Source organism: Rhinatrema bivittatum, chromosome 13 (assembly GCF_901001135.1).
Source record: "Rhinatrema bivittatum chromosome 13, aRhiBiv1.1, whole genome shotgun sequence".
Lineage (NCBI taxonomy): Eukaryota > Metazoa > Chordata > Amphibia > Gymnophiona > Rhinatrematidae > Rhinatrema > Rhinatrema bivittatum.
In genome coordinates, this window is record NC_042627.1 from 65037055 (window position 1) to 65173433 (window position 136379).

Here is a 136379-nt window from a genome sequence, read left to right on the forward strand (position 1 = left end):
AACAGGGCAGGGCAGCCATTCTCCTTTATGTAAGGCGCTTTGAAATGCCTCAAGGGCGGAGTACGCATGAAAAATAATTAAAAAAAAAAACCCACAAATATGTTATGGATTTACTTCAGTGCAATTATGAACGTGTAGGTCCAGTGTTAAGAAGAACAGGATTTTGAGTGGGATAAAACCAGGGCTGAGTCAGCTGAGAAGGGATGTGCTGAATGGGAAGACCTACAGAAAGAAAGCTGTTTAGATATGTGCTCCAGGCCCTAAAACCGAGCCTATGCCACCAGCCCTGCACCCAAAGTTTGTCACTTAATCTCTACTTGTTGTTGTGTTGCGATTTCTCCATTACAGAAGACTGTGGCATGGGTCTTACAGGCCTCTGAGAAATGGGGTGTGTGCCCTGTTTCAATAGAAGTGGGTGGGGGTGATTTTCTGAAGTAGGACCTGAGGGATTGCGACTGGTGCACAGTGAGGATTCCTGGTGAGTCTGCTGGTGCACCCAGCCCAGCAAAACCGTGCCTCCCTGAAAGCAGGAGTGCCATCATTAGGCCCCTAGGGCAACCCACGGGATATCAGTACTGATCAGGCTTGCTTGAAGAGTGATTGAGTCACTTGGAATGCCTAATGTGGGAGCCATGGGTTCAAGTATGAGTCTACCACTTATTGAAGACAAAACGTTTTTCCCTAGGGGTGCAGTCAAACCCATCAAACCTAGCTCTCTAGGTCTAGGCAGATCACTCTACAATTTTGGACCTGTGTATTAGAGAAGGTTCATCTTTTCAGTCCCTGCAGCTCACATTTGCCTTGTGTACTAAACAAGTTTATCTTTTACACAATCACAGCTAAATAAAACGTAAGATTTTTTTTTTCTGGAACCAATAGCAGTCAAAGTAATAGATATTGGCTGAGATTATCCACCAGTTGTGTACTATTTATCATTTCTATAGTGCTACAAGAGATACACAGCTCTGTACAGATACACATAATAGTTCTTGCCCCATGGAGCTTGCAATTTAGCCATATGGCATCATTTTTGGAAAGTCTACCAACAAAGAGCAAACTGCTTGTTGCGTTTGTAGACTCTTCGACCAAGGCGGTGTTGATGCAACCTTCAGGGAGGAGTCCTGCAGGTCCCCACCGTTGGCAGGAGGACCTGGATGAGGCAGAGGCCCAACTGGAGCATTGCCTTTACCAGCACACGTTCCCCTCGGGTTGAGTCTTTGGGTGCTGGGACCGACAGATCTTAGGTGGGAGTCTCTGCTCAAGGTGGAGAGATCCATCGAGGATTTGGGTGATGTAGGAGTAGGTGAGGTGTATCTGTTGGCAGGCAAAGGTCGATGGCAGTCAGCAATCAGGAGTATCCAGAAGTCAGGCCGAGGTTAATAGCAATTATCTGTCCAAAGGGAATGGCAGGACAGATAGGTAAGGCAAGGAGCAGAACAGGCGGGCAAGCAGGGAAGACATGGTGGCTAGGCTGAAGAACAGAAGACAAGACATGTTGGAGCAACACGCTCTACTGAAGAGTAGGGAGATCTGTTGCCAAGGCATTGGTGGAGAGTCTGCAGGGGCTTTTTATAGGCCTGAGAGGATGATGTCATCAAGAGGCGCCTCAGCTCTTTCCCGCCACTGGCCCTTTAAAATTGATATCGGGCACATGTGCACTCTAGGAGTGCACATGTGCCCAGTCCCTGACTGCAACCACACATAAGCTACGATAAGTGTTTATCCTTTCTACTGTCTATAATTTCCAGTAACTGACAACACGTTGCCGGTACTCTGATCGTTCTGTGAGACCTATGATTATAATTTTGTGACGGTGTATGCAGAAGTTATCACCGCATTATTGAACTATTGGCATTCAGGGACTAACCCACTAGTACCCTGCCATAGTATATATGAGGTCTCATTATCTAGCTTACTAATGGGCTACAGCAAACATTGATGGTATAAGATGATGTTACTTTGAAGAATTGTCATAGATTGCATCATATATTCAACAGTCCTTATTTATATTAGCTCTAGGAGTGGGGCATCCTGCTATGTTGGCATGTGGCGGCTTGCCGCAAAGATGCCAGGAGACTGGACCACACTGGGAGCTGATGAGAGAGACCCTGCTAGGAGGTGAGTACAGCAGAGACAGCTTATGAATCAAATAAATCAAAAAACACTTCAGCTAATAAGGTCCTTCAGTGTGGGAAATGCAAGGTGTCAGCAAACCAGACCATATTAATTAACACACCCAGACTTCTCTATCATTCACCTTGTTAAACGTTTTTTTGTTTCTTTGCAACTAAAAACAAACCCCAACATCAGCCAATGTCTCGTATTATAACAGCTTTAGGGGGATAATTCTAACTCCAAATCTTAATTGAATACCAGAACAGATGTATATAGTACTAAACCAGCATCTAACCTGGGTTAAACTATTACAATCCATAACGTATGATGTTGTAATGAGCAGGATTATTTGAAGTTTTGAAAGAATAAAAGCAATTTTGTTTAATCACTTTTATCAGTTTTAGTTTATATGTGTTTTATTGTTATTTTTGTTATATGAAAATTGTTGATGTTTTATCAGTTTTATGTATCAATTTTATTGTGTATGTTTTTTGTAATCTATTTTGAACATGTTGGAATTAATGGGATAGAAACTGTCTAAATAAATAAAAATATGTTTTAAAGTAGGAGCTACTCACCCGTATTCTTAAGCATAGTCCTCTCTGCTGGTTCCCACTGACTCTTTAACTGGTCTGCTATGGGGATCGCTGGTATAGCCATGTTCAATACAATCGGAGAACTGGCAAAAACGTTCTGTTTAAGAGTGGAGGGGATGGGCACCAGAAAGAGGATCACACTATGTGGCCAGGGTGACAGCCTGAGAAGTAGCAATGCAAAAGACCTTTTGGGTTATCTGGGTAAAGGCAGAATAGCACCAAGTTAGACAGTCCTGCCCTGTGTAGCCTGCTGTAAAACTAAATGCATGCAAGCTCTGCAACACTTGAGAGCTCTTATTAAAATGTGGTTTTTTTTCAAAGTTTTGGACAAATTTAAACTTTGCTGGCCAGCATGACACGTTTTGCATTCCAAAGAAAATAGTAATTGAATTTGATACAACACACACCCAACCATACTCCGATTTCCTATCTGAACACTTATTACATAGTAGTCAGAAAGGTGGAGTTCACAGCTTGTGGGTTTTGCTTAGGTTGAATGATAAAGCTGACATGAAGTCCAAATCAATGAATACAATTAAATGTTAAACGTTGCCATGCAAACGGGGCTTGCTAAGCACCTTGCTCAAAACGTGATAGGCGGCGATCACTCACTCCTTGAGACCGTGCTCCCAGAACTTAGAGCACTTGATCACATTCTCTCCGCCCAACCTTTGAGAAAAATAACCTGGCAAAACTCGGGGGCCTCACGAATGCGGCGGTCTTTCTAACACAATGGAACAGATGTTCAATATGCAAGTGAAAGATCTGTACCGCGTTAGAGCACACAGTTTTACAACCAGATCAAAGGTCAGATGTGAAAGTAAATAGTATTCTGGAAATATATATTGTCTAAACCTTTAATCTGATACCTTTGCTTGTCTGTGTATAGGTCCTATTAAGAATGTAAACCTTGTTTTAAAAATGTAGGGCCTGATGTTCAAAAGCATTTACATGCTTAAAACTGGGCTTTGCAAATGTACATGCACTTTACCCAAGCAAGTGGGTTTTTGAAAATTGCTATAATATACGACACCGAATTGTCCATAAGATTTACTTGTGTAAGTGCACTTTAGGCACGTAAATGGCTTTTGAAAATTGCTACAATAGTATTGTTGCCTTTACGCGCCTTACTCCTTTGAAAATTCATCTGTTACTGTTTATACTGCTGAAATTTAAGAAGTTAACTGTTTAAACGATAAGGCTGAAGGCAGCTGCACCAGCGCCCTCTCCCCTCATAGATTGCCACGCGGATTCTCCCTGAGCTGCCCAATAGCAGCCCGGCTTGCTCCAATCTGGGCTGGGCATGGGAGCCGTGACAACCCTCACTCCCTCAGCCACCGTGGCCTGAAAGCTAATATTAAACAGTTAATGGACTAACTGGGAAGACTTCATATACTGGTTAACCATTTCATATTTTACATCCCTAGGCCCCTACTTAAATTGTGGGAATGAAATTCAGATGGTTGAAGCCGAGTAGTGGTCAAACCCGGCAAAAAACAGGGAAGCAGCTGATTGCTACGACCCTGCTGCAATCACGGTTTTGCAAAAAGTGCAGATCCCTTTGCCACAATATAAACAGGGTCTTATCTGTGAAAGATTATTTTTCCAGTGGGTTGCATAGAGGAAAAGGTCATTTTGATTAATGATTTTATTATATAGAAGATAGATTGTACCTGATTTATCATCGTTATTCCAGATACGTTTTCAGAATAACTCCATTTACGCTTTCAGTCTGTTGGTAGCACGAGTTCCTAAGAAATGCAAGTTATCGGTATTTCTGTTACACTAACTGTGATTATTCACATTACATTGATTATAGAGTCAAGGCTCCCGCGGTTTCACGGCCGCGGGAACGGGACACGCGTTCTGCACCTTCCCATGGAATTTGCTGATCCCGGTGGAAATGCAGAGGGAGGACCAGAGAGCCAAGTCCAGCCAGGGAAAAGGAAGGGCCACCGTCTCTCCCCTCCCCCAACCCCTTTCTGGTTCCCTCCCTCCATCTGATTACTGCAGCAAGAAGAGAAGGAGAGCAGCAGCAGATTGCCGGCCCGGGCCTGACTGTGCTTTCAGCCACGCGGGGACACGGGGCGGGAGGAGGAGGAAATGTAATGGGGGAGTTGTGAAAGAGGGACTGGGGGATGGGATTGGAGGGCTGGGGGCTGTGATAGAGAGGCTGGAGGGGGAGTTATGTGAAAGAGGGGCTGGGAGATTAGGGGGATGATAGAGGGGATGGGGGTATGTGTGAAAGAGGAGCTGGGGGAGGGTGGATGGGTGTGAGTGTACACAGGCACTTAGGATGAAGACAAAAAAAACTGCGTGTGGAGAGAGAGAGGATGGGGTTGGGAAGAGACCCTCACCTCCTCTCTCCAGATCCTCCCCCCCCCCCCCCCTGTATCTCCCCCATGAGCCCAGAACCTTTCTCTCCCCTCTGTATTCTCCCAACATTCCACAACCTCCCTCCTCTTCTCCTCCTCCAACCCCTCCTTCCATCTCCAATACCCCCTCCTTCCTCCTTCTCTGCCCAATCTTCCCTCCGCCTCTTTCACCCCACCCCCAATCTTGCATTTCTCCCCATCTCAGATGCTTTCTCCTTCTCCCCATCCCTAAGATCTCCGCCTTTCCTCCTCCACGTTGATACTTGAAATTCCCCAAAAGAACAAAATCAAATATTCAGACACAAAGCCAGGTTGGAAAACGACTTCATTTTTATAATGCAAAATAAATGTCCATTATTTAATAGGAAAAATAATTCAACTGTACGCAAATGTGCCACAAGTGCCACAGAATCTTCCCCTGACCTGCTGCGGGGAACTCGGGGCTCTGAATATACCGTTCTTTATTTATTATTTTTATTCATTATCAACTCTATTTAAATGTAATTAAACTTGTTTTAAAATGTTGAGTTCCAAGGCTAGTAATGGTGATGAAGCTTTTGCCTGCCCGGCATCTGTGGGGGTCTCACTGGGCAGTGATGGTTTGATTCAGCAGGCTCCATTCTCCCGAACTCTTCCTGCCTAATGTCCTTACCAGCTAATCTCTCCAGAGGAAAAGGTTTAGCTGTGTAGAGTTACTAAATGCAATTCATTCAAGCTATTTCATTAGACAAAGAATGGAGGAAAACCTTTAATTAATTAAGCCTCTCATTAATAGGAAAAATGCACAGCAGTGTATTACTTAGGAAAAGTAAGAGAGTGCAGGCGCCAATAAAAAAAAATTCTTTACAAGAAAGGAAGGAAACCGTGTATTTGGATTAGGAATGCTGCATGCAAAGCAGCTGGGACTACACCAGGGGGTCTGATTTTTGTGTCTATGGCTCGTAAATCAGGCCCTGCCACAGCCGCCACTTTCCTTTTTTTCCAGTGCAGTTAACTTGGCATACGTAGCTGTGACAGGAGCACATCTGCTGGCCAAAGGGGAATTTTACATTCTTTGGGTTACAAGTTCCTGTAGCAGTGGGCAGAGCGTCACCGGGCACTGGAAGGACCATTCGGTGAGCCACTCCAGCGAGGAACCGTGCACGGCGATGCACTTTTAGATACGGTGGCAAACTAAATGATGGCAGACAATGATGGCAGACATTTTTGCTTGATGGGCATAGGGAGAGTAACTTTCAAACAGCCCCGCTAGCAGGGAAATAGCTTTGAAAATCCCGCGCGTAAAACATGCAGGACATATTATTTTGTACCAACCCAATTAATTTACCAGGATACATTCGCAGAAATGACACCGATTTTTGAAGCAAACTTGCTTGTGGAACTTCGCTTTGAAAATTAATCCCACCACGTTTACCTGCACTCAGTTCCGCTTGGCACTGTGTACGTGGAAAGATGTTGAGAACATTTCCGTGCATATTTTTCTGAAAATGCAAAAACATCAGCATAAGCTCAAGTCCCTTGCCCTCAGGAACACCTCCATTCAGTCCGGGAGAACTCATGCGCACACAAGACATGCCCACATGACTTTACCTGCACATCGAGCGGGCAGTTTTATAACTTAGGCCATTTCTCCAGATAAAGAGATGCCTTGCCTGTAGAAATGCATTTGAAAACTCCTCTCATAAAATCCCAAATACAATACAGCACTAAACACCCCCCCCCCCCCAAATCTATGTCTTCCACCCAACATATCAACCCTTTTCTCATATCTGCCCTGAGCATGCTCAGAATTCATTTCAGTGATGGCCTACCCTGATGCTTTCTTGGAGCCCCCAGTGCAATCATTCCACTCCCAGTTAGGACTGTAAATTCCGAGACACAACCAGCAATGCCTATCGGCTTATATCAGGGATAGGGGACTCTGGTCCCCTCGAGTGACGCATGGCAGTCAGGGTTTCAAGATATCTGCACTGAATATGCATGAGATTCAATTGCATGCACTTCCTCCACTGCATACAAATACATCTCGTGCATATTCATTGGGGATATCCTGAAAACCCGACCTGTTTGAGGGACTCAAAGATCGGAGTTGCTTATGTCTGGCTTACATAATATTTGTAGGTGCTGTACAAATATATATATCTTAGTCACATTAGATTAATTTGCTGTTCAATAAAAAGTCAGGCTCAGCGTAAGCTAGAAGAGGATCCAGCCTTGTTTTTGGAGTTTGCATTCATGCTTCTCTTTTCTATTTGTGAAACTTCACAAGGTTTCCTTTAATGACTGGCTCCACTGAGACAGAGTCCGGGGCGCCTTTGAACCCACAGGCTTTGCACCCGATCTCAAGGTGAAAGTTTGCGTGCACTTTTGCCTTGGAATTTGCAGGTGCAAAGTGCCTGCAGCCCTTTCCAATGGCTTTATCTGTGAGTCCTAGATTTATTTCACACGGAATACTGCGCGTTGAGCATAAGATGCAGTTTAGGTGGCCTCATGTCCCTCTGTGCGTGAGTCCACTTTGAAAAGGAATATTTGGGGATGCTCATTGGCCTGTAAGTCCAAACCCCTGCAACGCCTCCACTCCCTCCGGGTAAAGTTACGTATGAGCAGAACACACATGCGTAAGTTTAACTACATATCAGAGATAATGGGCAATGTTTAGGAAAAGCTTTTGAAATTTACCTTCATTAAGCCCATCAGGAGTGAACACTCTAATTTAAAAAATCCACTTTTGTTTTTCAAGCAGCACATTTTTTTCTGTCTCCCCCTCCCAGAATTTTAAATCCTCAAATGTGATCCACCAGGGGAGCTGCTTCTGTTTAATATAACTTTTATGCGTCATAATCCTTGTCTTCTGAGGTCTCTTAGGTTTACTAACACAGAGAAATGGACAAGGGCATTGACCACAGAAGCTGTGGAAGAAACTAGGACCCCCTTAGAGGGGAGGCAGAGGGGCAGAAAAGTCGCCTCAGACAAGGAGCTCCCATGCCCCTCCCCTCCCCCAGCCTGGCTGGACCACTTTGATTGGGTTGGAGGGAGAGGCACTTGATGCTTGCCCACCTTGAAATTCACTGTGCCCTCTCTGTCCTCCACATTTCTGGAGTTGCTGTTGGCTCGCGGTTGGAGGTACAAAAACTTAACCTGCAAATGTAACAGTTTCTGCATTTGGAGTGACCACTTGCTAAGTCCCTGTTTCCTGACCAGCTCTCTGGTGTTTCTTCCATCCTAGTGGGCCCAGTTTGGTTTGCTAACACACTCCAGCAACCTGGCAATCCTGGCCTACTTCTTTTTAACCTTTCATCCATCTATCCCCACCGCGGTAGATTTTATGTGTTTGGTGGTTGGCGGGAGAAGAGTTAGATTGGAAGTAACCCAGAAATGAATGTGCCTGGGCGAGAGGTGCTGAGTGTCTGAGGATGGCCAGGGCCAGACCACTCCCAAAATGTACTTTTCAGTAGGGAAGTAGGGCTTCTCCTAACTGCAGATTCACACAACCTTGCAGCAATTTAAAAAAAACCAGAGGAAGTCGAGAGCTCCTGTGCTACATTTAGCAGAGCACAGAGTCATTTACAAGAAGTGCACGAAAAATATCCCAGTAGGGGATACCTGCTGCTGTCTGAGTAACAATCCTTTGTTGCTTTTATACAGTCATCTTGATGACTCCAAGTGACTTGTTCTATTTTTGCTTGGCCTAAAGAAGCTCTAAATAAAGGTCACCTTTAATCTCATTTCTCTTGAAAAGCCAACCTAAAGTAAACACAGTAAGCCACAGGATGTAAGCACTCGTCAAAGGAAAGAGATAACAAATAACTCCCAGCAAAAACCTCAGAGGGTAATTTTCAAAGGGACTTCTGCAGTAAAGGCCCTTCAGCAAATTGTGCGTACACACTGAGCGCTCGCACTTCTGCACGCGGGGCTGGGAGTTACGCGCCTCCTTTTTGATTTGAAAAAGCATTGCGCGTGATTTCCCCTGGGAAACACAAAGCACCCTGCACAGCAGGTGTAATTGTGTGCGCACACCGTTTCGGATTAACGCTCAAAGCCAAAGTATTTGTCTAACGTCCACGGTAAAGAAGTAGCCACAGATGCTACGCTGGCTAAAAATTATTGGAATTGCTGATGGATAAGCCATTGAGAGGACTCACAAAGTGTCTTCTTGTTCACTAGTACAAATGTCAAAAGATTATTTCTTTCAGGAAACCGTTCACTTCTCAGTCGCCTTCTGGCTAAGACTGAGTGGGAAATCTGAGCTGCGAACGAAGGGTGGTCTCTTTGCAATCCATTGATTGAGAGGGAGAACCTGTACAATGTGCGGTGTTGCTAGCCTGACATCAGACCCCCCCATATAAAACTGAGCCCTGGCCACACTGGAAGGATTAAACCTCTTGTTTTATGTTAGATGTCCATAGACACCGACAGGGCCGGTGGAAGCATGAATCAGACTAGGCAGCCGCCTAGAGTGCCACAGTTTGGGGGCGGCACAGCGGTTGCATCGCTAGCACTTTCCCTGTGCAAAACTGCCACAGGAACGAAGCACCCGCAGACTTCTGCACCTGCTTCCCCCCCCCCCCCCCCCGGGTTGGTAAAATTTCTAAGAAAAATGGTGTGGTGAATTTGAAAATATTCATTTGCACGCTTCATTTTCCAGTCTCGCCCTCAACACACCCTGGGAGCTCCTCCCTTCGCTCCGGATGACGGTTCGTGAGCGAGAGCATTTTTCGCTCTATTTACCTGTCATCCGGGCTAAAGGCTTTGAAAATTGCTGGCAACAACAGGCCTCGCACTACACCAGACAGACTGACAGAGACAGATGCAGGACGGGGCAGTCCCTCGCGCCTCCTGGAAGAACAGAGTCTGGTAAACGTGCCCAAGACCTCTCCCATCACAATTTTCTAAATTACTACCACTGATTTTGCAATCCATGCAAAACAAAAGTAGAAAGACGAGAACACTCACCAGATATAGCTAGGAGCAGAAGGACAAAGCATGCGAGCGTGTTTAGGCTTTAGGAAACAGGCACAAATGTTCCGTCTGGGGTTCTTTCCTCTCCCCTTGTTTTGCTGGAGGCGAATGGTTTGTAGTCTTACAGCAATGTGCAAGAAACAAGGGAGCTACCGTTAATTGTTTTGAACACAGCTGGAGGAATAGTTCTGTCTGTGCTTTCAGACAGACCTAAGGCAGATGGAGAGAAAGGAGCTTACAATAATCATTGGGTTAAGAGCGGTAATGGAATTACAGTGTCTAGGAAGGCAGCTCTCTGAATGCTTTTGTCTCCAGAAACCCAACAAACCAACCACCTTCCGGATGATGTGACCTGGCTGGGGAAGTTTAAAGGATTTGGCCTTTTCTCAGTCTGTTGGGCTGGAGTCAGGAGGAGGTGCAAGCAGTCAGAGAAAAGGCGATTATGGCAGGCACTCAGGAAACCCCTCAGGCTGAGAGTATGTCCCCAGGGGAGCAAGACGATTGGGAACAGCTATCTCCTGAAGAAGCAGATGGAGCCAAGAAGAAGGCCTGCAAAACGGGAGCTGAGCTGCAGCTGGGAAGGACCCCTAGGTTTAGAAAGAGTGTGACATTTCTCTTGCCACCTATCACCATTGAGGAGCCCGGTCCCCAAGAGGAGGAGCTGCAGTTTCTCCAAGAGGTGGAAGAGGTGATTGGAGGTGAGGAGAACACTTTCAAGATGCTTTTCACCTCAGGCAACTGGACAGACATCACAGGTTGGTGACAGGAATGCCAGGGAATAAAAGCCGGGTAGGCAGTTAGTCTGAGGTCTGGACACATTGGGTTCAGGAGGTTCAATCTCTTTCTACTTCTGATTTGCACTGAGTGTTTTTAAATGCATGCCGAAATGTCTTGGGCTAGCTCTAATATGTTGTTCTTTGTTACTTTCCTACATATCCTCTTTACAGCGGCTGCAGCAGCCTGAAATGAAATGGATTTGCTGAAACTCAAGTTCAGGTCCCCTTTCGCCTTTCACTTGTCCTCCACAATAATAGCCCCTCCACACAATTGTTCAGAAACTGGCTGCATCCAAGGCCAGCAGCACTGTACTTCAACTGAAGGCCTCAATATTGAAAGATGGGGTAAAGCATGCGTCAAAATAAAAGCTAGAATAGCATTTGAAATGAGACTCGGTACAGATGGTACCCACAAGGCCAGGGGGATTAAAAATGCACTAAATCCGATTAGATAAAATATGGAAAAAATACAGTACCGGTAACTGTAGCCTAGAAGTGTATGATTGGGTCTCCAGTTTTTGGAGAGTATAAGTTCTGAGTGCTTTTAGGGGTGAATTTTCAATGGGGGCCCCTTCCTGTCAATGTACCTGTGCACTATTTGGTCTGCACAAATGCTGCAGAGTTTCATGCAGCACGCAGATGTGCATTGTATTTCTGTTTGCAAATGTGAAGAGGCTGAGTGCATACACCTACACCTGCATGGTGAGTCAAGGTACAAGGTCCATGTGTTAAAAGAGAGACTGCAATGCGCAATCATTTTTTAAATGGAAATTTAGGTATGTAGAGAAACATATTCAAAACCTTTTAGATGGATAACATAATAGTTAGCCAGCTAAATGACTTACCCGGCTAGAATTTAGCCAGATAAGAAGGGGTTGTTTTTGGGGCAGGCAGAAGGCGTTCTGGAGAGGAGCAGAGTTAGCCGCATAAGTTAACTGGCTGACTCCAATATTCGGACTTAGACATAACCAGCTTACTTTATGATAGCTGGGTATATTCAGCAGTGCGACTGCACCATTGACTCTACCCTGCTAGTTAGCCGGTTACGTCTAACTGGCACCGCCGCACAGCAGCTGAACATGGATCTCGACATTTCCAAGCAGGTTTACGAAATGCACCCCTGGTCCTCCCCCATACATCTCTTTTCTCTGTGGCCATAGGTAGATGTCACGCCTCATACTTTCTGGTAGCTAAGAGGTCAACACTCAAATGGTTTGCCTGAGTTACTTTTCGAGTTACCCAGAGAAAACCCAATGCACCACCTGGCATCAATATATGTGTGCTCAAACTTTGTGAAGTTCCTTGTCAATATCCTGGAAGAGAAATAGACTTAATCATCAGGAACAATTAGCTTTCTCTTCTGTCCTGTCTCTGTAAACAGTGGAACACAGAAAGACAAACAGAAGTCTGAGTGATAACGTAACGCTATGCGAGTTCGCCTCTCATCTCCAGGTTCTCTGTTTCTGGTAGGCTGAGTCTCAGGTATACTTGCTTTAGGATCTCCGTTTTTACTCAAACCCTTTTTCAGACATTTCCTTAAAGGTTGTGCTCCTGTTTCACGTCTGATACAGACATCCCCCTAAACTTCCTGCTTCTGGTTCTCTTTGCACTTAGCTTGTCCCTAGATTAGCCACCTCGGGCTCTCTCTGTACTCTGTTAGCGCCCGCGACTCTGTTAGGGAGTAGGGCACAATGGGGCATGGAAGGCAAGGTAGGCAGGCCTGGGGGGGAGGGGCGGTGCCTGGTAGAAAAGGGGAAACCAGTGCGGGCAGACTGGCGGAAGTGACCCCCCCACCCCCACCCCCGCATTTAGGAGGATCGACCAGGCGGCTCGGACTGGGCAAACGGCCTAACAGATCCGGCGCAGTCCCTCGACGCTTCAACGGCCAAGAGGGAGGAAGAGGGGAAGGCTGAGGCACTTAGACCAAACGACCCGACTTCCATGGTCAGGTCGCCAGCAGTGACGCAATGGCTTTAACGGCAGCTGCCCGGCTTCTACGGCCGGGGGTGTGCGCGGGGGGTGTTCACTGGTCACATAAAGTAAGTTATTAAATTGTTATGCTGTTTTACTAGTTATGTTAATGTTGTTGTTATGTTATTTATTGCTGGTTAATCCTATTGATGGGCTGCGGCCATTTACTGTCCAACAATAAACTGTTATCGGATGGAGTTGTGTGAGCCTACAATAAATTGGGAAGGGTGGGGGTTAGACGCAGCCTTTCCACTGCCCACATTGAGCCTTTGGTGTGGGCTCTCCTGCAAATTAGTCGGCCTCACCGTATTTCCTTAACCTCTGGCAGGGCTGTCTTTAGACGGGTGCAGACGATGTAGCCACACCAGGCCCCACAGCTGGACCGACTGATTGCAGTCCCACCATTCAGGCCTAAAGACAGCCCCGAGTGCGGGTCAGTGGTAGGAGGGAGTCAGCATGGCTTGGGGGCTGCACCTCAGACCTAAACCAGCTGTCCCCCATAGAGGGGGGGACGCTGCCGGGGCTACTCGTGGGCCTGGCTGCTAGGAAAGTATGGTGGCAGCAGAAAGTCAGTGAGCGCAGCAGGGCCTCTGGGGAAAAAAAAATGTATATTTCTGTACCGCCCCATGGCCAGCTTCAGCCTAAAGCTTGCCCTGGCCTCGGGTGTTGGCTTTCCTCTGTATGAACTGCCTCAGGTTCTCTGTACCTGCTCATCCTCTGGCACAAACATTCTCCCAAGCTTCCTGCCTCACAACTTCACCATTTCTGGCCCATCTCGAATGCAGGCTTTTCTCCAGCTTAGGTGCTTGGGGTTCTAAACAAATCACAAAGCAAAGTCTACCAGCACGTTGAAGAGAAGTAAACAATTTATACAATGTGCCAGAAAGATAAAAGTAAATCACTGGAGTCTTTGCTCACATTAGGGCCATGTCACGGAGCTCTTTTGCTTACCTGCGGTCCCCCAATTCTGGCCACTTAACTTTTACACCTGGAGTCGGGTTCTCCTCACTGGTGCAGCCTTGGGAAAGAAGGGTTCTTCCACACGTTTCCCAACTCAGGATCTCTTCTCTCTGTCAGACTCTGGCCAAACTGTCGAAAGAATGAAAAAACCCCCAATATCTTAAGATCTGGCTGCATCTCTTCCACCCTTTAACCTGAGCACAACATATTTCAGTGCAAGATAAAGTCCTGTTTGAGTACTAACCTGAAACCTTTTTTTTTTTTTGTGTGTGTTTTAAAGATGACAAGTTATTGAGAAAGAAGATCCTAAAGGCAGGGCTTGGAGCAGCCACCAAACCGCAGCCAGGTCAGAAGGTGGTGGTGAAACTCTTAGGAATCCTGGAAGACAGGACTCTTGTAGACAAGGATCCAAAGCTGACCTTTATTCTGGACGAAAGCGAGGTCACAGAGGTCAGACCTGATGCCCGCATATCATCATCCTACGTCTGCACAAGAGATTGATGGCTTCCCTTTCACTTTGTTTTAAGATTCCTTTGGGGTTTTCGATAGGTTTTCTCTTACTCACCGAGCAGCACCAGAGAGTCCACAGTACAGGAACCTGTTTTTCATGCTAGCGTTTTCAGAAGCTGAAGGGGAAGTCACTGCAGCCCATCAAGGATCCACCTCCTCTAATCTGGTTGCTGATTTCTTTCCTTGTATTATTTCGCCCGACCTCATGCCTTTCTGCTCATGAAGGAAGCAGTTTCCCTGACAACATGCCCTGACGGTCAGGTCAAGGGTCTTAGCATTGCCAACATAAATGAGGTCTTCCCATTCTCCTAAACCTGCCATCAAAAGCCCTTAAGAATTCATCTTTCCAACCAGTGGTTTATTGGACTAATCTAATGTGGTTAATTTTCGAGAACTCAAAGGGTTGATTTGGAACTGGTTCATGGGAAAGAGTGCCCACCACTTTCAGCCATGCCATTGCTCCTTGGAGATCTCTCATCCAAATACTGACCAAAGCCAATTTTCTGAGATTTCATGGGATTAGAACCCAAATTCTATGTGTAACAGGGTAAAGTAATAAGGAGATGGATGTGAACAACCAAGCAGAAGTAGATATGGTTCTTCTATTACCTCAGCTAAGGCAATTTCTCCTTTGGCTGCACGGTAGAGTCCCTGGGTTTAGGGGCAAGCAAGTGGCAGGTTCAAGTTCTGACAGCCCATTGGAAGCACGGGCTGCTGTGATGTGGAAGATGCAGCAAGGGTTTAACCTTCACAGAACTGTAGTAGCCTGAATATGCAAGCAGAATAACCCTTAGGCAGTCATTATATAATTTTGAAGTAGGAAACAGGACCTAGGGGAGGGATAGTCAACTTCAGTCCTCAAGGGCAGGAATCAGAACTAGTTATCAGCATATACACAATTACTCTTCATGAGATATGTGCTCTGATAACCAGGTTCATTTGCATATATTTATTCTGAAAAACAGACTGGTTTGCTGCTCTTGAAGCCTGGAATTGAGTATCACTAACTAGGATGTTAACAAGGACTCTTAGCCCCATCCTCCAGGAAGAGTCCACTGAAACATTTCCCATAATACACTAAGGCAGACTCGGTCAAACACATCATTCTCACCATAAAATAATCCCTTATCAGACCCATGTTATCCTTTTCTTTCAAGGCAAGCTGGAAGCTCTTCATGTAGAAGAGAGAGTCATTTTAACATGAAACATGGCTTGTTCACAGTAAATATTTGTCTAACCCAGGGGGTCCCCAAAACATGGCTTGCCTGCTGGACCCTCCCCATAGAGTTCTTTTTTCTAGCCTGCCATTCTTTGCCTTCCTGTTGAGGGATCCGGCTCACAGAGGAAATTCTTTTTTCCATGCAATGTTGGTGACAGCAGAAAGGCTGGCAGAGTTTCCCAGGCCTTGCTAGTAGAAGCAGACAGAAACGGTGACAACAAAGGTTGGCAGGCTTCCCCAAGCCCCACTAGTGGAAGCGGATGATGATGCATGCTAACGGTGACAAAAGAAAAACTACCGGAGTTTCCCAAGCCCTGCTAGAAGAAGAGGAAGTGGCTGATGCACGTGGCTGAATAGAGTTAGCTGATGAGAGGGCAGGATCCATCAGCGGAACAGAAGCTGTGCTGATCCACCACTGAATTCAGTGGCTGAATGAGGAGGCCAGGCCTCAGCTGCACCAAGGGAGTAGGGGGAGTGGATAGAGGGCTTGAGATGGAAGGGAGAAGGAAATAGAAATGAGAGAGGGAAGGGATGATGAGGGGGAGCGAGGGAAAGGGGAGAGAAAGCAGATCAGGTTTTCAGTACTTGTACAATGAATATTAATGAGATATATTTGCCCAGATTGGGTCCAAGAACAAGTCTATTACCTTCATTTATCCATCTGGAAAATCAGACCTGTTTGCAGAACCTGAAGACCAGAGGGTGACAACTGCTGGACTATGGCCAGAGAGAGGAAGGCAAAACAAACTGAGACAGGAACTCACAATTTTAGTTACAAACAGGCTGATACAGTACAGTGTGCTCCGGCGGAGCGCACTGTTAACCTGCGATTGGACGCACGTTTTCGACACGCTAGCGTTACCCCTTATTCAGTAAGGGGTCGAAAACGCGCATCCAACCCCCCCCCCCCCACCCGAATCTAGTAGCGCCCGCAACATGCAAATGCATGTTGATGGCCCTATTAGGTATTCCCGCGCGATTCAGAAAGGAAAATGTGCAGCCAAGCCGCACATTTTACTTTCAGAAATTAGCGCCTACCCAAAGGTAGGCGCTAATTTCTCCGGGCACCGGGAAAGTGCACAGAAAAGCAGTAAAGACTGCTTTTCTGTGCACCCTCCGACTTAATATCATGGCGATATTAAGTCGGAGGTCCCGAAAGTTACAAAAAGTTTAAAAAAAAAAAAATTTGAAGTCAGCTCGTGGGTTGAAAACCGGACGTTCAATTTTGCCAGCGTCCGGTTTCCAAACCTGTGGCTGTCAGCGGGCTCGAGAACCGACGCCGGCAAAATTGAGCGTCTGCTGTCAAACCCGCTGACAGCTGCCACTCCTGTCCAAAAAGAGGAGCTAGGGACACTAGCGTGTCCCTAGCACCTCCTTTTACCTCTTTTTACCGCCGGGCCTAATTTGCATAGTGAATCGCGCGCACAGGAGAGTGGCTCTCCCTCGGACTTTACTGTATCGGCCCGAAAGAGAGGAATGGAGGGATTTATACATTCCTGTGAAAGAGTCCTATTCCTGAAGAAAGGTCCTAGAGTTCACTGTCCTGAATAAAACACTGTGTGCAGTATTTTGTGACAGCTCGGCGGGTTGCAGAGTCCCAATTCATGTTCCGGTCTCTTCTCTCTGTTAGGCGCTGGAGCTTGGTGTTCAGTCCATGCAGCTGGAAGAGGTTGCATTTCTGCTCACAGATGTTATGTACGTCTCTGCCCTTCTGGGAAGGTAAGGAGGCATTCCCCCCCTGATCACGAAGGCAAAAGCACAGTGGTTTGACAGGTACAGGAACTGCATAGAGTGCAGGTTATCTTTAGCCAAGAAAAAAACTGTAATGCCATTCCAAGTTAGATTGACGCAATATGGCAGAAGAACTGTATTGCTACTCCAGGATTTTATTTTAACTTGCAACTAAATGAAGAAAAGTGAATACCTTTATTAACTTTAAGTGTAAGATTTCTGCATAGGGGCACCATATATGGAGCGACAATAGAGTGGCAATTACTACCCTAACCAAATTGCTGCGCAGACTGGATGGACTATCAGGTCTTTATCGGCTAACATATACTATCATGTCCTCGGTCAGCAAGGGTACCATAAAGAAGGGAATATCCTCGTAAGGATCTTTCCACCTTCCTACCCTGCGAGTTATATTGAGCCCTCAAGCCACCATTGCTATGGTCCCATGAATAATCGCAAGCAGCAAGAGGAAAGCAGCAGCGGTGCCTAATCAGTGAATTAGCCCTGCAGTTGGGATAGAGCTTAAAATACAATTTCAGCCTTATTTGTGGAGCTTCGATGGTTCTACCTCATATAGGTTGCCATGTTGGTAAAAACATCTTCTATATTAAATGAGCCATTCACAGAGGAAGCAAAATGATAAAGGGGATGGAACAGCTCCCCTATGAGGAAAGGCTGAAGAGGTTAGGGATGTTCAGCTTGGAGAAGAGACGGCTGAGGGGGGATATGATAGAGGTCTTTAAGATCATGAGAGGTCTTGAACGAGTAGATGTGACTCGGTTATTTACACTTTTGAATAATAGAAGCACTAGGGGGCATTCCATGAAGTTAGCAAGTAGCACATTTAAGACTAATTGGAGAAAATTCTTTTTCACTCAACGCACAATAAAGCTCTGGAATTTGTTGCCAGAGGATGTGGTTAGTGCAGTTAGTGTAGCTGGGTTCAAAAAAGGTTTGGATAAGTTCTTGGAGGAGAAGTCCATTAATGGCTATTAATCAAGTTTACTTAGGGAATAGGCACTGCTAGTAATTGCATCAGTAGCATGGGATCTTCTTAGTGTTTGGGTAATTGCCAGGTTCTTGTGGCCTGGTTTGGCCTCTGTTGGAAACAGGATGCTGGGCTTGATGGACCCTTGGTCTGACCCAGCATGGCAATTTCTTATGTTCTTATGAACCTTATAATCACCTATAAAAATTATCCACCTGTGTTACGTGACCCTTGTAGGTAAAATATTATAATTTTAAGGACTTTCATAGATGGCTACCCCATACCATACAATGTGATATGAGTGCCTTCAAATAATCAATCACCCCAAGCCTGTTTTTATTCATTACTTATTGTTTATATACATTTTTTGTTTAAATGCAAATAAAATGCCTCTCATTTCCCGTTTCTACTATGTCACTGCCATCTTCCTCTCCTTTTCCAGAGAAGCTGAGATTCCAATCAATACCTCGCTGATTTATAAAGTGACTCTGCTCGCAGTCCGAGACAGCCGCAGCCTTGGCGTCCTGACTGCTTTGGACTGCATCAGCCTTGGAAGCCAAAAACGTGAATGTGGAAATTTCCACTTTGAACGCGAGGAGTACGAAAGCGCCATGCGGTCCTACAAGCGGGCCCTGAGCATCTTGGAGATCCCTGCCCCAGGTCAGTCACAAGGCATTCATTTTACTGTGTGATAAAATACCTGAAGTGCAGGGAGTGCGCAGGTTGAGCCCATGGGTTTAGGTGAATGACCCTTAAGAGGGGTCGGAGAGAGAGAATCCAGGTACGGGCTGAGGTTAGGGCTGACAGGGAGCAGACAGTAACCGGATCCAGGTCAAGAGTCAGGGCAGGCAGTGATCAAACAGTGGTCAGGGTCTGTAACAGAGGTCAATCCCAGGCGGCAGCCAAGAGAGTGGTCCAGTGGTCTGGATCAAAGATTTATTCCTTCTAGGCCTTCCACAGTACTGGAGCTGCATACATTACTGCCCGCTTAATGTCTAAAATCAGATTTATACTCCGAGATCGCGGGGACTGTCAATAATCCGGCCCTCTCAGATCGTAACGTACATCCGGGCTCATACCCCTCGAATCTATCTTTCAACAAGCAGGGATTCCCTGAGTGTAATAACATGTATTATAGTCAACCATTTAAAATGCGAAAGGCTCCTTACCAGGAGCCAATGCAGTTCCCTTAAAACCGGGGTTGTGTGAGCATAATATCCCCAGCCACTTATAAGTCTAGCGGCAGCATGCTGCACAAGTTTATCTTGTAAACCACCCCGGATCATTTGTGAAACAGCCCAGGTCCCCCGTACTGATCCCTGTGCTACTCCACTTTCTCCATTTGGAAAACTGACCATTTAGTCTTAACCCCTTTCCAGTCTTTTAACCAGTTACAAATACACAAGACATTGTATCCTATCCCATGACTTTTTAGTTTCCAGCTTCACTCTCTCCTGTGGCAGAAAATAAAGAGAGTCCCCCCTTTCCTTGATCCCAACTCTTCTTCCCGTTCCCCCGTCTCCCTCAGTTCTGAGTCCTCGCTCCCCAGTTCCAAGTCCTTTCCTCTCTATACTCATGACCACCCTCATTCCTGGATCCTCTCCCCTCTACCTCACACCTCCTTGATCCCAGGCTTTCTCACGCTTATTCAGATCTCACCCCTCAATCCCAGGTCCTCTCCCTCCTTCTCCCTTCTATGGCTTCTTCCCAGGTCTTCATCATTTAGCTTAGGACCTCTCCCTTCTTCTCTAACCACCTCCCAATCCCAAATCAAGGTCAAGGAGTGAGAAGGCCTGGCTCGGATTAACATTTTTTACCCCTGTAGCAAGCTACTATATACCAGGTTCCTGTCCCCACGAGTTTATCATGTGTTGGAGTCTTACAATGTGGACTAAGTTGCATCTAGATCTGAGTGATGTGTTTTGGACCTGTCAGAAAAGGGTTTTCAACCTTGAAGGGACTGAAAGCCACCTCAGCCAAGGTGAAGGAATATAAAAATGTCAAAAAACCCTGTGTGCTCTTCTGTAAATGACAAATGCTCTGGAAGAACCAGCATCCAGCATTCACAGTGTTAATAAGTTGGGAAAATAGCAGTACTGCTTAGCCTGCCCAGAGAACAGCACTCCATAGCCAGCAGAGGAGGAAGCTAAGGGAATGCTGGGAGATCATATAAGGAGAAAAGGTACAATTTGGCTGGCTCTGTCTGTGAGTGCGGGGCGGGGACAGCCAGGAGCTGGAGCCAGAAGCCAGGAAGAGAGGATTGCATCTGGCAGCCCTGTAATCAGTTCTTCTCCTGAAGAGCTATTTATTGACATTTACATTTATTAAAATGTGTTAATTGCCTAATACTGAATAGGTCTAAGCAATGTACAATAATTGAGAGGGAGAGACAGAAGCCTGCACTTTGAAGAAATAGAGAGACAGGCAACTGATCTTGCTTCATAATCGAGCTACATGTAACATGCCAACAAGAGAGAGAGTAGCCAAAAGCTGAAAGACTGAGAGACTTCCTTTCCACAGATATCCAGGTCTAGGAGTACATGGCTGGATCATCCTCCTAAGAAACTGAGTTAAGTAATCTAAACTTTGCACAGAAAGTATCTTAGCAAAGGAGGGAAAAGGTTTATTTCCTTGCCTTTTGTCACAAATTCAGTATCTCATCTTAACTGCTTCAGCCTTTCAGCTGAAGTCAAGCATAAACCCTTGCTGGCAGGTACTATGAAAGAAAAACTGGTGGACCGTGGTCTTTCTGTAAGAGACTGAAACCAGGCTCGCTTTCTGTTTAGTACTAAGTAAACCATTTGGGGAAGCTCCCAGGAGAGAGAGACCTTCCACACACTGCAGTGCTCATCTATTTGGTTTGTCATCTAGCCAGCTCCACTATTAAGAGGGACCTTTTCATTTTCTTGATTTTTTTTTCCCACACAAGTTTGTGTTTGGGACAGGATGCACCCTTTACAAACTGGTGACATTGGGGTGGATCTGTCTCCCCCCCCCCCCCTCTCAATATTTGAGTACTCAGGGGTAAAGACAATTTTTGAAAGTTGTATACTTCACTGCATTTCCTCCCAATCTTCCTCTGTTAGTGTTCCTTATTTTTTTTTACTCTCCATATGAGTCTGTTGGTTGCCCTGGCTAACAGGCCATACCCAGTGTTATTTTCCATTGCCTGATATAAAATAAGAAAACTGCAAGTTTATATTATACTTCATTACTGTACTTTTCCCATTTAATGTTGTGGTTGAATTTACTGTCTACTTACGCAATACTAGCAAAAGGCTTAATTACTGTTTATTTTGGTGTGATGATTGTATCTGGTCTGTGGTGCTGCAAGTGAGAGGTTGTTTGGGAAGGACACAGAATTGTGGTATTGGGGGTGACCAGGACCCTGTCTCATCCCCCACTCAGGCTATAAGCCTGAAGATAAATCACATTAGTGAATATAATTTCTCATCTGGTACTCTCCATGCCAAGCATAGGGGGTGATTTATAGCTTGGACTAAGTAGGGGCCACTCCCCCATCCCTGGAGCACACTAAAATGTCTTCCCATCCCTATTCACTTTTCCCTCCCACCTCCACTCACAATCCTTTTGGTTTTAATCTCCCTCCACCAGTGGCATAAATTCAAAGGGCCCCTAAGTGACAATTATGGAAAGGGCCCTCTAGAGTGGGAGTGGCTGCGAGTGAGCCACTTTTTTCTTTGGCCCCACCAGCACTGCAGCGGCTGCTTGGGTACAATGTATTACACTGTCCCCCCCCCCTCCCCCCCCCAACACACACACATCTTTTACACATCTTCCCCACATTCTTGTGATCCTACAGTTTTCATTGCCCCCCCCCCCCTGCTCCTCTTCTCTCCTCCAGTTTTCATTGTCCCCTCTCTTTCCCCATCCCCAACCTCAGCAATCCTCACTCCCTCCCCCTCCCCTAGTTTTGGGTCCAAAACCTGCCTTCAGGGAACAGCAGGGAAAAGCCATCAAACAGAGAATCATTGCAAGATCCGTGAGCCGTCCGGCATTCACAGGCCCCGTGGCAGCCCATGCAGCTTCCCGTTTCTTAGGAAACCTACGCAGGGGGGCAGAGCCGCTACAGGGTCTGTGGCCGTAGGTGCCAGCTCTGCGGGTGCAGTGGCTGCTTGAGCACCGATACTGAGCAAACTACTTTACTGCACCCAGGGAGGGGTAATTTGTGTTGAGCTAAGCACTCCCAATGATTTTGAAAAATTGGCTTCTACATCTGTGACCACATGGAGCTGCCTTGTGAGTTCTGTCAGGAAGACAACAGATTATACAGCCTTTGGAAAATTGGTTAAGAGCTGTCTTTTCAGTACTGCCTTCAAGTATGCAGAGACTAGTTGGAACAGGTTTTAATAATATAGCTTTTAATTAAAATAGTTTGTGCATAGTCTCTGGAGTTAGAGAGACATCTATTCCTTTAGTCATAGAGAAGTGTCTTCTGATGCTGCTTGGCTGTTCTAATTCTTAAAGAATTGAGGGTTGAGGAGTGACTCAGGTGACAAACGCTGTGTACTGCCTGATGGAAGATCCCCCCTGTTCAGTCCCCAAGTTGGGGCTTTTGCTGTCCCCATCAGCTGGGGCCTGGGATGTAGCAATCGGGAGTCCCTCAGGTGGGGCAGAAGTCATGATCGTTCCTTGGTGGTTGGATTCCCAACGTTTTTATGCCGCAGCACATCTAGCACTGGGTTTACTTGTCATGGCTCACCGTCACCTGGCATCACCACCTTCCCTGTGCCTCCCCTCCCTAGCATAATCACCTTTCATTCTCTTCCCTTCCCTCCCCCCAACCCCCTGGCATCATCATCCCTTTATTCCCCCCACCCGACAGCACCATTCCCTTCTCCATCCTTTTTCTCCTCCCCCCGCCCTCCCCCATCACCTGGCATCACCACCTTCCTTCCCACCCTTGGACATCACTACTATCCCATCCCTTCCATCCCCTCCTGGCTGTATCACTTCCCTTCCTTGCCCCCCCCCCCCTCGGTATACTGCTGGCATCACCACTTTTTCCCCTCCCCTATACTCTGGTTTCACTGCGTTCCCTTTCCCCACCTCCTGGCATTATAACTATCCCTATCCCCTTGGCATCATCATCTTCTCTTCCTTCCCAACCACCTTCCCTTCCCTCCCCCCACCCCACCACTGGCATCACCATTTTCCTTCCCACCCCTCTCCCTGGAAGGTACCATCTTTCCTTCTCCCTTTGGGATCATCTCCATCTGGTAAGAGGAATCAGGTGAGCAGCAGGTCCTTGTAGACTCATGAGCCCGCCAGCTTCATGCAGCTCTGACTTCAGCAGGAATCTGGGAAAGGAGACGGCAGCAGCAGGTAAGGGGCGCTGTTCGCCGACTCCTGCTACCAGTGGGGAGCCACAGTGCAGGGGAAGCGGGGAGAGGAGGGAGGAAAAGTGAGAGGAAGACTTTGCTGCTGGCAGTAGTTGTGGTTGGGACCTGTTCCCATCTTCTCTTCCTAGGCGGCTAACATTTTGGGGCATGCCTGAGGTTCCCCCACAGCTACACCAGTCAGGAACCTCTGTCCTGGTGCATGGCCCTTGGCGCAAGAAAAGTCCCTGCAATGACCTGACTAGGTTTGTTGGGGGTAGGAGGAGAAATACAACAAGGGAAAAATACCAAAGCAGTTTTGAATGAAGACTCCTGGCACCAGATACCAGCCCTGGTTGAGCCATAACAGAAAAAGAATTGAGGTTTCTATAATATCCTGTCGTGATCGGCAGTCCGTGGGCTGCCCTCAAGGACCGCCATACTTCCCTTCCTGCTCGGCCTCACTTGCTGGTTCCCAGCATGGCCCGACCCCTCGGTGTCTTCATGGTTCACTTCCGTGGCAGGACGCCACTGATGGCTCCCACGGCAGGACACCGCCAGCACTCTCTGGCCCTGCTCCTCCTAGGGCATGCGCACACCTGACGTCATCTAATTTAAAAGGCCCACGGCAGGAAAGAACTGGAGGCGTCTCTTGATGACATCATCCCCTCAGACCTATAAAAGGCCTTGGCTGACACTCAACCGACGACTTGGCAACAGGTCTCCCTACTTGTCAGTAGTGCGAGTTGCTCCAGCGTTCTTCATCTCCAGTTCCCATGCTCCACTATCTTCATTCTTCAGTTTCAGTCTCTTCGTTCTTTGGGTCCAGTGTCTTCAGTTGGTCTCCTTGTTCCCACTTGTTGTCTCCTCATCTTCCTGCCCTGCCTATCCGTCCCTTCTGACGGATACCTGGTACCGACCTTGCCCTGACTTCTGGATTCTCTTGAATGCCACCTGCCACTGACTTCTGCCTGATCTTGGCTTCACCTGTCTTACATCATCTCCGACCCGGTGTCCTTGACGGATATGTCCACCTTCAGCAGAGGACCCCACCTAAAACTTGCTGGCCCCAGAGCCCAAAGGCTCAACTTGAGGTGAACGTGGGCTGGTACAGGCGAAGCTTCAGTTGGGCCTTTGCCACATCCGGGTCTACCGGTTGACGGTGGGGACCTGCAGGGCTCCTCCCTGCAGGTTGCGCCAACTCCATCTCAGCCCAAGCGTCCACGAACTCAACATATCCCTTAATCGTGATGATGTCAGTAGGTTTTGTACAGCAGAAACATTATTTTATTATTTAGTATGGATTTAATTCTGGATGATGTGCAATTGTGTTGTTTGTTTTGCTTGTCTCTGTAATTCTGTATTTAATTTTTGGACCCTCCTTGAGGTTTTTGGAAGGTGGATACATTGAAAATAAATAAAAATAAATAAATACCAGTGAAGTGAGGTGAACTAGACGCACAGCCAAGGGAATGCTGAAAAGGGATATTAGGCTGGAGTCTCCAGTGCCTGCTAAGGGGGTTACAATGTAATGAAGTACGTCCGTTGCTAAGTGCTGAAATGCCAAGGTGCCTGAGAGAAAGGGCGCAGTGCTTGGGGGATGCAAGCGAGAGAAATACGATGACTGATAGAGCTGCACTCATTTTGGGAGCAGGATCTTGTGTCTGTTCTCCTGCTTCTTCCCTGCTCTCATCCACACCACTCAGCCAGAAAGGGAAGGCTTTTTATGCATGTAAATGGCTTGTTTATAAAAAAAAAAACCAAAAAACTGTCCAGGGATTTGTGTGCATAACCCAATTTTGCACATATTTTCATGTATGCAAAAAAAAAACAAAAAACAGGCATCCCAGAGAATTACCTGGTTTCTAGTTTTCACAGTGTATGTGGAAATGAACCTGCAAAGGGCAGGTGTAACTTTACAAGGGTCAGTTTGGGCATAAGTTTCCTGGGTTATTCTACAACAACCCTCCCTGTGTGCTGTTGCCAGAGCAACAGACCGAATGGAGCCGAAAGCCTGGCAGGTGGACTTTGTGTCTTTAGGAGAGAGAGCCAAAGAGCAAGTTAATCAGTGCAGCCTTGCTGAGCTGGGTACCAGAAAAAAAACAACACATTCAGACTTCCTCGGAGAGACTGGGGAGAAGGAGGATGGGCTAAATTGACTTGGTAAAACTTCAGATGAAAGGACAGTGGTTAGCAGGAGCTTTTGTTTCACAGCTCCCAGACAGAGAACGCTGTTTTGTTTGCAAATGCAAATGGTTTGGCCTTGTGTTGGCCACTGTCCGAGATAGGCTGCTGGACCTCTGCATTTTATATTCTTGTAGTGCCAGTGCCAGTCTAACTACCAGGGATGTGCATTCGTTTGGTTGGATTCAGATTTTTTTGTTTTAATGTGTACTAATGTTTTACCGCGCTCTAAATCTGATTAGTGAGCGTTAAAAACAATAGTGTCCACTAAATAGAACAAGTGTGCAGTAAATGGAATTTAGTGCGCACTAAAATGAAATGAAGATAACTTAATTATTTTTTTTCCATTTCATTTGTTAACATTTTTTGGCTGACTAGCCCTACTTACTACCCATGCAGACCCAGTCTGTGGAACATGCAAACAATGGGACATTTTTACATCACAATTTCTATATCAGAAGAAAGAGTCAGTGCACAGTGTCAGAGTCTGAACCCACATTACGAAAAGCCATTTCTCGGGGTGCTGGGGTCAGGGTAGAAAAAGTAGCCATGCAGATTGCACTTTCAAATCCACGTGCATGAACTTTTCAAGCTAAATTCTACCCATGCAGAATGCGGGTGTCTGCGTGTGCTTTGTACTCATGGCCATTTTCTGTCATATTATTTTAAATCTGATTATGTTTAATATTTGGGGCATTTGGTTTCTATCTGCTATTAGGTTTAATGAACTTCAGAACTCCTGATTTCAGAACTGACAGGAATATCATTAGAGGGAAACAAGAATAAGTTTTGTACAGATTGACTAATAATCTAATTAGGTCATTTGCTTTGTTACTTGGGTTTCCAGCAACTCTAAGTCCAGAGGAAGACGCGGAGCTGTGTGAGCATCGTATAAAATGTCTGAACAACTTAGCTGGTGCCCAGATGAAGCTGCAGCTTCTCGAGGAGGCCGTTGTATCCTGTGATGCCATACTGATGATGGATCAAGACAATGTGAAGGCACTTTACAAGAAAGGCAAGGTATGGTTATTCAGAGTTAGACGGGTGTCTGGGAAGGGAGACTTGAAAGCAAAAGAAGAGGAAAATAAAAAAAAGATTGAGGCATATAAACAGCATTTGAGGAAGATAGAGATCAGGACTATGGGGGTAGAGGGACTGGAGAGAGGAAACCAAAAAGGCGACAGCAGTGGTAACTGGAGGAATTCACTCGGATGAAGTGCTGAATAGGACAAGAGAAAAGAAGAGAGACTGGAGATGGCAAAGATGGGGAGGTCACCTTCCATCCTTGGGCCCCCGCAAGAAATTAACACCAACATGAGAAAAAAGAAGGGAAACGAACATCGGGAGGTGAGGGGAAATAGTGAGATGTGTGACTGAGAGGAACCCGATCGGGAGACCACGCCCCCCCCCCCCGACGTCACTGAGAGCTTCGTCAGCAGTTGAAAAGCGCCTCACCACCAGGCGCCGCGCACCGAAGGGGCGCAACAAAGGGGTTCTCCCCTTTGTGCACCCCTTCGTGTAACCCTTTGTGCTTCATTTAAAATTCTTTCATTTATTTTTTTGTTAATTAAGCTTTTTTTTCCAAGTTCTTACCTTTACGGCTTGTTAACAATTTTAGTTATAAATGTTCATTGTATTAGACTATGGAAATTTATTTCCTGCATTTTCTGTTTTAATGTAAACCGGTATGATTTGCATTTGATGTAAGAATGTCGGTATATAAAAGTTAAAAATAAATAAATAAAGAAGAAGAAGACATTGGGGACTCATGAGAACACAGCAAAGGACCTAAAGACTAGAATAGAATAAAGGTGTGGGACTAGACAGCAAAGTTGCTTACCTGTAACAGGTGTTCTCTGAGGACAGCAGGACGTAAGTCGTCACACATGGGTGAGGGATATGAGAGTGGTCCCTGCTGTTGACAGAGGTGAGGGGCGGAGGATAACGACTCCTTGGTGGATAGAAAGGGCTCCTTGATGCCCCACATGAATACCTCCTGGATGAGGAGGGTGGATCTGGACTGGCAGAGAAGAGGGTCTGAAGCATTGGGCAGTGGTTTTCATTTGAGCTGCTGCTTCCTTGACCTTATCTCCAAAGAGAATGTCTCCCTTGCAAGGAATGTCAGCGAGCTTGTCCTGCACATGATCTAGAGATGGTAATCATGAGATGGTCAAATTTGCTGATGATACAAAATTATTTAAAGTTGTTAAATCACAGGAGGACTGAAAAATTGCAAGAGGAGACTGGGAGACCAGGCATGCAAATGGAAGATGCATTTAAAGTGGATAAGTGCAAAGTGATGCACATAGGGAACAGGAGCCTATACAATGCAAGGATCCACATTGTAAGTCACCACCCAGGAAAAGGATCTAGGTTTCATCGTGGATATTATGTTGAAATCATCTGCCTGGTGTGCAGCAGTGGCCAAGAAAGCAAATAGCCGGATAACTTTAGCCTGTAATGATTTTATTTAGTATATATCCTCTGTTACCCGCTGAGATTTGTGGATCAGCGGGCTACAAATTGTTTAAATAAATAATAAATAAATAAATAGAATAGAATGCTAGAAATTATTAGGAAAGGAATGGAGAATGAAACAGATATCATAATGCCTCTTTGCTTCATGGTGTGATCGCACCTTGAGATTTGTGTGCAGTTCGGGTCATTGCATCTCAAAAAAGATATAGCAGAATTAAAAAAAGGTACCGAGACGGGCGACCAAAATGATCAAGGGGATGGAATAATTCCCCTATGACAAAAGGTCAAAGAGGTTAGGACTCTTCAGCTTGGAGAAGAGACAGCTGAGGGGAGATATGATAGAAGTCTATAAAATGATGAGTGGAATAGAATGAGTAAACAATCGGTTGTTTACACTTTCAAAAAATACAAACAACAGGGGACACATAATGAAGTTACTAGGTGACACATGTAAGACAAATAGGAGATAATACATGTTTACTCAAAGCATAATTAAACTCTGGAATTCGCTGCCAGAGGATGTGGTGAAAGCTGTTAGGATTTAAAAAGGTTTGGACAAGTTGCTGGAAGAAAAGTCCATGAACCATTATTAAGGTGGACTTGGGGAAATCCACTGTTTGTCCCTGGGATAAACAGCATGGAATCTATCTAACCCTTGGGATCCTGCCAGATTCTTGTGACTAGGATTGGAAGCAGAAGCTGGGTATGATAGATCTTTGGTCTGACCAGCATGGAAAAACTTATGTACTTACGTGTGCAGCCATGCAAGTCTGCAGGTGCCAGTACCAACCACAGAAACTCTCAAAGCCATCTCGAAAACATCAAAGGTCATGCGGTCGGCTATCCACACCTTTAGTCCCCACCCTGATAGGTGGCACTGAATGGGGTGGAACGGGTAAATAGGGAATGGTTATTTACCCTTTGAAATTACACTAGGACTAGGAGACACTCCATGAAACTAGCAACTGGAATATTAAAACAAATCATAAGAAATATTTTTTTCACTCTGCACGCAATCAAGCTATGGAATCTATTGCTGGACAGTGTGGTCAAGGCAAATAACATAGTGCAGTCCAAAAGAGGATTGGACAAGTTCCTGAAGGAAAAATACATAACCAGGTATTAGCCAGGCAGAAATGGAAGTGAAATATAACAGATTGATTATTGAGGATCTGCCGGGTACTTATGACCTGGATTGGCCACTGTTGGAGACAGGTTGCTGGGCTCAATAGACCTTAGTCTAACCTAGCAAGGCACTTCTTATGTTCTCATGTGCATCCATACTAGTTCTGAAGTTTCTTAAATGTCCTTGGACTGAAACTGCTTTTTGTTTGTAAACCAGCTGCTGTCAGAAACGGGAAGCCTTGATGAAGCCATAAGCATACTCAAGAGGGCATTAAAACTGGAGCCAACAACTAAGGTAAAGCTGTAGAAGTCATCTAAAGTGAACAGTGTTCGTACATACATAGGAGCCTAAGATCGAGTTTTCTTAGAAGGTAGTTTTCAGAGAGCTGGAACGGTGGTAAAGTCTGTGTGTACATTGAGCACAAGAGTTTACCAAGGATCTTCAAAGCGAACTTAAATGCATAAGTTGACTTTCAAAACAGTAGCATAGGAAATGATGGCAGATAAAGACCAAAAACTTGGATAATTGGGAGAGCGCGTGCACTCATTTGCTCACAGAACATTAGACTTCCTTTGTGGCGAGCATAATGTTCACACACGTGCTTACAAGCAAACAGCAAGTGGCAGGTTACCCAGTGAAAGTTAATTGAAGAACTTTACCCTAGTGAGTTTACCTGGGCAACTGCCCGGCTGTGTTCGTCATACAGCATGTTAAGTACAAATTAAAAAAAGGAAAGAAAAATGGGTAGGCAAGCAAGGCAATCCTCCAAGCTCTCCCCCAATAAGTAAACCAAGTAAAACCCCAACCTTTGAAATTAATAAAAAAATAAGTAGCAGGTTATAGCTGCCCAAAGCCACTCCCTCCCCAACCAAGATAAGTCAAGACATGGCTTTTCCGACAGGCCTACCCCGAATCTAACCAAACTTAATTTCTCCCCCAGATCCACCTGCCCGACGTTTCTCCACCCGCTCCCACACCTCCCAGCCCCCCCCTGCCCTGTCTTTTACCCCTATCCCCCCTTAGCCCGACCCATCCCCACCCCCTCTCCCCCCTCATAGCCATCCCTTGATCCTTGGGCCTCCTGGCCACTACCACCTCCCCGAGCACACCTCTCTCTCTTTTGCACCTCCAGATTCCCATTAAATAAACTATATCCTAGTGAACACTGTGGCCTAATTAATATAGCCGGTATGCACCTGTACATACTTCAACTGTACATAGTCTCCCTCTTCTATTTTTTATTTCATTTTTGTTTCTGTTGTCTTATACTTCATCTAGCTACGCCTTTCCACCCGCTCCCCATCCCCTCTTTCCCATACCCCCTCCCCCACCGCTCCCTCCCCCCGCCATCCTTGCCCCTTTTGGTTCTTTTTGTATTCTGATTTTTGGTTCTGTTATTAATGTTATATTGTTATATTGTATTTCCCGCCTGAGTTCTCTGTAAACCGGCATGATGTGCTTCACGAATGTCGGTAAATAAAAGTTAATAAATAAATAAATAAATAAATTACAACCAGGACCTGGGGTCCCTCCCCTCCCGCACATCATTTCCCTTCCCCAAATCGTTGCTATCATTGTTTTATGTGGTAGAAGTCTGCGTGCTGTGAATGCAGCTGCATGCCCGCATTTACCCGCAGAGAGCAGGGGAGACGGTGGCACCACTCAGGCAACACGCTTTGATTATTGCCCCCCAAGTTAAGTGCTTATTAAATATTAAAACATTTCCCCAACAACAAAAGGACTTATCCCAGACTTTATGAAAAGAAGCATCTTTTACTTTTTATGAGGAATATTAGTTCCTCAAAGGATCCTGTAATAGACAGCACACGCCGCCACTCCTTCCAACAAGTTAGAACCCAACAATTTCCAGGGAGAGTGACTGTGAGATAGAGGAGAGACAGCAGCTGCGACTACCCGGAAGGCGCTAGTTCATCAGCAGTGTTGAGGACTGGGACACCCTCCCTTCCCCCTCGTTGTGACATCATCACAAGTGGACACCCGGCTATTTAATCAAGGTGCCCGCGGTCTTACTTCGGGGAGAGTGACTGTGAGATAGAGGAGAGACAGCAGCTGCGACTACCCGGAAGGCGCTAGTTCATCAGCAGTGTTGAGGACCGGGACACCCTTCCCCCCCCCCCCCACCCGTTGTGATGTCATCACCAGTGGACACCCGGCTATTTAATTGAAGTGCTCGTGGCGCGCTGCCATTGCCACGGGCTGTAAAGGGGGCGTGGCTTTCTTTATTGTGTGATTTTAATGGGGAAAAAGTGGAAGAGTAGAATAATTGCCTCCTCTCCAGTCCAAGGAACATTCAGAGGGCCCATGGATCAACATGTCCAGCATATTAGTAATGTGCCAGGTTTGGACGGTAGTTTGGAAGCCTCTGTTGCAGAGGTCTCATTAAGTCCAGGCAAGGTTCAACCTCCACTTCAACCTATTGACCCATCTCTGCTTTCTGACTCTTTATTATTGTTGAATCTGAACACTGCTCAGAAACAAAGCTTCTTTATTAAAATCAAGTATAGATCAGGATGTTGTTGCTGTTATCTGATTGTAGCTCTTCGGGGCCTTCTGGTGTATCCCTTGTCACTGCAGCTAACAAATTGGAAACAGTAATGCCTGATTAGGTTATTTTAAAAGATATTTGGAGAATGGTTGCCAAATTGGATCAGACATTATCCCATATTACATCTCAAATTTCCATTTTTGTAAGCGAGACAAGGGAGAAACTAGGTGATCATGATAAACATTTGGAAGTGTTAGAGAATTCTATTCCTAAAATGAATAATGGGATATCTTCAGTTGAAAAAGTCAGTATGTCCTCTGTTAAAGATAGCTTGTTTGTTCATAATCGTTTAGAAACTTTGGAGAATGTGGTTCATAGTAAAGATTTGAGATCCTTGAATTTTCCAATTACTAGACTTTTATCTCCTTTTGAGATGTATGTAAAAGAGATCTTAAGTTTTACAGACGACCAGATTCCATCTAATGTTTATTATTTACCAGCACAGCAAACTAATCCTAATGTCATTTTAGAGGCCACTAGACAAAAATCTTTAATTGTTTCTGATTTTTTGGAATCCTTTATAGATTCTATGAGGGCAACATTAGTTGTGTCTTTTTCCTCTGACAGAGATAGGGATTCTGTTTTTTGGAAATATTGCTAGTGTAAACATTTTTCTTTTTCTGGTCATAAATTACAAGTTTATCTGAATGTTACTCATGAACACAAAAGAGAAGGAAGCAATTCCTAAATCTAAAAGAGAAGGTGCTACATTTAGGGACTACCTTCTTCTTAAAATTCCCTTGTAAATGTTTGGTTTCCTTTCAGAACAGTAAATTTGTGTCTTATGACCCATCACATCTAGAAACTTTTATCTTGGATACATCAGAGAAGACTTAATGGGTGGTTATAATTCTGATATTTTTATTCTTTTCTTTATTTACATTTGATTATCTGCCTTTAAATTTGCAAGCTCAAAGCAGATTACAAAAATAAAAGATAAAAGACAAGAAAAACACAAACATAGCAAATAAATACAATTAAATAAAACAACACACACTGATCACTTGGAACAAACATGTTTTCCCAGAATTCTGAAAATAAATAAATAAAGATTTAGGGAACCAGATTTGAATCGGAAAGATGCCAATAAGAAGGCTTTGTTCCTTTTGGGGGGGGGGGAGCATATTCCAGTGATGACCACATATCTAAATGGCACACTCAGCTCAGAAAGAGTAGCACAGGGTGAGCAGCTCCAGTTCTGCAGTGCCACAGACAGGCCTGGTTTGGTTTTTAGGATATCCCCAATGAAGATGCAATGGAGGCTATTGTGGATATCCTAAAAACCGGGATCTGTTCCCAGCATTTGAGGACCGGAGTTGCCTACCCCTGCCCTATCACAATTTTTTTTTAAGAGAAACAGTTTTAGTCACACTCTGTCACTGAGAAATGCCTCACTGTGGCTCTGCTTGTCCTCAGGCATGTATCAGGGACCCTCTCCAGCAACTGATTTCCCTGAAATCCGGTAGGCGGGCCTCCTCCTGCGGTAGGAGCATTCCTGCCACATCTCAGTGAAATCGGTGCTTGGATAGAACATGAGGCAGCGGAGCGGGACCACCTGAGGAGTGAGCGGATACTGCCACTTACCCACTGCATGGGTGCATTAGGGAGCCCAGTCAACCACAGCGCTGTCAAAGCCACCAAAGTACCCGGTGTCTGAATATCCTGAATGCAGATGAAGAGCAATTCAAGCTGACCATGAACCCGACTGGTTCACGTTTCATCCCACACAAACTAAAGGGGCAGTTTTCCAATAGGCCATGCAGTTGCAAACTATGGGGGTAATTTTCAAAAACATTTACGTGCTTACAACTGGGTTTCACACTAGTGCACTTTACCCATGTAAGTAGGCTTTTAACAACTGCTGCAATACGAGCCATTGACCTGGCCATAGGATTTACCTGCATTAAATGCACTTACCCGGGAAAACGGCTTCGATAGAATCTTGCATTCTCATGCAGAACTCCTTTGAAAAGTCACCTGTAAGCATACTTTAGGGAAAACTTCAAAGAGAAACCAGTGCAAGTGGATCAGTTTAAAACTTTGCACCTCTTTGTGAAAGGGGATCTAGCAGAGTGTGTTTAGAGCTGAAAAACTGAACGTGCACCCATGCTGTTTTCTTCCCTGACCAAATGCCCTCGGGAACATCTCTTTTCTGCAGGACTCTCTTAGGGCTAGCTGGCTCCCGAGAGTTAACAGTGCTGGCAGTGACGGCGGCAGAGACGCTGCAGGCGGGCTGCTCTTCACTTCTGGGGAGTGGAGGAGGTGGCCCAGCTGGTACAGCCACCGTGGCAGCACAGTGGCAACTTTGCCGCAGCACACCAATCGAGAAGCACGGGCCGAAATGGTTATAAGAAAGAAGTGGACGACCGTATTATAGGGAACTTTAGGTCTTTTTTTTTTTTTTAAGATGCTGCAAAGGTATGGACAGTGTTAGTTTTTGTGGATTTTGGAAGAATGATGTATAAGCGGTTTTCATATTTTACACTTCAAAATATAAGAGAGAAACTTCCCTAACTTCTTCCTTCAGCTTCGGGAATTGGTGCATGGCTACTTCAAGGCCAAGTGGGGGTCTACTGATAGAACAGTGTTCGCAAATACTGGGAGCATGGAGACATACAGGACTGAATTAATAGGAAGACTTATTTCCAACTCTATTTAATAAACGTGCTTCATAAACTGAGTGGGGTTTTTTCCAGGCAGCTCGTCAGGATGACATTTGCTGACTCAGTCCAGCGAGTGGCACAGTCCTGATTTACTTTATAACATAGCTGACTTTGGCATGGTGTCCCGCAGCTTTCTCTCTGGCATTGTTTCCTGGCAAATCCTCATATCCAGTGCCCCATAACCCTGGAAACTAAGCAGCTAGTGCAAAGCTACCCTTTATCCCCTAAATTGGCAGCAGGAGAACTCTAGGTTTTTTTTGCTCTTGGTTCCACTGCAGAGGTTCTTCTCTGTTCCACACGAGCGCAGGAAGTCCGAAATATTTTAACACATTCAGCAATCTTAATGGTACTTTTTCTTCTGAAACTGTTCCAAATTTCCGCAGAAGGAAACATCTTCTGAAGCCTGTTGCTGACTGATTTTTTTTTTTTTTTTTGCTCAAAATCAAAGTAAAGTTACAAAATGACATATCTGTACTCTTGGCGTGTCTTCATTCTCGAGGCTGTAATCATTCCCAGTCCTCACATCTGATGAATGGAAGCTGGCCAGAGAACACTGCTCATTAGTTCATTGCTCAAAAGTAGATAAGCCGGTTTATCTCTTGCGATCTGATGAGAAAAATTTCAACTTTAGAAACTCCTAATTTATATTTAGGTCTTTAAACGATGTACACTGCCAACTGCGCTTAGTAAAAAAAAAAATAAATAATAAAATAGAATTTTGAAAATATATAATATATATATATGGATAGCTATCTAATAAATCAGATATTATCCGACTGGTAAAGCAGGGGGAGGGAATGGAAGGAGGAGACAGGATGGGGCAATTTACATTTCACATCCCAACTTGCTAAAGGAAGTCCTTGCTACCCATGGAGGAAAATCTTTTCGATTACCCCATCCCTAGAATTTTAAGATGCACCCACCCAGGAATATCTCCCAGCAAGAGAAAGGAAGGCAAGAATAACTTTAATTTGGAAAGCCCCCGTGACTTAATACTGCACTGAAACAGACTGAACAAGATTAACTTTCTGACGGCTCGCACCAGTAATATTTCCAGTACAAAAGGCTGGTCTGAGCCAAGTGCCTTTCAGCAGCTTCGTGAGCCCCACTGACTTTTGGTGACTGTGCATAGGATTTACAGAATGCTATCTCATTCTTTTCAATGCCATAAGATGACCCCCACAGTGACAGATGTAAAAGGCAGCGTCTTTCAAAATAACACAAGACTGATATTTGCAATGCAATGCTGCACCCTTCTGGAATCTCCATGCTCTGCTGGGGGTTGGATTTTCTTTTTGATCTAGCAACTTCCTCTGGCCACGTTTGGCTTCCAGGTCAACCTGAATTGGCCCCAAAAAGGTCTACATTGCCATGAACCTTCCTGCCCAGCAATCTAAGGGTTTATCTCCCATTTTTTCCCACCTCATCCAGAGCGGTCGTCCTCTGACTACGAGCTATAAATTGTGGTTCTCTCTGGAGCCCAGTAGTAGTGCGCTCTTAGCCTATCGTGTTGTGCGATAGCTGGGAATTCCTCTTCCCGGATGCTGCGAGTGCTACCTCCGCAGCATGCCCAGCCCCGGTTGGCCCAGGCAACCGAACCCAGATCCACCACAGAACTTGTGAGGAAGTGTTGAGGAATATACAGAAACGTTATGGGATAGGATTAAGGCAAACCAAGATCCAAAAGGAAAACAGAATTAGTTCCAAAAGCTTCTAAACTAGCTTTAAGATATTCTCTGCATCTGATTATTTTTCTCTCTCTCTTGTGTTGTAATTGCCCCGGTTTACAAGCTGGCAGTCAGCTTCTGGGATGAGTGGAAAACAAAGAATCGTGTGATGTCCAGAACATGCCTTGGCAGGGCAGTCTTAGGATAAGAATCCCTTTTCCATGAAGTCTGGTTTGGCACAGGATTGAGTTACTGCACAGCTGCAAAGGACCCAGTGCTGGAGTTGTGGCAAGCTCTTCCATGAAAATCCAGTCATGGAAAGGCAAAGCACGTTGCGGAGCCAAACCCACCCCAGGGCTAGGCTTGGATCTCTTCCCATCTCTCTTTCCCTTCCTACACACCCCCTGTAAGTGTAGCTGGGGGTTCTGTACGGGCGATCAGAGCTGCATTTCTTATAAAGTCCTGGAGTGAATCGGGATTAGCGGAGTGTGATCTCTCTCTCTCTCTCAGGCCATCCATGCAGAACTTTCAAAACTGGTGAGGAGGCAAAAAGGAGAGCCCGGGACGTCAAGGCCCAAAGGAAAACCCAAAAGCAAAGCTCTCCTAAAACTCGGGGACGACCTGAAGCCGCTGCTGCCAGCGAAACGTCAGAGCACCAGGAAATGGGTAAGTTCTCCCCCCGACCACCAAGTGCCTCTGTTACCATTTCACACAGAATTGCCATTTCATGATGACATTCACAGGCCCCATTACCAGCTTCGCATACTGATTAAAGAGAAATCCTGTAAATGGACTTATAGTCTTCTGGGTCACAGAGAAATTGCTGTCATGAGGGATCACTCCCACTCTCGGCTGAGGGATCACTCCCACTCTCTGCTGAGGGATCACTCCCACTCTCGGCTGTCCGCACCAATGGGCCTCACTCTCTCCGGGACAGGCGATGCTTCACACTCTGCCTGGGATCCCTCTGTTCACACTGCTCACAGTCATTAACCATTTTTCATACTTTCAGGATGAAAACTAGGATCTGGCAATGTCTTCAAGCAAAATGAAATAAAAATAGGGAGATTCATTCAGACAAGGAGGGTGGTTTTGGAATGAAATGCAGTATTGACACAGAGTATAGAAAGATAGGGTTCGTAGCCCACTGCTCTAACCACTAGGCTATTCCTCTTCCCCCTTATCTAAGGACTGACACGTCTGTGGCAAGACTTGCACCCCTTATTCAGTAAAGGGTAGAGCTTACTGAATAAGGGGGAATAGCGTGTTGAAAACGTGCACCTGCAACATGCACGTCCTAAAAGTTTAAAATAGTAAAAAAAAAAAAAAAAAAAATTTAAATCGGCCCGCGGCTTGAAAACAGGACGCTCAATTTTGCTGGCGTCTGGTTTCCAAACCCGTGGCTGTTAGCGGGTTTGAGAACCGACGCCAGCAAAATTGAGCGTCGGCTGTCAAACTCACTGACAGCCACCGCTTCCGTCAAAAAAGAGGCACTAGGGACCCTAGTGTGTCCCTCATTTGCATAGGCCACCCTCCTGAATCGCGCGCCCAGGAGAGTGGCCTGTGCGCGTGTCGGGAGAGCGGGCGTTCGCCAGCTCTCCCACGCGTTTTTCTGAATTGGCCTGCTAGATTGTAAGCCCTCTGGGGATAGGGAAATACCTACAGTTTACCTACAGTTCCTGAATGTAAACGGATGGGATATCTCAGATCAAATGTCGGTATATAAAAATAATTAATAAATAAATAAATAAATAAATAAATAAAATTTAACAATCAGTTCATACAGACCTATATCTTTCCAATGCAGAAACTGACTGCCTCTTACACAATCATAGATAGAGCAGCCCTGGTGACAGCTAACTGGCATCAACTCTCCCTTTCTTTCCAGATCATGCCCTGGATAGCAATATTGGGAGCCATCATTACGGTTGTGGCCAGCGTCATAGCGGCCATGTCTCTTACTGAGGAAAGCTGATGAATGCAGATGTAGCTACTGTTAGTACATCAGCGCGTTCAGTGTTACATCCACCAGCTCAGCAGTTGTTTCCTTTCGTCCCTTCAATCTGATTGCTTTCAGTGTGACATATCTATCAAGCTGGGGTAAAAATAACATTGCAATCTGTAACAGCCGTTCCCAGCCCTCTCCTTGGGAACCATCTGGTCAGTCTGGTTTTCAGAATATCCACAATGGATATGGAGACAGTGTATGCAAATGTATCTAATGCATATTAAACTGTGCGTATCCTAAGAACTAGACTGGACAGGCGGGCGCCGAGTCAGAATTCATGCCCTCTCATCAGCCCCAGGTATGAGGAAGGGCACAATTAAATTTCTCTGTCTCGTGATCAGTCGGTGATCCACTATAATCGCATAGCATTAATGATAACACGGAGGTCGATACTGAACTGCTGGCCAGCTAGCAAGTTAGCTGGACAAACTTATCTGGCTAACTTTGCAAGGATATTCAGCGGTACAGGAATACTGCTGGATATCCCTGGCTATCTTTAGGGCAGCTTTCTGGCTGCTCCCCCATTTAAAAGGGCTGAAGAATTAAAAGGGGAACACTCAAGTGACATCATTAATTCCTACTGAAGGTCCCAATCTGGTGCTTTGGCCTTGCTAGAGATGTCAGACAGTGAAATGGCCACTCCAGCCACACTGATTGTATCTTTGCCTTTAGAACTCCACAGGGACCGGCTATTAAGGTACAAAACTTAGATTGTGAGCCCTCTGGGGATAGGGAAATACCTACGCTACCTGAATGTGATCCACTTTGAAGCACTGAAAAAGTGCGAAAAGCAGAACATAAAAAAAATCTAAAATTACAAAAAAAATAAATCTAAATATTAAGGCTTTTCTTTCGTTATCGCTCTGATTCCTTTTTACAGCTTAAAGGATTCCCCAACGTCGCAAAAACAGATTTAGAAAAAATTAAAGCAATTTCTTCTTATGCACGCTAGGGTTCTTAAATTGGGGGCAGTTTTCTTTCTTAAATTCCCCTGTAAATGTTTGATCAAGGATAGAAAAATTTATGATTTTTGTGATTCCCCCCCCCCCCCCCCACACTTTCTAAGCAACAAAATAGAAATTTCTAGAATGGCTTGTTATGGTGGTTACTACCCCAAACCAAATAAACCTGATACTTCACTTTCAATGCACATCCAGCATAGCTCTCTGCTTCAACGGCAGGAAGAATGAAGAAAAGATGATGTATATTCAGCATCAACCAACAAGGAATGAATTACATAGTCTGGGTAAACAAATAAGTGTGGGTGTAGCTTGCTTGTTATGGCGGTTACTACCCCGAATCAATTAAGCATGATACTTCACTTAGAATACATATCCAGCGCAGCTCACTGCTTCAACGACGGGGGAATGAAGTAAAGAGGATTTATATCCAGACAACCAACAGGGACTGAATTGCACAGGCAGGGTAAACAAACGGGAGTAGCTTGCTTATTACGGCGGTTACTACCCCAAACCAATTAGCTAGATACTTCACTTAGATGCAGCTCCAGCACTGCTGTCTGCATCGATGGTGGGGGGTGGAAGGGAATTGGAACCAAAAAGTTACCAATAAGGGCCCTGACCTCAGCGGTCAGAGTAACAGATAAGTATGAAAACAAATAGGTGTGAAAGATTGCTGGGCAGACTGGATGGGCCGTTTGGACTTCTTCTGCCGTCACTTCTATGTTTCTATATATATGTTTCTGATACAACGCCACCTTAAAACTCCAGTAAGGCTGCGTTCGGTTTGGATATAAGGCTGCTAGAACTATTGATTATTTTGATTACTGGTGCATATTGTTCCCTGGGTTGTGATCTTGTATCCCCCCAGTATTTGAGGATTTAGATTTATAATAATTTTTAGCTTTGATTCCCTGTGTACAACTGTGTCTTCAATTCCTATTTGCCATTTCAAGATTTTGTCTTGCTTTTGTTTTTTGATCATTCATAAATAAAAAAAAAAAAGAAATAGAAAGTGACCGCATGTGTAAAATTAAAGGCGCCGTGGCCGTGCTGTCCGGGTGAAAGGTACCAGATACATTCAGATTACCCTTAGGCTTGAATCAGGCACGTCAGAACCTTTAAGGCAATGCTTCCCAATCTTTTCATGCCTAGGGCACACCTACCGACATGAACAAAAATGTCGCGTGGCACACCAGCCCCTCAGGGGATGGCAATGCAGACATGGAGAGGACTCGTATGGTCAAAAGAGCTAAGGCAGCACTGGGAGCACCTGCAGTCTCTTCCAAGTTTGAAAACAAAAGGGAGCGAGTGGACCAGTTCCTCTACATTATTTATTTATTTAAAGCTTTTCTATACCGGCATTCATGATACAATCATATCATGCCGGTTTACAAACAACAGGGGGTGCAATAACTTTGTTCTTTTAACAAGTGCAGAGGAAGCAAAAGTTACAACTTAACAGGGTTGTTGAAACTGGGGGAGGAAGGAGACAAGAATAGCCAAGAATAAATATAAATCTTTACAGAGGTGGATTATTTACAAAGTGCAGTAAGGTCTCTCAATGGATATTAGACTCGGGAAAGGCTTGTTTAAATAGCCAAGTCTTAAGCCTTTTTCTGAATGTTAATAGGCAAGGTTCAAGTCTAAGATCGGGTGGTAAGGTATTCCAAAGAGAGGGGCCGCTGTAGAAAAGGCCCGGTCTCTGAGTGCCATATGGAGTGTAGATTTAGTTGGGGGAACAGTCAGGGATCCTTTGTAGGCTTCTCTGATGGGTCTGGAAGATGTGTGTAGTCTGAGGGGGATTTGGAGGTTGAGAGGGGCTTGGGAGTGGATGGATTTATGGATGATGGTGATGGACTTGTGTAGGATTCTGTAGTGTATTGGCAGCCAGTGTAGATTTATTAGAATGGGAGAGATGTGCTCACTTCTTCTGGAATTTGTCAGGATTCTGGCTGCCGCATTCTGGAGCATCTGAAGTGGTTTGATGGATGAGGATGGGAGACCTAGCAAAGTGCCGGAGAAGGAAGAAGCAGCTGGCTCAGTTAGTTACTTTGGCTCCTGCATGCTGCTGCTCCCAACACTCAGGGTGAGTCACGTCCAGCGTTCACTGTGCACCCTCCCTGTCTCACTAAGCCCGGGGATCAGACAAGAGCTTGAAGCGCTCAAAGGAGGAAGATGAGAAGGTGCTGTGTGCACTGCCCAAAGGGAGGCCTAGCTATCCATGCCACACCTCTGGGCTCCGACGACATGCATGTTTAAAGAGAGATCACTGGTAAATCTTGTTGCTGTGAGGCGCTGGTCTGGAGCTGGGCCTGTTCTGTTGTAATCCTGATTAGGTCTGAAGGCACAGTGTGCCATGGCAGGCAAACTGCTTGGGAAAGGCTGTTATAATCATAGAAAACCAGGCCCTGCTTTGTGCATATCCTCATTTGTCTGCTCCGGACAATTCCAGCCTCTGTTTTATCCCCAGGCTGAGTCGAAGAGGAAAAGCCTGCACCGAGTACTGGATATAACACATCCTGTGTGCTATTCCATGATGCCCTGGGATCATCTCTGTCCACCCACTGCAAGCTCTTCCCCCAGGTACCAATGCCATCCACTAGGGCCAGACTCATCAAGGGCTGCAGTAGGTTAGGGCCTCCTGCTGGTAGGTTCTGATGCTGAAGAGTTGTACCAAAGGGTGTGCCCTAGGTGATTATGCACCCCCACTCTTTCACTGCCAGTGTGCACTGAGCACTAGATGTGACTCATTCTGAATCACTACCTCCTGGGCAGCCTGTACCCCACTGCAATAAATTAATACCCTTTGCACCCCACCAATCTTCCTGTGCGCACACAACCTTGCACTCCACCACTATGCCAGCTGAAAGTGTGCTACACATAGAATCTTACTCCTACCTACCTACCAAGGCAAACACTCACCTTACTATAAACTCCCCTCCACAGGCCAAATCCCCTATTCAGACCTTCCTTCTGGACATCCATTACTGGTCTATCCCCAAGGGACAAGAACACTATTGACAACCTGTTCTATCCACATCAAGATTAGCCAGCTCCATGACCTATTCACTGATCAGCATGCAGACATCTTATGCCTTACAGAAACCTGGACATAAGACCACAATTTAATGAAACCTGTCCATGAGATGACACTTTTGCTCATACTCCACGCCAAAGAAAGGCAAAGGGGTAGCCATCATCTCCAGAAAATCGATGAGCCTCTCCCTACATAAAATTTAGAGGTCAACGAATTCATCCTCCTCCAGGTGGATGCTCACTCCAAATGGGGATTTTTCCTACTTTATCACCCTCTTTCAAGTAACCATGAAGCTCTATATTATCCTAGATCACCCAAGGAACCTGTTGATGAACAACACCTGAACCTTCCATAGGAGTTTCTTATCTCCATAGAATCTTGTGGCCTTGCTCAGCTAATCGATAAACCAACCCTTAAGTCTGGACACATCCTTGATCTGATAATGCACCATTACCGCTACGAGATGAATATGCACCAAGGGACTTACAGATCATCCAGTTCTCCTGAACTATGGTAATCATCATCTGGTACATTTTGATATGTAACCCTCTCTTAACCGGAAAGCATACAGGAAAAGGACCACAAAATCTGTCTGCCTAACATCCCAAATTGACCAGAATCCTTTCTGCTCGCCCTACCATGCTCATATGAGGGCTCCCTTCCTACTGCCACCCTAGTAGATGCTTGCAACAATGACCTTAAATCAGCCATCAACAAGACCACCACACCTCTGAAAATTGTCACCACTAAAAATTCCAAACCCAATCCCCCGGTTTTCTTAGGATCTGGCTGCAATGAAGAGAACTGGAAGAAAACGTGAAGGAAAATGGCAGAAATCAAAGTCACAAACTGAAAGGAATGAGTGCAGAAGACACCAGAAGCATTAACCAAGAAGAACTGTAAAGAACTATTCCAAACCATTAACAATCTCTTGTAGCCTCAAATCCCCCATACCTTCCTCCCTCACAATGATGATCCACTGTAACAAACTAGCCTAATTTTTCACAGAGAAGATCGCCCATATTCGAACGGAACTGAAAAAAATGCCAGCACAAAACAAACACAGGTAAAACAGACCCCACCATCACAAATCTTGACCACCTTCTGTCCACTTTCAATACAAGGCATCGACTCCCTGTTCATCCTCAGCCCAACCACCTACTTAGAGGACCCTTACCCTGCCTGGCTCATTAGAAAAGCTAAACATGGACTGCTCCACCGTATTCAGACCATATCAAACACCTCACTTGCAGAAGACCAATCACCAAATTTCCTGAAAAGAACAATCATGAAACCTACACTGAAAAAGACTAATTTTGACCTCAACGAACTGAACAACTTCCTCCCTTAAGTCACTGAAAATGTGGTACTATCATAGCTATCGGCCACACAACAGTACCAAAATCTCACTACTAAGCCTAGTGGATGAACGCTGGCTCTGTCTCGAACATAGGAAACCAGCCTTACTCATCCTCTTGGATCTTTCAGCAGCCTTTAACAAAGCACATCACAATTTTCTCTTCACCTGTCTGCAGGATATAGAGTTGGCTGGTTTGGCACTTGCCTAGGCTGATGTGCACGGAGCAGGAGAGGGACCTTGGGGTGATGGTGTCTAATGATCTGAAGTCGGCGAAACAATGCGACAAGGCGATAGCTAAAGCCAGAAGAATGCTGGGCTGCATAGAGAGAGGAATATCGAGTAAGAAAAGGGAAGTGATTATTCCCTTGTACAGGTCCTTGGTGAGGCCTCACCTGGAGTACTGTGTTCAGTTCTGGAGACCGTACCTTCAAAAAGACAAAGACAAGATGGAGGCGGTACAGAGAAGGGCGACCAGGAAGGTGGAGGATCTTCAACGGATGACGTACGAGGAGAGATTGAAGAATCTAAATATGTACACCCTGGAGAAAAGGAGGAGCAGAGGTGATATGATACAGACTTTCAGATACTTGAAAGGTGTTAATGATCAAAAGACAAAGACAAACCTTTTCCGAAGGAAAAAAATCAGCAGAACCAGGGGTCACGATTTGAAGCTCCAGGGAGGAAGATTCAGAACCAATGTCAGGAAGTATTTCTTCACGGAGAGGGTGGTGGATGCCTGGAATGCCCTTCCGGAGGATGTGGTGAAGACCAGAACTGTGAAGGACTTCAAAGGGGCGTGGGATAAACACTGTAGATCCATAAAGTCAAGAGGCTGCCAATGAAGAGTGGGTGACTCGCCAGAATGATGGCTACTGCCTGGAGTCAATACCCTTATTAAATAAACATACACAGGCTTACGGTGACTCCAACATCGCTCTAAGCTTCAACAGCAAGAGGAAATGTGGAAAAAAGGATTCACACTCACAAAGAGGGGAGTAGCTGGCTTGTTACGGCGGTTACTACCCCAAATCAAATAAGCCTGATACTTCACTTTCAATGCATATACAGCAAAGTTCTCTGATTCAACGGCAGGGGAGAAGAAAAACTGATACTTCACACATCCAGCAGAGCTCTCTGCTTCAACGGCAGGGGAGAAGAAAAGAGGGTTCGCACTCACAAAGCGGGGAGTAGCTGGCTTGTTACGGCGGTTACTACCCCAAACCAAATGTGCCTGATACTTCACTTTCGATGCACATCCAGCATGGCTCTCTGCTTCAATGGCATGGGAGAAGACTTATACATCACACATATCCAGCATAGCTCCCTGCTTCAACGGCAGGGGAGAAGAAAAACAACCAATAAGGGCTAATAACATAGTCTGGGTAAAACAAATAAGCATGGGTGCAGCTTGCTTATTGCGGCGGCTACTACCCCTAACGAATCAAGCTAGATATTTCACTTGGATGCAGCTCCATCACTGCTCTCTACATTAAAGGTGGGGGTGGAAGGGAAATAGAACCAAGAGCTAAGAGAAACAGATAAGTATGAGAGAAAATATGTGTGAAGCTTGCTGGGCAGACTAGATGGGCCATTTGGTCTTCTTCTGCCGTCATTTCTATGTTTCTATATGTTTCTATGTTTCATCCTTTCTCCAACACTAGACCAAAACTGTCTCTATGGGAACAGCGCTCTCTTAACTGCACTTGCTCTGCTGTGGAGTGCCTCAAGGTTCCGTCCTTTTGCCCACACAGTTCAATATATAACTAACCCCGCTATGTAAACTCATCAAGGGCTGCCACATCATCCATTACGCCTACTTGGATGACATCCAACTCCTCATCCCTATGGATACTAATCAGGATCAAATCATCACTCACATGAATGATGCCTTAAGAAAATCACCAATTAGCTATATCAAAATAAAGTAAGCCTTGATTCCCAAAAGACAGAAATGCTCTACGTTGGGGAAAAGAAAGATCCTGTTCTCCTTCTCCCAAAAGCAATCCTTGGAGGAACTCTTACTCTCAGCTCAAGAGAGTCTTGGCTTCATACTAGAATCCCAAATCACAACCAAAGCTCAGGTCCTCATAATAACTGAAGCTGCTTTCTTTCACCTTTGCAAGCTCTTCCTCCTCTGATCATAACTGGACAATGCTGCCTTCATAACTTCTATTTGTGCTACTGTCATCTGTCACCTGGATCACTATGTAGGTCACCCCAACACCCTAAAACACTATATACAACGTATACAGAAAGTAGAGCCTGCCTGACAATAATGGTACATAAATTTGACCACATCACCCTAGTCCTGAAAAGCTTACCGCACAAATTAAAGATCCTGGCCCCATCATACCTCAACAATGTCATTACATGCTATGAGCCCTCCCGCCAACTATCATCGTTGTTGCAAGCCTGCCTTATGACCCCGAGAACCATGCACCTTGCCAGCACTAGGAAGAGAACCTTCACAAGCTCTGCCTAGAACTCCCTGCCTCCTTATATCAGGCTGGGCCCTAACCTCTTATCTTTCAGAAAATTATTAAAAACATGGCTGTTTGAGGCAGCTTTTGGCACCAGCCATTAACATCTGCAATCACTGTTCCCAAACCTCTAAAACCTTTTATCAGACCCAACATCTGTACCTCTCTGGACTGAGAGAATTGCCCTACAAGATACTTAACCAGAGCTACTAAGCAAATCACTGACTCTAATCTTTACAGTGTCTGCTCCCGCCTCTGGGTCACACTTTTTGGAGTTTGTATTTAAAAGAAGTATTATGTTCATCTTTTTACCTCCTGATCTGATGTATTGTATCTGATTATTTAACTAATTATAGCTCACTTTGAACTCTCTTGGTGGAAAAGCATGTCATATGTAAATGATAATGATGGTGTTGATGGAACAGTAGCAGTGGAAGAGGTCTGGCCACCCCAGGCAGGCTGCAGACCAGGCAGTTAGTTAACTGGACAGGGTGCCCTTCTCCCTTCTCCTGCACTTAAAAATAGAAGGAATTGGCCCATTGTGTCACTTCACATGTGTCTCTGCCCCTTGTGGGCTTTCCTTTTCGCCGTAAAAATCCTCTTCATGCCTGCATTACTATCGCCGTGGAGGCTGGGGTGCCACACATTTTTGTTAATGCAGGTCAGTCTCACACTTCTGCACCGACTGCTGTTTCACTGTTAGTCATGACGAGGATGGGGGTTTCGCTCAACCGGATTATTCTTCTCCGTCAGCAAGATTTTGACAGACAACTATTAAAGCTAGAATCCACTTTACGAGTCACAGCAACAACATCCTAAGCTTATTCTGCTCTCAAAACACTAAGAACAAAGTACTGTTTACCCAATGAAGGGCATCCGCTAGTTTACTGATGTGGTTTATTCTCTAATAAACCGTGAAACCAAAACATTAGAACTGCGATTCAAACAAGAGGACCGTGCTAATAACCGCGTGCATCATCAGTACGGACTGGAGACAAACGCTAAGAGAGCGCAACATCTTACCGCAAGTTCATTAAAACAAACGGCGCGGCGCGGTGTCACAACAGACACGTGCGTCTCCGCGCCAGCACTCGGACACAAGTCGGCCCGCCTTTGCAGTTTATTCGCTTCCTATTGGTGGGAGACGGTACAAACCCCGCTCGCCACCGCGCGACCCAAACAGTAGCTTCCGCCCGCTCAGAAACGACCTGAGGAGCGAGCGGGCGGGCGGGGGCAGGAAACGTTCCATCCACTTCTCGGGGGGGGGGGTGGTTTCCCTCTTGTTTCGTCACGCGCCACCCAATACCACGTGATGCGCTGACGCCAATAGACGTGCGGTGAATGGGCGGAGGAAGTCGCTCGGAGCTGGGACGTTGGTGGTCCGGTGGCGGTGACGTCAGAAGAGCGGAGCGCGCGGCCTGCTGTGGGAGAAGGGAGTCGGAGTTCTTCTGACAATGACCCGTGAGTACTGGGCTGGACGCTCCGGTCGGTCCGTCTCTATACCCCGTGGCTTACGGTATGGGCTGGCCTGTAGGTGTCTGCAGAACGGGCGGGGAGAGGATAGGGTCACCCAGGCTGCTTTGGAGAGGTCGAGGCGGCGGCGGCTCTGTGTTTTGCGGCCTGTTTTCCCCCTGCCACGTCAACGCCGCTGCTATAACCGACACTAGCGGGGGAGGGTTCCGGACATCAGCCTGGCGAGCCGCCTACTGCCCCGTCCTCACTCGCCCCGCCGTACTCGTATGTTGGTGTTCAGGACCTGCCGGATATAAAACTGTTTCGCATACTTGGCGCGACAGCGTTAACGCATGGAAGCTTAACCGACGTGGGGCTGATCTGTGCTGTACCGAGTGTTATCGAGGAGTGAGGCTCTGTATGTTGCCGTTGTGTACCGGGCCCGGATGCTTTTATATTAAACCACTGAGGTGAAACAGCGTCGACTACTGTACTCTTGTTTCCAAAGTACTGGTCGCCAATTAAACTCGAACAGTAGGCTCTTACTGCCCCGGAAGTAATTGTTTGCTGCTTCATCGTGATCAACTTTTAGAACAAAGAAATGGTTTTCATAAAATCCGTAACAAAATTGACATACTATCCTGTTCATAAAACATCAAATCATATTAAACATCAATTTAAATTTCCCAAAATCAAATCATATCTTCCACATTCCTACTCTATAGGATCAGACCAAGGCCCATTGAGTCCAGCACTCTATCTCCCATAGTAGTCACTGGTTTGTGAGAATCTGACAGATCCCAAAAAGGACTCTCCTCAATAACTCATGTCTCAATAAATTGGTTAGTCTATAAGGTGCTACCTTGCCTCTTGTCATTTTTGCTACACCTCTGAAGATCTATTTCTTGTTATTCATTTCTAGGGGTAGCAATAGACTGATAACTAATGATACTTTATGGGCTTTTCCTCCAGGAGCTAGTCCAAACCTCTTTTAAGCTCAAGTTTGCTAGTCAGATTGACCACATCTTCTGACAACAGGTTCCACAGCTTGATGGTATGCTAGTGATAAAGCACCTTCTTACAGTTTTAAACTGAACCAGCAAATTTTATTGGCATGACCCCTAGTTTTAGTATTGTTTGACATGTTAACAGAAGACTTGCCATACTGGGTCAGACCAAGGGTCCAGCAAGCCCAGTAACCTGTTTCCAGCAGTGGCCAAGCTAGGTAACAGATAACTGTCAGGCTCCCAAGGGGTAGATGGATTTCTAGCTGCTTATCCAAAGAATAACTTTTATTTACCTGTTCCACCCCCTCATAATTTTATAAACTTAGAACTTGGCTTTCCCCACCCACCACTGTTCGTTTTCCAAGTTGAAGGGCCCTAGCCTGTAGGGGAACCATTCTATCCCCTTTATCATTTTTTTATGCTCTCATGCATCTTTTCTAGTTCTGCTAAGCCTTTTTTGGGATGAGTGACCAGAACTGCACATAGTACTCAAGGTGCAGTTGCACTATGGCTTGATACAGAGGTAATATATTTTCAGTGTTATTCTCTATTCCTTTTTGCATCAATCTTCCTAACTTTTTTTTTTTTTTTACCCCTGCCACACTGAGCTGAGGATTTCGATGTATTGTCCGAAAGGACTCCAAGGTCCTTTTCCTGGGTGGTGACTCCAGTACAAAACCCAGCATGTTGTACCTATAATTGAGGTGGGTTTTTTTTCCATATGTGCATCCCTTTGCACTTTTCCACATTAAATTTCATCTGCCATTGAGATGCCCAGATTTCTAGCCTCATAAAGTCCTTCTGTTTTAACAACTTTGAATCATTTTGTCACCTGCAAACTTTATCACCTCACTTGTTCCTTTTTCCAGATCATTTGTTATTCCACCAGAGAAACTAAAGAAAAGGAACTGAAAGGTAATCCTTGAATATGCCCTCCTCAAAATCAATAAATTACTCTTAACACCCCAGGTGCTGCTATAGTGCCCTCTGATGTACTGGAGCAGGTTGTCCACCTTTTTGGGTGCTCTGAGATGGCCAACATGCAAAACTTGAATTTGCAAATCTACGGTGTGGTTTTGAAAAGGCCACACGCGTAAAAATGGGGCGGTTACTACGTGCGTGGCTGGGCCTTGCATGCATTGTGCGCATTTTTGGAAGGACCTGGCCATGTGCATAAACCCCGTTATGTGCCAAAGTGCCAGGCCTTTTCAAAGGGGTGGGGCGGGGTTGGGCCAGGACAGAGCCATTAGCCACTGTCCCCGGGAAGCATGTGCCGGCAGCATGCGGAATCTACCATGTAAAAAAAAATAAAAAATCTAAGAATTAGATAGGGCGTAGGATGAGAGGAGGGAAAAGGTAGGAAGGTTAGATAGGGGTATTGGGAAGCCCTACTCGTGTCACTGTGCATTGCATTGTAAAATCCCCCCCCCCCCCCCCACCTGCGCACTCGAGTTGCGGGCCGCCCACCCATGCATGTGCGGATGTTATAAAATCGGCATATCCATGTGCGCGCGGATCTTAAAATCGACCCTATAATTAGCAGTACTGAATTTGTATATGTATTAACAGAAGGCCTAATGAGGTTAATCTGCATGGAGTGGTAGTTACTACACTTAACAGAAGACATGGGGGAAGAGGGAGTAACCTGCATGGAGCGGCAGTTGCTCCCCAAGCAACTTGCTGGGCAGATTGGATGGACCATTTGGGGCTTTCTGCCATTATTTGTTATGTTAGTATGTTAAACAGCCCTGATCCCAGTAATAATCTTTCTTCATTTTGAGAACTGACCACTTAGTCCTGCCCTGTACAACAGGACACTGCTTCCTATCCCATGACTTTTTAATTTTCTGAGGAGTCTGTTATGATGGACTGTGTTAAATGTCTTCTGAAAATCCAAATACACTGTATTCAGTGGTTTGCCTTTATCTGCATATCTTTACACCTTCGAAAAAATCTTAGATTGAGGCAAAAATTCCCTTTATTAACTTATGTTGACACTTCCCCCCATTAAGCCCTATCTGCCTACATGGTCAGTGATCTTGTTTTTAAGAATAATTTCTATAATTTGCTTTATCTTTTGGGCTCACTGGTCTATAGTTTCCAAGATCAATTCTAGAGGTTTTTTGTTTGAGTCTATCAGATCGATACTCTAAGGCCGCGGTAGAAACAGTGCGGCAGTGTCAGGCGCACCCTCGTTCCCCGCACGCACAGTTCTCTTCACCTACCGCTCGATACTCTCTTCAAATTGCATGCAAATGCATGCCGCGGCTGCGAAGCCTTAGGCAAGCGTTAGGCCCGTACAACCCATTTTACTGTATAGAGCGCCTATACAGTATCCTGGGTTCGCGGGCCTAACGCTTCACGGCCACGCTGGTATCTGTCATTTCAAATGTCATTTCAAATGTCATTTCAAATGACATTTGAAATGACAGGTACCAGGAAGTGGACAGTTATGTTCCCCGATGCTCTGCAAACTTTCCCCCAGCCCCCGCTTACCTGCCCTGGCCCCGTCCGGTCTCCGGTGCAGCCCCAGTCCTGTCCCCTCCTCCCGAATCAAAAAAAAAAAACGAAAAAGTAGCAAGGCTCGGGCCTGCTACGGTAGTCCCTTCTCCCTTCTCCCCTCCTCCCGATTTCGGTGCTCAAGGCGGCCGGGTGGGCGTGCATTCATCCAGGCAGAGGGAGCCGGCGGCGAAAGCAGCCTCCGGCTCCCTCTGCCTGGATGAATGCACGGCCCCCGCCGGCAGTGAATGAATGCCCGTGCGATTTCGGCGCTCAAGGCAGTCACATGCCGTGACGTCAAGCGTCGTGACGTCATGCCTTGAGCGCCGAAATCGCACGTGCATTCATCCAGGCAGAGGGAGCTGGAGGCTGCTTTCGCCGCCGGCTCCCTCTGCCTGGATGAATGCACGCCCACCCGGCCGCCTTGAGCGCCGAAATCGGGAGGAAGGGAGAAGGGACTACCGTAGCAGGCCCGAGCCTTGCTACCTTTTCGGTTTGTTTTTTTTTTTTTTTTTGCTTCGGGAGGAGGGGACAGGACTGGGGCTGCACCGGAGACCGGACGGGGCCTTGAGCGCCGAAATCGCACGGGCATTCATTCGCTGCCGGCGGGGGCCGTGCATTCATCCAGGCAGAGGGAGCCGGAGGCCGCTTTCGCCGCCGGCTCCCTCTGCCTGGATGAATGCACACCCACCCGGCCGCCGCCTGGATCCAACGAGCGCCCACCCGCCCGCCGGCTCCCACCGCCGCCTGGATCCAACGAGCGCCCACCCGCTCGCCGGCTCCCGCCGCCGCCTGGATGAACAGGCGCCCATCCGCCCGCCGGCTCCCGCCGCCGCCTCGATGACCGCATGCGTGGGGGATTCGGAAAGTGACAGGTATTTATACATATATATAAACTTACACTGCAATGTTTTTTACACTTTACGGTTTTACCCCCATTTTTTACACTTTATTCCCGTTTTAATTTTCGAACACCACACTAACACCAAGTAGAGGGTAGGCAGTAAACTAACAGGTTAAGGACGCGGCAAAATAGCGGGTTACAAAGGAGATAATCTGAGCGCGCGTCACAGTATCGGAGGGGAATAGCTAATTCCTTCATTATACAGCTAATTCGTTCATTTACATATCATATACATGCGTGCGGAAAGGGTTATGCGTCTGTTTTAAGAAGCGCTAAGGACGCGTGAAACTGGAGACTGTCTCGCTGGATCGCCTTACGCATCGGAATTGTGCGCTCCCAGCACGTTACAGACGGGAAATCTTCAACCGCACGTTACAGTATCGACCTGTATATTAGCTATCCTCCGAACTTCAGGTGCTGTAACTGACTTAAATGAGGTTATAGATTACTAACAGATTTGTAACTTCAGGGTTGAACTTTTAGGATTCTAAGGCGGGTGTCATTTGGTCCTGTTGATTTTGTTTACTCTTTAGTAAGTTTGATCTATTACAACCTCCATTTCAGCTGGTGGTAGATCATGGGGGTCTCCCATCCATCAACCTGCTTGACTGCATGTCACAATGCAAAGGTTCCCTGATTCATCAGTTGACCCTGGGGATCAATGCTCTTGTTCAGACCCGGCCTGAAGAGGAGCTGCTATAGGCCTTCTCTCCGTGGCCCCTGCTGGGCAGGGTCATTCACAGAATCGAGCACCACAGGGGATTAGTCCTACTAGTAGCTCCAGATGGGCCCAGGTGTTCAAAACATGTAGAGACTCTTTGTGGAGATTCCCCATGCCTTCCACTGCACTGGGACCTGCTACAGCAGGGACTGGTCCTTCATGAGGATCAGACTCTATTTTGTCTTACAGTTTGGCACTTGGGAGGGCTTACCTGATGAAGCGAGAATATTTGGCAGCAGTAATTGCCACCTTACTCCACTCGTGGAAGTTCTCTACATCACCGCAGTGTTTCTCCTCCGGTCAAAATCCCACTAATTCTGGAATTTTTGCAGGACATCTTGAATAAAGGTTTGACCCTTAACTCCTTGAAGGTCCAGGTAGCAGTTGTCTCCTGTTTCAGGGGCGAGGTGTACGGAACCTGCCTGTCCGCTCATCCAGACATGGCTTGTTTTCTGAAAGGGATGAAGCACCTCCGCCCAACCCTATGGTGGCTGGTTCCTTTGTGGAATCTTAATCTAGTATTGGAGTTTTTGGCAGGGCCCTCCTTTTATTTATTTATTTATTTATTTTTAACTTTTATATACCGACATTCTTGCATTAAATGCAAATCATGCCGGTTTACAGTGAAACAGAAAAAGCAGGAAAAAATTCCTTAGTCGAATACAATGAAACAGCTTAGTTAACAAAGGAAACATAAAAATAAATTTTTACATATACACAAAGGTTTGCACGAAGGGGTGCATAAAGGGGAGAGCCCCTTTGTCGCGCGACGCCTGGTGTTAAGGCTGTCTTAACTGTCCGATGTTAGTGATGCAGCCTTTCCTTGCATTTTTTAACCCTGAAAACTGTGTCCTGCTGGCTATATGCTCGGCACGTCACATCTATGAACTACAGGCATTGTCGTGTCGGGAACCGTTCCTCCGGATGACTCCAGGAGCATTACAGCTTCATACTGTTCCATTCTTCTTGTCTAGGTTAGTCTTGGAGTTTCATTTGAATCTGTCTATTTTGTTGCCATCCCTAGATAAGCACAAGGACGTGGAAGAATACCGCCTCCACCATTTGAATGCCAGGAGACGTTTGGTGCAGTATATGGAAGCTTCAGAACCAGTACAAAAGACTGTTTGGCCTTCACGGTGGAAGAAAGCAGGACGAACCAGCTTCATGGCTACCATAGCTCGCTGGATTAAGGAAGTGGTCACAAGAGCCTATGTGGAGGCAGGAAAGCCATTACTCTTTCAGGTTAAAGGTCATTCCACTAGGGCTCAGGCAGTCTCATGGGCGGAAGCTAGACTGCTGTCTTCCATCAGTATCTGCCAAGCGGTGATGTGGTCTTCCTTGCACACCTTCTCCAGGTTCTATCGCCTGGACGTTCAGGCCTAGGAGAATGCAGCATTTGCAAGGGCGGTGTTAACAGGACCACGGGCAGCTTCCCGCCCCGATCGGGAGTAGCTTTTTTTACATCCCATTAGTCCTGAGTCAGTCTACACTGAGGAAAACAAAATTATCAGGTAAGTAATTTCTCCAAATGTCTATCTTCATAGAATGCCATACATTCGAATTTCCAATATTACTCTTAAGACTTCTGGCATTCGCATACCTTCTAAGTGTGTGGTTTTTTGTTTTTTTTTAATTTGTATTTATAGCCTGCATGTTAGCAAAAGATACAGGTAGTTTAGAGTCATTTAATGTCTGTGTGCTCTTTTATCTATATCTATCTAGAATAGACAACTTCAGCCTTAACAATAACATCTTTACCGGTATATTCTAAATTCCCTTGAGGATACTTCCCTCTGAACCATGCACTTCTGAGAGTCTATCTGGTTTTCCTCATGGCTTAGTTTTTTTTTTAAAGTTCTATCTCCGTTTTTAAATGTTAGCACCAGCATCTCCAGAATGTTCCTAACAAATCTAAAACCCTCTTCCATGCACCATCATCTTATCTATGCGTTGAGACTCCAGCACTCAGCCTGCCTCTGAGGTCCAGTGTGTGGAATAGGGAGCACTTTTGTTAATCCAGTTGATCCATAGAGGTGTGTTTTTATTATGATACGGAGAGACAGCAAAAATTGTGTAGAGGTAGTATACCAAAAGCAAGCAAACAATACCCTAGCATCTAGAAATTCCATTACGAAAGATACCAGTATCTCCAAATCATAACGTTTTGAACAAATAGAATGCAAGGATCCATAGAGGTTATGATCTTTCTAACGTATAGTATATCAAACAAGTCCTGATCGTGTGACTACTTCTGTCCTCCAGGTCTTGTGGTTGTTCTTAAGGAAATGGCAATGGCAGTACTACTGTCTGAGCCTGGGTGCTCACTTTCATTCCTTAGCCCTTCCATTTTTTTCTTTTTGGTAGAAGCTGTTAGCAGCAAATGAAATGTGGTGCTACAAAAGTTAGATAACTGAATAATCCTATTTCTACCCAGTTCAAGTGAAACTTAAGGAATCAGGAGTACTTTTTGTTGTCTGAAACCCTAGCTATAATTGGTTATTAAATCTGATTTCTGTCATTTTTGGCCTTTTTATTTTCCATGTGTTTTGGTGTGTGTGGTGTATGTATGGTTGATCTGGGGGAGTGGGGTTATAGGTGAAGGTGTAACTGTGTAAGGGCAGTCATTTTCCCCATGCCCTCTTCTCCTGTGTATTTGGTGGGAGGAGGGGATGGAGGTGCACACTCCACTTTGTTGCTCCTTTCGACCATGTCACAGATTGTTTTTCGTGAGCTGGTGTTTGTCATCCAGGGCCTAGGCTCCCAGACCACATGTGTTTCATTTGCTTGTATGCTGGGTTGTCTTCAGCTGCTGTGGCCTGTGTTCTGCTGATTCTACTTCTTAGTGGCTGGAGCAGAGGGCCTGAGGCTGCCTTTCAATTCCCGATTAAATAATATAATTCAAACAGTGAATCCAGATCAGTCAGGATTTATAAAGGGTCACTATTCCTCCTCTAATCTATTGAAGGCATTATTGGCTGTTCAAAGTAATACTTAAAAAAACTTAAGACTTGGTTATTCAAGCAAGCTTTTCCTGACACAACCCAATGACTCCTAATACACCATGCCTTTTGTATATAACATTTAATTTGTATATTGTTTAACCATTTCTATTCTTTTCCTCTCTTCTTCCTTCTCCAAGTTCGGCTACCCCTGTTAAATGTAACTGTACTTTCGTCACCACAGTTCTAGTTTTTATGTATATAATGCACTCCCGTTTTATGTAAACCAGCAAGATATGTTTTCATGATTGCCGGTATATAAAAATTCTAAATAATAAATAATAAGGGGAGGGGCATGAGAATTTGTTAGCCTGGATTTGGAGAAGGCTTTTGATAGAGTAGAGAAGTCTCGTCTGTGGGAAGCTTTAAAACGATACAATTTGGGGGACAGTTTTCAAAATGGGTAAAAGGTGTATAAAATCATATGGCCCAAATTCAGGTAAATGGTTCTTTGTGTGATCAATTTTATTTTAGGCAGGGGGGCCCTCTGTCTCCCTTACTGTACATACTAATATTGGAACCGCTGACCATGCACTTCCGCAGTTTACTTATTTCAAGGTGTTACCATAGGTAGAAAACCTACTAAAATTCTTTTCGCTGATGCTACTTTTTTATTGCTAATCCAAATGTCAGTGTCTTAGAAATAATTAAAGAAATTGAAGGTTTTGGATCTTTCTCGGGTTTAAAGTAAATTACAACAAATCTGAGGCCTTTCCTCGATGATACACGAAAGGAGAGGTGGGACGGAACCTTTCCCTGCTGTGGAAGCTGAACAATTTTCACTCTTTGGGCATTCAATTGGCAAAGAACATGCCCGACACATACCACCCTAATTTCAAGGCTGTTTTGCGCAAAATTAAGCATATGCTGAGCAACTGGATGCTTTTTCCCCTCTCACTGATGGGCCGATGTGCAATTGTCAAAATGTTAATCTTGCCGAAATTGTTCAATATGCAAAGTCTAGCAATCTGACTTAAAAGTACAGATATTGAATTATATAATTCACTTATCTCTAGTTTTTTATTTGGTGAACCAAATGAGCTAGATTTAAAATGGATGGTGCTGGAGTGTGACATGCTGAGAATTTTGCGAGGGGCAGAAGGGGATATGCTTTACCTACCCCACTCAAATTACAAGGTCAATTTCACCCAAAAAATTGCTATCACAAGGATTACATCTGGAGACCCCATTTTATTTTGTGCTACCTCTCTCATCTAATCTGCCCTTGGTATAAATTTTATAGTTGCAAGATTCCATTCTGGTATCGGAAGAGGGTTTTCCACCAACACCATCATACCAGAGTGCACTTTGGCTCTTAAACAAAGTGGTGGACTTGGTGAAAAATGTTGCCTCTCTAGCGCCTAAATATAAAGGTTATCTTCCCGCTTCTTCTTTCTAAAATATTAGGCTTTACTACCTCAAGGAATGCAATATTCCTAGTACATAGTGCAGTTAGTATAGCTGTGTTTAAAAAAAAAAGATTGGATAAGTTCTTGGAGAAGTCCATTTCCTGCTATTAATTAAGTTGACTTAGAAAATAGCCACTGCTATTACTAGCAACGGTAACATGGAATAGACTTAGTTTTTGGGTACTTGCCAGGTTCTTATGGCCTGGATTGGCCACTGTTGGAAACAGGATGCTGGGCTTGATGGACCCTTGGTCTGACCCAGCATGGCAGGTTCTTATGTTCCATCAGAGCCCCCATGAGGTGATTCTAACCCACAGCTCTGTTGCAGTGGAGTCGCACCAAGACCTCTCCTCAGTCACCGTTTTAATCATGCGGGTCCTGGTTTAGTGTTCCTTGACCTCTGAGCTCTGAAAAGCTTCAGGAATACCTTCCGACCCCCAGAGCACTTGTCTCTGGAAGAGTTTTACTCCAGATCTTTGGACAAGTTGAGCAAAGCACTTGAGTTAATATACATAAGATCTTTGTGCAAAGGTCTTTAGTCTTCTTCAAATCTTAGAATCACTAGCAGAGCCAGCAGACTTTCCATCTGATATCCTGCAAGAATTACAAACAGGATTCTTCCACATTCTTATTTCCTATGTCCCATTTGCAAAGAGCTAGACCTTGAATATAATGTGCAAAAATCTCTGGTTTTTGAGTGTGCAACTTCCTCCTCATTCAGTCGTAGTAGAATCCATCTTTTAAAAGAGCAAAGAAAACCAGAATATTCTCAAATATTCCACCAGGGAAAGATCCCAGGCTCTATCTTTAATGCACATATTTCTGCTCATCGGTTCTTCTTAGTTCAATACACTATTGCATACAAAAACTAAATTCTCCTTCAGCCTAGTGAAGGGGCAATCTGCATACCCTCAACCACTCTTAGATGCTAAAGAATGTAGAAAGCTTATGAAAAACGTATGGCATACTAAATTTCCAGTTAGGAAACCACCTATTCCATGGGACTTAAATGGGATTCTGGAACAACTAAGAAGCCACCATTTGACCCACTGGAGTCTGAGTCTCTCGGGTTTTTAAAATGGCAAGTAATATTCCTTGTAGCAGTTACATCATCCAGAAGAGTTGGCAAGCTTCAGGCTTCCGTTTATTGTCCTTTACATGCAATTCTTTCACACTAGAGTAGTGCTCTGCACCCACTCAGTTTCTATCAAAAGTAGTGTATTTCCATATCAGTCAAACCATTTTACTGCTATTCTTTCCAAGGCCATACTCATGAAGGTGAAAAAACATTTATGCCTTGGCTTACTATTAAAAACAAAACAAAAAAACCTCTGTCTCATCATTGGGCCTTACAACTGTTTTATCATTTACAATCCTAACAGCCAAACATACATTGTCTGGCTAGCATACTTCATAACACACCTAGAAATTAGACACTATCAAAGCTCACCAAGTTAGAACCATAGCTGCATCAGTGGCTTCTTTGACATTTGCAAGGCTACAGCTTAGTCATCAGTACACACCTTTATATCTCATTACTGTCTAGTTAATCTTTCAAAGAGTGACAGTAAATCTGGCCAAGCAGTTTTGCGTAGCTTGTTTACCCAGTAGTGTACACTCCATGGGGTGGAGTCTGGGTTGCTTACTCCGTAAATGCTCTCCTGCAACCCTCAGCTTGTGACTCCCAACATGTCCTGGCTAATTCAACTCTGCTTGTCGATGGGGGAAAAAGCAAGTTTGCTTACCATAAGTACTGATCTCTGAAGGCAGCAAGATGACTTAGCCATGCTAAATGCCTGCCTCCCTGGAGAGTAGACTACCTGGTTATTAGAATTAGCTCTAAAATTGACTGAAGAGGCTCGCGAGGCAATTCCTGCATGGGAATTCCCAAACGTGCTCAGTAGAGCAAAAGCTGTACAAGCTTAGAGAAGGGTCCGTTCGGTGCTGCTGGATGACATCGCACACATCCATGACTCATTCATTCTCCTGTCTACGGAGAACACAGTTTACGGTAAGCAAACTTGCTTTCCTCCTAAAGGTATTCTTTCTTGCTGGTATCTTTGCAGGTGGAAACCAGCGTGAGCTTGCTCGTCAGAAGAACATGAAGAAGAGCACAGATCATACCAAGGGGAAAAGGCAAGATGATGGGTTGTCTGCTGCTGCCCGCAAACAAAGGTGATTGGTCTCCTTTAGTTAAGATGTAAAGAGGCACCAGGGTTGCTAGAATGGCAAAGCAGGATTATTTTGAGGCATAATCTAAACTTTTTTTCTACATTCTGCCTTTTTTTTTTAAATTGTAAAACTTATTTTACTGTATGTTCCAGAGTAAGATGAAGTGATGGACCAGGCTGAAGTAGACAGCTCCAGTTCAGAAGCAGTCCCTGGTGTGGAGTCTGATACTTGTAAATTCAAATCCCTGAATTCCCTAGTTAGGAAAATAGTTTCTAATGTTTCAGTGGTGGTTCACGCTTTACATATTTTTAGTGTGTTTTATGAAAGTTTAACTAGTTTGGTTTTTCCATCTGTACAGTCAGGTGCTAGCTGCTCCAGTAGCATGTGCTGCAGCTGTAGATAGGAACAAACCAATAACACGAACATCTGGAGTTATTTTAGGCACAATGTAGAAAGGGTATGGAGCAGGACAGTTGTTGAGATTCTCTGTATACTGTTATTGATGAACATCTCACTTGTGGCCCACAATAAAGCTTTGTTTACAACCAAACGGAGCAACCATCCACAGAAAGCAGAGGAACACTACAATAGAGCAGCTAACTAGGTAGCCTGTCTTCTCTGTCTACAAGCACGCATGAATTGGCCATTGCATGTAGGTCGATAGCTGTCAGATAAGAAAAGTTGTTTTTGGGTGGGGGGAGAGGGGTTCCTCCACTGGGCATCTGCTGTTATTCCTTCCTGCCTCCTCATGAGCCCTCTCTTGGTCCAAGCTACTGCATGGGCATCTTCCCAGTCTCTAAGATTTGTTTAGGCTGTTCTTTGCCTCATTCTGCCTCGTTGCAACCTTTTTGAGTTTTGCTGATGTCTAGGCAGCACCTCAGTAGAACTTTTTTCCTAAAGAAAAAAAAACCAACCCACTTGAAGTTGCCATCTACCTTATTACCCTCACCTGTGTCACCTACTGTCATCTAGAGACTCATCACATCTGAGCTGACATCGTGGCATCAGGGCTGCCCTGTAAGAACTGAGCCCCGTGACTGGGAGTAGGAAGTGCTTTCAGGAAATTGGTATCTGCCTTATTGCATTCACCAGTGTTGCCTGCAGTAGTACAGAGAATCAGTGCGTCGGCTCTGACATCAAGGAGTTCCTGGGCTACCCTTAAGCACTGTGGCATGCAGCCACTGTGTGCTGAAGCCATATGGCAAAGGAACATGCCCCTTGAAACAGGTTCCCAAGGCACTGGCTGGGTTCGTCAGCCAATTTGGGAATGGGGGAAAAGAGGAGAGGAACTTAGTTTATTCCCCTCCTTTGACTCAACCAACAACTGAGGTCTTTATGTCTCTGCCAAATAATTCAGGGCAAAAAGAGCTTGGTTTTACAGCAGCCACTCAGGACGAGGCTTCAGTCTCCTTGAGCCCTGAATGCTGCGAGTCTCTCAGAATAGGTGGGGAGCACTCTGCAGGATCTGTGGGCTTTGGTATGGTGATCAATCCTCAGCCAGTAGTTGGGAAGATTTCTGTTTTGGTGGAGCTGTCTGAGAGATCAGAGAATGGGACAGATCTTGCTAGGGGCCCAAGGAATCATCTGTTCTGTCCCAATGGGTTTTCCATCCAGGATTACTTTGGACAACCATTATGGTATTTGAAAGGTCTTTGCCTGCCAAAATGAATGTTTTGCTTTTATTTAATAAACTGCCTTTTCAAGTGGGTTCTCATTCTGTTAAGATCAGTGAACAAGATCATCAACTTGGAGAGTTAGTTAATGAAGTAGATTGTAATTCTAATGTTGACACATTAAGGATAATTTTATTATCCATCATAAATTAGAGAATATGGAAAACCAGGCCAGAAGATTTAATTTTAAGGTTTTTTAATTTTCCAAAGACATCCTTTATGTTCTTGTGATATGCTAAGGAAGTTTTATTTGGAATTTTTAAATGTTCCTGCTGAATCTTTCTCCCTGTGGTTAAAGCTTTCTATATTTATTCCAATGAAGGCAGAATCCATGGATAAGCTTCCTGATTCTGCCTGAAAATTTGAAATTGATTGCTGTATTACAGGGTTCTCAGCTGAAGGTGGAGAGTAGGGCTGCCTTAGAATTAGACAAGAATTGGACTCTTAAAGTTTTTCCGGGCTAGGATTTATATTTCTAGGTCATAAGATCTCTGTTTTTCCTAATGTAGCCAAGGCTTCTCACCAGAGAAGGAGGTTGTATTTGTCTAAGAAAGAGATAAGATTTTGGGTTTGGGGTCAACTTTTCAAGTCCAGTTTCTGTGTAAATGTTAAGATAAATTAGGGGCTGCAAATTTTCTTTTTTACAATCTTGCTCAACTTGAGGCTTTTTTGCAGAATAGTTCCATTCTATAGATTTAGTCCAGTAGATTAATCCATGCGCTATGTAATTTATGTGCAATATTTTTTTTCCTTTATTCAGTTAATGGTTCCCCCCATATTGTAGACTGATAATGAAGGTGTGGGTTTTTGTTTCCTTATTTTAAATGTTTTTCTTTATGGTACAGAATCTCCATGCTGTTTTGAATGTTAAGTGTTATTGATCTGTATATTTTGAAAATCTAATAAATACAAAAATGAGGACAAGACTGGTCAGCAGTTTTAAGGCCTGCGTTTGGGGGTGCCAGATACATTCCGTTTACTATCGCAGCCTGGACCCAGATCATGATACTGGCTACCTGTTACAGTTGTGGTAGGAAGTCCCCAAGGGTGCAACTGGAAAATGGAAGCCCTGCAGAAGGTAGTCTGGCAAGAGCCTGAGTTTCTGTACAAGGAAGAGCAGCAGAACTACTTCATCTCATGGAGTGGGGCATTGATGAAGTCAAGGCAGAATTTTTCTCCCCCTTTCCCACAAATATGCTGCAAATAAGAAACTTAGACAATTTTTAAAGCCAAACCAGGATTGCTTCTGCTAAGAATACAGAAGCTATATTTCTGTGACTGGTCCAGTGGCAGTGCTATATGCACAACCATCTAGGCAGGTTGATCATGTCAAATCTTCAGTTCCCTCGGTCATCTGAGGCAGTGTTCACAGCTTCTGGGGAGAAAGGGGGCTTGGAGGGTGAAGAACTATGGTCGGTGTTTGAACTGCCACCCAGCAACCAGATTCAGGCCCCAAGATTGCAAATTTCCAGAAGGATCACTGGTACATGGCTCCTGGGCAAGAGTGTTGCTATAAGCAAACGTCTCTGGCTCAGGCCTTAGGTGGATCATTGCTGGACTGAAATGATGCCCATATATTTGCTATCTTTTGTTTGAAAAATAGAGCAATATTTTCACTTTTGGAACTAATAAAGGTTTTGTATCACTGCCTCTTGTTGGTGTATTCCTTTAGTGCACTGTACAAACCAACTCTTCAGCACTATTTCCTGCTTGTGTAATTCTTTGAATAATACTCTTTCTTAGTATGAATAATTGCTGCTCATTAGTGCTTCAGTGAGCATCTGTAGGATTCTAGGTCAGATGACGCTTTAGACCTATGCCAACAATACTCAGCTTTAGCCATTCCAGAGCAATTGCATAATGCAGGAGTGTACCAAGAAATACAGGATTCTAAGGGGCAACTTTATCAATATTATGAAGTGTCCTATTGCAGTCTGTCATAGCCGTAATTTCTAGAGCAAAGCAGCACCCTGAAATTTGTCGTTTTTTTGCTTTCTTCCTACTTGGTATCATGATGTTTCTCAGCATTCAGACAGGTTAACTGACCAGTGGATTATGCACCTTTACTAGTAGATGGAGCAAAGCTGATGTCGTCGTCGTGTGTGTGTATATATATATATGTATGTATTATATCCCTGCTCTGACATTAGCCTGCCAGTATTCAATCTCCAGCAGATGGACGCACATCTCCCTACTTGGGGCTTGCTAGTTTTCTTTATAAAAAAAAAAAAAGGGGGGGGGAGGAGTGATCATGCACCACGTCTTCTGAGGTGATACCTTGTAGTCCCTCCCTCTGTCAAGTTCTTCTAATGTGATATCTGGTGATCCCACCCATAGTTGAGTACCTCTGTCGTATAGCCAATTGTCTGGCGTGGGCTTAGCTTCCAGGAGAATATCAGCTGAGAGGCTAGCAGGTGCAGGAAGCTGAGCTCCGCGGTGAAGGCATTAGCCCTCTCCCCCTGCAGCCAGAGACTGACTCTGTACTCAGCCGGGACGGGCTGAGCTCAGGGAAAGGGTTTTTTTGTTTGTTTTTGGTTTTTAAGTAAGGAGAGAGACTTGGGGATTCCTCTCCCCTCTTCTGTTTCTGATCTATGAGCCTTGGCGTGCCGATCCCATGTGCATTCCCGTCTCCATGGGGGACTTGGAGTTGTGTGGTGGGTTGAGCGGCCCTTTGGACTATGCCCCACTCTCCGGCTTTGCTGGGATGCTGTGTGATAAGCTGCGGTGGCAGCGTTCATGCGCTTTCTTCTGCGCAAGTCTCCTGCGAAAGTATTGCTTGATGTCTGTTCATGTCTACGTGTCCAGGTTGAGCGTCCATCTGGACACTGTAGTTGGGTGTCTGGGTGTCCTCAGTTACATGCGAGATCCAAGTAGTAGGAATGGCTGAGGGGCAAGCTTCTGTATGACTGACCCAGAAGGCCGAGGTATGCAGATCTGCAGAGACTCTTGTCATGTCATTGTCTGACTCTCCTCTCTGGTTACTGGTCCAAAGTGATCTGTTTTGACAGGGGCCTATTCTTCATGAAAATCTGACTTGATTTTCTTATGGTATGGCCATTGAAAGGGCTTGGTTGCTGAAGCATGGATATTCCACTGCTGTGATTTCCACTTTGCTTTGAGCCTGGAAGTTCTCCATTTCCCTAGTCTATGTTTGGGTTTGGCGAGTGTTTGAGACTTGGTATGAGGAATGAGGGGTTCATCCTCATTCGGTTAAGATCCTGCTCATTTTGGACTTCTTGCAGGATGGGTTGATTAAGGGCTTGTACCTTCAAGGAATTAAGGGCCAGGTGGTGGCTCTTGCCTGTTTCTGCGGTCGGGTGAATGATCTTTTCAGCCCATCCAGATGTGGCCCTGTTCTTGATGGGGGTGAAGCATCTTCGTCCTTCTTTGTGGTTGCTGATGCCTTTGTGGAGCCTTAATCTGGATTTTCTGGCAGGTCTCACCTTTTGACTTCTGCGAAGCCTTTCCTTGAGGTTACTTACCTTGAAGATGGTTTTTCTTGTGACAATCTGTTCTGTGCGTAGAGTTTCTGAACTGCAATCTCCTCCTTGCCGGTAAAGTGGTTTCGGACTTTCACTTGAATCAATCGATTTCCTGCCTATGCTGGACAGGGAGAGAGATGTGGATGAATATTGTCTGTTGTGGATCTTGGATGTCACTTAACATCCTCTTGAGGTATTTGGAGGTTTCTAGACCTCTTAGGAAGACTAACCAGCTATTTGTACTCCATGGTGGGCGTAAACAGGGAGAGCCGGTGCCACGGGCTACAATAGCCAGCTAGACCTAAGGAGGTTATCATGGCCCCCGTATGTGGATGCTGAGTAGCCGTTACCTAAACAGGTTAGGGCTCATTCCACTAGGGCTTGGGGAGTGTCATGGGCGGAGCTTTGATTGCCTCCTGTCTAAATTTGCTAAGCAGAGACTTGGTCTTCCTTACACACTTTTTTTTCCCCAATTATTACTGTCTGGATGTGCAGGCCCTGGAGGACAAAGCCTTCACTTGTTCTGTGTTGCACTGTGGGCATCCTCCCATCCTCTTTGGGAATAGCTTGGCTACTGTTATGATGGCAACACCGAATGACGGTATATCAAACCCAACAAATAAAGTACATCCCATTGGTCGTGGATTAGCCTGTGTGAATGCTGAGAAATGAGAAATTACTACTTACCTGATTTCCTTTTCTCTAGTGAAGACAGGTTAATCCACCTTCCCGCCCTTGGCTACTGGTTTGTGGTTCTATTGTCCTCCCGAGTGACTGCGTTTCCAGGGATAACTGGTAAGTGTCAGTTTCAATCCCTAGATTAGTGATGTTACACTTTTGTCTGAGCTCAATGTTTGGCTGAGTGCTTGAGTTGGTTGTCTGTTACTGGTTATAATCAAGTATTGGTTAAGTTTGTCCAGTTGGCTTTTGCAGAGAATACTGGCGAACTGATGTCAGAGCAGGGGTATATATACTGTGATGTCAGCTTTGCTCTATGTCCATCTGCTGGTAGAGGTGCATAACTGATCTTGGATTAACCTGTCTTCACTAGAGAAAAGTAAATTATCAGTTAAGTAGTAATTTCTCAATACTAAGTAGAAGGAGCTACAGAAAAGCAGTTTTTAAGTTGAGCCCTTGATGTGTGGGAAATCTTTATGCCTGCTCCAGTGTGCCTTGGATGCATGAGGATTTTTTTTGCATTGCGGGGTAATAGCTAATAGCCTCATTTATAATAGCCACACCTTGGACATATGCTTTGGATGCGCTGATCCCCTTATTGCTCGTTAAGATGTGTGCTAGGCTAGGCGCACTTTACTTCATCGGCCCCATGTAAGAGGCACAGATGGGTCAGAAAACTGCTTGAATTAGGGAAAGTTTGAAATTCATTACCTGTAATTGTACCATTGAGGCTTCAGACCATGGTAGTGTTACTCAAATTTTAAAGCTTTTATGTTAACGGTCTGTTAACAGCATGCTGTGTTCCTCTTAAGTTAGCATGGGGCACATTTAAAACTAATCGGAGAAAGTTCTTTTTCACTCAATGCACAATTAAACTCTGGAATTTGTTGCCAGAGAATGTGGTTCGTGCAGTTACTATAGCTGTGTTTAAAAAAGGATTGGATAAGTTCTTGGAGGAGAAGTCCATTACCTGCTATTAAGTTCATTTAGAGAATAGCCACTGCTATTACTAGCAACAGTAACGTGGAATAGACTTAGTGTTTGGGTACTTGCCAGGTTCTTGTGGCCTGGATTGGCCACTGTTGGAAACAGGATGCTGGGTTTGATGGACCCTTGGTCTGACCCAGTATGGCATGTTCTTAATATAACCACCACCTAGATTGCTGTTTACATTTTTTCAGCCAAAAAGGCATGATCAGTTTATACTTTGGGTTTTTTTCCTGTCCAATAAGACAGAAGTGCCAGTTTTATGCAATTTAAAATTCAGATTTATTGAAGAGGTGTAAGGCAAGGAGTAAGAACATCCGAAGCTCTGCTGGTTTATCTTCAAAGGATATTCTACGTACAAAGAACCAAAAGCTGGGCTTGCCCTGCTTTACTATTTCTGTTGGGAATTAGGTTAATAAATGGAGTCTGAATGGACATTTTTTCTTTTTTATACACAGGGATGCTGAGATCATGCAGCAAAAACAGAAAAAGGCCTTGGAGAAGAAAAGTGAACCAAATTAGCCTTGGGAGTCCCATGATTGGAGGCAGAAAACCAAGAGCAGCCCTCCCATTTCACAATAAGGAAACAAAATAAACGGTTTAGTTTGTCCCCAATGGCAAAACTTGTGTGATTTTAATGGGGCGTTTTTCTTTTTGTCTGGACCCTGCTTGGTTGGAGACTTCTGTACTTTACCTTTTCAGTTAGATACAATAAGTCTGTAGTGAAGCTAGGATGTTTTCCCTTTTGTATGTATATATTATAAATATTCTTACTTCCCCCCTTCCTGCCCTTGAATGTTGTTGCTAATTTCAGAGAGGCAGTCCCCTGTTTATGGCTTAATTCCTGCATGTTGAGCTAGCATGGACTTCCAGTTCCTTCTCACCTCTGTGCTGTCCTACAATGACAGGTACACAGGTGCCATGCTGAGTAATCAGGATAAAAAAAACAAAAAACCCTGTATTTTATATTCAAATTGGAGCCATTCAAGCATATTTAATAAAATAGCTTTTTAAGTTATATGGTGTCTGTCTTTCATGAAACCTATTAAAAATAAAATGTATTTAATTGTTTACATACACTGTGGACAGCTCAGCCGACAGCAAAACTCATCTATACAGACTGAAGACTACAGCATGCAGGCCTTCTACTGATGGCCTGTGAAGGAGTGGGAGTGACAGGGTCCTGGAAAATACTGGTGCTTGGAGTAAGCCAGGTCAGATGAGTGATGTTATGCTCCCCCTACCAGTAGACAGAGGCAGGACAACTAGCTTGTTGCCATCTTATATAGGGTTCCATGCTTACATCAGTATTCTGTCTCCAGCAGATAGTAGGATAGCAATCCTGTGTTGCTCTATCAGGGTTCTAGGCAGGGCGAAGAGGAATTCAGAGCTCTAGGGGTAATTGGCCTGTGAATTTCCCTTCCCCCCCCCCCTTACCAGTTGAGCCTAACTCTTACAGGGGCTTTGTAGGAGAGAGAGAGATCCATGGTGCCTCTAGACTACCATTTCCCTTTCCCCAGTGCCTCCTTAAGCTTCCTAATATTGGGCTGAAGAATAGTGGTGGCAACTTGCATTGAGAGCTTTCCTGGAGCAGAAAGTGCTCTGATGAGCAACAGGACTGGGATTTGCAGACTGCTGTTGGGTACCTGCTGGAGGGCAGAAGCATATTGGGGACCTTTGCAACATGGGAAGCATGTGGATTGTGCAGCAGTTGTGGTGTTTACCATGCTGCAGTCAGAGGCAGTGGCTGCTGCTGTTCATGCCTAGAAGTGGGGGAAGCCCTCTGTATGGAATTTGCTGCCTACATCTGTCCTGTGGGAATAGTGGTCATCTTGGTGCTGCATGGCTCTGTAAGGTTTGTTGAGATGGTGTCCTGCCTTCCCTGTGGAAGTTCAGTTACCAGGGCTAGTTTGTGCTGTAGCATCTCCTAGAGGCTGTCGTCGGTTCAGTGTGCTGCGGCAGTCAAGAAAGCAAACAATGTTGGGAATGATTAATAAAACAGAAAATGTGATAATGCCTCTGTATCGCTCCATGTGAGACTGCACCTTGAATACTGTGTACAATTCTGGTCTCCACATCTCAAAAAAGATATAATTGTGATGGAGAAGGTACAGAGAAGGCAACTAAAATAAGGGGAATGGAACAGCTCCCCTATGAGTTAAGACTAAAGAGGTTAGGACTTTTCAGCTTGGAGAAGAGACGACTGAGGGGGGATATGATAGAGGTGTTTAAAATCATGAGAGGTCTAGAACAGGTAGATGTGAATCGGTTATTTACTCTTTCGGATAGTAGAAGGACTAGGGGACACTCCATGAAGTTAGCATGGGGCACATTTAAAACTAATCGGAGAAAGTTCTTTTTTACTCAACGCACAATTAAACTCTGGAATTTGTTGCCAGAGAATGTGGTTAGTGCAGTTAGTATAGCGGTGTTTAAAAAAGGATTGGATAAGTTCTTGGAGGAGAAGTCCATTACCTGCTATTAAGTTCACTTAGAGAATAGCCACTGCCATTAGCAATGGTTACATGGAATAGACTTAGTTTTTGGGTACTTGCCAGGTTCTTATGGCCTGGATTGGCCACTGTTGGAAACAGGATGCTGGGCTTGATGGCCCCTTGGTCTGACCCAGTATGGCATTTTCTTATGTTCTTAGGCATTCATGAGCTGACCTCTGTGTCCTCCTTATCCTCTGCTTCGCCTTTTTTTTTTTTTTTTTATGGGAATTTGTTTTGCTGCGGCACCAGGCCTTCTGCTTAAAGTATGATACTGGTGTGGGTCACAAGAGGCCTATGCAACCCCCTCCTGGGAATGGGGCCTCTGTTGGCAAAGAAGACTTCCTATGAGGATCTGGAAGAGATGTTTTCCAGCCTACTTCACTGGCATTGTAGTATCTGGAGGAGAGCAAAATTGATTCTAGGGAGGATGCCCACTGTGATCTGCCTGTTTAGTAAAGAAGTGTTAGCGCCCTGTGTGCCCTAAGTATTTCTGATGAATAGGGTGAGGATAGCAAGTCTAGGGTGGGTGTGAGAGGAGCCTAGTGGTTAGGGCAGCAGGCTACAACACAGGGAAACCAGGGTTCAAATCCCAATATTGCTGCTTGGTATATTTTAGTGTGCACCTGCAGGGAAAGATGCACCACTTTTTCCCTATATTTTCGCCAAGTTCCGGCCAGTACTGCCTTTAGCTTTTCTCACTTCACTGGGTTGTCCAAAGTGCCTTCCAGCTCATCTGAACTATCTTGTACACAGCATGGATAGCCCTGCCCTTGACAGGGTGCCATGTGGAAGAGCTTCAGGCCTAACTTATCTCCCTGCTTGGGGATTTGTGCTAGCGATCCCATTCAGGGATTTCCTTTCATCCCCTAAAACTCTGGATGCTATCCTGCATGGTCTGCTATATCTGATATTTTGGCACATAGGGTCTGTCACAGTCCCTGCCGTTGTCAGTGATTTATTCTTCCAAGCGTTGCTTGGGTTTTTCTGCCTATCAGCCAAACATGGGACACACGTCTGCAGATATTTTCTGTCCTTCAGATGCCAGTGGACTGCAGTTTCTTTCTGGAAAGCTTTCGTGCCCCAATTGGTTTCTCAGTTTGTCTTGTAACACTGAAGGAAACTGTGCGGTCTTCGTCCAAGACTTTTCTTGTTGCATCTCTAGCCTTTTTCCTGTATCCAGGAGGTTCTAGACTTACTGTCATTGTCATGATTTACGGATCCAAAACCTAGCTTGTAATATTTTCATGATGCAGAGTGTTTCTTGCTGGCATTCTCATCACTCCCCTGCTTTAGATGCCTCTCTGCATTGGGGTTTTGTGTCTGCGTTTCTAAGGTTTTCTCTTTGTAGACCCCCCCCAACTCTTTTCCTGCCTGGACCCTTTGTGGGTCGGCTGCTTCACAGGCAAAAGGGAGAGAGGTGGTGCTTTCAGCACTGTGCGGTTTCCTGCACTTTGTCCTGCTCAGTCAGCCTATAGCAGGACTACCATCCTGCTTGTCCTCAGAGAAAGCAAGTGTTGCTTACCTGTAACAGGTGTTCTCTGAGGACAGCAGGATGTTAGTCCTCATGGAACCCACCCACCTTCCCTGGGCATTGGTTTTCTGTGTGAATGAGCTATATAATAGACTGAGAGACTCTACCTAGGGGGCAGGGTGATAACTATAGCTGCACGTGCTCAGTAGAGCATGTTTGAAAGTTCTAGAATCCTTTGAGGTCAAAGTTACAGACTGGGATCCATCCAATGATGTCACCATGTGTGAGGATTAACATCCTGCTGTCCTCTAACATCTGTTACAGGTAAGCAATTCTACTCTCCTTTGTGAGGAAAGGCTAAAAGAGTTTAGGGTTCTTCAACTTGGTGAAAAGATGGCTGAGGGGAGATAATAGAGGTCTATAAAATCATGCATGGAACATGTAAGTGCAAATTGGTTGTTTATTATTTGACTAGGGGATACTCCATGAAGCTACTAACACATTTAAAACTAGAGAAAACATTTTTTTTCACTCAGTGCACAGTTAAGCTTTGGAATTCATTGCCAGAAGATGTGATTAAAGACAGCATAGCTGGGTTTAAAAAAGATTTTGACAAAATTCGTTGAAGAAAAGTCCATAAATAGTTATTACCTAGATAGGCTTGGGGAAATGTCACTGCTTATCCATGGCTGTAAGCAGTATGGAATCTTTCTATTTGGGATCCGGCCAAGTACATGTGACGTGGATCAGCCACTGTCGGAAATATAATACTGGGCTTGATGGACCCTTGGTCTGACCCAGTATAGCAGATCTTATGTTTTAGGGTCTAGAGATAGGAGGGGGTAAATCTGGGAACTCTGCCTTGGATAATGATCACAACAGATGTATGGTCTTTTTTGGGGGATGCACTGACAGTCTAGTGATGCAGGGGACAAGGTGTCTGTCTGATGAAAGCCAGGTGGTTCAATTAATTTAAAGACCAGAACGATAAGGAAGATTTTGATGGAGTTCAATCTTACAGAGAAAAGGTGTTTTGAATACTGTTGAATAATTTGGTGGTGTATGTCAGCAGGGTGGGTCCAGGAGTCCTCGGGTGCTTGAGGTGGTGTCACTTCATAGGCTGGGTGGAGAAGCACATAGGGGTGCTTTCAGGGCTTGTATAGTGGGAGTGGAGAATATACAAGTGGATTTTTTTGAGTTGGCATACTGGATCCAGGAAAATAGGAACTGTCTCAATATAGATAGAGCACAGGTTATGGATTTAATGGCCACTAGGAGCAATGCCAAAGCAGGAAAGTTATTCAACCACAAGAGAAGAGCTCAATGGGGCTGGATGCCTTAATACAACCATGGCCTTCTCAGTCTTCTATATGTCTTTTTTTTTCCCCCTTTGTCACCCCTTGTTAGGTGAGTCCTTTAAGAAGGTAGTGATATTGGTGGCTTCCGGTTTGGCCCAGGTGCCTGTTGTATGCTGATCTTATCAGGATCAGAGATGGACAGCCTCTGCTGTTACTTCATGATCAAGGACTCTTGGCACAGGGTCCAATAATGCTCAAGTATCTGGCTCTCTTTTGGCCTTGTGCCTAGCCTTTGAGAGGGCTTGTCTGATTAGAAAGGGCTATTCTAACAAAGTAGTGTCTATGTGCTCTTGCAGCCTGCAAGAGGTCCTCTTTTCCAGCCTATACTAAGAGTACGGAGGAAATTGGAAATTTGGTGTACTAAAAGAGTGATTTTTCCCTTTGAAGGCCTCAGTTTTGACCTTTTTGCAGAAAGGTCTAGTACTGAACTCTCTCAAAAGTGCAAGTGGTGGCTATTAACCTCTATAGCAAGTATCTGCAGAGAGTGTCTTTGGCTGCTCACCTGGTGTTTCTTGTTTAAGATAAATCCTTGTCTTATGCTTTCCTGGTCATCTACGTCCTTGCCTCCATAGAGTGGCTCTTCCATTTGTCCATCGCTCTTTTCATAAAAAGATATTTCCTATTCTACAGCCTTTCACCCTCAGCCCAAAGCCTGTTTTAAGAAGCTTGCCTCCTGTACAATTATTCCTTGAATGCATTGTGGTGGAAACATTTAATCTCTCCTTTCATCCAGGCTATGCATGTTTAGATCTTAAGTCTGTCCCCATATGCTTTATGATGAAGACCGCTGACCATTTTAGTAGCTCGGATTCATTTAAACCTACGGAGGATGGATGCTATTGCAGTAATAATGCAGCTGAAAGATTTTTGCCTGAACAGAATTGTTATTAATCTTCAAGCAGAAGAAAAAACCTGGGAGCAGTGGAAAACATTAAGCACACTTACTTAATATCAGGCCGATACTGTACAGCGCGGTCCAGTGGAGCGCACTGTTAACCCACATTTGGACACATGTTTTCAATGCACTAGCTTTACCCCTTATTCAGTAAGGGGTAATAGCGCATCGAAAATGCGCGTCCAACCCCCCCGAGACTAATAGTGCCCGCAACATGCAAATGCATGTGAATGGCCCTATTAGGTATTCCTGCGTGATACAGTAAGTAAAATGTGCATCCAAGCCGCACATTTTACTTTAAGAAATTAGCGCTTACCCAAAGGTAGGCTTTAATTCCTGCCGGCTCCTAGGAAGTGCACAGAAAAGCAGTAAAAACTGCTTTTCTGTGCACCCTCCGACTTAATATCATGGCGGTATTAAGTCGGAGGCCCCAAAAGTTTAAAAAAAAAAATAAAAAATTTTAAATCAGCTCGCGGGTTGAAAACCGAATGCTCAATTGTGCCGGTTTCCGAACCCGTGGCTGTCAGCAGGCTCGAGAACCAACGCCGGCAAAATTGAGCGTCGGCTGTCAAACCCGCTGACAGCCGCTGCTCCTGCCCACAAAGAGGTGCTAGGGATGCGCTAGTGTCCCTAGTGCCTCTTTTTACCACGGACCCTAATTTAAATAAATTAATTTACTGAATCGCGCGCACAGGAGAGTGGCCTGTGCGCGAGCCGGGAGCGTGGGCGCTCGACCGCCCGCCCGCCCGCCCTCCCGTGATTTTTACTGTATCGGCCCGTATGTGATGTGAAATGGATCTTTGATTCTGTGACACCTGAGAAATTCCATATTTAAATAAAGGCCATACTGAGATGGGCAAGCTATAGGCAAGAGACGTCTTGCTGAATCATAATTGCTTTGAGTTAGCTTCGAGATTCTGTGATACACTGTGGGACTGCCCTTAAGCCTAGTAATTTACTGTCATCCACATGATGGGTGCAGGACTGACAAATGACCCACTTTTTCTGGAAGGAGATTAGAGCAGATCTGTTCTTCGATGCCTCCCAATGCACTGAATGAGCTGTACCTTTATTTCAAATGAGAAGCGGAGCTTGTGCCACGGATGGGGCTATAACTCAAATTCCAGCAATAGCCAAGTCTACATCCAAGAAGTGGGACATGCGGCAGCTATGTTGACTATTGTAATTAAAACAATAAAATACCTTTTACAATATCTTTTAATATCAGTGTAATTCTTGTATGTTTAAATCTTGATTCATGCTCAATGAAACTATTCATTTTTCCACCTGGAACAGTTTTAAAATTCCTTGTTCATATTGTCAGATGATGTAACACTTCAAAGTCCTAGGGCTCCACAACGATTAGAACTGGACCTTGTTCATACATCTTTATTTAAAAAAAAAAATACAGATAGGAAACCAGACTCATTTGCAATATTTATCTGTTAAAAATGCAACTTGTAACAAACGTTTCTGTTTTAGCATCTCATGTATGAACTAGAAATAACAGAATAAACTGAGAGCTTTGGTTTTTATTCCCCCTCCCTCCCTAGCTGTTAAAGAGGCACTCTCTTTGCCATTTGTTGGGTTACTCAAGATGACTTTTACTGCAACAGAGGAGCCATGGGTAAGAATTCTCACCATTCTTAAAAGGACTACTGTTTGGATATTCTGGGAAAAAAAATAAATATAATTTGAGCGAGAATTGTCATAATCCAGTTTTCCGTGTCTTTCCATAAACTGTTGCCCTTCTTCCTGAAGCCATCCTCCCCAGTTTAGGTAACGAAGCAGGAGCTGGGAAGTCAGGCTGCGCCCTCACTGTCACGGTTGGGGCTTTGGTGAGGAGGCAGGGGATCTTCTCTCCCCTCCTTGTGTATGGCAAGGAATACAGGACCAGAGCTGCAAATGCAAATCCACTCAGGCACGGGGAAGCTTCTATTGACAAAAGAAGTACAGCAGACAAAGTTTTGGAGGGGTTGTTTGTTTTGTTTTTTTAAAGGACGGAGGAGCTGTACTTTGATCTTTGTGTCATTTTCGATTGGGTTTGCTTTAGTCTTGGTTTTAGTGAAATTAAGTCAGGGACAAGAAAAAGGAAATTCATCCAAGATAGTGGTGGGTCACAATCTGTAAAGCTGCCAGGTTCGGGGCAGGACTGGCAAATGCTCACCAACTCTGGCTTGAATTTCCAGGAACATACAATCAGCAGGCCGAAAAACATTTGAGGTCTTCCAGAACCTTCAGATTTTTTTTTTTTCTTTGGCGAGATAGCTTAAGCTGAGTTTGGTTCATTTTTCTTCCTATACAGATTTGCTGGTTCGTTTCAGGTCCCGTTCATGGCGAAGAAGTCCTTGTCTCCTTGTGCTACGTCTTGCAGCAGTTGGCCAGGATGTCTTTCTTGTCTGGAGTGCTCAGCTTTGTTACTGACTCACTATTTTCCTCACCCAAATCCACGGTCTTCTTCACCTCTCTAAAACACATGGGTGGCAAAAAAGTTGACAAGTCAAGTTTTGAAAGTAAGTGAAGAATACAGGTGTTATGATTCACATGAAAAAAGAGTGAGCCACTTTTTAATCCAATTATTTTCCCCTCTTATACCATAAGAGCTACTGCTGCGGTGTATTCAGATTATGAAGGACCTCCCCTTGCCCAGCTCAGTACTTAGGGACGATGCAGGTACACTGATAGGATGGCTGTAGATAGCGCACATCCCATTGAAGGCACTACCAGCAGTAGCACAGTTCTCCTTCCTTACATGCAAGTCACATTTAAAGCACTAAGTCTTTAGAGGATTCTTCTGAAATAACCTGCAAATAAATTGCCTGCTTTCTCCCTTGCTCTTATTCTGAGGCCTTCTTTGATCTTAGATACAATTTCTCTGCTTTTTATGCAACTTTTATTATGGCCACTTTTTTTTTCTTTTCTTAAAACCCCTGCTTCCCAAAGCCCACTTTTCAGTTCATACTATTATTATTTATGGTTTACATTCTCTGTGCTATGCTTGCATGGGGGGGAGGGGGTCTGCCTGATAGAGGATGTGGCTATGGAGGAGGAGCTTTCAAAATCTACACCGCCTCCTTAGGCACAAAAGTATTAGGGAACAAAATGTATATCAGAAAAAGAAATGAACAAATGATTTGGGTTTTAGCTGGAAGCTGAATTTTTATATATACACACTTTTTTTTTATCCTAATTCAGCTGCTTTAACTTAAAGGTAGCTTTATTGCCCATCTGATTGATATTAACATAACCAATGATTTTGAACCTTTTCTAGTTGTAGGATATCCTTCCTTGATTTTGAAACTTTATAAACGTACTCATAATGCACCAACTTTTAATTTAGGCCCAGATGTACTAAAGGGATTATCCCATTTTGTCGCTCTTGAGAATCCTGATGTAGCCCAACAAATGCATCTGCCTTCACGTGTTGTTCACCTTAATGTGTTCTGTGCTGCGGCGTTCTGCTGTATTCATGTCTGCCTACAGCTCCCTGTGCTACACTAGTGCTGAATCTTTTATAAATCTAGAATGGGATATGTAGACTAGAAAAAGAGCCTACTAATAGTGAAGAAATGGTGGCTGCAGTACTGGGGTTCAGTTGTCCTAAAGGGTTTCCCCCCATTTTATTCTGAGAAAAGGGCAATTAGTTGTTTCCACCCAATAGGTTCGAGTTAATGGTTTAGCCAAATTTTCTAGCAATTTGTCCAAGGAGACCTGGTCTTGTATAGGCAATGTTTGGGTTCTTCAGCTTAAACAGATGTGCCTTCAGAATAAGTAAGTTAGATTTCTGAAGCATTATAAAATTACCCTTCCAGCTTACAACTGTGCGCTTTCAGCTAAAATCTGTGTGTAGAAAGTCCACGCAGCCTTAAGCTGCATCTTCACAAGCGATGTACGTATGCGAGTCTTTGAAAACTGTGGGTCTGTGCAGAGGCCAGCACGGCCTAAGCCTGCGTGCTTCCACCAGCCGAGGAGCCCGGCCTAAGCGTGCACGTTTCCACCAGCCGAGGAGCACGGCCTAAGCGTGCACGTTTCCACCAGCCGAGGAGCACGGCCTGAGCGTGCGCGCTTCCACCAGCTGAGGAGCAGCGGAAACGTCTGCGGGGAGAGTTATGTCCATGCTTGTGAAAAATTGTAAATGTCTTCCCTCCCCACCGCCCCCCAGAAGACTTGCGTGAAGTCACTTCTTCATGTGCGCGTAGGCCTACAAGCGCCTGGGTAATCTTCAAAGGCCTATTTACGCACATAAAACCACAATTTCTGCATACGAATGCTTTTGAAAATTTAGCCCTGTGAAAAACTGGTCTCCTTTTAACTTAGAATCATTTGCTTGACCCATTTACTTTCTATCCAGCCGTGCTGAACTTTGGCTATGTTGACCTAAATAGTAACTAATCTATCCTCTCTCTGATTATAAAGAGGCTTTTTCAGCTTATGGCCAGCAACCAAAAGATTTGGCATAGATTAGCAAAGCACTCAGGTACACGTTAAGGTCCTCTCTCCTTTCCTCTTTACCTGGCCAGGTGTAGCACAGCCTCCACGACATTGGTACCATCCTTGGCGCTGGTCTCACAGAACAGGGAGTTATAGGCCTAAAACAAAAAGGTAACCTGTGCAAGTGAGAATAAAGCAGAAGAAGTGGAGCAGAAGACTGGTGAGATAATCAGGCCCTGTCCAGGTGAAGGACAGAACCTTTAGCAAATGGACGCATCCACGAAGAAGCCTGGCACCCTCAAAAGTTCTATAGTACGGGTAAAGCCAAGCTAGGGAAGTTCTGAAAGACGACATTCAGCACCCTGAAACCCTTTCATGAAGGTTTCCATGTGCTCTTGAAACGCTCTTGCACAACCCTTTTAAAAAGATGGTTATAAACCCTGACAGCTTTCTCCAGGACCAATATCGCTGCTTGAACTTGGCCTGTTAGTAAACAGAGCAGACCCACTGCCTCTCCGGTTCTGTTCTTGGCATTGCAGAGGGAAGGTGGTCATGAAAACTGGGACCACCTTCCTACTCCTTAACAAAGGAAGTCTCACGCACCATGGCTAGTTTCTCTCCGTGTGACGTGTGGACCCCATCTGATTCTGTCAGCTCTGCCCTCCGGTCAATCTTGTTGCCAATCACCATTAGTGGAATAGATCTTTCAGCAGAATTCTGTAACAGGAAACGACATGGATGGTCAACTGTTTGCTCTCTGCAAATAGATCACAGCTTCCCAAAACCTGCCCCAGTGACTCCCTCAGCCAGTTTGGATTTCAGGCTATCTACACTGAATGAGAAAAATGTGTGTGTGTGTGTGTGTATATATATATATATGGAGTTGCCCATGTATGCTGATTTTTCTAATGCCCACTGTGTCCCCTTTCAAGAGTTTGAAATGTCTTATGTACCCCAGGGCTGCAAAAATTCAAAATTCTCCAACAACGCCATATTTACATTTCAGTCTGACATTTGGGCCTGTTTTTCAGTTGCCATTTAACGGCTAGATACAAATCTCAAGAGTCAGATACTGAGGTTGCTGAACTGCAACTGAACCTAGCAGTAAGAGACGTGGGTGCAGTGGAGCCTACAGTGCTGAGCTGAATGAAGGCCCCATTGCTTGGGGAAGAAATGGAAGCTGTGGCAGGAGGGGAAGGCACGGCAGATAGTCCAAGCTTCCATTGCTCATTGTAGGGAGGTGAATATTACGACTGGCGCTAACAGTGCGCTCCGTTGGAGCGCACTGTACTGTATCGGCCTGAAAGTTTGGCCGGAAAGCTTAAGCAAAAACATAAAACCAAATAGCTGGAACTCGCCCCACACCCACCCTAAGGATGCTCATCTATCACCAATAGGCAGACTTTAGCAGAGGGAATCTGATATTACTGCTGCAGATCCAAGATTCCCCACGTGGACTTCAACAGCGATGGCTTCGCCACTGCCCCTGGGGGGCGGGGGCGGCTTTGAAAAGTGCTTTCTCTGCCTACAAGAATTTCCTTTGAAAATTGCCCCTTAAAATCATTCAGCGGTCCAGACCGGAGTAATCACACCGTGGCGAGAAATGGGCCAAGAAGCACAGCAAGCACTACTGGAGCGCAGACGGTGGAACGTGTTCAGATTATAATGGGCCAGGATCTCCAAGGTCATGTTTGGGAAGCCGGCACATGGAACATCCAGCAGCAAAACGCCACCCCCTCCTTTTCCCCCAGTACTACAATGGGAAATAGTGCATGGAAGAGGGCTGGAGGATTTCAGCTCTGTTTTTCCTAATGCATCGCTGGATAGTAATAGGGATTTTTTTTTTTTTTAACTTGTCACCTGTAATTCCCACAAAGACTACGTATATTCTGCTGAACTGCTGGGTACGATGGAAGAGAAAAAGAGCCAGGGATGTGCCTATGGGACTGCTGAAAAGCTCCACGTTCACTTCTGAAAACAGAGTAGGGCAGAGCTGGTAAGAGTCGCTTGCAAAGAACCTGGTGCCACGCAACACTGGAAAGAGCAGTTTCAGTTCAGCTAGCGACGGAATACTTGTCCTTGCACTGGACTAGCACAGCTAGGAGAAGCGGGGTTTCGCTTCTTCGGGTCGTTAATCGTCCCCCCCTTAGCTACCTTTATCTCTTCCATCCAGTCACGAACATTGAGGAAGCTGCTCTCAGAGGTGACGTCATACATCAGCAGCACCCCGTGTGCCTTCCGGAAATACGACTTGGCAATACTGCGGAACCTAGGACAAAACCAAGAGGAGTTACCCTGACCTCCCTACTGGGTTATCTCGAATCAGGACCTAGGTGAGAGAGATGAGCTCTGAAGAAGACAGTGCTCCCAATGCCACAGGGACAAAAAGAGATTTCTGTTAGCATCACCCCCCCCCTCGACTAACTTTGCACCTGACCCAAAAACCGAACATGAAAAACCCAGCAAGCAAACACCGCTTCCTCTCCCGAGAGTCTGTCTCCCAGTGCTGTGAACATTAAAGAACTCGTATCCAGTCAGAAACTATTTCCTACCTTTCCTGGCCAGCCGTGTCCCAGATCTGCAGTGTCGTGTGCTCCCCATCAACCAAGAGCTTCTTCATCTGGAAATCAACTCCTAGCAGCAAGAAAACACAAGGCAAAAACCCATTGAGAAACAAATTCTTAAAAAAGGGAAATTAGCCACAAACGGGGAAGTAATTCAGGCCTTCAAATGGCCTGAATCTTATCAAGCTATGTCACAGGTCACATGAGGTGAAATTTATATCGGACCAAAAACTGAATTTGTTTCTAGATACACAGAAAAGACAAGCTGGTTTTGCTTTACCTAAAGTGGTGGGAATCTCCCCCCGGAACTCATTCAAACATAATCGGAGCAAGAAACTGGATTTTCCGGCGCCAGCATCTCCAGCCAGTACCAGTCTGTATAAGGGGCCAGCACCCTGGGACTCCTCTTCCACCATCACCCCGGCTTTCTAGATAGAAGGAGCAAGCACAATGTAAGGAAGTCAGTGCTGTACAAACCGTAGCTTTAAAGTAGTGCTTTACTTTTTGTCACCACCAGAGGGTGCAGAGGATTCATCTTTAATTCTAAAATCACAGGCTTTTTGCTTGGGGTATTCAAGGTCTTGCACAAAAAGCACACGAAACAAGAGGCATACAACACACCAGCTTCAGGAGACGCTCCTTCTGGGCTGCTTCGGTGGCAAATGCTGCTCATTGCCATGTGGAAGGCCTGGATTTGAATTCAGAGCGAGATGCCGCAGGGATGTCACAGCCCCTGGAGGGAGGGATCTCGGCCATCATTCTGTGCCAACAGACAGTGGCCAGACTCAGGCGCCACATTAGCTGAGTTCCAGAGGGAGATGCAGTTGTGGGGGGGGCTGAGAGTTAGCATGAGATATATTTACAAAAAATAAAACTGCATCTTGCAACCTGCTGATACAGTAAGGCACTGGAACTTTATAGTTTTTGTAGCATGACTAAATCAATATTTATGAGGATGATGCCACAGAGGCCTATGCCGTTGACAGCAAAGGGGTCAGAGGAGGGTGATGAGGGTGCAGGGGAGGAGATGGTAGGGAGCTGGACAACCTGTTTAGAAATATGGAATATAAAAGCAAGTGGAATATCAAGCCAGTTTTTTGTAAAACTCCTAAACTTTTAAATATGTTCTTCTATTCACTGAGGAGCCACTCGGCAGAGCGCACAGTTCAACCTGCAGTTCAGTTGTGCCAGGGCTGGTTTGGAGTGTGGGGAATGGAAAGTCATAGGGGCTGATATACTAAGACCTGCGGCAAAACAGGCGCTAGTTATGAGCATGGGTTTTGATCATCCACGGGATGTAAAAAAAAATTAAATTATGCAAATGATTTGCGCGTAGAAATCTGTGCATGTACTGAAAAAATGCACGTACCTAAGCATGATATGGGCCTATGTAATAAGTGTCCGCATCCATGCTCAAAACTCGCACCGATAATCCACACATAAAAGAGATCGAGCGAACGGGTCTCCCTATTAAGTGAAAGTATGAGTCTAGAAAGTATTTTTAATATTTCCAACTGTGCTGCAGAAAACATGGCAAAGATTTTCATGGATGCCAATTCACGCTGGCATAGCAGCGAGATAGGGGCTCAGTTGGGCACCAATCTGGATGCTTGGGTGCCAACATAGGCACTCAGCCGGGAGCAAATATGGACGCTCTGGTGCCCAGAAAGGCGCCTAGCTAATCTCGCTGCTCAGGCACTGAGCTAGCACTTACTTGGTCGCAAATCTATACGATCGGGCGCCCAGAAAGACGCCTAGCTAAGCTGGCCACTCGGACGCCAAGAGAGGCGCTCAGCTAGGTGGTTTTCAGGACGTTTGGATGCTGACATAGCCCCCCCCCCGAGTTGGCGCTGACACTTAACTCGTGCCCTGACCAGAGCAGTAAAAAAAAAAACCCCACATTAAAAACCCCGTACTAGCAGCACGGCTCCCTGCATTGCCGATGATTAGCTAAGCGCCTTCTTTGCATGCCGTTAGCATGCATCCGCATAGGAAAACTTGCGGGTCTGTAAGCGCGTTCGTACGCGCTTTTTTCCCCACGCAGAAAACCCTTATTACATCCCCGTATAGGGCTTTGCGCGGGAAAACACGTGTACAAACGCGCGTACATCCACGCACAAAGCCGCGGCAGCTTCAGCGCACCTAATTACATCGGCCCTATAGAGAGCAGATAGTGGTTGAAGTCCTTTTACCCTCCACCTCCTCCAGAGGGCCATAGCAGTGCCCCTTTGAAGTGGACAGCGGGAGCAGGCTCCTCCCTGGCTTGGGTGTGCCTTCCCAATCTGGTGCCCTAGGCAATTGCCTACGTCGCCTCTGCCAAAACCCGGGCCAGAGCTGTGCGCATGTTTTTTGGTTTGCAAACTTTACTGCCAGTGCAAGATGGAATTTTGCATACAAAAAAAAAAAAAAAAAAAAAGAGTCCATGCCCCCTGATGTAAATGGATTGGTAAGGAAGCCATTATGTATTATCTTTAGATGTAGAGAGGTGCGCTTACTTCCCTCATGTTTTCTTACACATGGAAAATTAACTCAGTTTAGACCACAACATGAGTTACTCAGGATTTTGGTGCAGAAAATCTGATTTGGGCACATAAACCAGGTTTTCTGTGCAAATATTAGCAATGGTTTCATGTTTTTATGTGTGCTAAGCTATTATTTTACTCATATTTTCTAGCTAGCGTGCTTTTTTCATGCTTGATGCATTAGCATACCATTAGTTTACTGCCTAAGGAGTTTAAATTATTTTTAGCGTGTGCATTAAGAAACTTCGACACACAGTTTTAACATGTAGCTTATTACGCCAGTCAGCCCCTGAAATGATTTCAGCTCATGGATGTCAAGTAGACAGATTTTGCTGATGTCTTCCTTTGACTAGTTACAGAAAGAGCTGATCTGCAGAGCTAAAGGCCCCCCAAGATCTGCTCCCGTCTCACGCTGGGCAGAAACGGCGACTCCCCCAGCATCCCGCACCTCAGCTGAGGCCTGCCTCAGCCCCCTTCTCTAGTTTCTGAATCTTACACCAGCACGTGGATTCCTCAGAAGCTTCCTCGCCCAAGCGGAAGGGATCCTCTCCCCTGTCACTTACCTCTGTGACTGTAAGAGCTCCAGCTGAGCTGGTTATTGGGAGCATTATCTACCCTAATTCTTCTTCTTATTTCTCTTCCTTGCCCTTGGGCTTTTTCACTGTCCACTGCTCTGGAGACCAGGCTTGTCATTAGGTGCGAGCGAATAAAAGGTGACTGCACCGGGGCCTGCGCTTCGGGGAGCCCTGCGCCAGCAAAGTAGCCTCACTCTGGAACAGCCAACCACAGCTGTGGCCGAGTCACATCCTCTTGAGGTCCGCCCTTATGGGGACGGTCTGGAGTTAAAACCTTAAGTCTACTAGGTACCTTTGGTGTGAAAGCAGGAAGCCGCTTTCTGGAGGAAGCAGATGATCCAGAGCGACTAACCGATCTAGAGGATCGCTTTCCCTTCACTCTGCCATCGACCTCGGTCTTGATATCGGACATCTGCGGAAACGCAAAGGAATTTCATTGAGAGCAGATAGATAGCTTTCCCGCAAGTCACGTGGCTCTGAAGCATGCACACTTTTATCCAGGTTATGGAGAAAGGATTTCATGTCCACGTGTAATATCAGAAAACAGGACTTTATAAAAGGGACAACTGCAGGAGTAACAGGATTACATTTAAAGCACCACTATGGAGCCACAGCCACTGCACAAGCTGCGATTTGCCAAATCAAGTATAAAAAGCAGAAGTCACCCCAGAAGCTGGCAAACGCCACAAGATAGGACAATGTTGAATTATTTTGTTGGGAGAGTGCGCGTATGAGAAAGTTTTGGATATTTCAGAGTTGGCGGATGATGATATCTTAGTGGCTGTCTTTTGGACAACTGCACTGGTGTGTTCATTATGCCCCTTACGGTATGATGCCCGCACATCTTACGGTTGTAAGAAGGTTTGGCATTACAAACTCTCCACCCACTTATCATAAATATAACTTGTACTGGAGCACAATAGGAATTACCAGAAGGGAATGAAGTACTCTGTCTGGGCCCATCTTCAGATCACAATTGCAAGCCTGACCTGCCATTTATATTCACTCTGGTCCAGCTATCTAATGTCTAAGCAGTGTGTTCTCTCTTAAGAATCATTCTGAAACTAAGCCCTGAATTTTCCTTTCGTGCTTTCTCCTAAGAAGGACAGCAGATGTGTATTTATTTGAACAAAAAAAAGGACACAGACATCCAAGAGCCACAGTCAGCACCTCCACATCCGAGGGCACATAGGAATAGCTTCGGTGAAGAGTCTCCTCCGAGCTCTCGCTGCGCTCGCTCCCAAAGTCGCTGGGCGAGTTGTCCTCATCGCTGCATGCCAGGCTGTGCGGCAGGGAAACGCCACTGTCCAGGTACTTGTCAGCCCAGTGGGCTACATCTGAGAACTTCCTGTACGAATCCTCTTCCGCTGCGTAGCTAGAGGAGGATTCAGATGGTTAATAGCTGGCAGACAATTGTAAAAGCATGGGCTGTGTGTTACTGGGGGTGGGAGATCAGAGTCAGGCCCTCCCGGTGTCCTCTCACCTGCTGTATGTGATCACAGGTAATGCATTTGGGCTCGCTCTTTCTGGTAAACTGTTCCGACCGGGGGACGAGTGCTAGAAGAAAAAAAAAAAGGCGGCAAACGAGTTAAACACACCTCTAAATGCTGAATTTTAGCCGCGCTCTCCCTCCCTCCTTCTAGTGCATCTCAACTGCTGCAGACAAATTCTAGGGCTCGACTTACCCAATGTATTTGGGCTCTCAAGGGCAGATACCTTGGGTTAACTGGATTTTTCCAAATAAATACAACCATAAAAATATATTCGAGACGTACAGGAGGCAGAGCCACCAGAGAAGTCCCATTGGTTCTTTCCGCTCCGCTAAAGGTTGTTCACCCACACACTTTCATAGCTTTTGTTTGCTTTCTGGAGCCCTCAACCCCAAATACAGGGTTTTGCCCCGAAACGCTACACCTGCTGATACAACAGGACTCCGTCACATGTCCACACACACTTCTATCGTACATTTTTCTAGAGCCCAAGCAGGGATAAATTGAGCCCCATAGTGAGTGTCCTCCATTTTACTCTACTGAACTAATGCCACTGAACACATCGCTCTGTCTGCTGCTCAAGCGTGCACTTGCCACTGTATTATAACCGAGTAGCAGCCCGGCAATTGGCACACACATTGCAACCAACAGATAGAACGCATTACTAATGCCAAACCCACTGTGACAAATTCTCATTCCATACTAGCCACTGGCGTGAACGTCGGCCAGTGCACCAACCCTCTGGCACAGAGGGGCTTTGAACTCACCCGCTGCCTCGTGCTTCCTGCATTAGAGAGCAGCGCGGATCTCAGGCTGTCATTGCTGTCGTAAAGGGACTTGTTTGCTGCCCTGAAATCAGGAGAAACAAGATAGCTTAATGCATGTCTGTGCCCCTTTCGGGAACTCTCCCCCTCGCCCCCTGCTTATTCGAGTTTCCTTTTCAGCCGTGACCCTGAAGTAGGCGCTATATTACGGCGCTGTCCTCGGCCTGCTGACGCGGGCAATAATGGCGGGAGAGCCTGGAAAGTCAGGCCACAGGCTCCACACCTCTCTTTCATCTCCATCCCATTCAGGGATCAGATACCTTGCCCGCTGCACTCATTAGGCCAGGTCAGTCAGGCAAAAGTCTCAGCCCTCGTTCAGGGTCTAAGGCGGAGGCAATCACTAAACCCATCTTTCCTTCTGGGCAGCACAAAGCAATACCCACAGGCTTCCAGTCTAATCTTCATAACAAGAACAACAAGTATTAGGAAAAAGGAGGACATCGGGACGACATGTGCTAGGCGATCCACGTCAGTAGATAGTAATGGAAGAACATTTGCTTTGTACATACTGGAGTATCTCAATCTGGCTGCTAATTCCTCTGTTGTCTTCGGCCATCATCGTCAACACCTCTTTCTCCCTGCACCGAGAAAGAAATGTTAAAAACTGGAAGGACCAGTTCTAGCCTAGACTAATATGTCTAAATCTAATGGTTACAAAAGGCACCCCCACTTGCATCATCCCATTCACTGGACCAGTCTTCACCAGTGTGCTGTAGTGCAGAGTCCTATTATTCATTGTAACACGAGGAGAGCTACTGATGCTCAACCATTTCCGTTCTCATTGTTCCGCTTTGTCCTTTGCTTCATGCGGTCACCAGCACCATTCACCGGACCTCGGCCCGAGCACCCTGCTGCCGTTCTTAGTCTATGAGGCGGCTCTTTATCTACCTCCATCGGTCCATCCGGCTTCTCCCACAGCTCTTTCCTCACCTTTCATGCTGCATCTCTTGGTCTGTCATGTCGTTCTTCAACTTATCCAGCTTCGTCTGGAGCAGCGAGACATTGGTTTCAGACTCCAGCAGGTTCCTTCTCAAATGCTCATTCTCCTGGAGGGAAGCAAAAGGAGACGTTTGTGGAAATGTGCATCACATCCTTTTCCCAACCCTCTATCTTCCAGTGCTTAAACGAAAAAAAAACCCCAAAACACCACTCTGTACTACTGTCGTGGCAGTCGCCTAAACACAACACTCTGCCAACCGTTCAGTTAGAGGACTCTGCCAGCCTCAAAGCGTCCAGCTAGGAAAGTTGACCTTGTTTTAGGGAAGGCACCTGATTTTTCTCTCCTTGTTGGAGGACGTACTGTGTAGAATGTGAATAAACTTCTCGATATGGGAGCCAGGATCCAGGCAGCCCAAGGTGCATTCTATTTTCACTTCCCAAATCCAAAAAAGACAAGACTAATGCATTCAACAGCGGGCTCTCAGCTTTTACTTGTTAGTTAAATAAACTATTTAAAAAGATTAAAAGGGAGACCAAACATGAATACGATTCTATGTGCTTGTGTGTGCGCACTCCACGTGCTTTATTATCAGTGCCCTTTCAAGAAGAGCCAACTCTGAATTGAAGCTCAGCAGAAGCTTTAGCGTTGCTGGCTGGGAGGATTAAATGCATTCAAGTCAAAACAGGCCAAACTGCAGAGACCAGATTCCACCAGCACGAAGCTTTGGGTGGCAAGGAGACAGGAAATCTCACTCAGCAGGTTCCCCTGCATTGCAAAGCTGACAAGCAGGAGAAAATGTCAAGCACAGACTCCAAAAGCACTGGTAAAGCCAAGATGAATCCCCTCTCAGAAAGCAGATTACTATAACCCCTCGCCCCGGATCAGGAAACGCAACTTATGTTACATCTCCATGGGCTGCCAGACTTAAGAGAGTCACCTTCTCAGATCACCCATGGCTTGGGCTCACGTTTCTCCTTCCCCACACCTGGTTCCGTAGCCTTCTCCTCACTCCTCCCTACCTTTGTGACTCCTCCTCTCAGTGGATCAGGCCTCTTTCCTCCTCCCCTTCACACTCTTTCAGATTTACAGCCCTGTGAGTTGCCTTTTGTGTATTTCAAATTCTAGCCCATGCCCTTCCCCTTCATAGACAGCGCTCTGCAGATTTGGGGCAAGTTTCATTAGCCCTGCCCACCCCTTTGCAAAGCAGTCAGGAATTTTGGTGCTAAGGGCCTTGTTTTCAAAGGGCATCCACGTGGCTGCCAACTCCAAGGTGCACGGGTATAAACTGCCTGTCCACTCTATACCTACCTTAGCAGCAGGCAGCGGAGGGGCACATAAAACTGCACATCCATTTAGGGATGCATTTTCAATAGCATGCACATGCGTTAAAAACACGGTTTTATGCTCAGAGATGGGCTTTTGGAAATGTATCCTGGTGGGACAATCTTTTTTACACACAAAGGTCCAGGCAAAGATTTACATGCCCTTTTGTGAAAATCAAAAATAAGCCCATAAATGATTTTCCCTGGCCCCAACTCCAACCCCCCTCCCCGGGAATACCTCATTGCAGAATGCAGAAAAGTTTGTGCAAAATTGCAGAGAGGCATTCCTGGGGGCAGAACAGGGGCAGGGAAGTCATTTATGTGCGTACTTTTGGTTTTTGAAAGTTTGCATGTAAACCTTTACACCTGCTCTCTAGTGGATAGAAGTGCATGTCATGCCAAGGACATACGCATGCTAAATCTGATTTGAAAATTTGAGTTGACGTTCACATGGATTCCAGCCTTCTACGGGCTGCTATAAAAATTGGGCTGATAAAATATAATTGTATATGCATTGTTTCCTCCCCCCCCCCCCCTCGCTGGAATGCCTCGTTTTCATGTGGCTTAAAGCATGTGCGTTCTATAAGCCTGTGCATGCTTTTAGCTACTTTGAGAAGAACAAGTTTCGCCCAGGGTACTGTAACTGGGTAACTACTTAGTGACCTGGCTAATCCCTGTCCTCATTTGTACTGCTCTATATAGAACAACACTACTGCCAACATGCATTAACCCCCAACAAAAATAAAACTGGTAGTCCTGTGTTCTTCTAGGTTGTTTTTAAAGATGTCTCTAATCACAGGGCCAGTACCACAGAGAGGATGGAAAACGAGGTCCATCACAGAGGGTCTGGTCTCCAGCTCTCCTTAGAAAATGATTCTCAACAGTCTTTAATAGCTTTTCTAAAGCCGATGTAGTCCATGCATTTTCCAGGCCACACATGTCCCTTCTTTCGGAATCTGAAGATTCCGAAAGAAGGGACATGTACCCATTGGTGAATTGTATTGTACTCATTGGTGAATGGTTGCCCATTCACCAATGAGTACAATACAAAATGTTGATGCTAGTTCACTCTTTACTTCTTAGTACTTCCTCCATATGGCTATGTTCCACCCCCCCGCCTCTATCAACCACCTCGTCACGTACATTCCTCCGATAAAAACTATCTTCAGGTACCCACTGTAAAAACAGCCACCTTGATTAAACTCGCAACCATGCTTTCTCCGTTGTCTGTCCCAAATTATGGAACTCTTTACCTAATCAGATCAGTCAACTCACCACTAAACACGACTTCAAAAAAAGCAATAAAAACCTACCTATTCTCTCTAGCTTTTCCAAATCCGCAATGTTAATCCCTCTTTTCTAAAGATTGTTACTCTGTTTTGTACTAATTCTGTTCCGGCAATCCATCAATGTTTTTTTTAATTTATGTTTCTTTTAATATTATGTATGTTTTAACTTTGTAAACCGCTTAGATCCACCACTGTGTGTATATGCGGTGTATAAAAAAACTTTTAAATAAACAAACATCTTGGGCTAGCAAAGAATCCAGTTTTCTGCTGGACCAGTACAGCTACTAGAGATGTTCATCTAGACCAAGCAATAGTTCTAGAAATAAGTTGCTAAAACGTCTTCCTCTTGCACCCTCCTACAGGCTCATGGTCCCTCTGAAAGCAAGCCTGCAGCAGCTGACCTAGGTGATATATTCTCATTTATCACATCGTGTATCGGTTGCTTTCCCTGCAAGGTCTTCTGTAAGGATAGAAATCTTCCATGCAGGAGGATCACCCACCTGGGAAAGTTCAAAGACTTGATCCTTCAGCTTGGTGCCTTCTCCCTTAGATTCTAGGAGCTTTCTTTCATCTTGATGCTTGAAGGAAATGTAAACACCACATTATTAGAGCAGGGAAAGAGACGAAGAATGGACACCCAGTACTAAATGATCATGTAGTTAGGGATACTTTTCAGTATTTTTTACACTCATAACTTCACATGGTCAGTCGGGCCCTCATTACACCCTCATGTAGGCTAGATCACAGACAGGCCGATACAGTACAATGCGCTCCGACGGAGCGCACTGTTAACCTGTCCTTGGACGCGCGTTTTCCCTTACCCCTTATTCAGTAAGGGGAGGAAAACGCGCGTCCAACCCGTGGCACCTAATAGCGCCATCAACATGCAAATGCATGTTGATGGCGCTATTAGGTATGCACGCGGGATGCAGAAAGTAAAATGCGCAGCCAAGCCGCACATTTTACTTTCAGAAATTAGCGCAGACCCAAAGGCCGGCGCTAATTTCTTCCAGCACCGGGAAAGTGCACAGAAAAGCAGTAAAAACTGCTTTTCTGTGCACCCTCCGACTTAATATCATGGCGATATTAAGTCGAAGGTCTCGAAGAGTAAAAAAAAGTAAAAAAAAAAATAAATTTTGAATTCGGCCCGTGGCTGTCGGGTCAAAAACCGGACACTTAATTTTGCCTGCGTCCAGTTTCAGAGCCCGTGGCTGACAACGGGCTTGAGAACCGACGCCGGCAAAATTGAGCGTCGGCTGTCAAACCCGCTGACAGCCGCTGCTCCTGTCAAAAAGGAGGCGCTAGGGACGTGCTAGTGTCCCTAGCGCCTCCTTTTCCCCGGATCTACTGCCGGGCCTAATTTAAATACTGCATCGCGTGCACCAGCGAGTAGCCGGTGCGCGCGCTGGGAGAGCGGGCATTCGCCTGCTGTCCCGCAGACTTTACTGTATCGACCCGAGAGTTAATGTCTTGGCCTCGCCATCTGTTCTGGGTCATCATTCTTTTTCTCTCCTCTCCTGTCTTTTTCATATTGCATTCTCTATCGATGATATTACAGCAGTATCATCCAGCGAGTTAATACGGAGGCCAGCAAAGTCTTCAAGCTACACAATCATTGTAATCTTCCACCATAAATACTAGCTCAGTCTGACTCTATGTTAGCTTGAGAACTAGGAGGTAAACTAGGCTCTGAGGATCCTGAAGAGTCACTCGTGACGCTGAGCTCAGGATGAGTATTCATCGCTCTCTTCCAGGAAAGCAAAGCATCTGCTTCAACATCTCACTCTCTTCTTCCACACTCCGCTCACCTTTCTTACCTTATAGGAAAAGGAGTGACCTAGTGGTTAAAGCAAAAGGCTGACCACCAGGGAAACCAGAGTCCAAATCCCACTGTCCCCACTCAAGGCCCTTGCCAAGGGGTAGACAAGAAGGGATTCCTAGAACCACCCTTCTGATCCAGTCTGCAAATGTGGGAGCGTACAAGTCTGAAAGGAAAAAAGGGTGCAAAAGCAAGCCTTGCCCGGGGTGGCCAGTTGTCCATACTCATTTGTTGTGACCTAGGCCAAGTCACTTTATCTCCTGTTTTCTCAAGTATCTACCTAGATTGTAAGCTCTTTGTAGCAGGGATTTATTGTACTTGAATTACTAACAACGCTGTAAGCTGCCTTGGGCATTATTTGGAAAGACGGGTCAAACATCCAAATTATTTTTGTCCATTTCCCTTTCCATCCTTACTCTTTCAAATGTCCAATCTCTGCCCCGCCCTTGTTGCACTTCATTTTTTGCTGTTTCTATGTCCCATTGCCTCCAAGACAAGCTTCCTTCTCTTGCCCTTTCCTGGACACTGAATAACAAATGCGGATTAAAAATGAGATCCCACCTTCTTCAGCCTATCGACGAGGGCCTGCAGGTCCAGCACCTCAGCTTCGTGCCTCCTCTGCACCTCTGAGATGGCAGCTTCAAGTTTCTGCTGGTCCTAAGGAATGTTGAGGAATAAAAAAAAAAAAAATACTAAAAAAAACTGGTGACATTTTCAAATTGTCCTTAGGTTCTGTAACCCTCATACTTTTCACCAATTTTCAAAGTTAATGTGCACACATGGACTTTCACTTTGAAGCATGTTGCATTTGCATCTGCTTTTTCCGAGGAAGCCTCGCGTAGAGCTGAACATGCAATCTACACACGTATGTTTCCTCCCCCAACTTTTAGTCACATTAGGTGCAATTTTCAGACAGCTGATTTACACAGCTAAAATGCTTTCCCCCCCCCCATGCAAATGGCATTGAAAATCTCCCTCTACAAACATGACGGGGCAGTCAAGGGCAACTCAATGCAATTCAAGACATATCTAAAAAGGAGCCAGACTAGCTGTCTATCCTCCCGCTGTTTTCACCTCTTTCTGTCATCTTCTACCACTCCACTAGCTCTTCCCCATCAAATCTTGAAAACTTGTCTGCATTCTTTCCAGTGGTGCACAAGTCCCGCAATGAATATGCATGAGATCTATTTGCATCCAATGGAGGCACTGCATGCAGACAGATCTCCTGCATACTCATTGTAGAAATCCTAAAACCCCCAGTGCCTCAAGGACAGAGTTTGTGCACCACAGGAACAAAAAGTGCCTCCCATAGGCATTTTTGTTAGTTGTCATGCTTTTCTGTATAAACTTGAGGACTATTAAAAGTGCCTTCCTCAGACAATCCTGAGATCTCACTAATCTTGACAGCTTTCAAGTGCAAATATTTGTTAGGCAAATACAAGGTATTCTTTCTATCCAGCAACCTTTTGATTTTCTTTTAAACCAAGGTGATTTTTCCACTTTTTGGCTCAGTTTCAGAGGTTCTAGGAGACTTTTTTTGCAGTAAGCAGAGCTTCAAAGACTTTGTTTTGAAAATGCAACTATGGCACCGTCTAAGCAAGCCTCAAGTCCCAGAGGATTTCTGTGACATTTAACTGCACTCACATGTGGTTCCCTGCCACTGTGCAAACATGGTGGAACATACACAGTGTTAAAAAGAGTCAATCAGCTTTTAATTCCAGCTTCAGGATGGGCAACCAAAATGTTACATTCACCTTTCCAGCAGTAATTGCAAGGGGCAACAGCAAGTTTGTATGGGACAAGAACATATTGTCAGGCTAAGTTAGAAATATACAGTGGCTTGCAAAAGTATTCTACCCCCTAAAACGTCATACATGCATGTGGATTATAAATTACACACAGATTGTTCCAGAAAGTATGTTTATTGCAAACCAGCATGCTCTTAAAAGTAAATTTTCAAAGTCACAGTTCATTATTTCTCTGCATTTTTTGTAAAGTAAAATTAAAACCTGAAAAAAGTTGCTTGCATAAGTATTCAACCCCTGTGCTGTGGAAGCTCCAAGTTTATACAGATGAAAGATATTGCCCTAACAATTGGTTTACAAATGGCCTCTACCTGTTAATCATTAGAAAAGGTCAACTTTTCTGGATGAAAGACCCCCCTAATTCCAGTACCATTAGTTAGAGTGTGAATCTGAAGGAAAGTTGTGAAAATGAAGACGAAAGAGCATTCTAAGGAAATTAAAGATAACGTTATAGACACAAGAGAGGAAAAGGCTACAAAATAATATCAGTGTTTGACTATCCCAGTGTTCGATTGTGAGGAAATGAAAGCTGCATCCTACCACCCAGACACTGCCTAAACAAGGCTGTCACTCTAAACTCTGCATCAGAGCAAGGAGACTTGGGGGAAGACACAGAGAGGCCAGCAGTCACTTTGAGCTCCAGAGTTCAGTGGCTGAGACTGGGGTGGGGGGTGCACCAGACAGTCATATCCAGAGCTCTGCATACAACTGACCAGTATGGGATGGTGGCTAGAAAGAAGCCATTACTGATGAAAAGACACATCAAAGCACGTCTGGAGTTTGTCCGAAAATATCAGAGTGACCCAGCTAAAATGTGGGATATTATTTTGTGGTCAGATAAGACAAAAATGGAGCTTTTTGAACAAATTTTAAAATGCTATGTGTGACGCAAGCCTAACATAAGAACATAAGAAATTGTCATGTTGGGTCAGACCAAGGGTCCATCAAGCCCAGCATCCTGTTACCAACAGAGGCCAAACCAGGCCACAAGAACCTGGCAAGTACCCAAACACCAAGAAGATCCCATGCTACTGATGCAATTAATAGCAGTGGCTATTCCCTAAGTAAACTTGATTAATAGCAGTTAATGGACTTCTCCTCGAAGAACTTATCCAAACCTTTTTTGAACCCAGCTACACTAACTGCACTAACCACATCCTCTGGCAACAAATTCCAGAGCTTAATTGTGCGTTGAGTGAAAAAGAATTTTCTCTGATTAGTCTTAAATGTGCTACTTGCTAACTTCATGGAATGCCCCCTAGTCCTTCTATTATCCAAAAGTGTAAATAACCGATTCACATCTACTCGTTCAAGACCTCTCATGATCTTAAAGACATCTATCATATCCCCCACTCAGCCATCTCTTCTCCAAGCTGAACAGCCCTAACCTCTTCAGTCCTTCCTCATAGGGGAGCGGTTCCATCCCCTTCATCATTTTGGTTGCCCTTCTCTGTACCTTCTCCATCGCAACTATATCTTTTTTGAGATGTGGCAACCAGAATTGTACACAGTATTCAAGGTGCGGTCTCAGCATGGAGCGATACAAAGGCAATATGACATTTTCCGTTTTATTAACCATTCCCTTCCTAATAATTCCTAACACTGCCCATTCCTCAGCAAACCATCCCAACAGTAAAGTATGGGGGGTGACAACATCATGTTGTGGGAATACATTTCCTCAGCGGGGACTGGGCATCTTGTTAAAACTAAAGGACAGATGGATGGTGCAACATACAGGGGAACACTGCAAGGCAACCTGCTTCAGTCTGCTAAAAAAACTAAAACTTGGGAGAAAGGTCACCTTTCAGCAGGACAATGATCCTAAGCACAAGGCCAAAGCAACACAAGAGTGGCGGAACAACAAAAAGGTGAATGTTCTCCAATGGCCAAGTCAAAGTCCAGATCTCAGTCCAATCGAGAATCTGTGGCACTAATTGAAAATTGCAGTCCATAAGCATCATCCAACCAACCTAAACAACCTGGAGCAAATCTGCAAGGAAGAATGGGCAAAAAATCACTCCCAGTGTCCAAAGCTGGTAGAAACTTACCCAAAGACTTAAAGCTGTTATTGCAGCAAAAGGTGATTCTACCAAGTACTAGGCTGAAGGGGTTGCATTCTTATGCAAGCAGCAGTTTTCAGTTTCCAATTTTATTTTACAAAAAAAAGCAGAGAAATAATGAATTGTGACTTTGAAAATGTACTTTGAGAGCATTCTGGTTTGCAATACAAATAACTATCTGGAACAGTTTGAGATAAGTGTCATTCGTAATCCACACGCATCTGCTGACTTTTTAGGGGCAGAATACTTCTGCAAGCCACTGTATTTATATGCGGTATGTGTGCGCCTACATTTTATCTCCTAAGAGCTCGGCCTGTCAAGCCTGAACCCAAGCTAGCTTTAGCGATAAATCGCAATCACAAAAGCAGAATCTGCTGGTGCCATGCATACCTCTTCCCGGATTTTATGCTCCATCTTTGCCACGTGCTGTTGTAAGTCTTCTTCTAATTCTGCCATCTGTAGGGATGCCGTCTCCTCAGTCCTGAAGACGCCATCCCAGGGGCATGGACAAGAGAAGACAGGTTAGGTAAACTAGTCCCAGCTCTGTCGCCTGGGGTCACAACTTTCTGGCAAAGACCTGCATCATGTGATGCTGGCTTTTTATTAAGACTATGGCCTTCTTTTATCAGGAGTTAACTCCAATTTTATGTTCCGGAGAAATGGGCCCTTTTGTGTTTCCCTCTTAAAGAGGTCCAGGGTTTTGTTTTGTTTTTTCTTTTTCTTTTGCTATTGCTGATGGGCACATGGGATGAGTAAAGAAGGTGAGTTGAATGCCAGTCTCTCTCATGCATATTCATTCTGAATAATGAATATCCTGAAAACCTGACTGGTCAGGTGAGTCCCCTGTTCTGATGCCTCCCTCCTCCTCACAATGTTACATCTAATAGCAGAAGAGCAGCTGGCAAAAGCAATCGGAGCTGGTGCAGTTCCCTGCAGCCTTGGAAGAGGTGCGGTGCTAGTGCAGCGAAAGAGATAAAGACAAGTCATTCTACTCCTGTTTGGCCATCACCGACCTTTCAAACCCACTGACCCTGTGCCACACCGTGTCTTTAAACAAGCACCCAGGAATAGCTTTCAAAGCAGGACTGTGGCCGCGAGGGGAGTGGCGCAGACAGCGCGGTGGCCCGCAGCACATCTTCACGTGCAGATGGTACGTTGCCTAAGGTACGTATTTGAGATGGTCCTAGACTGAGCTGTCAGAGATGGCCAGTGGTGACAGAATGGTTATTTCACGCACTCGGCATAAGGGGTGTGTGTGTGTGTGTGAAGGCGTGGGAGCTCCCTGATCTTTCAGCACAGGGCACTACATTCTCGATCTGTGGCACTGCTGTGAAACGTGGAACAGCATGGCAATATCCTGCTTCTTTATAAGAGGGTCTTGGAGGTTTCTCCTTTCCCCAGAAAGCGTGAGTGTGAGTTCAGGATTTAGCCTCGGTGCTCTTAATAAAAGGCAGTGTAAAAGATAAAAGAAGGCCAAAGAAGAAAATGCTTCACCCAAACACTTGACGGGCTAAAATTCTTCAGAGGGATGGCCGTGCTAGTCTGGTGTGGCAAAAAAGACAGGGGTTGAGTGGCACCTTATAGACTAACCCTGACCTTCGGAGGGCAGAGTCCTTGAAAGCTCATGCTTCAATAAATTAGTTGAAGGACTAATCAGTGAATGGCAAGGAACGAGATCACAAATACGCAGAAAAAGCTAACTCTGTATTAAAAAAATAAATCTACCAGATTAGTACATTGGCTTGGAAGAGGAGGCTATAGGGAAATAGAGAGGCAGCAGCTGGAGTCCATTCACTGTTCCCACAGACTCTTTCCTTAGCTTGGCAGGAGTTGATCCCTCCCGTGTATCACATTCTCTGTCTTGTCAGGCTCCCCTCTGAAAGACTGGGGTCATTTCCATGGTTACCCACCGCCCTGGGAAAGCAGGGACAAGGTGACACTGATCAACAGGATTATCCTCTCTCTGTTACTCTCCTTTTGAATCCATCTCTCTCCACCTCTCTCCCACAGTGCAATAGCAGATGTTGGAGAGAGAGAGAGGCTGGTGCAAGTCTGTCCAAGCCCCCGATTCCCTAACTACCAGCTAGCCAGAGACCTTTGGTCATTCCTGGTTTTTGAAGATACGTCTAGCAGTGCATTGTGGGATTTGTAGTCTAGCTTTCTTCATTTGAAATTAGCAGTACCAGAGAGAGGGGTGTGTAAAGGCAGGGCTAGCCTAACTTCTCCCTGCAGAAAGTGGGTTGTTTGGTAGCCCTGAAGAGCGCGTCTAACCCTCTGACGTCCTGAAAACAAAAGAGCTTTTTTAGGGCGCCTGCTATAAAGTAAGGAGAGTTCCTCATTAAGGACATAGACATATGAAAGCACTGGGAATTGGGAAGGAAGCCACCAGCTGACCCCAGGTTATCAGGTACAGGCGAATCAATATAGGTTTTCCCCCAAATCTTTCATATTAAGAAACTCTCAGAATGCTTTGAAACAGGGAGTTGTGAAACAAACAAACCCCCGAGACAGTATGAAATCCCCCTGTTTCTGATCACTTGGTGCCCAGGCGCCTACCTTTTGAGGACGTGCTCCAGCTTCTCCGTGTTCAGCCTCTGGGCCCGAAAGTCCTGCATCATGTCCACCACGAGCCTCTCGTACTGCTGGAGCAGCCCGAAGTCGGAACCGGCGAGGATCTGCTGGTACATCTCGCAGAGCTGCTCCCGGCTCCTGCGGCAGGACGTGCAAGTCAGTAACAAAGGCGGCGCTGAGGTTTCTATTTCTTACCTTCCAGACTGCCCAGAAACTGCAGGTAAGAGGCATTACCAAGACATCAAAGGGAAAGGCACCGGATTACTGGTATAACTGGAAAGGAATGCGTGACGCGAAGAGATTCTGATTCATGGGGAGGGGGTTTATTTTATCTTACCCTATGCCTCACTTACCCCAAAATAGTTTTTAAAAAGCTACAAAAGGTTAAAAAAAAAAAAAAACCCAAATCATTCTCGCCACTCTAGTCTAATGCAGGGGATGGACTGCACGGAGAAACAAGTTTGGAAAGGGAGTGCTGCTTTTTGGAGTCCACGGACCTTCCAAATTCACTATTTAGTATGCAGACGGCCACCTGCACACATTGCCATAAAAAGGTTTAAACGGGGCTCTCCCAAACCTGTCCTGGGGACCCCCACAGCCAGTCAGGATATCCACAATGACTGTGGCATGAGACACATTTTCAAATACTGAGTCTCTATTATATGCAACTTTCATTGTGGATATCCTGCCTGGCTGCGGGGTCCCCAAGATAAGACCTGGAGGCCAAACTTCTGAGGAAAGGTAACCAGCATGAACAGTTTCACTACAGAGGTGGAGGCAGTATCCTTGGCTACAGCCGAAAGGTTTAAAGTAATCAGAGCTTTGGGGAATGTTTTGATTTCCTTCTGCTTGCAGAGCCAAGCCAGGGTTGGAACAGGGCCCCTTATCTGTGACTCATTGCCTAGTGAGCTCACCCTAACCCCAAGGTCCTGATTCTGGAGAGCACCTGGATTGCTGCAAATGCTTTGCACGACTCCCATCTGTTTGCAGTTCAGGTGGAGGCGCGCTGCTGAACTGAGTCAGTGTCACCCTTTCCTCGGCAACAACAAGAAAACTGCCCGGGCAGGCACCGCTCCGGCTCTCAGGGAAACCCTTAGGGCTAGCCTTGTACTAGAGAGAAAATTCATAGATGGGGGGCTGTCCCTAGGGGAGGGGCAAATGCCCCGGACAACTGCCCCGGATCCCATTGTGGGCTTTGTAGTCCTTCTTCCCCTTGAAATCAGTGCCTCAGGAACAAACAAATTCCAGGTAGAGCTAAGGGAATCTACTTTTAGAATGCATGCATGGGCATCTGGATCAAAAACAGAATACCCCTGTTAGAATCCACCTGCACCGGCACCCCTCCCCTGCCCCGTAAGTCCTGAAACCTTGATGGGAATAGGACACCAAACAGAGCCGTTATTAGGCGCACACACGTCTCGTGAGCCTTTTCCCTTTTGGAAAGTAGACTAAAAAGAAGTCAGGAATGACCCAAAGTCTCACCCAGGAAACCGGATCACTCCGCAGCTCTGTAACCTAGGAGCAAATGCAGCATCAGCCTGACGATACTTAATATTCACAGGTGCATTCTCAAAGATCAAATGCATCAAACCCAGCCTTCCCCATGAGAGCGGAGCCTGTTTTCAAGAAACCGATGCTTAATGGGGCTAGGACATGGAATCTGTCCCTTTTTGTTTCCCAGTTCTGCATAATTTCTTTGTGGTAATCCAGAGAAAGCAAGGGAATCATGGGCAGCCTTATCCTGATTTAGCATGTTCCACAGTTTAAAAGGATTCCCAGACCAGAAAGACAGCAGCCAATCTCTGATTTAGTGTCTACAGAGTAAAACTAAACCTGTTTCCCACGGACAAAAATCAGGCCTGATGCAATATCCGCTCTGGAAAAAAGGTGCTTTCCTAACGTGCGCCCGTCCACTTCTCCCAGGTGCGCGATGCCGTAGGCAAATGAACTGCTGCGTTAAAAAGGAGGCGCTGGGGGAAACTGTGCATCCCTAGCGCCTCCTTGGCATCGAGCTCCCAGGAGAAGTGGCTGTGCGCGGGTTAGGAAAACGGACGCTCGTAAATTGAGCAAAATGTTTTCCTAACCTGTCCGCTGTCAAGACATTTGTTTTTTTATTTTATTTTTCAGGTTGCTGCTTTCTCTGGTTCTTCCCACTTAACAGCGCCACAATATCGTGTCAGAGGAACCCACAGAAAAGCGGTATTTTCTGCTTTTCAGTTCAGCTTTTGGGGCTCCTCAAACCTTAATGCCAGCTGCAGGCACGTTTTGGAGGCGCTGATCCTCTTATTGCATCCAGGGGTTATGGACGCGCATCCAAAACCCGCGTCCAGCTGCGGTATTGCATCAGCCTTGCAAATGGGAGAAAAACGTTGGGCTTCTTTGGATCTAGCGTCATAGTGGATAACACATTGAAATCGTCGGTGCAGTGTGCTGCGGCAGTCAAAAAAGCAAACAGAATGTTGGGAATTATTAGGAAGGGAATGGTGAATAAAACGGAAAATGTCATAATGCCTCTGTATCGCTCCATGGTGAGACCGCACCTTGAATACGGTGTACAATTCTGGTCACCGCATCTCAAAAAAGATATAGTTGTGATGGAGAAGGGCGACCAAGATGATAAAGGGAATGGAACAGCTCCCCTATGAGGAAAGACTAAAGAGGTTAGGACTTTTCAGCTTGGAGAAGAGACGGCTGAGGGGGGATATTATAGAGGTGTTTAAAATCATGAGAGGTCTAGAACGGGTAGATGTGAATCGGTTTTTTACTCTTTTGGATAATAGAAAGACTAGGGGGCACTCCATGAAGTTAGCATGGGGCACATTTAAAACTAATCGGAGAAAGTTCTTTTTCACTCAACGCACAATAAAGCTCTGGAATTTGTTGCCAAAGGATGTGGTTAGTGCAGTTAGTATAGCGGTGTTTAAAAAAGGATTGGATACGTTCTTGGAGAAGAAGTCCATTACCTGCTATTAAGTTGACTTAGATAATAACCAATGCTATTACTAGCAACGGTAGCATGGAATAGACTTAGTTTTTGGGTACTTGCCAAGTTCTTATGGCCTGGATTGGCCACTGTTGGAAACAGGATGCTGGGCTTGATGGACCCTTGGTCTGACCCAGTATGGCATGTTCTTATGTTCTTACAGTTTTGGTTGGTCAACTGAATTGCGCAGTTTCTCTTCTAAAGAGAATGCGGGGTCTGACTGGTGTGTGTGAAATGCCTGCTGCTCACGCCCATCACTGCACACTGCTCTCCTCAAACACACAAATTACTGTGACTGTGGCACTAAGGGCGGAGAACTATGATTTATGCATGCAAACACATTATGCATAAATCATGCTTGATAGCCAGAAGACACTATTTATCTCCACAGAATGTTTCCCATACAGAAAAGGTATTATGTGCAGAAATTGGGTTTTCTATGTCTTAAGCATGTCTTTGCACACTTTTTTTTAAACTCCAGATGTATTCATTTACTGCATCAGGAGTTATTTCTTAGAAATAAGAAACTGAATTTCAGTGCCCATTTTTAATGCATGGCTTCTTACATCAGTCCCTTAGGTGGCAACCTGCCTGAGAGAAGGACTCTGTTTCTGTAAATCGTTGTAAAAGTGCCCTGGTGTAGAGCTCTGTTTAAATATCAAATTAATAATGGGCTTACGCTCCTCGTGGGCCTTACCTGTGCACAAAACATGATTCAGGAGCATACACCAAGATTTCTGCATATTAAAGATGTGCACATGAAACATGAATTAGAAGCATAAGTTGGTTCATAACAAAACACATCATGTTCTATGCACAAATGGGAAGTCATGAACTCCAGCCCCACAGACTGCTAGAAACTTTACTCCACCTCTGACCAGGAGTTAAATATCCAAAGTTAAGAAAACCTAAGTAAAGCCAGTGCGTCCCTCTACACTGGGGACTAATAGCTAACCCTTTGATTAACATGGGATTTGCATGGAGGAGTGCTAAACTGTGCACACATTTTTACTCAGTGCATATTTTTTGTATGCAAAACTCCTTGCTATAGCGCAAGTACAGTTCTGCTGCATGTGCGCACAGCCCAGTGCACTTCAGCGTTTCCCTCATGCAATGAGATTTGTCCACAGTCTCAGACATCAAGTGGCAGAAGCAGAATCTGAATCCAAGCTTCCTAGATCCTACAGCACCAAACTACCCGTGTTCAGCATTATCTCAGCTGCCTGCCTTTCGGGCCGATTCAGTAAAATGTGCGGGAGAGCCAGCGCTCCGAGGCGAGTGCCCGCTGTTCCGACGCGCGCCCAGGCCACACTCCCGGGCGCGTGATTCTCTATGCAAATGAGGGCCCGTGGTAAAAAGGAGATGGCTGTCAGCGGGTTTGACAGCCGAGGCTTAATTTTACCGGTGTTGGTTGTCGAACCTGCTGATAGCCACGGGTTTGGAAAACGGACGCCGGCAAAATTGAGCATCCGTTTTCCAACCCACGGCTGCGGGCAGATTTTTTTTTTTTTTTTTTTTTTTTTTTGGGGATCTCCGACTTTATATCGCTATAATATTAAGTTGGAGGGTGTACAGAAAAGCAGTTTTTTCAGCTTTTCTGTACACTTGCCCGGTGCTGGCCGAAATTAATGCCCGCCTTTGGGCAGGCGTTAATTTCTGAGAGTAAAATGTGCGGCTTGGCTGCACATTTTACTTTCTGTATCGCGCGGGTCTAACTAATAGGCTCATCAACAGGCATTTGCTTGTTGAGGGCGCTATTAGTTTCCGGGGGGGGGAGGGGTGTCGGACGCGCGTTTTCCACGCGCTATTACCCCTTACTATATAAGGGGTAATAATAGCGCGTGGAAAACGCACGTCCAAACGGAAGCTAACGGTGCGCTCGGCCTGAGCGCACCGTATTGAATTGGCCTGTTTAAGAGCAGTTTTACCTGGCGCTCAGAGCAGGCTACAAACTGGAGCTCCAAGACTGATGCTGTAGTCAGTAAGCATGCCACTCTGGCGCTCTGCTTCGCCAAGGGCAAGGCCTGGTGGTTAGAGTACTAGGAGCCGGATTCACTAAAGCTTTTCTCCCATGCTTTCTCTATAGGCTATGGAGGAGTCTATAGACAAAGCATGGGAGAAGCCCTAAGACAGGAAAGCTGGAGTCATGTACTGGACTTTCCTTTCTGCCTCACCCGGTGGCTCACTTAACATTTGTGCGCTAAGTGAACTGGTGTACTTAAAGGCTTTTCTCATTTTGTGTCTATGGGGAATAAAAAGTTTCATTAGTATTTCTTTTTTTGTTTATTTATACTGCTCTTCCATTGTCTGAACCATCAAGAGCAGGTAATTACAACAATGAAAGCAAAATAATTTATAATTGCAATAATTAAACCTAAAATAAAAAGAAAATATACTTAAAACTTTATAAAATCAGAGAGAACATATGAAGAAAAATTGTCAAAAAAGCATGTTCAAACCACCTGGTCTCCAGCAATTTGCGACGTTTCAAGTAATTATAAAATGTCTAAGTAAATAAATATTTATGCCTTGTCTGCTTTAGCACTGGAATACTTAGTAACTTCTGCGATGATCGTAATTCCCGTGTAGTCATATAGGGAACAAGTAAATGTGCCAAATATTGAGGCCAGCCAGTATCCAACACCTTATGTACTAAAGAGAAGATTTTAAATTGATGTCTATATCTGAGAGGTAACCAGTGGAGTTTAGACCAAATTGGAGTCAATGATTAAACTTCTTGGCCCCAAAAAGCAATTTTGCTGCTGTGTTTTGCATCAACTGAAGACGCTTAAGCAGTTTCTCTCTACACCCCAGATAAAGAGACTTGCAATAGTCTAACAGGCCGATGCAATATGGATGTGCTAAAAATGAGCGTCCGTTTCCCTAACGCGCGCCCATCCACCTCACCTGGGCGCGCGATGCAGTATGCAAATGACCAGCCACGTTAAAAAGGACGCACTAGGGAAAATTGTGCGTTCCTGGTGTGTCCTTGGCATCGGGCGCCCAGGAGACGTGGCTGTGCGCACAGCCACGGGTTAGGAAAACGGACGTTCAATTAAAGAGCGTCCATTTTCTGAACCCGCACGCATCCATGGGCTAGGAAAAACGTTGATAGTAAATTGAGCATCCATTTTCCTAACCTGACTGCCATCAAGACTTTTTTTTTTCACGTTGCTGCTTTCTGTGGTTCCTTCAACTTAGTACTGTGACAGTATTAAGTCGGAGGAATCACAGAAAAGCAGTATATTTTCTGCTTTTCTGTTGATGGCTTGGGGCGCCTGGAGACTTAACACCAGCTCACAGCTTTTCTTTCAATGTAATATCTAATTTGGTGAAGAAATCTTAAGAAATGGAAATTCAACGTAAGCACTGAAAATATTTGATTAGTCAGAGACCGTCTATTGTCTACTACATCAGAATCTGTGTACCCATCTGATTTATCTTGCTCGGCACTTCATGCTCTGAATAGTGTATTCAGTACTCTGGCTCTAATCCAAAACTAGGAGTATGAAAAAAAGCAGGAAAGTTATGCATTTCAGCTGGTTTTTTAAAAGTTTGCAATGTCTTTATTACCTTGACCCCCAGTAGTGTCATGGAATTTTTTTGTTTTAAGTTTCTTTAAGTGAAAATGTGGCTGGAGCCCTAGGTAAGTAAATTATAAATGTAATTATCACCTAAGATCCTCAGGTAAGGAATAGTTCAGCTGGGCTCAGCCCGAGCTCAGGATGAAACTGAGGTGTTGATGTTCTAAATCTCTTAAAGAGAACTCAGACAGCGTCAGCTGCCTAGTGCCTGAGCTGGTTTGACCAGTCACAGGGATGAAATAATAAGGAGAGGAAAAGATGTTTTCTCAGTTTGTCTTCTGAGCAGCTCAGCAGTGGCAAGGCCATGGTGATGAACCCCATCTGTCAAGCAAGTTCTGCTTCTGTAACCAAACTCTGACAGCCTCCAGGCAAATGCTCCTTTTAGCCACAAATTCAGCTCGTCCATATTTGAACCTTTCCACTGTGCCAGAGTCATTGGTTGCTGGAAGGACCTTAGTAAGTCCCAAAGCTTGGATTACAGAACCCAGAAAATGACAGCAGATGGAGATCACAAGGCCCATCTTCTTTACCCAACTCCTGTGTTTGCTTTTAACTAATTTTATTTTTAGTAGGCTATTTCCTTTCTACTTTTCCTTGGGGTGTGACAGGCAGGGTTTGGTACAGCGTTTTGAACAGAGTGGGACCGGTCTTGCTTACTTTTACTAGATTTGAGCTTCTCAGTTAGCTTAGTTTATTAATGCGTTATTTATTTAATTGGGGTAGGAGAGGGAGATTTGTCCTGCCCTACTTCTCAGTGAAAGAGGGAGACTGGCCAGGGAAGTTTGAGATAATTATTATTATTATTATGTATTTATTATTGTATGTTATGCTGTTTTGTATTTACATTCTTTTTGTTATCTATGTATTGTATTTTGAATTCTTTTGATTGTAAGCTGCTTGAGGCAGTCTTTCTAAACTGGGATATTATTAAGCATAACATAGAAATACTTTTAGAAGTTGAATTAAGTGTGTGACATCTATCTATGGAAGGAGCTGAGGATTGCTAACTAGAATTAGGTAGCAGAATAGGAACATCTCAGTTTGAGTCTCTTCTCTTGAGGTTACAGAGAGAATTCAAGTGTCTTCACATTTTTCCACCTCAGCTTATGCTTACTAATTATAACAACATGGTTTCTCCTTCTTATTCCTTTTTACAAGATACAAGGGAGCAATGACCCTACAGTTAAAAGCATTCACTTCAGAGGTGTCTTCTTTCATGAGTTTCCTGCTGGTCCTATGAGCTTTCCCTTAACTGGCACCATGAACCTTCATTTGCAATTCTCTGGTGGGGTTTCCTTATTTTTATAACCCCCTCTCCCCTACTACTACAACTAAACATTTCTATAGCACTACATGACATACGCAGCACTGTACAAACACACAAAAAGTCAGTCAATGCTCATAGAGCTTACAATCTAATAAGACAAACATACAGAAAAGAAACTTGGGGTATTTCATAAGGTAGGATAATGGTTAAAGAAGTAAAAAAAGAAAAAGAAAATTAGTTAATGAGACTAAAAGCAAACAATTAGACCAAAGATTTAAAAGCAGCCTCAAAAAGGTGGGAAAAAAGAGGGAACATGACGCACCCATTCAGGAAGACTATTCCAGGCACACGGCTCAGCCAGGTGGAAAGCACAGAGTCGGGAATTGGAGACAGACTCAGACCAGCCTTCGTGGTGACCGCTTTCAGCCAGAGGCCACAAACCACAGCTCTCGTTGGAAGCCAGCTAATGTGGACCCTGTGTACAGTCACTAGAGGTTGCTGCTGAACAATGGCTGAGACTTCCTTCCCCCAGGGGATGTGAAAGTTGCCTTCAGTCCTGGCCAACCTGGGGGGATTAGAAACCTAACCCAGGAATCAAACCCAGGTCTGCCTACAAGACAGTGGGCAGTACTGTCGCTGAACTACTGGATAGGGTGACCAGATGGATCCAGATAGTCAAAAACAGACTGAGCCAGTCCTGGGTTTTTTTTATCTGTATTATATGGCATGTATGCAACAGGAATAAACCAGGTCTCTCCCTGATGATCTGGAGCCATCCGGCAACTCTATCACCAACCCAGCGCTGCTTGCATGTTTTTGCTGCTCATAGGTTTGTAATTATTGGTTTACATATAAAAAGTGAATTTTGAATATATAAAAGTGGAATACAGACACATAATTGGCAGCTGAATCTTTGCTTTCTGAAGGTTATTCTAGTGTGCACTCCAAGGCTGGCAGCTTCTTGCAGGCTGCACCTGGACAACCGCTCTTCCTCAGGTGCCAGTGCCTGCTTACCAGGTAGGGGCTGTGTTTGCAGAGCTGCACTGCTTCTGGGCACTCAACGCTGCGTCCTCCTCTTCCAGTGTAACGTGGTGCCCTCTGCCAAGTGATTAGGCGTGAAGAAGCAGCAGCAGCCGTCAACAGATGGCGGAGTCCATCTTGCTGGTGAGGAGCAACAAAGGCCGTCTGAGCCTGCTGGCACTGCGCAAGCCACTTTTAACCTTGGTATGCAGTTGTGCTCATTTTGTGCACTGTGAGATTAGCACCGCCAGCTCAGCAGCTTTAAAAATTCTCACGCAGTGCCAGGAGGCTCAGACTGTCTTTGGTTCCTGGTGCTAGTATATCAGCGGTGGCACCTGCTGCTTCTCCCCCCCTAGCTGGCAGCAGAGGGCGCCACGTTACACTGGGCAAAGAAGTGGACGAGGACAGGCTGCGTGGGTCCCACCTCTCTGCACCCTCCACTGGCCACTTGGAAAGTCGCTTGTCTCTGCCACATATTTTGGATACGTGGCATGACGCAGACAAAAGGCTGAATTCGCAGAGGTTTAAAACCTGTGCGCAGTCGAGGGTCCCCTTTTAGGCAAAGGCCATCACGTCACTGCAAGAATTTCCCTGAAATGTTCTTTGCCCAAACTGGACAATCTAAAAGCCTAAACTGAATTAGTCAAGTTTAGACATTGCTGTAGGAAGAAAATGGAGATCATGGTAACATATGATTCGTCCTAGATTTTTGAGTTTTTAGCTCCAAGTCAGCTGCCTAATTGCTGGAAACATAGCCTTATATCACCCGCCATCGCTGCACTTCCAAACCAGTCCATCCCTCCTACGTCACATGCCGTCTTCCCTTAAAGCTTCTCATGTTCTATTACTATTTATATTCCATTGGGTGGAGTGAAGCTTTCTGCCCCGCTCCAGAAAACCCAGGTCATTGTCATAAGCGAGAGGTGAGAAAACACAGCGGCTTGATTTAAAGATGATCAAATTATAAATGCTTCTGAAAGGTGCCTGACTGGTCAGCAGATAAGAGTTAGCCTTAGTGATTAGTGCTACAGCTTACAAGTTTCAAAAGATTAACCTTTTGTCTGCAAGAATATAAAGTGAAATCCATTCACGTTAGGGACCTGATTCGCTGCGGCTTTTCTCCCTTTCTGTGTCCATAGATAAATAGGCCTTGTTATATTTGAAGCAAGCACACCATTTACTTAAAAAAAAAAAAAGTTCCATAATAAAGATAGTTAAAAAGACATATATATTCTAGGCACAGGCCACATGATATATTTTCTGGTTCCTGGGCAGCTCATTGATCTTACTGTGCTTTGCTTTATCTAATGTTCATGTCCTCTCCTGCCTACTAAAAATAAAATTAGTTAAAAGCAAACACAGGAGTTGGGTAAAGAAGATGGAACTTGTGATCTCCATCTGCTGGGTTCTGTAAACTAATGAATGAACATATTCATTTACATTGCTGATAGTCTATAAAATAAATTAATACTCTGTGTGTTATTTGCAATACCAAGATGCTACTTACAAAATTAACTTCTCATATGACAAGTGAAAAACAGAGTCACAGAAAGTAACCATTGCTCTTTTCCCAGATATTAGTCACATGTAACCGAATAGTTGTCAGCAGGTAAGGACCAATTGGCCTATCCAGTCCACCCAGTTAAGCTCAGGGTCAGGCTTTAGCTCAGCTGACAGCCAAGCAAACTTGACCACAACATCTCATTCTTTATCCAAGTCAGTTTTGTTGTCTTTTCTCCTCTCAAATGTGAGGCTGGGTAGATGAGCACCTGAGTTCCCGTTCTCCAATGAGAGTTCTGACTTGAGGCAAAGACCAAACACATGAAATGGAATTACACTAACATCTGCCGGCCTGCTCACAACTACCCTGGATAAAGAGTCTTAACTGTCAAGCAGATAGAGCAATCCCTGAGATGGCTGTTGGTTTGAGGTGCTGCATGTTGCTTAGCTCTGCCAAGTGCACGCTTCACTTGCAGAACACATTCATAACAGCAGCCAGGCACAGTCACTTCATGTTGATACTAGCAAGTAAGGAGCACACAACCAGGCTGGAGCTGCTGGCCAAGGGTGCCTGCAGAGGGGGAAACCTGAGGCCAGAGCTAGTCACCGGTCCTGCTGTAAACCATGGCACGTGTCAGTCCTGGCTCCTTCTGCTATAGCTGTGAACATTCAGGGCATGTTCTTCCAGGGCACATGGAACTGGATGTAGCAGAAACTGATCCTTTCAGCCCACCAGTGTCATCAGCATTAATTAATTGGCACTATTACTTGTTTTCATTAAAAAAAAAAGGCTTAAAATTGAAACATCACAAACGAGCACATAAGAATTCATATAATTGTAAGACTTATAGATTAAGGCAAGGGCACATAAGGAAGGAAGAACACAATGAATAACGCAGGCACGCACGCACGCACGCACATGTAAATCTTCTGTTTACTTTAGGAACCAGGGCGCGTGCACTTATTGACGCGCACACACACTTAATGGAATGCATGCAGCTATTTGGATTGCACTCTTATCATTCAAGAGAGCAGCGCTTCATGTATTTATTTTATTTATTTATTTTATTTATTTTAACACTTTTCTATACCGGCATTCGTAGGACACATCATGTCGGTTTACAAGTAACTGAGAAAGGAAATTACACTGAACGGGGGAGGGGGGGTTAACTGGATGATATACAAAAGGTACAGGAGAAGAGAGTCAGCAAGGAGAGTTACAACTATTTGCATTCATATTAGGATTAGATATGCAAATGAACTAATAAACAATGTTAAGGGGCATGTGCACTTAAGAACTTAGCATATGAAACTTATTTACAGTATGACAGAGGCAAGTGCACGTATGGACAATTAAATGCTGGAGCAAGGGGGGGCTAGGGAGGGAGGGAGGGAGGTAAGAGGGGAAAAGGAGTGGGGGGTGGAGGGTGGAGGGAACAGGGTACATTAGAGTGAGAGTACTTTCAGGGGGAGGTTGATAGGGGGTGAGAGGGCGGGGTAGGGGGAGGAGGGGGGTGCAGGGATGTTAGGAGGGAGGGTACAGAGGTGGTAAAAAGGGAGGGAGCGGGGGGGGGGGTACTGGGATGGTATAGGGGAGGTCAGGGGGGAGGACTATAGGCTGAGCTGGGACTGAGGTCGTTGAAGGAGGACATTTTAAAAATGTTTATTCTGCTTAAACCGGTGCAAGCGCACTAAGCGGCTGCCGCTTAAAGCAAATATGTTTAAAATTCCGATTACAAAAACTCAAACAATATCATATAAACCTGATTATAGTAATGCGGCTCCTCTGATTTATTGTTCCTTGCCAGTACTTTGGGGTTACTGGCATGGGTATAACGCCTACCACAGACCAAGCTGCAGTGCCCCATTTGTGGAAATGCTCCTCCGTAGGTATGAGGGCAACGTCTGAGGGCACTGCGCATCTTTCCCCAGTGATCCAGGTGTGCATCGCTCACCCACACCCTTCACCGCTCTGGAGGCGCAGTTCTGCTCCTTTGTACCCCTCCTTCCAGAAGTACAAAGCTGAGTCACTCACTCACAGAGTGGGGGTGCTGGAGGCCTAGGAGGGGTTTCTGCCCTGCCCCCATCTCTCAGCAGTGTTGCCCATTTACCACTGGGACCTGGGAAGGGGAACTTATATCCCGCTCAGCGGGGGGGGGGGGGGCCCCCGCGGCTGGGACTCACCTGAGCAGGTGCTGCGCCTCCCCTCCCAGGCGCTCCTCGAACTCGTCCCAGGCCGCCGTGCGGGGCTGCGGGGAGAAGGCGGCCAGGTCCAGGGCCTCGGACACCTCTTCGAAGCGGGCCGAGAAGTCCTGGAAGTCGATGATGCCGTCCCGGTCCACGTCCAGCTTGTCGAAGAGCAGCCGCACCTGCGTGGGCCGCACGCTCAGCTCCCGGCACAGGGAGGCGAAGTCCTCGAACTCCACCAGCCCCGACTTGTTCACATCGCAGGCGGAGAAGAGGCGCCGCAGCTCGGGCCGGGGGAGCCCTTCGGAGCCCATCGGAACCGGCGGCAGCGATCCCCGGACTCGGACCGGACGCCCTGCCCTCCCGGCTCCTGTCAGGCTGGGACGGGGAGGGGGGAGGTCCTGCCGCCCCCGCCCTGTGCCGCCCCGCCCATCGCCGTCTCCTCCCTCCCTGCTTGGCTGCCCCCGTCCCAGGATTCCCCAGCGCAGCAGTGGGGGCGGGGGGAGATAAAAGCCCCGAGCGCCCGCGGTTAGCCCCGGCCGCCAGGTGATCTCCCCGCCGCCGGCCAGAGAGTGCGACCTCCCGCGGGACATCGCTTCTTATCCTCTGTCACCTCCTGGGTAAAGGAGGTGACAGATCCCTCTGCTTTTCGATGGCACCAAGAGACTTTGCAGCCAAAAGGATTTTTATTTTTTTTTTACCTAGCGCTGATTGCTTCCGAAAAATCACCGAAAAATTGTTTCTTTTTTTCCGAAGTATTATTTACAATTTTTACCAGCACTTTTTGAGATAAAAAGGAAGTCTTTGAATGAAGAATTAGTTTTAATTTTCATAAATGTCCCTTTCCTACCAATTTGTATGGAATATAGAACTTACCTAAAAAAAAAACCCAATCCTTAATGGTGGTCTGGGCAACTAGGACATTCATTTGTATGAAATGTAAGCGGTTATATTTGTGCTGTAGCAGCTTATTTTGTACAGGTAACAGCTTAGATGCAGTCGATCCCCACACAAGGTTTGACCTGTACAACTCTCCGATCGAAAGCTGCCATCTCGCACTTGCTTGCTGACCTTGATTTTTCCTTAAGTGCACCGACACCGCAATTACTTGACTTTGTTCTACACTTTTTCCAGGAAACTTTTCGTAGGACATCTGGGTCACTCTCATGCACTTTCTTATCTTTTTGAACTAGAAAAGTGCTTCCAACACGTTTTACACTTAAAAGCAGACGCTAGAATTATTTTACTGACAAAGGAAGATGTGTGACCTTTTCCTGATATCTAGTCCCCTTCTTTGATTCATGGAAATAAGGGTAAACAGAAATATTGTATGTGCTGATCCCCCCTTTGTTTTGTTTTTCCAACGAACACCACGTTTCTGGCAATGCACACATTATGTGAACGTTTGTTATTCATTACTAAACCTTAGGGAGCAGTTTTCCCTGTAGGAAACCAGGCAGGACATGGAGTCCGCTGGTGACGACAAGCACCAGCACCAATGGCAGGGCAGCTTTAAGAATGCTTGATGACATCATGACCTGCTCTGACCCCCCCCCCCCCCCTCTTAGATGTCACTTGACTGAACTGAGCTGTCTCCCTCCAGAAAATAAAAGGACAAAAGAGATCCTCAGAAGGCACATGAAGTGTGTGAGCTGCGGGTCATCGGTCACTCTCCTACCTGGGGCACAAATTTGAATGAAATTGGATGAATGGTTCAAAAGTTATAAGTGGGGAGAGAAACAGACACGGGGGTGACCTGGTAAGGCCAGTTTGTTTCTCTGTAGAAAAATAAAGGCTACGGAGGGAGGTGATTTTTGACCATCCTTCAAGTTAGTTTAAATCACTTTTCATGTTCTCTACTCCTTCAGGCGACAGATCTTAGTGTCATCCACAAATAGACAAACTTTACCTTCTATCCCCTTCCAGGATGTCGCTCACAAAGATATTGAACAGAACCAGCACAAAACCCGATCCCTGTGGCACTCCACTCAACGCTGTTCTTTTTTCAGAGTAAGTTCCATTTACCATTACACGCTGTCTCCCGTCAGTCAACCAGTTGCAATCCATGTCACTACCTTGACTCCCACTCCCAAGCTTCTCATTTTGTTCACTGATCTCCTATGCAGGACTGTATCAAAAGCTTTGCTGAAATCCGAGTAAATCACATCTAGCGCTATTCCTCAATCCAATTCTCTAGTCACCCAATCAAAAAAAACCAATCAGATTTGTCTGACAGGACCTTCCTCTGGTGAATCCATGCTGCCTCAGGTCCAGCAACACATTACCCTTTCCTTCAGCAGATTCTCCATTACTTTTCCCACCACCGAGGTGAGGCTAACCAGCCTGCAGTTTCCAGCCTCCTCTCTGCTCCCACGCTTGTGAAGCGGGACCATCACCGCTCTTCTCCAATTACTCGGCACCTCTCCCATTTCCAGGGATCTATTGAACAGGTCACACAGCGGACCTGACAGCACATCTCTGAGCTCCCTCAGTATCCTGGGATGTGCCTCATCCGGCCCCATGGCTTTGCCACTTTCAGTTTTCCTAGCTCTTCCCATACATTCTCTTCTGTAAATGGAGTTTCATCTACTCCATCCCCATCCTCAGTCTTGTCAACCAACAACTGTCCTCTAGGATCGTCTTTAGTGAACACTGAACTGAAGTATTTGTTTAATATTTCTGCCCTTTCTTTGTCATTCTCCACCCATTGATCTTTGTCACCTTTCAATCTCAGATACCACTTTGGACCTTTCTCCTTTCTCTGATATATCTGAGGAATGTTTTGTCACCTCGCTTTACCTCTTTGGCATCATTTCTTCTGCCTGGCTTTTTGCTTTCTTTTTTTTTCTTTGTCTCCTTCAGTTTCACCAGATATTCTTCCTTGTGTTCATCCCTTTAGGATCCTTTATATTTCTTGAATGCTGTTTTTTTTTACTTTTATTTTATCAGCTACCTCTTTTGAGAACCAAATTGGTTTCTTATTTCTCTTACTTTTATTTACTTTTCTAACATATAGATTAGTTGCTCTTGTAATTGCTCCTTTTAGTTTTGCTCACTGTCATTCTACCTCTCTCATTTTCTTCCAGTTTTCTAGTTCTTCCTCCAGGTTCGTCCCCATTTTGACAAAATCCGTATTTTTGAAACTCAAAACTCAGATAAGTTTGAGAAAAAAAGAAGTGTGAAGCTTGCTGGGCAGACTGGATGGACCGATTGGTCTTTTTCTGCCGTCATTTCTGTTTCTATGGGTTTCCTTGTGACTTCTCTGTACCATATTTTTTTTATATCAAACCATACTGTCTGATGATCACTGAGGCTGAGGTGGGCACCCACCCGACATTAAAGACATTATCCCCGATATTAAGCACTAGGTCGAATATAACTCCCTCCCTCATGGGTTCCATTACCATTTGTTTGAACAGAGCCCCAGTATGTAATAGGGGTTTTAGCACTGGAAAAAACCCATGGCAGGATTAGCATTCCTCATGCTCATTGCAGGGTGATAAGCCTTACTAGCTCATGTGCAATGCACAGAGCCATGCTAGTGGGAAGGATGCCTAGTGCTCCTCCTTCTACTGCGGGAAATTTAACTCCCGGTCAGAGACAAGAGTTAAACTTTCCATGGTAATAAGGTGGGCACCAAACCCCACTCGGGTGGGCAGGCAGCTCAGATCAAGTGGGTCGGATGGGTCAGCCCTGCGAGTGCTTCCTCCCCCTCCTAGGCATCGGGTCAGGTCGGGTCGGGTTGCTCTTCCCTTCCCCCCCCCCCCCCCCACAGCCCCCCTTCCACTCACCTTAAAAAATAAATTGGGCCGGCACACAAAGAGCAGAAGAGTTTATGTGAGTGGCCACTGGCCAGGTGTGATATGAATAAATGAATAGTAATGCCACTGTAGTGGGCTGCTGCAGGGAGAGGTTAGCTCTCCTCCTTCTCCTCCTCATGCTGGGGTTTGGGTGTTGGGAGGGAACTTGTGCCCCAGCTGCTAGGAGGGAGGTTCTGCCTGCTCTTCCACTTGGCTGTCATTCTTCTATTTTTAGAGTAGACTTGCAGTTCTATGGGTGTGTAAATAGCTTCTGAGTTTAAAAGAAAAAAGCATGCATTTTATTTCTAGCATGCTTTTTTTGTTACTCATGAGGCATTTGCATGCCATTAGCTTTGTGCATCCGGTGGTGACTCCATTTTTTTTTTTACCACCAGCACTAAGTAAATCCCATGCTAAAATTTAACTCCAATTTTAGTGAGGGTTTCATTACATGGGCTCCTTAGAGAAGCATCGCTATTAGGGATGTGCATTTGTTTCAAATGAATGTGTTTTCCTACTGAAAAAGTGTATTTTCAGTTTGTTATGAAGGGAATGAATTGAAAATCAAAATCCAAAAATATCTGAAAATTTTCAGGTATTTTCAATTTGTTACCCTCCCCCCCCCAAAAAAATAAAATAAAATAAAAAGAGCCTCTCTGGACTTCCCTGCCTATCCATGGAGCTGAAGCAGAGCCTCCATGGGGTCTTCCCTGGCTTCCAGTATAGAATGGCATCAGCCGGCTCTGAGGATGGCACCATGTGTATGGCCATTCAACAAAATGATACCGACCAGCCCTGAGACAGGTGCCATTTGGTTTATTGTCCATCTGCTTTACAACTGTGAAACACTGGTGCCAGCCTAGGGGTTGGCCGATGCCATTCTGTATCAGGAGTCAGCAAGGCAGAAGACCCCAGCCCCAGCTCACTTGTGAGGGCAAGGGCCAGGGAGGGGGCGTGGAGGAGCTCTGGTTCACTTGAGGCGGAAGTGGCAATGATGGGGGACTCTGTGGATGCCCCATTTTGGTCCTTTATTAAATTTGGTTTTTTTTTTAATGTAATATTTATTTTGGTTCAGCAAACAAACCAAAATGAAAAAAAAAAACAACAACCCATTAAACAAAACCTGAATTTAAAAAATGAGAAAATGAACTGAAATGAAAATTTTCCACTGCACATCCCTAATCACTGGTAGAACGAGGGAAGAGTTATTATTACTCTACAGATGTCTGGTACAACTCTGCCTTGAGAACTGCGTTCAGTTCTGGAGATCACATCTACAAAGGTCATTGACAAGCTAGAAGCAATCCAAAGGAGCTGAAGCTGTACTCTGTACAGGAAATAAAGAAAGGAGAGATAGGATGGAAACGTTCAAATATCTCGCACAAAGCAGGCTTCAATAAGGTACCAGAAGCCAGCATTCTTCAGAGACTGAAAAGCTCAAGAACAAGGGGTTTTCTTATGAAGCAGAAGGGAGGAAGCTCAAAAAGAATGCAAAACAAACCAACTTCCAGCAGAAGTTATAGGAACTAAACTAGTGGCCACATTCAAGCGTGCATGGTGGAGGGAGGAGCACAGATTAAATATGACCTGTGGCAACTCAATAGGTAGGTGTAGGTGGACCAAGTGGTCCTTTCCTACTGACATCGTCCATGTTTCTAGGTCAGGCTGAGCTAGTCCTGGATTTGCCCCTAGATTTATAGTTTTGCCTTTTTTTTTTTTTTTTTAGGGAAAATCCAGAGCTAAAATTCCATGCATACAATGGGGCACAGGTAAGATTGGATCAGCCTGTTCATCTGACCTGGGCTAAGGATGGCAGCCCCAGTCTCCAGATTTATTGCATGTAGCTTTTAATGAGAGGAGTATTCTGAATGTGCTTGGCTTATTATCTTTGTTTTTGTAACAATGTCATTACCCTTAGTAGGCAGTGACACAGGCACCTGACTAAAGAATTTAGCCGAATGTACTGTTTGTTCACTTGTCAGTGTTATAGCGACCCATGGGTGTGCCTGTCAATCGGTGCATTCTTTCACTAAGGGTCAGATGTACAAAGCATTTTCCCCATAGACACAAATGCAGTATGCTTCCCACCTCACTCCCTGTCCCTGTTTGTGTGCTCCTCTCTCTCTCGCTGGAGGGAGAGGCAGATCACTTGTGCTGTGATATAATAAGGTGTGCTAGACTGTGTGTGCAAGTTAGTCTGTTGTTGAGCACACATTTTTATGCACGCAATTTTATTCTCGATCTAACAAGGAATTCTGCCCTATGTTATCACTTTGTTATCACTTTGTTTATTTATTTCCTGCCTTGTCTTCCTTCCAGCTTCCTGCAAGCTTCCAAGTTCCCTTACCCTGTTGATTGTAACTTTGACTCATTCCTACCTATTGTTTACCTTTCGTTCTCTTGAATTGTGACCCCAGTTATATTCTGGTTTATTGTAAACCGATCTGATATGGTTATTTACTATGAAGGTCGGTATATAAAACTGTTAAATAAATAAATAAATAAATAAAATGTGTTCTCAAAAATTTCCATACACATTAGTGCACTTTAAAATTTATTTGAAAGTGTATGTTTTAATTTGATTATTGTGTATTGTGTTAATTGTAAATGTTATGTTTTAATACTGTTTTATTTTTTGTGTTAGATTTTATTTGTGTATGTTTTATGTGATCCGCACTGAACATTGTGGATACTGTGGAATATAAGATTTACATAGTAACAGTAATGATGGCAGATAAAGACTACATGGTTCATCCAGTCTGCCCCACAATTTGCTTATGATAGTAACTGCTGCTCCATACAGGTTACCCCCATGCAGAAATGTTTCATCATCCCTTTATGTTTTTAGGGATCCACAGTGTTTGCCCCATGGTTTAATAATAATAATAATAATAATAATAATAAATACATGCAAATCCTGTGTTAATGAAGGCATTAGCTTTTACTCCCCAATTCAGATAAATGCATTAAAGCCCTTAATGTTGGAAATTGAACTCCTGGTCAGAGGTGGAGTAAAGTTGATCTAAGGCACAGCTCCACGGTTGCCTTCAGCAGGAACTAGAACATTCCAAAGCACGTTGGCAAACATTTCCATCTTTTATTTTACATTATAAAAGATAGTTTTCCAGCCTTGCTTGTGTCCATATAATTTATTTTGGTTTTATTGCTTGAAGAAAATGGACCTCAAATATCAGCATAGGGAGAGCTCTCAGGCAGGGGGAGAGGAGAGGAAGAAAAAGAGGAGGTGGTATGGGGAAGGGGGAGATCAAAGGAAAGGGTGAGGTTTGGGAATCTGGGATGGGGATCAGAGGAGGGAGGATCTGGGATTAGGAGTTGCTGGATTAATACAATAATTTTTTCATGCTTGCTGTAACATTAAAATCCACTATGATCACAAGGACAAGCTTTACAAGTGGAAGAGCTGCCACAGCACAATTTGTTTCTTGCATTGACCCAGGAGAAGCCACACCCGGTTAGCTGGTGGCGGCAAGAAAAGTATATTTTTTAATAAAAACAAAAGTTCTTTTTCCCTGTCTTTCAGATCTGCAAGTGTCAGCTCTGCCTGTGCATGTGAGGAATGTCTGGGAGAGCCTGCGGCTGTCTTGTTTATTTCATGGATCATGGCAGAAGCAGCGAGATAAAAACAGGAAGCAGAAAGCAATTCCTCGGCAGAAGAAGACACAGTAACCTGTTGTTGTGGGCTCATCCTTCCACAAATGCTCTGTGTGTCACAGCTCTTCCCCCCTCCAGCGACCGGGAAATGCTTTCCCCTAAAGGCTGCCACTGACTGCAGTTCTTCTCGAGCTGTGCAAGTGCATAAACGCCCCTGTCCCTCGTTATAGGTAGGCAAAGCTTCAAGTTGGCTTAATTAAAAGCTGTGATAACTTTCTAAAAGGAATAATAGTAAAAAAGGTACTAGGGTCAGGTCCACCAATGGGGAAAAGGAAGAAAAGCTCAAAAAGGTTGGTGAGGCAGAAAAAGACCAGAGCTTGAAAGTGCTGCTTCTGATCCCTGCTGATGCATCTGGCAGGAGATTGGAGGCTCCGGGGGTTGGACGTCGGATTAGTGCACAACGGCGCCCGTGCGCAGCTGCAATGTTTTATCACAGAGCAAGGATTTCCCTGGGTTTTCACTGGGTTTTCACTGTAATACCCGCTTTACTTTGATTTTCTGTTTTCTAATAAATCTCTGGATTTTGCTCCATTATTCCAATCTTTTGGCTCTTTTGCTGTTCTGGCAGCAATTTAACAATGTTTCTTCTTCAAAGAGCATTCGTGATTCCACTATTTTCTTTTATTGGATATGAGTTTTCTCCTATCAGAGCCACCCATGCTTCTATTTTTGGATTGGTTTAGAAAGCCCACGTGACTCTTGGGCGCTTCGTTTAAAACTCCTCCGGGCAGTTAGGTCTCTGCTTAATAGGCGTTAATGCATGGATTTTAATGTATTTATTGGAAGAAGTATGTTCGTTCTTTCATCCCAGAAAAAAAGTTTTAAGCGGTCTAAGGTTTTGGTAATAATGTTAGGTTTATTTCCGTAAAGTAATTGCCACTTGAAGCTTAAATGTCATTCTTGGCAGCATTTTTCTTCACTGCATTCGCTCTTATGCACTAATTCCCCTGCCAGTGGCTGTGGCTTTTCCACCTATTTCGTTGATGTGCAGGCCCTTTCAGGCTTCAGCATTTGCTAAGTTTTTTCAATAGAATGTTATACACAACTTGTCATGGACTTTTGCACCTTCGTGGCACTTTACACACTCGTCAAGGGTCTGCTGTGGTTATTAGCACTGGAGTGCGCTCTATTTGGCCCTGAGGAGATTGCAAACTCCGATTCTATACCACACGCATTTAGTTTTTAAATCTCTTTTTGAAGTTTGGAGCTGATGCAACAATTACCAAGACCTAAGAGAAACAGATAAGTATGAGAAAAAAAAAGTGTGAAGCTTGCTGGGCAGACTGGATGGGCCGATTGGTCTTCTTCTGCCGTCATTTCTATGTTTCTCTATATAGTATATACTATACTTGATATAATTGTATTATGTATTATTGAATCAGCATGACCCATGACAGAATGAAGCACGTGGCTGAACCATCATCATTCCTTGGTTTAGATGTCATTCTCCGCTCCTTATTAAAAGGTCAACACGGACAGCAGCTAAATACAACCGTTTGTGTGTAGGCAGTGAACGAGTTGCAGCTTCCTGAACAAGCTCTGCGCAGGGGGGAGTTCTGGAGGTTAGTGGTCCATAATCCCCCGCTAAAAAATAAAAAAAAAATCCTTATAACTACTACTAACTGTAGAAGGGCAACCTGCTTCACTCCTGTTTCTGTCAATGGTCCCCCTTTAACAAACAGAAGCCAAGGCAGGAAGCGAAACCACAAGCACTGCCCGGGCACCGCCCAGCCTCTCCCTCTCCCTCTCTGACAGCTCGGGCGGCCCCCACTTCCGCATTCCGCAGCCCTGCAGGGGAGACGCCCCCTGCCCCCAGGCCAGGAGGTTACCCAGCGGGCAGTGATTATCCCGGCCGGCACCGGCCACCTGCATCCCGGGAATGAATGCATCCATTAGCCCTCTGCAAGCACCGTCTCCCCCCGGGGCTCGGCACCGTCGCTGCAGCCGTTCCCTGCCAGGTGAGGCTCATGCAGCTCAAGCGTCAGACGCACCCTGTCAGCTAACACCAGTGGACCGATAACGTTTCCACTCCCTTCTGGCATGGGCAGGTATAAGCCATTATATAATCTATGCATGCCATGCTAACATGAATACTGAATCACTGTGCACAGTTTTACAACAATCTACTGTGACAGAGGTCTTAAACTTACCTAGCAGATCAAACAGCCGAGCAGGGGTAGGATTCAAAGAACATACAACGAGATCCATGATTAGATGTCCTATAAATAGTTTAGTGACAGTCATAACCATCTTTTTCAACATTTCTTTTTTTTTACTTTCTGTTTACTAGTTAATTACCAGATGTATCTAAAAGTGCACACGAAGGGAAACATTATCACAGCACATTCCAAAACATCAAAGGAAAAAAGGGGGGGGGGGGAAAAACCCTTACAATAAAAAGAAAAAAAAAATCCAAACTTGATGTGACCTATCAAGTCTTTCACTGTAGGAGGTAAAGAAAACAATATTTTAAGGTAACAAACAAATTCAGGAAACAGAAAATAGCATCAAGGCTTTATCTGGCCAAAAAAAACAATTACGAACTCTGGCCTCCTACCACTTGCCTGACAATAATACTAGGGAACAATAGAGTTATTCTTCCAAGGAGAGGCAGAAACCTCCGCAGGCTTGTCCTTAAGGGACAGCTGTAACTAGTCAGAGTCTAAAAAGACAAATTTGTTTCCTTGATATTTTACTATGCATTTACAGGGCAACTTAAATCCATAATCTGTCCGGCTACAGCACCAAAGATGTCCTCCTACTAAGATATGTTGAGAAACACTTTTCGTCTTTTGACTAAAAAAGATAGAACTTTCTAGTAAAACATAATAGAGAGGCAGGACCAGGTCTATAGCCAAATCAAGAACAAAATACACGAAGAGAGTTGCTCTAGAATTCATGCAACATTTAGACTGGGGAAAATGTTCCCTTCTTGGGGAACCATTATCACTGCTTCAGGATCAAGCTGTGCACATATCACTGACTGCTGGTGGGGAGAGTATAATTAGCACGCTCACACATGTATGCCTCCTGCCCGCCCATAGGTACCCCAGGCTTTGCTAAAACAAAAAAAATCAGATCTGGCTATGCCATCCGCCGAGAGAATTTATGAGCAGGTGTGCAAGTTCCAACCCCATGCAGACTTCGCCCTCTGAAAGGCCTCTCTCCCATGTACAGAAGAGTACGTGCATACCGTGTGTCTTTTATTTGCAGTTACACATTTACATTTTAAGAATACTGCCCAAAGCAGGGGAAAAAAAAATGGCAGAAAACCAGTGACACCTTGTGGCTGTTTTAGGTGCAACACCGAGTGCAAAGGCCTCTCCTACAGAGCGTGGCTATTCAGGAAGGAACGGAGATTTGTATCAAAGAAAACAAGCTGACCAAGTCTGCACTTTCAGTGTAACACAACAGGGAAGGTGCATTTCATAGCCTTCTCGTGACGGGGTACATTATTTATCGATCCTGCAGTAAACTGAAACAGAACAGGACATGGGGTGGGCAGGGGCAAACATTGTGGTATTAGCAGGACCACTACAGGCATTCAGCATTATAAACCAGGAAATCACTAGTCTGTATGTGTTTGCTGAACATGAATGATCTTATTTTGGTTTCAGATTTTTAGTACCAAAACTGGTGCAAATCCATGGATGGAGGGACAGATGGACAAATCTACCGAAATTAACAGTGCTTCAGAATAAATGAAAAGTGCCTAAAAAAATAAAATCCCAAAAGAGAACAATTCATAGAAGGTACCAATGAAAAAATAATGAGAAACTCATGCAATATCTTATCTTTATTATAAATAAAATGTCTGTAGGAAATCAGTTCAGTTTGTATAATTTCTGCCACTCAAGTTTTCTCTCATCTGCCATCCTTTTACATCAAGTCTGGGGAGAGTTCTGACTTGAAATGCAGAACTGCCAAGCAACCCAGTTCCTGGTGGGAGACTTTAGACCTGTGCTGGCTTTTTGATTCTCCTTCCTGGTGCATGGTGATGCCGGTAGTGTTGGTTACAAAGGGAAGAAACAGGACCACAGATTCCACAATGCATTGTAAACCAGAACTGGGCAGAGTTCTCGGTCCTGGAACTGGGTCAGCTGGCTGTCCTGTAGGATGGCTCAAAATCAAACCCTTCTAGATAGCACATTCATCTTATGTTACAAACAACATGGCATCAGTATAAGCTTGTAGCAATGTTCGTATATTAGGGTGTTAAAAAATTCTCTGCTTTCACATAAATGTAAAAAGGCATGCATCAGTCTACTCAGCAGGGCAGCGCTGTGAGCAGGGCCGGTGCAAGGGGATTTGGCGCCCTAGGCGAGCCTTCTTCCTTGCGCCCCCCCCCCCCCCCCCCCGGTCTCGGCCCCGACTCCTACCTCATTCTCAATCACGCCCGCTGACTGGGGTTTTCTGGGTCGCGAGCAGATTGGGCACTGCTTGCGGCCCGCCAAATCTCCACTCCTCTTTGCCACCACTTGCGGCCCCATATGGCTCGCACCCAGTGGCGCACCAAGGGTCTCCAGCGCCCAGGGGCCAATGCATTTGTGTGCCACAGAAAATCAGTGGCATCTCTAGACAGAAGAATTTGTTTTGGGTGGGGGGGGGAGCCAAAATGACATTTCTTCATCACACCCACCTCTATAGCATGGATCCTGCTTTAAAATTGGTTATAAAAAAAAGTGTTGTTAAAAAAAGTCCAAAGGGTCCTCTGCATTATTTTAAAAAGCTGGCCAGTTTCACACTTCTAGTAAAACTACTATAAAATTATTTGATAGCCTCATTCAACTAATTCTATATGATTATGAGAATGAAGTCTGGAATATATAGGAAGGGACAGAATGTCAATACAAATCCTGCACCTCCAGTTCTGTATCTCTGTGCATCCACTGAAATTCCCCCAAACAATGGAGCTTGGATGTTTCCCTTACAGCTCATCATACTAAAAGATATTTTCAAATTCTGGTGTCACCTCACAGTAACAGCAGCACAAACACCTTCCACTGCCAGACACATTGTGAACTAACATAAAGCACCGCAAAAGAGACACCCAAAATCTATACTGCAATCCCATCATAACATAATAGTAATAACACCAAGGATTCAAACAATAATAACCCTACCTGTGAAAAAGCAAGGGTAAATATTACACTGGGTCCTGGGATAACAATACACCACCTACTGAGGAAACAAAACAAACCCGATTGCTATAGATCCCTATACAGACACTACATGCTAGCAGAATCTCTCATCGTGGTCACACACACAGAGCAGAGACAGACCCTCACCAAATACAGAATACAAAATAAAGGAGCACAAATTAGACAAAAACTGGAATGGAAACCCCAAGAAGCCAGACTCTGTGTATTAATAATGGAAAAACAGAACCACCATTCCTCATAAAACAAATAAAATCAAGAAACAAAGCATCAGTTATAATAGTAAAACCATACTAATAAAATATTTTAAAACTACTGATAAATAGAATTTCTATTAATTAAAATCATATACATTTTTTACAATTTCCCAAACACCAATAAAATATTTCAAAACAGTACATATATCAAATAACACACAATAATTAAAATTAATAAGGATTTTAAAAAGCCCCTGCTGTCCATACATGGGAGCTCTTGATTTCCAGTCACCCTGATATTGTCGAGGATTAGGAGGTTATCCTCTCTCTCTCACACATACTCACATGTCCATTCTCTCTCACACATACACTGTCACATACATACACATTCATGCTCTTATACCCAACCATAACCTCTCGCTCTCACAGACACTGACACACTCAGGCTCTAAGGCACTCTCTCCCCCTCCACACACACCCCCACACAAACTCTTACTCCCCTGGATTTTCTCATACACACTCATGCTCTCACTCTCACTGGCTCCCTCACATACACACAAACACACACTCCCAGGCAAGCTCCCACTCGTTCTCACACACACACACACACAGGCAAGCTCCTAGTCATTCTCACACTGAACCCCAGGCAGGCTCCCATTCATTTTCACACCACTCCCTCCCCATCCCCCAGGCATGCACACATTCATTCTCACACACACAGACCCCCAGGCAGGCACCAATTTATTCTCACACACACCCATACACCACAAACAGGCAGGCACCTATTCTCACACATACAAACCCCAGGAAGACACCCATACATTCTCATTCACAGACACACCCTCAGGCAGGCACCCATGCATTCACACACATACACCCCCAGGCAGACTCCCATTCATACACATGCACACACTAAAGGCAGAGACCCCCTCTCTTTCTTTTGCCAGCAACCTCAGAGCCTCTCTCATTCTTCTGCTGCCACTGTCACTGCCGCTGTATGGCTATTGCGGAGGTGCTGATTGCTGCTATTGGCACTGAAGCCCATTCTGCAGCCTCCTCTGTGCAGGCCCCGTGGGCTTCTAGTTCCTCCATGCTGATCTCGTACATTGTGAGATCCGCATAGAGAAAGTGCTACTCTTGCACATTCCCAAAGATTACATGTTCCAATCAGTAAAAAGTAATTTATTTCTTTTTACATTTGCTGTCTGATCTTAGTTTTCTAATCGGTTGGTCACAGGCTTTTTTTTTTCCACCTTCCCTTTCTTATTTTTTTGCCAATTCCTTTTATAACATATTTATTTTCTCTCCATCTGTCTGCTTCCCTCAAACACACAGTCAGGTTCTCATTCTCACATGCTTTCTCTCATACAATCATTTATACACAGTCTCTCTCTTGCACATGCTGTCTAACTCTCACTCCCACATGCTGTCTTGCTCAAGCACAGGTTCTCACTGTCACATGCTCTCTCTCATACAATCATTCCTACACACAGGCTCTCACTGTCACATGCTGACTCACACACACAGGCTCTCTCTCACTCCCACATGCTGTCCTGCTCAAGCACAGGCTCTCACTGTCACATGCTCTCTCTCATACAATCATTCCTACACACGGGCTCTCACTGTCACATGCTGACTCACACACACACACACAGGCTCTCTCTCACTCCCACATGCTGTCTTGCTCAAGCACAGGCTCTCACTACCACATGCTGTCTCTCACACACACAAAGGCTCTCCCATGCTGTCTCTGCAAACATTCAGGTCTTCACTCCCACACACACACACAGTCTCTCAACTCATCTCATACACGCACACATACACACTGTACAAACCCTCAGTCTCTCTCTCTCACCTCTGGGCCTCCTCTTCACGGGCCACTGCAGGATGGGCTCTGCAGCGGCCCCGGTCTTCTCGAGCCGCGCTGATCCTCTTCTGAACGTGGCAGATGCTCCTCCTCTTTCCTGCCCGCGCGGCTCCGGCAACATTTTTCTTCCGGGGCCGCGCGGGCAGGAAGGAGGAGAAGTTCCTGCATTGGCTGATGTTCCTCCTCCTTGCTTCTCCTCCTTCCTGCCCGCGCGGCTCCGGCAACATTTTTCTTCTGGGGCTGCGCGGGCACCAGCATGTTTAGACGCGACTGTACCACGGCCCTGCGATCTTCTTGCTGTGTGTATCCGCCATTGGGATGACGTCCACCGGCGGCCATTGGCCGTCAGCGGCTCGGCGCCCCCTAATGCTCAGCGCCCTAGGCGATCGCCTAGTTCGCCTAGTGCTTCCGCCGGCCCTGGCTGTGAGATAACATTAAACTTGTCCGAATGTTTCTTGGACAAGTTTAATGTTCCTTATGTTCTTAAATGTAGAAGATTATATTTCAGCTCCTCCTCTGGGAAACCCTCATGCATATGGAGCCCTCCTCTCAGTGATAAAAGTGAATCTATGGCAGATTTTCTGAGGTAGGAGGGCCTGAGGCGAAGGATTCATGCTTCCTCTGGTCACATCCCCTGTCATCTGGCGGCTTCAGTCTGAGCATTTTCTGGTCCCAGGACTTGTATTTTCGAAAACTGATCTCAATAATTCCCAGCAGAGGGCTCTCCAGCAGCTTAAAAGCTTCCATCTCTGACTCCCAGTCTTCTGGCACAAGCACGATGCTGCGGCCACAGCATGGCATGAGGGCATCCAAACTTCTGCCATACTGCAGAGCATGATCACCAGCGGGCAGAGATTCGCTTCCATAAAGGTCCTCTTAGCCAAAATGGCTCCCAACTAAAGAGCTACAAAAGTAAAGCACAGAGCAACTAGATGAAATATGAATTTGTAATGGGAGAAAATGTGTCTTTGATTCATCCTCCACCTTTAACTTCCGTCTGAATGAAACTGAATTAGGTCTCACTTTTTTTTCTCATTCTTGCTCTCTTTGTCAATCCTTTTCCATATCTGTCTCTTGTGTCCTAATTTCCTTCTTACTGCTCCCTCCTCCTTTTATTTAAGTTCTCTGACTCACTCGTTTTTTGCACTTTTTCACCTTGGCCCGGGGCTGAAGGAGTGAGTGTCTCTGTGGGCCTGGCCCTTCACAGGGGTAGGACTTGAAGGAGGAAGCTCTCTATTGGGGCAAAAAGTGCCTGGAGAGAGGGGTAAAGTAAGGAGTGCAGGAAGGATGAGGGTCCTCGGCCTCAGAGAAGTGCATCGGGAAGTCCTGAGTCTGAAGAAGGGGTCAGCGTAAGAGGAAAGGCTTGTCCGCTGGGAGCATCGGGAAGAAGCTTCTCGCCAGGGGAATATCCCAAGGAATTCAGAAAGGGGCTCCCTGCGTCATGCACTATAGAAAGGAGAAGCTGCTGGGAGCATCGGGAAGAAGCTTCTCGCCAGAGGAATATCCCAAGGAATTCAGAAAGGGGCTCCCTGCGTTGTGCACTATAGAAAGGAGAAGGTGCTCCTGGGAGCACCGGGAAGAAGCTTCTCGTCAGGAGAATATCCCAAGGAATTCAGAAAGGGGCTCCCTGCGTCATGCACTATAGAAAGGAGAAGGTGCTGCTGGGAGCATCGGGAAGAAGCTTCTCGCCAGGGGACTATCCCAAGGAATTCAGAAAGGGGCTCCCTGCATCGTACACTATAGAAAGGAGAAGGTGCTGCTGGGAGGGCTCGAGGAGGAAGGATCCCTTCCCCAAGAGCTGACCTCTATGAGAATTTTAGGGAGTGTTTGGAATGAGACTGAGCTCATTTCTTTCTCTGCTTCTTGGACACCACGCACTGCTGTGCTGCTGTGGAGTTTGCTTTCCCACCTCCGGTTTCCAGGAGATCTTTATTCTGAATAAGAGTTTTGGAGTGGAGTTTCTGGTGTGTGATTGATGTGGTGTGCGGAAGAGTCCCGGAGAGTGAAGAATGGCCTAAGAACTGCGCAGAGTTTGACCTTGTCCCACTGTGCAGGAACCTGGGAAATCATGGGGCCTTGGGTGCTCCGTGTCCCTCCCTGTGTGGCCTCGGGATGGGGGCCCCATTTCATTATTCTGGGCCTCTTTCTTCCTTGCGTCGCCTCACTTTATTTTTTTGCTTTCTCACTGCTGTTTCTGACAAGTCTGCCTCCTTCACCCCCCTTTCTTCTCTATTCCCACTCAAGCACTACTGCTTCCTTCTAATTTCCACCCCCAAGCGAAAACTGTTCACAAGACCCCTTGACAGAACCCAAGCAGCATGATCAAGTCATACTATCGGCACGCCCTGAGCTGTCAAGGTGCCTAGAAGGAGCGCTGTGTTAGCTTCCTCCCCACCCCTGCCAAGCACTTTCAGAAAGCAGTGGGTAACAAATGTTTTAAAATGCAAGCTTACAAGCAGAGCCATCACTGTGGGTGGGCAAGATGGGCACTGGCCTGGGGAGAAGCAATCAGGGTGAGCTGCACACCACCCAGCCCTTTCCTGTATCATCCCCCCGGCCAAAAGCAGCACAGCATTCCCCTTACTCCCTCCCTCCCTCCCACGCCCCCAGGTGTATCTGCACGATCCCCAGACTGGCCAGTAGTGGTACCGCCTGCCCTGATATGGGGGGGGGGGGAGCAGCCATGGAAACCATGTAACCAGCTGGGGAGGGGGTTCTGATGCTCGGGATGCCATGTTTCCTAGTGACGGTCCTGAGCGCTCACTCCTGGAATCATCCCAGGAATTCCAGGGTCACCTGCTCCTCCTGATGGGCCTCCTGCAGCTCTGCTCCCTGGTTCTCCTCATCAGGCTCGCGTTCAGAACCAGTTAATATCTCCTCCAGCCCGGACAGGAATTGCCTGCTGGAACTTCGTCTTCCACATTTTGTCAGTCATAGCCAGCATTGGTTTGGTTTTGAGGCTTCACCCATAAAGCTCAGGGTCAGAAAGATCTGGGATCCCATCGCTTTTTGTGTGTGTGTGTGGGGGGGGGGGGGGGGGCAAGGGCAGAAATTCTCACACCCAGTGGTGGATGGGAACCCAGCAGCACCTACCAAGGACAAGGGGAAAACCGGTTATGTGCGGTCACGGGGAGGCACAGATCTTGCTTGTGGCGGAGTCTGGTGCAAATGAATAGAAGACGTGTGACTGAGTATAAACATGTGTCCGGCTATAGACGTCCCACGGATCTGCTCATGCTCCGTTTTAAATTGAATGTTGCAAGCTGAGTTTTTATAAGTCTTTTCAAGCTGTTACTCACAGAAGATGAAACAAAATAGGTTTTAAATATTTTTACTGGGTTTGTTTTTGGTTTTTTTTTGGGAGAACAGCAGCACCAGCCTAACCCTACTGCATGAAAGGGTAAACATCAGCTGTGTCCGGGTAACACAGAAAACAGAGCACAAAAATAAGGCAGAGAGTTTTATTTTAAATCACTACCTCAGTCCTCAGGGACAAGATTTGTAGTAATTTAAGAAGGGGAAGAGAGGCTGGCAGAATGTGGGGAAGTCGCCCAGGCTTCCTTCCAATACACTAAATCTAATTATAGACCTGACAAAGTAAAAGGTTTTAAGATCATTTTTTCCCCCCACCGTTAGAGCTGGTTCTGTTGGGACCTGTCCAAGCACTGCTAGGCAGAGGACCTGCTCCAGTTCTTAGGCCAGGGTTCTGCTCCCTGGTCCAGCCGGGGCTGGGGATGCTGCAGAAGCATCTTTCTGGCTTTTCTAAGTGGTCCTGTAAATAACAATCTTAAAAGGTTTTTAGGGAAGCCTTGCATTTTGTTTGCTTCACTTCAGCTTTGTAAACGTAACAAGTGCACAGCAGAGCAGGGGCCACTTGGGCTTGCACTGCTGGCTGAAGGCGGTCAGTGGTGGCCCATGATTGTGGTCCCTGCAGTGACACTGACGGGCACTGCACTGTTTTTAAAAAGAACTGTCTTTGGACCTTTTTTTTTTTTTTTTTACTGAGGATCTCTAGGCTGAGTCTTATAGTCCTGAGCCCCAGATTAGGCAGGCAGTCTGCTGCAAAGCATCTTTTCTAGTCAAACCAGCAATTAATCAGTTTCACTTTAGGTCCTTTGCTCGTTTGTCTACCCTTATTACTTTCTCCTGACCACTACTATTGCTGCTGCTAAACATTACTAGGATATAGTGCTACGAGGTGTATGCAGCACTGTACAGGTGCACATAAGAGAGACATGACAAGACAAGTATTTAGGGAGAATCAGGGAAAAGGTTTAGTGTTTCAAGGTGGGTTAATAGGTGTGGTTTTAACTGAAGACAGGGACCAATTTATTTAATTGGGTAATTATGCAAAAATTGAATCTTTGCCAACTGAAGTCCCTAATCCCCATGGAAAGGACTTTCCATACCCCAAAAACACAAGCTAGGAGTATCTCCTGGTAAACAGATGCTATATGCAGTATGGGGTGAATTTTCAAAGACTTACATAGGGTCGTGCGTGTAAAATCAGTGTATGTGTGCATAAGAGGGCTATGTGCATGGTAAGCGAATCTTCGAGACTTTCCACCTCCTCTCGCTCCATGTATGCCTCCTGTTCTCTTCCTTCTCCTTGTTTAGAGCTCTCTCTTTCTCTCCGTGTTTCTCACTGTTTGTTTGAATGATTCCATTTGGAAGTTTGTCAAGGAAAATATGTTCAGGTGCCAAGTTTCCATGAAAATATTCCTCTCGTGGAAGGTCATCGTTGCACAGGATGGGCCATGTTCCCATCTACAAACATCCCTATTCTCATTCACTCACATCTTTCCTCCATCCTCCACTTTCTTTTTTTTTTTTCTTGCTCCTGCTTTACTCTATTCCTTAGTCTCCTCCTGACTCTTTGCAGCTCTTCTCACCCTCTCTCTCTAGCCGCGCTACTGAAGGATGCTACCGGACAGCTGCTGGAATGGGAGTGTGCTCAATCAACAGACTTTGCCCAAAGGGAAACTCCCAATTATTATCTGATGGCCAACACACACACACAAAAAAAACAAAACAAATTGTATAACAACAAAACATGTACTCATCTCTTGACATCTGTTAGTGTTTCTCCGATGTGCTTTTTGGGTGGAGCTGGAATATGGCACTATTGGCCTTCAATGGCAACTACTCAAGGATTTTCCCCGTTTTCTATTCCCTCCCACCTCATCTAACTCAGAGACTGAAGCAATAGCCCTTGGCTAGGGACCAGGCACCAAGATCTGGCACTATGTGTCACTGTTGCACGATGACTAGGATTCCCTCCTCCCTAAAGGCAGTGAACACTGCCTCCATAACATCCCAGGCCCTGGCCAGCCCAGGAAGCGGAAGATCCGACCCTAGAATCAGAGTTGGCACTCTGAGCTGGCCCTTCTCTGATCTGCTTAATGTCAGCATATAGACGGTGCACCCAATTGCTTGTTGGACTTTGGGTCTGTAGCCATGTCTGACATGAAGGCAATGCTTTAAAGTTGTGTGACTCACACACGATATCACCTCGGATATTAAAGTTTAGCTGGTCTGCCGCATCTAAATAATTTCATGTGACAAGCGTGTCTATGCGAATGTTATGTATTTAAACAATAACAAGTATTTGAAAAATCAAGAAAAAAATATTTAAGGAGAGAAGAGGACGGTTTCATATAATTTCATCGGGTCACTGCATCTTGCAGTGTTGATTTTAATCACTAACCAACCTCCTCCCACCCGTGGTGGTTTTCTGTTATTGCTTAGCGTGTACAATTCATGTGCATAGATATATATTTTCGGTGTTGAAATGTAAAACAGTGTACTGAATCAAAAACTGTTTTATAAGTATGTAGTGTGACTCACTAACTACTATAACAAAGATTCAAATGAGTTTCTTTCAATTTAACTTTCAACACCATAAATATATATCTATGCGCATGAATTGTACACGCTAAGCAATAACAGAAAACCATCACGGGTGGGAGGAGGTTGGTTAGTGATTAAAATCATAAACACTGCAGGATGCAGTGACCCGATGAAATTATATGAAACCGTCCTCTTCTCTCCTTAAATATTTTTTCTTGATTTTTCAAATACTTGTTATTGTTTAAATACATAATATTCGCATAGACACGCTTGTCACATGAAGTTATTTAGATGCGGCAGACTAGATAAACGTTTCTATTTGAGGTGATATCTTGTGTGAGTAATATCAATATTATATCCCTCAAAAAATATAATTAGTGCATCGTTAATTTGGTATTTAAAGTTGTGTGAAGCATTATTCGCTTTGTAAATGCTGTACTATAGCTCTGACATGAAAGCCGCTGGTATTCCTTTGTTGCCCACCCCTCACTTAACTTATGCTTGTAGCCTCCTTAGAAGTGCAACCCCTGTGTTGAAGTCCTCTGTAGGAGTCCATTAGCTCCAGGTTCTCCAGGATTCCCCGTAAGGAGGAAAACACACTCCTAGGCCCTGGGCATTGATCGTTCACAGTCTCTATAGTTAATAGCTGGATTCCCTTATAAGGCTCCAACATAACTTTACTGTTAGGGGGTTGCCAAGTAGAAAATAATACTGTTTCCTAGACCTTTTCTGCACACAGTCCATAGCACAAACAGTTCTGAGGGTAAATCTGTGATTCTATTAATGCATGCAAATACTTTTCATTTTTTTTCAAAAGGTACGGGCACAGATTGTTGCATCCGTCGGTCTTCGACGGCTTCTCCCCGCCTACCTCTCTCTACTCTCGGCTCCTCCCGCTCACCTTGTTCTGATGGCCGCCGCGGCGTCTGCTTGCCATTCTCTCCGGCGTCCCCAGACCGGCTTTGGCACTGCCTCCCGCCATTCTCCTTCAAGGTACCTCTAGGGCGTGCGCGCGCACGCTGCCCTCATCTTTATGTCCACGTTGGCGCAAACCTCAGGGGCGTCCCCCTGTTCTGACGTCACGACTTCAGGGTATTTCTGCCTACAGTATTTGCTAGCTCGTTGAGTTAGCAACAGGATTCGTACGGATGGGATTCATTCTCCGTCCCTAAGCTACTCTGCCACTCCAGCGCTATCTGGAACTCTTACTACCCTTCGGGGTCGCTAACGGGGTACCCGCTCCTCGGGGGCCTCTCTGCTTCTTTCAGGTGCTATCAGGAAACCGGTACTCTCTCCTCGAGGGCCCATGTTCCCTGTGTCACTGCCTGCAACCTCTACCCTTCTACTTGGAAGAACTAACTTACAGTTACCATCAGCATCTCTCTCCACAGTATTGCTTCCCTGGAACCAGGTACTCGCTCCTCGAGGGCCTGCTCTGTGCTCCGGTGCCAGACCTCTCGTCTAGTGGAATCTCTGTTGCTGCTAAGTGAGTACAATACAACTGAGTCTCTCAGCTCTAAGGGATCAGGTACTCGCTCCTCGAGGGCCTGCTCTCCCTGTGTCGCTGCCTGCAACCTCTATCCTTCTACTTGGAAGAACTAACTTACAGCTACCATCAGTGAATACAGTAACCGTCTCTCTCCACAGTACTGCTTCACTGGAATCAGGTACTCGCTCCTCGAGGGCCTGCTCTCCCTGTGTCGCTGCCTGCAAGCTCTATCCTTCTACTTGGAAGAACTAACAGGCTAACTGTATCAGCCTGCTGGTTTTTAAACACTTAATGTACCTAACTTTGCAGATCCCACCATGTGAACATCTCCTTACTCAGTGCAGGCTTTCAAGTAGGTGCATTATCCTGCAGTTTGGCACTTTACTGAGAATTTACCCCAATATTTGGATTTTATTTATTTATTTATTTATCACATTTTTTTCTATATGAGTGTATGGACCAAACCTTCACATCGGTTTACAACGTCTACATAAAAATACATTATATCATACAAAAATAAAAATGTACATACATCATTCATTAAAATTTGCATCCCTTATTAGAAAACTAAAGCATATTTCCTAAAATTACTGTACTTGAGATTATGCATTGCTGTATCTGTAAGTTGCTTTTTCTCAACTGTTACTCTCGTTAAAGGCCTGTTTGAACAGTCATGTTTTAAGTAGCTTTTTAAATTCTAGCCTGTTGTAGATTTTCACAGTGAGGGAATGTCTTCAATCTGGAAACACACGTCTCATGGAGACCCCCAATGCAGTGAGCTGCACTAGGCCGTGTGCACATCAGCTTGCAGTTCTGCACACATTTTTTGTGCTTGGACGTTTACTTCTGATGTAGCAAGGAGTTTTGTGTGCTAAACAAATGTGTGCCCAACCCTGAGTAGAAATGTGCACACAGCTTGGCACTTCTCCATGCAAATCCCATGTTAATCAAGGCATTAGCTCTGACTCCCCCAGTGCAGAGAGGTGTGGAGGCTTAACTTGTGTTTTCTTGACACTGGAAATTTAACTCCCGGGCAGGGCTGTAGTAAGGTTTCCGGGGCTAGTGTTAGTCTATGGGGTTGAACCTGGAGTTTGTGGTACTGGGGGTCCTGGGCGCAGGAGTTATGCAGGTTTCGGAGTTCAACATATGAGCTCAAGTTGTATTCTCTTAACTCACAATTTAAGTGCACAACTTTAGGAGCCTAAGTTGTGCCTCTAACTCGTGTTTTGTGAACACAGCTTTTAGGGGTACAGCTTTCATGTGTACAAATCATGGTTCCTGCATTACGCCATCAAACCATGGCTTTGCTCTGCATCTGTTTTATGCCCCTAAGTCTTGGTTCGTGCACATCATGTATCCCAATCATAAACCATAGTTGGTGTGCATTAAACATGATTTATGCTTGCTATTCTTGCACACATGCATCGGGAGTTACCTTTTCTTTTTCGGCGAGCGCCTTATCCAGGGCGCACATATTTTTGACTCCTGCCTTATTACATCGGGAACTTAAGCTGTTTCTCTGCTCCTCTTCATAACGCAACATAAACTCTGCCCTTTCCCTCCTTTCTTTGATTCTGCTCTCCTAGGCGAAAGTAAAGAAAGAAAGAAAAGGTCCCTCTCATATTGCTGTCTAAAGTGATGGGCAGGAACAAAGGGAACGGCAGTCCTGCTTATCAATCCTGCTGAAAGCTCTAAGGATTAGGTAAGGAGAGCAGATAAGGCCATATTAGTAGAGCAGGGTTTGTTCAGCGCCTCATGCAGCTTTTCATCTTGGTAAACATCATATTCTGATCTACTCCTAAGATGTTCGCCTAATGGATTTATTTACAGGACAGGTTCAGAGAGGGACAGACCAGGGATTTAAAACCTTTATCTTTAGAGGAACCGGATGTCCCAGAAGGATGCAGGGCAGAATACTAGTATTTGAGGTTTTCAATGGATGATATTGACTAGGAAAGATTTCCAGCAGAGACGCAGCCTATAAAGTCCTTCACTATTGCAAGGGGACCAGAAATTGAGGTCAACCCATGAAAACGACTACTCTAGGTTAAAATGATCCTCATAGGTTTATAGCACAACATTTCTTAGCTGGAGACAATTATGCTAAGAAGTCATAAAAGAAGGAACAGTTTTTACTTTACCATATAATAAATATCACAGTCTTTTTTAGTGCTTTTTTCCCCAAAAGAAAATTGTTTGTCTGTCTGCATGCATATAATGTCCATAATCATTCAACTGACAGCAACCAAATTATCAGAACAGGCATATAAAAACCAAAATAATGTTTTGTCATAAAACGGACAGATCTAGCCCAAACCGGGGGGGGGGGGGGGGGGGGAGACGTTTCCTATTAAATTTATGGACTGAGTTCAAAATGGGGGAAAAAAAACAACCCGAACATAAATAATGGAACTGGCCCAAACTGGGGAAAATGTTGTTTTTTTCCCCATCAAACCCAAAATGGAAATAAAAAAAAACAAAACAAAACAGAGAATCTCAACCTTTTCATCCAAATAAGTTTCTCAACTCACCCATCAACATTGGTAGCCTTCCTCCTCATAAATTAGTTTATCAAATTGAACTTCCCATATGTTGAGACCCAGAACAGTTCTTACACAATCTGTCAGCTTAGTTCCGGACCAAGACTGTTTTCCCGGAGCAGGGCCCAGCGCAGTTCAGCCCCAGTTGGCCCCTCCCTGAGATATTGAAGATCAGGAGGCCGAGCCTGGGATTGAAGTGCCTGGGGAAGGAGGGCACTGGGCCTTCTGCTCCAGTGGAGATGTTGCCACCCACAGGCTGCTGCAGCTCCTGCTCCCAAGGAATGGGGAGATGTTAGATGTGTAAACCCCTTCTTGGGGCACATAAAATAAAAGGGGTTTGGTGCTGGGTTTTTGACATCCTGGCACCAGTCTCTGTGAGTTCAAAATTCGCACAATGATTGGGTGGGCTGCCACCTAATCCAGAAGGAAGGGGTAATATTCCCTCGCGTCAGGTAGGGAAAAAAAAAATAACAAAATCCTCCCATTTCCCTCTGTGACCTTCTGACTGCACCTCTATAGAAAAACCACTTCATTCTTCTCTTCCTTAGGCAGGCAGACTTACACTTCAAACCCACAATCCTGAATCTAAGAAACAGAGTCTCACTCAAAGGGTATCCGTCAAAATTAGAAACTTTTATTTCTTCTGTGGTTACCAACAGCCAAGTCACAATAATAAAAATCACCAAAAAGGATGAGTCATAGGACTCACAGCAGAGATAGCAACATAGCAAACAAACAAGGCTCCTTTGGCATAGTATTCAGACCTTAATCTGGTTCTCAAGCATTCTACATGTCTTACTCATTCTTCCATTGAGATCCCATTAATAATCGCATCCCTTCTCAGCAGTACTTCTCAGGATATCTCCAGCAATTCCTATAAAGTAATGTGGTCAAAAGGTTTCCTTAGATGTTATTTGGCACTACCCATGGTGGCTTGACACTGCTGGGCTGGGTTAACCAGCAGACCCACTAGGAATAACTGTTGACACCAGATGCAAATTCTCAAAAACCCAAATCAATACATCACATACTCTCTCTTTGGGAACAAACTTGTGTTGAACATGGGCAACCCTTCCAGATGTCCCCTTTCACACATTTAAGATAGCAGAAAACCCTCTTCTGTAAAAGCAAAAATTAAAAATGAACCAAAAGAAGAAATTAAGAGACAAAATTCGACTAAGGCAAAATGGAGACATTATTTGCGGCAAAGGACCAGATTCAGGACCTGAGCCTTAAATATCCCTAAGAATAACCCTGCCCAGGGGTGGTTGTGGGACCAGATTTAAATCAACTTATTACATGTTTTACAGTCATAGAGGTGATTTTTTTTTTTTTTTTTAGGAAAAAAGCACAGATACCAATTGCTCTGTACTTCCTTTCTTGCTTAGATATAGGCAGGCCACAGTGAAGGACAGACGCTAACTGCAGCAAGTGTCTGAAAATGCCAGACCCAATGATTAAAATTAAGAACATGAGAGGAGGCCGTGTTGTGAAGAGTTCCGTGACTGATACTGCTGGAAACATCCTGGGTGCCAGGTTGAAGAGTTACCTATAATTCAGTTGGAAGAGAGACTCCTACTGGCAAGACCTGGGCTGGGGAGAGATGCAGCTGCCGTCAGCACCAGCAGGGCGCAGGGCTAAGGTTAGACGTGGCAGCTGCCACTCCTGCCGGCAGGCTCCAGGCTAGGAAGAGACTAGAAGGAGAGAGGGAAGAAAGGAGATAGGGAAGGTGAAAGAATGCCTGGAAGAAGAGGAAGAAGCTGTGAGGGAGATGAAGGGGGTGAAAAAGGGCCTGGAGGAAAGTAAAGGAACTGGGAGGGATGAAAATACCTGGAAGCAGAAAATCAAGCCCTGGGGAAGGTGGGGTTGAGGAGAGAGCAAGAGGGACGGGAGGGGGGGGGAAGCAGGACTAAAAGCTGGAAGAGGTGGGGAGAGTGCTCAGAAGGAGGGAGGAAGAGCTCCTATAGTGAGGGGAAGAGGGCAGGAGCAGGAAGTGGAAATCAAAGAACAGCAAAAAAAAGTAAAAAGAAAGGAAAAGAAGCAAAAAAGAAAATAAAGCTAAAAGTCAGGACAAAATACATAAAAATAAACAACAAAATAGCAAAACAAGGAAAGTAATGTCCATAGTTGCTAAATATTTTGACTGGTGCCTAAGTTTTCTAAATATTTTTCCACTGAACTGTTAATTTGCAGATAAGTATTTTATATGTGTCTGTAATGTATTCCTTTCATGATCTGGAGGAACCATGGTCCCTGGCTCACTAATGCCTAGGCTATAGCATCCTGATTTTCAAATGAGGTGAGAAAGAATTGCGTTAACCTCCTCACCCGTTTTAGTAAACAAACTCTTTTGACATAGCCCTGTGTGTACCTGGACCCTTGCAGGTCTTAGATCTGAAGAAAGAATGGTGTTAAGTGGAGTGCCACAGAGATCGTTGTTGGAACTGATTCTGCTCAATATTTTTGTGAGCGACCTGGCAGAAGGGACAGAAGGTAAAGTTTGTCTAGTTGCGGATGATACTAAGACCTGCAACAGAGAGGATATGCATGAAGGAGTAGAGAGAATGAAAAGTGAATTAAGAAAGCTTGAACGGTGGTTGAAGATTTGGTATCTGGGATTCAATGCCAAGAAGTGCAGAGTCCATGCATCTGGGATGTGGCAATCCATAAGAGCTGTATGTGATGGGCGGTGAAAGACTAATGTGCACAGACTGGGAGAGGGACCTTGTGGTGATAGTGTCTGATGATCTGAAGGTGGCGAAGCAATGTGACAAGGCGAT

At 45.2% G+C, this 136379-nt stretch overlaps 3 protein-coding genes and 2 long non-coding RNA genes across 6 annotated transcripts; 3 read left to right on the forward strand and 2 right to left on the reverse strand.

Moving 5' to 3' along the window:
- The first annotated feature begins 17095 nt into the window (after positions 1-17095).
- Positions 17096-39437, forward strand: LOC115074946 (peptidyl-prolyl cis-trans isomerase FKBP8-like). Of its 2 annotated transcripts, none has more exons than XM_029574952.1 (6): positions 17096-17200; positions 18643-18860; positions 26571-26743; positions 29544-29621; positions 36734-36889; positions 38112-39437. In XM_029574952.1, the coding sequence occupies exons 1-6, from the start codon at positions 17136-17138 to the stop codon at positions 38196-38198; spliced, it is 777 nt and encodes a 258-aa protein (XP_029430812.1). In that variant the 5' UTR covers positions 17096-17135; the 3' UTR covers positions 38199-39437. The 2 variants fall into 2 exon arrangements, with proteins under 2 accessions (XP_029430812.1, XP_029430813.1); XM_029574953.1 differs by lacking the exon at positions 38112-39437 and adding an exon at positions 37236-37494.
- Positions 34234-47251, reverse strand: LOC115074948. Its single transcript, XR_003852385.1, has 2 exons — positions 47094-47251; positions 34234-35162 (listed from the first exon to the last, which is right to left on the reverse strand). It is a non-coding gene; the product is annotated as an uncharacterized LOC115074948 (long non-coding RNA).
- A 135-nt stretch (positions 47252-47386) lies between these two features.
- Positions 47387-67071, forward strand: SERF2 (small EDRK-rich factor 2). Its single transcript, XM_029574954.1, has 3 exons — positions 47387-47531; positions 59128-59236; positions 66512-67071. The coding sequence occupies exons 1-3, from the start codon at positions 47525-47527 to the stop codon at positions 66573-66575; spliced, it is 180 nt and encodes a 59-aa protein (XP_029430814.1). The 5' UTR covers positions 47387-47524; the 3' UTR covers positions 66576-67071.
- Positions 47538-54228, forward strand: LOC115074949. The gene is made up of 3 exons (XR_003852386.1): positions 47538-49233; positions 49399-49444; positions 53678-54228. It is a non-coding gene; the product is annotated as an uncharacterized LOC115074949 (long non-coding RNA).
- A 6403-nt stretch (positions 67072-73474) lies between the features above and the next one.
- Positions 73475-109449, reverse strand: LOC115075005 (ras and EF-hand domain-containing protein-like). Its single transcript, XM_029575074.1, has 17 exons — positions 109023-109449; positions 96470-96622; positions 94304-94394; positions 90610-90705; positions 88730-88807; positions 85609-85724; positions 85188-85256; positions 84622-84703; positions 83848-83921; positions 83535-83739; positions 82657-82776; positions 79548-79695; positions 79256-79337; positions 78858-78972; positions 77307-77420; positions 76785-76861; positions 73475-74739 (listed from the first exon to the last, which is right to left on the reverse strand). The coding sequence occupies exons 1-17, from the start codon at positions 109337-109339 to the stop codon at positions 74634-74636; spliced, it is 2043 nt and encodes a 680-aa protein (XP_029430934.1). The 5' UTR covers positions 109340-109449; the 3' UTR covers positions 73475-74633.
- Between the last annotated feature and the right edge of the window lie 26930 nt (positions 109450-136379).

Excerpts from the sequence above, each read along its gene's own strand:
- LOC115075005 (XM_029575074.1), bottom strand. The coding sequence starts at position 109,339 with ATGGGCTCCGAAGGGCTCCCCCGGCCCGAGCTGCGGCGCCTCTTCTCC. Across the intron at positions 96,623-109,022 it reads GAGGCGCAGCACCTGCTCAG|GAGCCGGGAGCAGCTCTGCG; the intron begins GTGAGTCCCAGC and ends GTCCTGCCGCAG. Across the intron at positions 79,338-79,547 it reads GGAGATTCCCACCACTTTAG|GAGTTGATTTCCAGATGAAG; the intron begins GTAAAGCAAAAC and ends TCTTGCTGCTAG.
- LOC115074946 (XM_029574952.1), top strand. The coding sequence starts at position 17,136 with ATGCAGCTGGAAGAGGTTGCATTTCTGCTCACAGATGTTATGTACGTC. Across the intron at positions 17,201-18,642 it reads GTCTCTGCCCTTCTGGGAAG|AGAAGCTGAGATTCCAATCA; the intron begins GTAAGGAGGCAT and ends CTCCTTTTCCAG. Across the intron at positions 36,890-38,111 it reads GTCAGAGCACCAGGAAATGG|ATCATGCCCTGGATAGCAAT; the intron begins GTAAGTTCTCCC and ends CTTTCTTTCCAG.
- SERF2 (XM_029574954.1), top strand. Across the intron at positions 59,237-66,511 it reads GCTGCTGCCCGCAAACAAAG|GGATGCTGAGATCATGCAGC; the intron begins GTGATTGGTCTC and ends TTTTATACACAG.